Below are 130,071 nucleotides of genomic sequence, written 5' to 3' on the forward strand. Positions count from 1 at the left end.
CTCCGGCCTGTGTCCCTGTTAGGAGAGGAGGTCACAGACGCGCACGGAGGGACGGCCATGTGGGGACACGGCGAGAAGATGACCACCTACAAGCTCAGGAGGAGCCAGCTCTGCTAACACCTGGCCTCCGGGATAGGAGACGAGCAATTTCCATTGTTTCAGCCACCTGCCACTTTGCTGTGGCGGCCCCTGCAAATCCATGCGTTGCCGCTGGAAAAGGTAACCTATCCGGTGTGCCTCCCTCAGAGTCCCGGGCTGGCAGGTGTTCGGAGCGCTTAACCCCACCGGAAGCTTGGGCTGCACACGACCCCGCCTGGAGTAAGCGGCATCGAAACTAGACCCGGGAATTGCCCCGGGAACGTGGAGGTAGAGCAGGGCGGGCTCCAGGCAGCAGGTGGAGGTCAGGGAGGGGTGAGGTGGTCGGGGCTGACCGCTGAGGTCTCGTGAGCCAGGTCGCCCCGGGTGTGGAACCTGAGCTTGGGGTGGGGTGAAGAAATGGAGATCCCACAAGGCAGAGATTAGAGGTTTTAGGAGGCTCGGTGGAGGACAGCCTCGGGGTATGGAGGGGATGGGGAGGGTACAGGGGGCTGGTGTGGGGTGCCGTGTCAAATCACCACAAATCACTTCCCTATGGAAAGTGCCTTGACCCCAGCAGTGCTCCTGAGCAGACAGCAGCTGACCCAAGCATGCAGGGGACAACCCCAAGGCTGGCTGGGGGCACAGAAAGGGGGCAGGGTGGGCCGGGATCTCCAGGGCTCCGTGGTTGAGAATCTCGGCCCCCATCACAATGGGCTGAGATTCCGGGGGCGACGTGAACTGCTTGCGGCTCTGTTGAACAGGCCCAGGACAGGGAGGGCGGGAGTTGCACGGGGGCCTGGAGGACCCTGACGGCCACCATGAAGGCATGCAGTGAGGCAGATGTGGAGGGGCAGATCCAGGAGCTGAAGACAATCACTCGGCTCCAGGGTGAGCCCTCCGTCCCCCCCTCCCTCACCCCCCCGCCCCCCACTGGACCAGCTTGCCTGGCCCCATGCAGGGCCCAGGGGCTTTCAGATCTAACACAGGGCCAGTCCAGGGCAAACAAGGGCTAGAGGCCACCCCCCCACCCCCCAACGGACCTGAGAGGAGGGATCAAAAGGGTCTGCCATGCAGGGGGCTTCACGGAGATTTGTGAGCACAGTGAGCCCCAAAGCCAGAGGGGACATTCTCTGGCCATTGGGTCTGGAAGGGAATCACAGGACGCGCCCACCTCTGGCTGCCACCTCACGTCCCCCACTGCGCAGCACAGCCATCACTAAGAGCCATCCAGATAAGCACTGCTGGGCAGTGAAGCCTGTGGCCCTCGAGTGGGGGCAGGAAGGAGCATCTCCGTGCCCACCCCTCCCCCCACCAGAGCAATGCCGGGCACTGCAGATCCAGGCCGTAAAGGAGAAGACGGTCAAGAACAGAGCCACGCTGGCTCTCCTGCACAGCACCATCCGCCGTGGGGCCCAGGACTGGGCTTTGGCCAAGAAGGTGAGCAGCCCTGCTCCCCCTCCCTGCTGACCACGGGCTGGGGGTGGGCACATGCTGAAACAGGCCCACACACAAGGGGACAACGAGGACCTCCCCCTTTTCCCACTCTTACCTCTCAGGAGCCAGGGGGCATCTTGGGGAGGGGCTCCCCAGGACCTGTCACTCCAGCAAGCCGGATGGGCAGGTTCCCCACCGCCCACCCCAGATGGCAGGGTGGGCCTGATGGGGAGCTTCTCCTGGGCTCCCCCTACAGCAGGGGCCCCTCTGGCTCTCTGGCCATGTAGGGGAGACCTGGGTCCTCTTCTCCTGACTCCCATCACCTCTGAGCTGGGATAGCCTGGATGGGCCCTCGCTGCTGGGCTAGCACAGGCTAGAGAGGCCCGGGGAGAATGCCTGGAGGGAGGGACTGGTGGCTGGGGGTACACAGGGAGACCGGGGTCCCAGCTCAGCCACCACCGCTCTGCAGTATGACCAGCAGACCATCTCCAAGGCCTGCGGGAAGGACACGTCCATGAGGTTGGCGCACTGCCGCTGCTCCATGGAGGTGAGGTGGCAGGAGGGATCCCTCGGCCTCGCCCGGCCAGCGGACCGCCCCCCCCCACCCCCACACCGACCACCACCACTAAACCACGTTGCGGAGCCGGTGGCGGGCAGAGCGAGTTCCCAATCCCAGGGGTCCCGCCCCGCCAGCCCCGCCGTGCGCGGTCCCCGCGGCCCCTTGCGCACCCACGCGCGGACCGTGCCCTCCCCGACCCAGGTGGCGCGGGAGAAGCTGCGAAAGTACGTCTTCGACCGCGTGAACGTGCACAACGTGCTGATCCACCTGGTGCGACGGCGGGAGCAGAAGCTGGAGAGCATGAAGCTGGAGCTGGCTAGTTTGCGGAGGCAGCCCGACAACACCAAGGAGGAGCAGCGCCTGCGGCAGGTGGCGGGCGGGGCGGGGCCTCCGGGGGAGGGGCGAAGCTCCTCCGGGAGGCGGGGCCCCGGGAGAGAAGGATGGGACGCCGTCGGGCGGCGGGGCTAGGAGAAAGCCACACCGGCCAACCCTCCCTGGAAGAAAGCGCAGCCTCCCCCGGTCGGCCTCCAGGTGGGCATCCACGCGGTCTGTCCCAAAGCACTGCGTGCCCTCGGGCGACCCCCAGGTCATCCGCCAGCTGGAGAACAACATTGAAAAGACCGTGATCAAGATCACCGCAAGCCAGAACATCTACCTGCTGTACGTGGACCTGCTGGATTATCTGAAGAAAGTGAGCCCCCTCACCCCACACCTCAGCCCAGGGAAGTCATCTGGCGCGGAGGGCGGGAGTCTCAGGCCCCAGCCTGCACCGCAGGGCTAGGATCTCAGTGGGGACCTCAGCCTCCGGGGCAGGGCCACCCCTGCCACCACCACCCCCCTCCCGTGGGGAGGGGGCTGCAACTCTCCTCCAGGCCGGTTTGCCTCTGGGACAGAGCCCTGCTTTAGGCCCCAGCTGAGGAGGGACACCCTGCACCTGTAGGTGGAAAACATTCCATCAAGAACGTGTAATTTGCTGTTTCAAAAAGGCATATTATGGGACACATCAGAATTGTTTGGGTTTTCTTGCACATACTTGATGGTTCGGTTTTTATCTTGCCCCATCCTTTATCGTTGCCTGGCCTCCGAGGGCAAAAGATGGGCCCTGAGCCTTCAGAAAGTCCCTCATCCCAGAGGGACTTCATAGACGGCAGGCCAGTAACCTGGAGCTTGCTGCCCAGCTCTTTTAAGCCAGCCGCCCTGCCCCCAGCAGAGGAGGCCTGGAGGGGCCACAAGTCCCACCCGGAGGGAAGGCCTCTTCATGGGGAGGAAGAGGACCAGAAGATGGGAGGACTGGACGGTGGGGGCCCTGGTGCCGAGAGGAGGAGGGGCACAGGGAGAATGAGGAAGTTGTCCACATTCCCTCACCCCAAGGCTGGGGCAGGGGGAGTCCTGGAGGGCAGCGCAGCGAGCCAGGTGACAGGTGGAGATGTGGTGGGATGGGCAGACACCGCACTCTTCCTGGCTGGGGTCGCAGCCCCCCAGGCTCTGCCCAAGCTGCACAGGCAGGTGTCACGGTCCTCCTGCCTGTCCCTCTTGCCTCAGCCCCCTGTTCCTAGACTCAGCCGAGGCCCTGCACACCTCGCCTTCCTGGGCCCACCACCCCACTCCGGCTGTTACCTGGGGTCCAGACCTCCTTCACGTGACCAATTATGTCCCCCGGGGGGTATGTTCTTTTCAGAACATACGCAGTTTTTAAAAATAACTCCTGGGGTCATCTGTATTTTTTTTAAAAACTAGGGAAATTCTACATTATGTAGTTATTAACAACAAATGACTAAGGGTCAAGATACATTAGATATTGGGGCGCCTGGGTGGCTCAGTCGGTTGAGCGTCCGACTTCAGCTCAGGTCATGATCTCACAGCGCATGAGTTTGAGCCCCGCGTCAGGCTCTGTGCTGACAGCTCGGAGCCTGGATCCTGGAGCCTGCTTCAGATTCTGTGCCTCCCTCTCTCTCTGCCCCAACCCACTCACATTCTGTCTCCATCAAAAATAAATAAACATTAAAAAAAATTTTTTTAAAGATATATTAGATGTATATGAGCCTGGCTCTGAGCTTAATACTTCATTACATATAGATTCTGACAGCAGCCTTGTGAAAGAACCAATTATCAATAGGTGGGCACACTCAGAAGTTAAGTGGCTTTCCCAAGTCCCCCTAGCCCGCTGGTCAGGGCAGCCTTGGCCTTGAGTCCTAGTCTCTGACCCCATGTCCGTGTTTCGAGCCCCTCTGCTATGCTTCAGACAGCAGCCACTCCCCAGCCGCAGGCTCCCCCGGGGTGGGGCACAGTTACCGCTCACCCGGTGCGACACCCCCATCACAGCCTCCTTGGAAGTATGTCTGAGTGTCCTGGGCAGTGGGAAGGCCCACCAGGGAAATGCCGTCTGCCCTCCTGAAACGGTGCTTTCCCTGCTCTGTGCCTGGTGGGGGCTGGGGCCCCAGGCCGGACCCTCCAGGGTGCTCAGGGCCCACACTGTCTGGGGTAAGGAGTGAGGGGCAGCATCTGCTTGGCCTGGAGCCCCGGGGCCATCAGTTTCTGTGCCCACCTGCTCCCGCCCCTTTCGATGCAGGAGCTGGCCAGCTACCCCACAGGGCTGGACAAGCTGCAGAATCTCGTGAGTGACTACTGCTCAGAACTGTCAGACATGACCGTCATGTCCCAGGATGCCATGATGATTACAGACGAGGTCAAGGTAAGCTCAAGTCCCAGCCTGGGGATCCCGCAGGGCCCTGTCTCTGACCCGTCTGGCCCAGGGTCTGCAGGGACACTCACAGCCCGTGCTGCCCACAATCACTGGAGGGACCCAGCAGCCACCTCACTGGCCTGCTCTGCTCACACACTAGGCCCCTGGACAGAAAGAGTCGCCCCTGGGCATGGAAGCCAAGAGGTAGACACAGGAGGGAGAGAGTTAGCCCGGTGCAGACAGAGGCCATCCATTCACCAGGTCTGCACCAAGGCCTCCTCAAAGCCCTTGTAAGTCAGGCGTGCATCCTCCTCCTGATGGGGGCAGTGTAAGGAACCATCCGGCGGTCCATGAAGAAATGTCACACGACCACTGGGCCATGCTGCAGAGACGAGTGGGTGACGTGGGGCCACTGTGGGGCCCTTAGCTGCTAAGGGAGGCAGTGCTCAAGTAGGGCTCTGCATATAACCGAGCGGTCCCCACCCTAGAGGACGAAGGACAACCAAGGTCCTGGGGCATAACGGGGCCAAAGGAGGCACGGCTGGCTGGAACGGAGCAGGTGCAGAGGAAGGGAGCCTTTGAACCAGTGGAGGCAATGGGGCGGGGGCGGGGGGGGGGGTTAGGTGCTGGCCCCCCACCCAACCTGGAGCTCTGGGAGGAGAAATTTGCGTTTCAAAAATGGCCATGCTCTGGCTGCAGAGACTAAGGGTGAGCGGAGTCCGGATCCTGGTTGTATGGAACAGAGCAGCGGTAGAGCTGGGTGCCTGGTCATCACTGGGGCCCCAGAGCCTCTAAAGGTCACCTGATGAAGTGTGGGGCCAAGTCAGATGTGGACGGGGGTGGGGAGGGCAGCGTGCAGGACGCAAGGGCAGGTGTGGAGGGATGACAGATTGAGCCGCCAAAGCAGGACACTCGGGAAGAGACGGGGCCTGGGGGAAGATGTTGACTTCCTTTTTAGACTGGGGCCTCACTCCGGTGAGTTGTCAGTGGAGCCGGCCGAGGCAGCGGGGGGCCCAGGCTACAGAGAGAAACGGGGTCCCTGAGCCGAGGCTGCAGTTGCAGAAGGCAGCACCCCCAGGGGCCAGGTGGGAGAGGCGTCCAGAGAGGAGAACGGAGGGCCGGAAGGACTACAAAAGCCGCAGGCCTGGGCACGTTAGAACGAAGGGGACAGCCGAGAGCTTCCGACACTAGTCCCAAACCTAGAAGATCGGGACTGAAACCGCCGGCCGGCCGGACTTAGCACCACGGAAGCCGTGGTGAGACGTACCCCTGCCCCACCGCCTGCGTCCCCAGATGAACATGAGGCAAGCGGAGGCGACTTTCATCGAGGAACGCAGGGCCCGGGAGAACCGGCTCAACCAGCAGAAGAAGCTGATCGACAAGATCCACACGAAGGAGACCAACGAGAAGTTCCGCAGGGTGAGTCCCTGCAGGACCCTGGGACCCCACGGCAGCGGGAGGCCCCGCCCCCGCAGACGACGTCGCTCATCCCCTCCTCCCCCTCCTCCCAGGGCCGGCGGGACTTGGACTTCCCCTCCAGTCTCGTGGGTGCAGAAACCGTGAAAGGTAACCTGAAAGGTAACCGCTCAGCTCTCTGCCCGCCCCCAGCCAGGGTCCCAAAAGGCCGGCAGGGACTCAGGTCTCTGCGAGGGCTGCCGGGGCGAGGGAGACAGACGGGCCCCTGCCTGTCCCCACTAACCTGCAGAGGCCGAGTGCCAGCAGCCACAGCGCACTCTGCAAGGCACTGCTCCCAACCTTGGGCTTGCCGCTGAGTGTGCTCGAGCCCCCAGTTTTCTCAGCTGTAAAATGCACTTAACGGTGCGGTCCCCTGGCTTCCCAAGGCTCGACCACCCGGTGATTCCTCAGAAGGGTTGTGTCAAGCCCCCCCACCCGGTCCCTGTGCTGCCTCTGAGAAGTGCCAGGAGGCACCCATGCCAGGCACCCGCTGGATGGAGCTGCCCTGGGGCATCCTGAAGGGCCCGCTGAGGGGGCGGGGGGGAGCAGGGCAAAATGCAGGGAACTCCGGCAGCCACCTGCTCGGCTGGGCATGCAAGGAGATGTCTGATGGCCTCGGGCAAAGCTCCCTCCTGCATGCTGGCCACCCTTCCCCTCTGCTCCGCCCAGTGAGGAAAAGAGAGACCTCCCAGGCTGATATCCAATACCAGACGGACGTGACTGCTTTGGTGGAGAAAGTGAAGATGGCTGTACAATGCTCCCACCTCTGGGTACTGCCCCCTGGCACTCCCGGGGAGTGAGTGGAGGGCAGGGGCCCCCGCCCCAGCCCAAAGCCTGCCGCGGGTACCTCTCGAATGAATGTGGGCACAGAGCTGTGGCTGCACGGCTGAGAGCGGAGAGCACGCCGGGAAACGGTTGGCACAGCCGAGCCTCACTCCAAGGGCCACACAGGGCCCGCTGGGACTGGAGGGAGGATCCAAATGCCGAGACCTTCCCCTACAACCCTGTCCCTTCCTGAACTGCCGGGACCACAGTGAGAGGCTGACACTGCCCGGCCCTTCCGTTTAATCCGATCTGGCTTTATCAGTAGTAAGCTTAGCTCCCATCCACGGCCCTGACTTTGGACGAGTGGCTCAGAGCCCCCGGCAGTCTCTCAGGGGTGATCTCCTTGCCTCTGCCTTGGGGCCTCTGCCCTCTCTGCTCGTGCTGTGAGCGACACGCGGGGCCTCACATAAAGCGCTTCACCCAGTGCCCGGCCGCGGTCAGCATCGTTCCTGACCGCTGGGGGGGGGGACCCCGGAAGAAACCAGTTCTGGGGGTGCCCATGCCTGCCTGGCCCACACCCGCTTCTCTCCCCACGGGCCCGGCCAGGACATCGCCGGCCGCTTCCTGGCTCAGAGGAACACGGAAAAGAACCTCGGGCTGCAGGTGGAGGGCTGCGAGCGGCGGCGGGTGCAGCTGGAGGTCCTGATGAAGCAGCTGGAAGCAGAGGAGACCGCGCTCAGGTTCCGCCAGACGCCCAGCTCCGCCAGGTACCCCAGGAGGCCCCGCCTTCCCCCGGGGCCACCCGGTGGGGCCCCCGTGGACAGCCCGTGTGGGCGGGGCCCGGCTCAGAGCCCGGTGTGTCGGCTGCCAACGGGCCTGTGGGTAGCCTGGCAGGTGGGCCGCGGAGGCCCAGCCGGGCGATGCCACGTGCCCACAGCTGAGCTCTTGAGCGCCCGAGTTTAGCACGACACCCGGCGCAGGTCTGTGGCCGCCTGCCCTCGACTCTGTGCCACCTCCCTCCCCACCGTCCTCGACAGCTTTAAGTCTGTCGAGAAGAAAATGAAAGACATGCTGAGAGAGGAGGAAGAAAGGCTCCAGCTGGCCTACTCCGACATGACCAAGAGCCAGAAGCTGCTGCTGACCATCCAGATGGGCATCGACAACCTCTACGCCCGGCTGATCGGCATTGCGCTGCCCACGGCCCAGGTACCAGCCGCAGTGGGGCGGAGCCGTCTGCCCGGAGGGTCCCCGGGAGAAGCCAGGGTAGAGATGAGACCCTTCTCCGGGCCTACAGAAAGAAGTGCTCTCCAACACCCTCGACGTGTCCGGCAAGCTGGCATACTGTGAGGGAAAGCTCCTGTACCTGGCCGACAGACTGCAGGCGCTGTCCAGGACCGAGGAGGTAGCCCGAGGCTGGGGGTGCCTATTCGTCCCATGTATCCTTGGAGCTGACAGCGCCCTGTGCCCTGCAGGTCAACGCAAAGGTGAGGGATACCCTGGAGTCCTCAACTCTGAAGGAGAAGCAGAACCAGAGGATCAGCTTTGAAGACCTGGAGGACGATGTGATAGGTACAGGCTCGGGGCTGGGGGCCAGGCCGCCCGGCATTGGGGAGGGGGCGTGTGGCAGATGGTTCTTTCTGGCCAGGACAGCCTAGAGGCACGGGGGGGAGGGGGGGGGGGCTACGAGGACGGACAGGTGCGTCTCTTGTACCCATGGGATTTTAATTCACGGAAGGGGCTTAGTGAGGACATGGAGAGGCTGACGCTGTCAAAAGGAGAATTTACTAACTTTCCTGACACATGGGAGCATCACTGCCCGCGAGGCTGCGGAGAGGAGCAGGGGGAAGGCCGAGGCCAGAGCCTTTATGGGGGTTTCTGTGGGAAAGGCAGGGGAGGGCAGCTTCGGGTGGGCTTTTGGAATAATTCCAGTGGGCTTGCCGTGTAGGGGCCGTCCCCAGTTGTCTGGTGCCTGGGCCTGGGTTGATTCAGGCGGATTATTGACCTGGTGTGAGAGTGTGACATAGAAAGGGGGCCGGGGGGGGTGTGGGCTCTGGATCGCTCGGTTTGCAGGAGAGACGCTCCCAGCGGGCGAGGCTTCTGCTGTCTCTGAGGATTGGCTAGCCCTGCGAGGGGACAGCCTCTCCCCGGGTCTGTAAGACCCCACATGCCAGGGCATCAGGAAGATAGAAAATAAAAAATTGCTAATAGCTGGCCGGGTGATGGTGCAGGCCAACAAAGCCCGCACTGTAAGCGAGTTGGCTGGAGCAGAGGGGCTGCAGAGTGCAGCTGCCCTCCTCCTGGACCTCCCTTCTAGAAACCTTCCAGTTCGCAGACGTGGACCACAGCTACGTCCCCTCGCGGGCCGAGATCAAGAGGCAGGCCCGGTGGCTGATCGAGGGGAGGCTCAAGGTGGCCAAGAAAAAGAAGAAGTAACCCGGAGGAGGAGCCCCTGCCCTGCCCCGCAGCCCCCGCCCCCCAGCCGGCGCTTTGTTACACAAATAAACATTTTTCCAGGACTGCCAGGGGGACCGCGGGAGAGGAGTCGCGGAAATGAACCCTGCGGGGACGCAGACGTGGGGGGATCACGTTGGGGAGTCTGCGGAAACGTGTGGTGCTGGGTGAGGGGCCAGGGTTAGGGGGTGAACGGCGGTGGGGGGGAGGGGTCCGGCGAGGAAGCGGACAGGTGTCAAGCGCCTTCTGCGAGCCCGGGGACCGCCCCGAAGGCCGGCCGGCCGGCTGGCTGACGTGGCTCCGCGCGCACCTCCGGCCCACTGCCCCGCGCATGCGCACACCCCCAGGCCGCCGCACAACCGGGGCACTGGCGGCGCCCCTCAGAGGCGCGCCCGGCCAAGTCCGCTTCCGCTCGCGTTCCGCCGCGCATGCGCGCACCCTCTTGGCCCTCGCGGCGCCCCGTAGCCGCGCGCCCAGCCGAGCCGACGCCAAGATGGCGGTTCTGACAGACGGAGGGCGGCCGCGCCGGGGGTCCCCGGGGCTGGAGCGGAACCGCCGCGGCTGAGCCCCCGAGCTGCCCTCGAAGCAGGCGCCTGGCCGCCGGGACCCGGGACATGGTGCGATCCGCGCCGGGTCGCCGTCGTCGCCGCCGCCGCTGAGCTCGCGGGCCGCGCCGGGCTCGGACGTGGGAGCGGGAAGATGTTTTCCGCGCTCAAGAAGCTGGTGGGGTCGGAGCAGGCTCCCGGCCGCGACAAGAATATCCCCGCCGGGCTGCAATCCATGAACCAGGCGCTGCAGAGGCGCTTCGCCAAAGGGGTGCAGTACAACAGTGAGTGCAGGCCGGGCGCGCTGGGTTCCTGCCAGGGGACGTGGAAAGGGGGGTCCGAGGGCACGCGTGGAGGAGGGCGCTGTCCCGCAGGGTCCGCAGGCCCGGGCTTTGGCGACTGGGACTTGGCAGAGACCAGGGCCCTGTCGCGCCCCCAGGGCCTGGCGGTCTGCGGGGAGATGTGGCAAATCCTGTTCCTCCGTGTGAGATGTGCTGAGCCCTTACCTGTGGCAGGTACCCTAGGGGTGTTCACTTGGGCTCGGGAGGTGATGTCGGGAGGTGATGCCAGGCTGGAGACGAGGTCCTGGAGGACCCAAGGGGCCGGCGTGGGGGCGCCTGGGCCCGTGGCGTTCCCCTCTGACCGGTGGGTCATTCCCGAGGAATACGGGCACGTTAAGAAATCTGTGCGTTTCGTTTGCACGGTAAAATTCGTCCAGGCGGTTCCCGGTGCGTTCTGCGGTGCCCTGATTGGCCCGGATAACCTCGTCCAAGAGTGATTCTTATATAACGTGGGGAGAGCTCTGTGGTCTGTGACGCTTGAAGGGGTGATGGGCTCCCCGTCAGTGAACCACGTGACAACCTGCCCAGGGGCGGTGAGATCCAGCTGGATGTGGTGGTTTGAGCTTTGGGATTTTTCTTTGTAGACTTCGCATTCAGTTTGAAGAGAATATCATCTACGCCACGCGTTCCTGCCCCCCTCTTCTTTTTTTTTTTAAGAAGCATTTGTAAGGGATATATTTGGAAAAAGCTCCAGAAGGCACAGAGACTCTTATTGTAGGAGACTTCTCTTCCCCCGAGGGAAGGAGGAGTTATTTTCAGACGCCCTCAGAGCCCAGGACGTTTCCAGTCCTGTCATAAATTATGTAAAATGTATAGCTCCTGAGGCTGATGGTCCTCTTGGCCTCTTTTAAGGTTTTCCATCTGGCTGGCCTTTTCCTAGCATTACTTAAAGGACTTTTATGTTCTCTGGTTTTAAATTGTTTTCCTTTCAAGTATTTGCATATATTGCTACAAGATTTTGGGTTCCTCCCTACCCCTGCCCCCTTTGCCACTTTAAGGGGAACTTTCTGGTCCCTATGATGACATATTGAGGTGGTAACGTGCAATATTAAACTAATTAGAAAGACCTTTGTGCAGGTTTAATTTCTTTACATTTATTTATTTTTGAGAGACGGTGCATGAGTGGGGGAGGGGCAGAGAGAGCGAGGGAGACCCAGAATCTGAAACAGGCTCCAGGCTCCGAGCTGTCAGCACAGAGCCCGACGCGGGACTCGAACCTGTGAACCACGGGATCATGACCTGAGCCAAAGTAGGATGCTTCACCAACTGAGCCAACCAGGGCCCCTAAAGACCTCTGTGCAGGTTTTAAAGAGAGGTATTTTAGATGTAGGTGTATTCAACTCTCAATTTTGTATGTGTTTGTCACATTCAGAGAAGAGAATGGTAAGTCGAGTTACTCATTTGTGCAAAGCTTTAGAATTTCCATTTGGCTCCCTTATTTACTTTTATCGCTTAGAGTATTATTTTAAGCTTAATTCTAGTTGTGTGGAAATCAGAGCTGGAAACTGTAAACTTTTCACCTTCTGAGAAGCACTCCCTGACGGGCACATCCCCTGGCGAGGGTGGTTAGGAAAAAGGGGGAGGTGCCATAGAGTTGTTCCAGAGAGGTGAACCCAGCCTCGGGTGGTTGGGGGACAGGCTGTGACTCCCTACAACTGCAGCAAAGGTGGAGAGATGGAGAGAAATCTCATTTAGAGGGAGATTGGCCCAGTAGGTGAACAGTGTGCAACGTGGAAACTTTGATTTCCTTCATTTATTTTCCAAAATACCTTATTAGGGGAAACCAGCCAGCAATCTGATGACTATAGGTTCAAGATATTTACACGCAAGGGCTGATGGTTCCCAAGTGTATCTGTTGCCTCTTACAGAACCTTGTCTCCTAGGGCAAAGTTTTCTTTTAAATTGCTGTGATAATAGAAATGATTCATGTCATATATGCAAGAGCCCCAGCACACACATCAAACTTAGAATCAAACCTGAATGAGACGTTGGACCATAATTGTAGTTTGAAAGTTAATTGCGTTCAAAGTGGAAGAAAGGATGTTACCTGACTTGGTCTATCCTTTCTACTCTGGACACGATTTACTGGCCGCGTTTAGTGAAGAAGCTTGAACTGGGGCACCTTCCCAGGTCAGGAAACGCCAGTCGTAATGGAACTTGTCAGGACTGCACTCCTCACAAAGACAGCGTCCGGACACTGGGACAGCCAGAGTCCTGGCCAGTTGGATCTCAGTGCTAGAATGTAGAAATGGACTTAAACACTTTCTCACTGAAAAACCTTCTGAAAGGCTGATTTCAGGGTGAGAGCTTTTCCAGGGTAAGAAGGAAACGGCTTTAAAATCATATCAAGACTGTATGAACAGACAAGTCATGTTTGAAAAAGAACCAAAAAGAACAGCTAGGAATGAGAAACACGGCCGTTAAAAGCGAGAAGCCAGCAGTCAGGTGAATCAGCGTAATAACCACACTGAGGAGAGAATTCACGCCTGGAAGAGAGTTGTGTGGCCCAGGAATGGAGCACACATGGGGTACGAGTTTCACACAAGATTAGCAAGAACGGGGAAGAAGCAATATTTGAGGGAACGAAGACAGGGTTTTCCAGAATCCATGAAGTACGTGAAACTCCCAAGAAGTCCCGGTCCAGGGTTTTAAAAACATCCTGCGAGCATTTCAACATCGAAGTCCAGGAAGCAGCCAGAGCCCAGCCCGCCTTCAGAGGAGCAGCCCACACGCCACCGAGGCAGCAGTCCCGTTTGCGGCCTGAGGGAGGTCCTCACCCGAGGAAGCAGTTACTCGCGAGTGTGTGTGCTTCAGCTCGTTTGCAGTCTGAGCTGGACCGTTTGCTGTGCACAGGCGCCCGCTGAAATAATACCAAGGGTGTGCGCCGGGCCGATGGAAACGGCGCTCGGGACACAGGGGTGGGGTTCAGAAGGCTAAGGTGAGCGCCGAGACCGGTGAATATGTGGGGCGAGATCCAAGCCAAGTGCTGGTCGTGGCCATCACCGCGATGGTGACTAACATGGTCCAGGTGGAAGGAGGGACTGAACCCCTGGAGGGCCTCATGGAGCCCCGGGACGGAGCCGATCCGAGTTAAAGCATTGGAAAGGCCTTGCGCTGTTTACAAGGAAGATAAAGAGATTAATTAACTTGAGATGTATCACAGCAAATGTGAATGAATGTTAAAAATTTAAGTTACTGGGCGGGAGCGCCTGGATGGCTCAGTCCGTTGAGCGTTCCACTCTTGATTTCGGCTCAGATCGCGATCCCAGGGTTGTGGGATCAAGCTCCGTGTCAGGCTCCGCACTGGGCATGGGGCCTGCTGAAGATTCTCTCTCCCTCTGCCCCTCTCCCCGGTGCTTGCTCGCTCGCTCTCCCTGTCTCTCGATGAACGAATGAGTGAATAAAAATAAATTTAAAACAATACAATTCAGTGATCATGAACACCCCCACGTACTTGTGGTCACTGACTTAGGAATACAGTTTGAAAATTTAGGAAAAAAACAAAGAATAAGCCCCAAGAAAGGAGAAGGAAGGAAATGACCAAGAAAAAAGCAAAAACCAGTGACTCTTTTTTAAAAGAATCAATTGAAATGTTCACCAGAATGTAACATGGTGTGTGTCTGGTAAAGCAGATTCTGGAGAGATTGATAAAGAAAAAAGACAAATGTCACGAGTGATCAAGAGTACGCAACTATAACTGCAAGGTTTTAAAATACAAAATGTTCTGAATAATTTTGCGCCAGTAGAACGAAAAACTTAGAGTGGGCAGTGTCCTAGAGAATGGCCCCTAAAGCCGAGCCTGAGAAATACAAAATCTGACATCAGAGAGCCGAGCATCACACTGATGGAGAAGACACAGAGAGCAGGGGCACTCGGCCTGCTTCCTGCACTTGGTAAATCCTGCTGCCAAGACAGAGGAGGACAGTACCAAAAGGGCAACCGTCCGGTCCTGTCCATGAGCACAGAGGGAATAACCCAGTGAGAAGCCAGGAAATCGGATCTAGAAAGTCATCAAAATATTCATAACAAACCATTGTATCGAGACCAAGTAGGACTGCCCAGGAGTGCACAGATTAATAGAAAAGATACATTCCACGCTTTACCAGCGGGTTAAAGGAGAAAAAGCATCATAATCTCAGTAGGTGCAAGAAGATCTGATAAAATTCAACGCTCATTCGTGATTTACAGAAAATAAAAAGAGAAAACCCACTTTTTTTAAAGATTTTTATTTTTTAGTAATCTCTACACCAACATAGGACTCGACCCCACAACCCCAAGATCAAGAGTCACATGCTCCACCATCTGAGCCAGCTGGGTCCCCTGAGAAAACCCACTTGCTAAGAAGCAAACTAGGAACAGAAGGAGCTTCTTTTACCTGTTCAAGAGTATTTACCAAAACCTGCGTCCGTATGTACTAATGAGACATAGGAAGCGTTTCTTTTCAAATCAGGACCAAGGCAAGGACTCCCCTCTTTCACTGAGCTTTCCACTAGGATATAGAATTCCACCCAGCACAAGAAAAAATACAAGTGTGGAGCAGGGGCAGATACGTGCCCTTCTAAAGGGAAAAAATTAACATAAAAATAATGAATTTTCCCAGGGTGCCTGGATGGCTCAGTCAATTAAGCGTTGACTCTTGATCTCAGCTCGGGTCTTGATCTCGGGGTCATGAGTTCAAGCCCCACGTTCGGCTCTGCGCTGGGCATGGAGCCTACTTTAAAAAGGTGTGTGTGTGTGTGTGTGTGTGTGTGTGTGTGTGTGTGTGTGTAGTCTCCCTTTGTTGGGACACTGTTATGTGTAGGAAATGGACTTCTCATGCCTTCTTTACCACAGCGCCCAACCTCTGTTTCTGGCAGCGTGATAAAGTTAGTAAGCTGAACAGCCCTTCCCTTAAAAAACTTAAAAAAAAAATTTTTTTTTAATGTTTATTTTTGAAGGAGAGAGACAGAGTGTGAGTGGGGGAGGGGCAGAGAGACAGGGAGACACAGAACCCGAAGCAGGCCCCAGGCTCTGAGCCGTCAGCACCGAGCCCGATGTGGGGCTCGAACCCACGAATGCGAGATCATGACCTGAGCTGAAATCGGACACTCAACCGACTGAGCCACCCAGGCTCCCCAAAAAGCATTTTAAAAGTTTGAATAAAACATTTAGGGAAACGTCGACGCATCACTCAGTTCTGAACTCGGATAAAGGTTGTGCAGCTGTCTAGTGCACGTTTCTTAAAAGCAAAGGGGGTGATGTTGGGAGGGAGGCCGGCTCTGAAGCTGCCTTCTCCCTGAGGCACCTGCCTGACCCTGGCTGGGTGCTGGTCCCCGTGGGGCAGGAGGGAAAACCCTGAACCCATTCTAGAAGGGGCCTCTCCCAGGAGAGCCCCGCCCAAAGCCGGGTCTGTGCAAGCCCAGGGGGTGACCTCCAGGAGGGTTTGCGTCTGAATCATCCGTGTGGTCCCAAAGTCTGAAATGGAGGATTCACTTAAGGCCTTCCCAGGTTGTTAGCGTTCCGAACGACGGGCAGAAATATCACAGGTGCCTTCCGACGGCGGCTCCAGCCCAGACCCGGGAGAGGCTCCGGGGATAAAGTTCCAAGAAACCGGAGCTGCTGGTGGGAGATCAGGAAGCCGGCAGACACAGCAGCGGGAGCAGGGCAGGCTGACGGCAGGCCCTGGCGGCCTCAGGGGATCCGGTCGTGCACGTCAGCAGCACCGTAACAGCTCTGAGCGGTGAGGTCGCGACGCGGAGCGCGGGAGCGTTCTGTGGTGCATACAGCGTCGGGTCCCCTGCACGCCTGAAACTAACGACGTGTGGTGTGCCGACTGCCCCTCAGTGACGAAGTCAGTACGTAGAGAGTGTTTGAAGAAGTGGAAGAGGTTTCGGGAAGTAAGCGGGAATCCGAAGAGCATAGAAAAAGGCCAAGTAGGTTTGGAAAGGAGCCTGCCCGGGGAAGCTGAGACCAGGGAAAGCGCCACCACGAAGTGAGAGTCTGACGCCATCAAAAGCAACATCTGGAGAGCGAAGGACAGCCAGCTCCTGGCCCGCCGCGGGGACGCGCTGGGGGCTCCGCATCCGTGCTCCCGCCCTCGGGGTGAGCTGCGCATGGTCTCTGTCCACCCACCCTCACCGAACGCGTGTCTCGTGTGGGTCCTTAACGTGGGGGGTGCTCTCCTAAAGCGACACGCTTCCTGCAGGGTGTTCAGGCTCGTGACAGGGACCCAGGGCATCCCCAGGGCTGCGCTGACAGCACAGACACGTCCTGGTGGCTCTCCCCGGTTCTGCCGGGTGTTTGGCTTCTGGCTGGAATCGCGTCTAGACTGCCCGCGGCCTTGAGGGCAGTGGCTTGTTGTGTCCCATCTGGTGATGGGATAAAGTGGGAGCAAGAGGAACGCCCCTGATCTGACTGGAGGTGCTTCAAGTTGAAAACAACTACCACGTCCTGATGGCAGAAGCTGGGGGGGGGGGGGGGGGAGTTGATGTCCTGATGGCGGAAGCTGGGGAGGGTGGGGGGGGGAGTCGATGTCCTGATGGTGGAAGCTGGGGGGGGTGGGGGGGAGTTGATGTCCTTATGGCAGAAGCTGGGGAGGGTGGCGGGGGGGGGGTGGGGGGGAGTTGATGTCCTGATGGCAGAAGCTGGGGAGGGTGGCGGGGGGGGTGGGGGGGGAGTTGATGTCCTGATGGCGGAAGCTGGGGAGGGTGGCGGGGGGGGGTGGGGGGGGAGTTGATGTCCTGATGGCAGAAGCTGGGGAGGATGGTGGGGGGGGTTGGGGGGGGTTGATGTCCTGATGGCGGAAGCTGGGGAGGGTGGCGGGCGGGGGGTGGGGGGGAGTTGATGTCCTGATGGCGGAAGCTGGGGAGGGTGGAGGGGGGTGGGGGGGAGCTGACGTGGTGACCACGCTTCGCGGGATGAGTAACGAGTGTCCGAGAACAGGGCGCCTTGGAGCAGGACGGGTTGCAGGAGAAAAAAGCCGGGCGGCAGCTGTGGGGCCAGGCCAGGGCTCTGGACAAGCCCCTGCTGGCCTCACCCAGCCCCAGGCTGTGAAGCACCATCCGCCGTCCACACTGCTGCGCCGGGCACCTGCGCGGGGCCCAGGAGCATCGCGGGGTCCCGGTGCGGGCTGCCCATCTCATCCACGGCTGCCCCGCCTGCCCCTCGTGTCCCCGCACTCGCTGCCTGTGGGCTCGCTCACTGCCGCGTGCGCACACCTGGCAACCGGGCCATCACGTAAATCCGTGTTGGACCGGTACGGCACGGAACACGGGCTTGCTGCCGTAACCCCACGTGTGCGGCCTGGAAAGTGCTGGCGCTCTACAAAATTGTGTGCTAAAAATACCAGGGCTGTGAGAAAGTGGGTTAAGAGCAAACTACCAAAATCTAGGGAGCCTCCTGAGAACATCAGCTGCCGCCCGACCCCTCCGGCAGCCTGACCCTGACCCTGACCCTGTGAGTCAGGGGTCCCCAGGACATCTGGCTCTAGGCGAGACCGCTCTCCGGCAGGTGTGAAGTCCGAGCCCGGTTTGACTCCATCAGCACGGTGGGGGGGGAATGTTTCGGGGTCGTGGACAGGGAGGGAGAGCAGAAGAGCCGGGCTGCCGGGACACGGACGGTGTGGTCTCGTCCACGGGCCGAGCAGGGGCCCGACCCCTTGCGGGTGGTCTCCCAGCCAGGCCGCTCCCCGGCACTGGGCTCCTCCCTGCTCGCCAGCCACGCGGGCCACGCTCTGTGTGGAAGGAACATGGGTGGCACGTGGGCTCCTGTCGGTGAAGTTAAAGTCTGCCGTTGGTTTGATTTGTTTACCCGATCTGTCCTTCCCCCCCCCCCCCCCCCCCAGTGAAGATTGTGATCCGAGGAGACAGGAACACGGGCAAGACCGCGCTGTGGCACCGGCTGCAGGGCAAGCAGTTCGTGGAGGAGTACATCCCCACGCAGGAGATCCGGGTCACCAGCATCCACTGGAACTACAAAAGTGAGGGCAGGCTGGGGGCAGGGGGCGGGTCGAGGGTCCGCCCTCCCGAGTTGGGGGCCAGGTACCGCACCCTTTGTGCGGTCGGGGCTTCTGTTGAGGCTCCCTAGGCCTCGGTCCCTCGGAGACGCCTCCCCGGCTGTGGTGTCCTCACAGAAACCCCGGAGACCTTGAACGCAGAGGGCCGCAATGGGGGCACCCGTTAAAGCCGTGCTTGGGTTGTCCCGAAATCCCCTCCCGCGGGAAGCTGCTCCAGAGACAGAGACGAGGCAGTGGTGGGGGCGCCTCGTGGGGGGCTGTGCCAAGACCCACTCGGTTCTGAGACCCTAGAGGCCACCAGAGGGCTCCAGTTCCGGGTTTACCACATGTGACGCATCAGGGAGTGCCGGGGGGCGGGGGGGCTGCTCCCGTTACAGCCGGCACTGCGCCCACATACGCTCCACCAGCAGGAAGGACCCCTCTGTCCCTTTGAGCCCCGCCCCTTCACCTTTGCAAGGTCGAGGTCACGCGACAGACAGAGCACGGGGCACCTCGAGGCCCCTGGTCGCAGCTGAGCTGCAGGCGCTGTTGCCCCCGGGACAGTACGGCGGCCCCGTGGGCGGCAGGGCAGTGGCTTTGCGGGTTCAGAAATCATGAAACCAGAGTCCTTTGAACCATTTTAAACATCCGTTTTTGTTGGAAAAAAAAATGTAGTTGTCAACACACGGGGTCTTTGTGGAAGTTCCCGCTTCCCGCCACGTCCCAGGACGGCTGCGTGGATCGGCGCCACCCCAGTCATCAGCTGGGGCTGGCGGGGCCTGAGGGCAGCCACCCACGGCACCCCTTCCCAGCAGGGGTGAAGCTGGCCGTGCCCCTCAGCCTGGGGCAGGTGTGTGGCAATTCCCCACCTCCCCCTTTTCCCCTCGGAACCCGGGGTGGAGCGGCGAGCCACCGTCCTGCGCTTGGGCCCTGGGCCCGGACTGGCCGTTCGCGGGGTCGGCCCCCCGGGTCCCCCGCACCCCTCCCAGGTCGAGCACCGCCAAGGAGGGTCTGAGGGTCTCTTCCCTGTGAGGAAAAGGCAGAGCACAGAAAGGCCAGTAGTTCTGAGCAAGCCTGGCAGAGGTGTCCCGACGACCTGCACGAGGGCCCCTCTCCCCTCAGGGGCCTGTCCTGGACCAGCTCCACCCACGGGTTGGGTGGAAACTTGATGCCGGGGGGCCAGCTAGAGTGGGCCCACGTCCCGGGGAGTGAAGTTGAGGCCGGTTGCTGGGTGAGAGTCGGGCCTGAGCACCATCGGGCCCACCGAGGCCTGACCCAGCACCCAGAGCCTGCTCCCCAGGTGCACCTGCAAAGAGCACCTGGCCATGTGGACCCGGGCCAGGGACAAGCCCGCCCCAGGGACACCCGCCGGAAATGGCTGGCATGTCAGCTGAAGACAGGCCAGGATTGCTCACTGCGCCTTGAGCAGGAGCCTGAAGGAGCGATGAGTCTCCCTGCCGTCCGGGGAGGGGCCGCGGCTCCTACAGAGGCCGTGGGGGGTGGGGCGGGGAGGCTGTCCTTGGAGAAGGTGCTGAGGGAGGAGCGCAGTGTCTCCTGGCGGGGGACCCACCCTTGAAGAGTGGGAACAAACCCGGACACCTGGGCAGCCCCTAAAAGCCCCTCTGCCCAGAAGGTCGACGGTCATGTCGGGCACTAATCTTTGTATCCCCCCGTCGTAGCCACTGACGACATCGTGAAAGTTGAGGTCTGGGACGTAGTTGACAAAGGTAAGTCCCGTCTCTTTATTACAAGTACATTTTCCTGATGCTTCGTCCGTTCTGCGGGGCAGATGTCCCCCCTCCCCCACGCTCACGCTTTGGGCGTGTCCTTGTGTGAGTCACGGGAACCTCTGGGTTCTCCGCAGCCGCAGGGCGGACACAGGAGTGTGTGACCAGAAGGTCTGCCCCCAGGAACAGCCAGGGGCTGTAGGAGGTCTGGGCTCGTGCTGCTCCCCTGAGTTTCTGCATCTGAGGCCGCTCCCTCCTGCATCCAGGGTGGTGGGGCGGACGCACAGCAGTGACCTGTAGGGACCTTGGCCTCTGCTGCTTAAATGCGCATTTCACGCACTGGGACAGAGCACGTGGCCGTGGGGCAGATGCGGACCGGCAGCGGGTGGGCCCCAAAGCCAGATGCCCGCACGAGGCTGTTCCAGAAGCCCTTCCTGCAGTGCCCCTCATGTAGTGCCCTGGGCCCGGAGCTGAGGACCAGCTCCTGGGCTTCTGAAGCTGCCACCCTCTAGGGGCGTGCGCCCACGTGACTGCTGCCCCATGGTCGCTGACGGCGGTGGTGTCTCTGTGCTCTCACAGGGAAGTGCTCCAGCTGTCAGGACCGCACCCCAGTGCGCCTGGTGAGGGGGGCGGGCATGCTCCCCCTTCGGAGCCCTCTCCTTCCCTCCTCTGTGTTTCTGGGCAAGAGCCCCTATTCCTCCCTGGTGCCGGTGCCCCGTGTGTGCCCTGTGCTCCCGAGCACGGTGTCACCCCTGGCCTGGGAGGCTTGCCGTAGCCACAGGTGTCCTCAGCGAGAAAGAACAGTCTGTCTTCTGTGAGCTCTGGGTTCTGGTGCCGAAAGTGCACACCCCTGTCCCCTCACCATCGTCTTCGGGTTTAGGTGGGTGTAGGTTCCCAGGCCCGACCCGGCTGCTGTAGGACAGCCTGAGGGTGAGCGGGAGCTCCAGGCAGGCCAGGAGGCTTAAGCCGCGGGGCCCCTGGTGAGTGCTCAGCATCCCTGCAGCTCCGTGTCGCCTGGTCCCCTCCACCACCCCAGCCCGTTGCTGGTGGGACAGGGTGTGAGCATGCACAGCAGCAGAGGGCATCGGGTTTGAGAGCCTGGTGGGAAGTGCAGAGTGGCAGGGAGGCGAGGCCCGGCGAGTCTTGGAGCGCCCCGAGAAGGGAGGGCACCTGGGAGCAGCCTTGCACCCCAGGGCAGCGGAAGCTCACCGAGAGTGTCGGTGGTGCTGGGATGCGGCCCTGTGGCCCGGGAGCGGCCACCAGGAGGGCGCACTGTGGCCAGCTGCCGTCAGACAGGGACCGCCCGCTGCGCCCCATGGGCCCCAGAGGCGGTCAGAGGGTCAAAAAGAAGCTGTGGGGACAGGCAGCAGCTGGTGTGAACGCGCCCAGTCTAGAACGGTGATGGTGTGGAACTCTTTATTCCTCAGGACCCGCTGGAGTTGGCTTTAGCTCCTTGGGGCCGCTCGGGGCCGGGCCCGGCTCGGCCGGCACCAGCACCAGCTCAGGGAGCCTCTCTGGCCTCCAGTGCTGCACCTCGCAGGCTGGGCCGTGCCAGCCTGCGCCGGCCGGCAGCGCCCTTTCAGGGCTGGGACCTCTGTCGATCCGGGAAGGAAGTGCCCGAGTTCGAACCAGAGCCCGGGTGGGGGCTTTAGGGCGATCTTGCTGAGCGGCCCCGAGCCCTGCCGGATGTCCCTCCAGTCTAGGCCAAGTTCTTGGAGCCCCTCAGGGCCTCTCCTGGTGGGGTCGGCGGCTACAGCTGCCAGGAAGGTCTCGGTAGGGTGGCGGCCGCTTCCTGGCGCTGGTGGGTTTGCTCCAGTGCCCGCTGCGGGGGCGTGGCTCCCCGGGCCTCCTCCTCAGTGGAGTACGGCGCCTGCTGGAGGTGGGGGCCGGGCACAGGGTGGGATGTGGGGAGCCGCATCCCTCCCCGGAGCCACAGTTCCCTCTGTGACTTGTCTGTCTTCCGACCAGGGAAGTGCAGGCGGCGAGGTGACGGCCTGAAGGTGGAGAACGACCCCCAGGAGGTGGGTAGGCCGTGTCCGGCCACGGGGCCCACCGCTCAGATGGGGGTTGGGACCCTCCCCGGGACTCCAGTGGCACCAGTCGGCCCCACTCCTCGTGCGAGCCTGCGCCGCCCACGGCTGTATTTGGGGATGGCTGGGCCTGCCTAAGCTGCTGGCCTGCAGGGAGTTTGAGCTGAGGGCTGTCGAGGTGCACTGGTCAAACCGTGTGGCCCCGCGCGCACGTGGGCACGAGTGTGGCTTTGAATGGGCTCTCGCTGTGGCCACCACTCTTGACACAAAGAAGTCGGGCAAACCGGCACCCCTTCCCTTCGAGGGAGGCCTTCACGTTGTTCCCAAGGGCCCTGCTCTCTGTGTCCTCCTGCCCGTAGATGGTCTCACGATTGGCAGGCAGCCTCCTTGATCCCCTCTAGGGCAGGAGGGGTAAGTGACCACCTGGTCCAGGTCCGTCTGGCCCTTTGTGTGACACTTTGCCCCTGGCCCCAGCACCGCAGCCTGTGTGCGTGCAGCCCGCGGCCCTGTCTGTGTGCTCTGGAAGGTTCTTTGCAAGGTCTTCCTCGGTTCTGGAATGTACACCTTGCAACGGGGCGCCGGCTGCTCCAGCCCGCTCGTCCCTCTGTGTGGCGTGAAGTCTGTGAGGCCTGCGGGTGGGCTGCTGTTGGCCGGTGGAGAAGGCCCCGATCAGAGACAGAGCTGATGTGGCCCCGGAGCCTGGACTGTTCACTACTAGACCTTTTGACGCAAAGTTTTCGGACCCCCGCCCTGGATCATCTCGTCTACGTGGTTTTTTTTCCCAAAACGAAAACAGCTGTTGTCTTTTCAGATTGTGAAAGTCCTGTTCAGCCATTTCCAGGAGGAGACCGGGTTCTCGCCCCCGGGACTCTGCCCGGAGCACCCTCTCTTAGGCCCAGTTCTCTCCTGTCCCTAGGCGGAGTCCGAGATGGCCCTGGACGCCGAGTTCCTGGACGTGTACAAGAACTGTAACGGGGTGGTCATGATGTTCGACATCACCAAGCAGTGGTAAGGGGGCACTGGCCGGCAGCGGCCGTCGAGGCTCCTAGGGCCTCGCCACCCGGAGGGCTCCCCCTGCGGCCCAGTGGGCGGTGGTTACGCCGGCATCGCGGCTGGTGCCAGACCACGGGAGCCTGTCCGTGGTCGTCGTGGGCTCCAGCAGTTCAGCCGCCGGGAAGCGGAGGCCCAGCCGTCTCTGGACGTCTCTGTGTGGCGGGCGGGCCGGGTGGGGGTCACGGCCCCGGGGGAGGCGCCCCTCCCACAGCCCACGGCCTTCCCTGAAAGTACCACGCGACGTCTGGCGGGATCGAGCGACCGCTTGTTTGGGGCTCCCCGAGGACACGCCCCACATCCTTTGATCACGAGGGGGCGCGTAGCTAGGATCCCAGCGAAAGGCTACAGAGCAGGCTGCGGGGAGGAGCGTGGGAGCGGGCCACACGGGCGACACGAGCGGACTCCCCGGTCCCGCCTCTGCATCAGCCCAAGGTGGGGGCTGGCGAAAATGGCCTGTGGGGTCTAGCTCCGCCTTGAGATTCTCATCACCGCATACGTAATCCCGCCACGAGAGGCTGGCACGGGCGTCACTTGGCACCGGCCAGGTTTTCCTCAGGGCGCTGCACACACAGATTCCGTCTTCGGGACACAGGCTCTTATACACGCATCCGCAGACGCTGCGTTTATCTGAGGGCACGTTCGCGCACGGTCGGAGGCGCCGGCCTTGCGCAGGTCAAGCTTTCACTCTCGGGAACCCGGAGGGTTCAGGCCCAAGGGATCTGATGGGGCCTCCCGTCAGCCCTCCGGCCTGCGGGGATGCGGTCCCTCCCGCCGGGGACCCATCACTAGCACGTGCATGGGAGGCCCCTGGGTGGCAGCGGGCGCACCTCGGAAGCGTGCAGAGCAGGGCGGTGGCCCCCACGGACAGACGTGCCTGTGCGAGAGGCGGCCACCCTGCTCTCCCGGGGTCGGCGCCAGGGAAGGCCGGCGTGTCTCCCGAATGAGCCGCAGTGGTCCCTGCTGCCAAGGCACCTAGAGATGGTTTCCCCGCCTAGAATCTGCCAGGGCGCAGCTCTGGGTAGGCCCTCGGCATCCCCGAAGCTCCCCGCGGCCTTTGCCCAAGGCCAGGAAGGACCACTGGCAGGAGCAGGGAAGGGGGGGGGTTGCTGCGTGTGAGGGGCAGCAGGAGCCCGCCCGCGGGCCTGGGGCAGGGACGGCAGGGGCAGGTCAGCCCGGACGGGAGCAGCCGCGGCACCCTGCTGGTGGTGCCACTCCGTCTGGAGCCTTCCCACGGCCAACGAGAATGGCTCCTCTGAGCCCTCGTGGGGCGGCGGCGTTTTCGGTGGACCGCGTGGGCCGGAGCCAGGCCCGCGTCGCTGGGCCCCGTGGCCTCGGACAGAATGCCGGAGACGGGCCCCAGGGCGGGAGGCGGATGCCCTTGGTCCTTTGATGACGGTTTCAGTTACTGCGCCTCCCGGGAAAATGAAGTCCGGTCTGTCAGCACGGGCGTGCGTGTCCACATCGTGCCCGGTGGCGGTCTCTGGGTCGGGACGTGCTTCGCACCACGTGTTGGCCCCACGGGGCAGCCGTGCCCCACAGGGGGTGCAGAGACACCTCGCCAGAGGGACTCCCAGGAAAGGAGGTCGAGAGAGGCGGGAACCAGCGGGACCGAGGGCTCGGCCCTCCCGGCTCCGTGCACTCCGGGCGAAGTGGCGGGTGGTCGTGTCACAGCTGACCCCGAGGACGTCTCTCCTCACCTGTACCCCCTCAGGACCTTCAACTACATTCTCCGGGAGCTTCCCAAGGTGCCGGCCCACGTGCCGGTGTGCGTGCTGGGGAACTACCGCGACATGGGCGAGCACCGAGTCGTCCTGCCCGACGACGTGCGTGACTTCATCGACAACCTGGACAGGTGGGTGGGTGGCCGGGAGACCTGGCACCTGGGACGCCCTCCTGCCCTCCCTCCTGCTCCTCGGACTCGAGGCCCAGCCGCGTCCCAAGGGGCTCAGACTCCTCCCCCCTGCTCCAGCAGGGGCCCTGCTGCGGGCAGCGAGGGTCAGAGAGTGACTGGCAGGGGGTCTGCCGAGGGCAGAGTGGCTTCCTGGCACCAGGCAGGCCGGGTCGGGGCTGGGTGTCGGGGTGATGCGGTGAGGCCCCCCTCGGGGGCGTGGAGGGCTGGCCGGCCCGGGTGTGGTCCGCGTTCCAGAGGGGCTGAACCACCCCCCCCACCAAGCTTCTAGAACCTTCTGTTCCTCCTGCACACAGGCCCCCCGGGCTCCTCCTACTTCCGCTACGCCGAGTCCTCCATGAAAAACAGCTTTGGCCTGAAATACCTTCACAAATTCTTCAACATCCCGTTCCTGCAGCTCCAGGTGAGTCCATCCCCCGGGGGTGGAGCGGCAGCGCTCCGCCCGCAGGTGCCGTCCCAGTGCAGGGCAGGGCCGCCCTCCCGAGCAGAGCCACAGCCCGAGCAGAGCCACAGCCGTCTGCCTGGAATGCGGCCGCCGTGAGGGCTCGCCGTGCCGGTGCCGGCGGCCCCGTGGCGCCCGCTCCGTCCCCCTCCGTCCCCCTCCCTCCCCCTCCCTCCCCCTCCGTCCCCCTCCCTGCCCCTCCGTCCCCCTCCCTCCCCCTCCCTCCCCCTCCGTCCCCCTCCCTCCCCCTCCGTCCCCCTCCGTCCCCCTCTGTCCCCCTCCGTCCCCTTCCTCTGCTCTGCTGCTAGCCCGAGACCCAGGCCTTTCTAGAATTTTCACAGATGCGGCTGCAGGAGAATGCAGGGATCCTTAAGATGTGTCAGGCCGTCTCTGACCAACAAGCCAGGAACTAGACATGCGGGCCGGCGGGTGCCCCAGCCCCTCTCCCCCTAGACCCACCCTGACCCCTGCCATGGGCTTCACCAGGCCTGCTCGGGTCCCTCTGCCCCGTGTGGGCACGGCCTGCCCCCGAAGGCCCACAGGAGGGCTCTGCTCCACCCCCCCCCGGCTCCTCTGACCCCGCCGCGTGGCAGCAGTGGCCCCCCGCTGGTGCGTAGCTGCGGGGAGAGCCCCGCCACGTCTCACCCCCACACACACCGCGAGCACAGTGCCTGGTATGCAGCCTGCTGAGTCCAGGAAGCACGCCTGCCCTGTCTCGTTTCCTTCCTCCCTTCCTCCTTCCTTCCTCTCCTCCCTCCCTTCCTCCTTCCTTCCTTCCTCTCCTCCCTCCCTTCCTTCCCTCCCTCCCTTCCTTCCCTCCCTCCCTCCCTCCCTTCCTCCTTCCTTCCTCCTTCCTTTCCTTCCTCCCTCCCTTCCTCCTCCCTCCCTTCCTCCTTCCTTTCCTTCCTTCCTCCCTCCCTTCCTCCTTCCTTCCTTCCTTCCTCCCTCCCTTCCTCCTTCCTTCCTTCCTTCCTCCCTCCCTTCCTCCTTCCTTCCTTCCTCCCTCCCTCCTTCCTTCCTTCCTTCCTTCCTTCCTTCCTTCCTTCCTCTCCCCCCTCCCTTCTTCCTTCCTTCCTTCCTTCCTTCCTTCCTTCCTTCCTTCCTTCCTCTCCCCCCTCCCTTCCTTCCTCTCCCTTTCTCCCTTCCTTTCTTCTTCCTTCCTTCCTCCTTCCTTTCCTTCCTTCCTTCCTCCCTTCCTCCTTCCTTCCTCCTTCCTTTCTTTCCTTCCTTCCTTCCTTCCTTCCTCTCCTCCCTCCCTTCCTCTCCTCCCTCCCTTCCTCCTTCCTTCCTTCCTCCTTCCTTCCTCTCCTCCCTCCCTCCCTTCCTCCCTCCCTTCCTCCTTCCTTCCCCCCCTCCCTTCCTTCCTCTCCCTTTCTCCCTTCCTTCCTCCTTCCTTCCTTCCTCCTTCCTTTCCTTCCTTTCTTCCTTCCTCCTTCCTTTCTTTCCTTCCTTCCTTCCTTCCTCCCTTCCTCTCCTCCCTCCCTTCCTCTCCTCCTTCCCTTCCTCCTTCCTTCCTTCCTTCCTCCCTCCCTTCCTCCTTCCTTTCCTTCCTTCCTTCCTCCCTCCCTTCCTCCTTCCTTTCCTTCCTTCCTCCCTCCCTTCCTCCTTCCTTTCCTTCCTTCCTTCCTCCCTCCCTTCCTCCTTCCTCCTTCCTTCCTTCCTTCCTTCCTTCCTTCCTTCCTCCCCTCCCTTCCTTCCTCTCCCTTTCTCCCTTCCTTCCTCCTTCCTTCCTTCCTCCTTCCTTTCCTTCCTTTCTTCCTTCCTCCTTCCTTTCTTTCCTTCCTTCCTTCCTTCCTCCCTTCCTCTCCTCCCTCCCTTCCTCTCCTCCTTCCCTTCCTCCTTCCTTCCTTCCTTCCTCCCTCCCTTCCTCCTTCCTTTCCTTCCTTCCTCCCTCCCTTCCTCCTTCCTTCCTTCCTTCCTTCCTTCCTTCCTTCCTTCCTTCCTTCCTCTCTCTCCCCCCTCCCGTCCTTCCTCTCCCTTTCTCCCTTCCTTCCTCCTTCCTTCCTTCCTCCTTCCTTTCTTTCCTTCCTTCCTTCCTTCCTCTCCTCCCTCCCTTCCTCTCCTCCCTCCCTTCCTCTCCTCCCTCCCTTCCTCTCCTTTCTCCCTTCCTCTCCTCCCTCCCTTCCTCCTTCCTTCCTCCCTCCCTTCCTCCTTCCTTTCCTTCCTTCCTCCCTCCCTTCCTCCTTCCTTCCTTCCTTCCTTCCTTCCTTCCTTCCTTCCTTCCTTCCTCTCCTCCCTCCCGTCCTTCCTCTCCCTTTCTCCCTTCCTTCCTCCTTCCTTCCTTCCTTTCTTTCTTTCCTTCCTTCCTTCCTTCCTTCCTTCCTTCCTTCCTTCCTTCCTCTCCTCCCTCCCTTCCTCTCCTCCCTCCCTTCCTCTCCTCCCTCCCTTCCTCTCCTCCCTCCCTTCCTCTCCTCCCTCCCTTCCTCCTTCCTTCCTTCCTCCTTCCTTCCTCTCCTCCCTCCCTTCCTCCTTCCTTCCTTCCTCCTTCCTTCCTCTCCTCCCTCCCTTCCTTCCTTCCTTCCTCCCTCCCTTCCTTCCTTCCTTCCTTTCCTTCCCCCCTCCCTCCCTTCCTCTCCTCCCTCCCTCCCTTCCTCCCTCCCTCTCCTCCCTCCCTCCCTTCCTCCCTTCCTCCCTTCCTTCCTTTCTTCCTTCCTTCCCAGACTGAGAGCAAGTGGGGGAGAGGGAGAGAGAATCCCAAGCAGGCTCCACACTGAGCACAGAGCCTGACATGGAGCTCGATCTACGACCCTGGGATCATCACCTGAGCTGAAATCAAGAGTCAGACCCTTGGGGCCCCTGGGGGGGCTCAGTCAGTTAGGTGTCCAACTTCAGCTCAGGTCATGATCTCGCAGTTCGTGAGTTCAAGCCCCGCGTCGGACTCTGTGTGGACAGTTGAGAGCCTGGGGCCTGCTTCTGGTTATCTCTCTGTCTCTCTTTCAAAAGTAAAACAACATTTTTTAAAAATTAAAAATAAGTAAATAAAAGAGAGGGACACTCAACCAACTGAGGCACCCAGGTGTCCCTCTGTTTTCTTAATAAACATTTTACTCCAGAGCAATGTTAGGTTTACACAGAAGGGACAGGGACGGTGCAGAGGGCTCTCACACCGCCCGCTCAGCTTCTTCGGTACCTCCCTCCAAACCACAAGCAGCGAGGGTCCGCCGACTGCCACACGCTGCCCCCTGGGGTGTCCCGCTCAGGCCCGGCCCCACCTCCCACGTAGTCCTGAGCCTGCTCTGGGCTGTGCGATCGCCATGAGCCCCGTTCAGGGTCGAGGCTCTGGGCTTTCAGGGAGAAGCCCGCAGAGGCAACTGCCCTTCCGGGCACGTCGCGGCAGGACTCGTGACATCTTGTCCCTGGGATGCTGGCCCGCGGCCCCTCTGCAGCCACAGTGGTTTCCATTCTTCGTCCAGAAAGGCGTGGGCCTGCCCGGGGAGGTGGTGGTCTTTCCTCTCCTGTCCTTCTGTCTTTGGAAGGAAACCAGGGCCCTGCAGACAGGGTGGTTGCCATTTGCGGCTGAGGGAAGGCTGGCGTGGGCCCATTTCAAGGCAGTGGCCGCGGTCACTGCACCCTGCTCTTCCTCCGGGGAACCCGCGTCGTTGTCATAGATCCCTGTAGCTACGACCCGCACACCGATGCGGAGGGGTCTCCTGTACCTGGCGGGCCACACCGCGTGTCGTGTCGCTGGAGCAAGCGGCAGAAGGTTGTGCGGCGGAGGCGCTGAGGCGCTGAGCTCCGGCCCCACAGCCGCATTCACTCGTCGGAGCTGCCTGGACCTCTGGGGCCGCGTGTGGGCGGGGGTGCTAACATCAACGGGGCCCGGGGGGGGGTGCTAACATCAACGGGGCCCGGGGGGGGGGTGCTAACATCAACGGGGCCCGGGGGGGGGTGCTAACATCAACGGGGCCCGGGGGGGGGGGTGCTAACATCAACGGGGCCCCGGGGGGGGGTGCTAACATCAACGGGGCCCGGGGGGGGGGGGTGCTAACATCAACGGGGCCCGGGGGGGGGTGCTAACATCAACGGGGCCCGGGGGGGGGGTGCTAACATCAACGGGGCCCGGGGGGGGGGTTGCTAACATCAACGGGGCCCGGGGGGGGGAGGTGCTAACATCAACGGGGCCCGGGGGGGGGGGGTGCTAACATCAACGGGGCCCGGGGGGGGGGGGGTGGTAACATCAACGGGGCCGGGGGGGGGGGTGGTAACATCAACGGGGCCCGGGGGGGGGGGTGCTAACATCAACGGGGCCCGGGGGGGGGGGGTGCTAACATCAACGACCTCGTCCTCGGAGCCACGGCGAACCGCCTGGGTGCCGGACGAGGCCTTGGGCGCCATGCCCCGTGCTCAGCTGCGGCTTAATCCCTCGAGGGCTGGCCGAGCAGGGACACGAGGCTGAAGGGGTCTGCTTCCCCCGCAGAGAGAGACGCTGCTCCGGCAGCTGGAGACGAACCAGCTGGACGTGGACGCCACGCTGGAGGAGCTGTCGGTGCAGCAGGAGACAGAGGACCAGAACTACGACATGTACGTCGGCCCGGGGCCGCCTCGGGTCAGACCTGCAGGCAGGCTCTGCGGGAGCACCGAGGGCGGGCTCGCCACGCTCGCCTCTGAGCGGGGGCGTGCCTAGGAGACGGCAGCCAGGAGAGCCCCCACCCGGGTAGACCCGGCAGCTTGGGCCGGTCGTGTTGCTCAAAAAACCCGAGTCGCTTCCTCCTCGGGCGTGGCCGTGCACGGACTGGAGCGCGGGGCAGGGGGAGTCCAGGCCCCCGAGGGGAGGGAGAGGAGGGTGGCCCTCGCGGTGAGATCAGCCCCGCGGCCCTCCCCGTTCCCTGTATCGGGGTTCTTCATCATTTAACGCACAGCAGCAGCCTTGCTTTCTAGAACAGGCAGCTTACGTGTCAGGTGGAGCCCACCTCACCTCAGAAGCAGAGGCTCCCTGGGGACGGACACCCTGAGGCCCTGCCCCCTCCCCGTGCCCACCCGGCAGATCGGGGCCAGGCCTTAATTGACCTGACGGGCCCCCGGGGGGCCCCCAAGCCGACAGGGGTAACCGGGGTACAGCTGACCGTCCGTTTGCCAGACACGGTTGCCGTTCTGGGCCACGGTTCCCGCCACCCCGGGCCGAGTGTCCACCCGAGCCCCTGGCGAGACTGGCCGTCCCCGATGTCTTCCGCTGGGGCTGCCGTGGGTTTGAGTTCGGTTTCCCAGACCGATGGCCATGTAGGGTCGGGCTCTCGGAGGCCTGACTTTGGGGAGGCTTGTGGGGCAGGAGTGGGAGCTCGGTCCTCGGCAGTGGAGGGAGAGCGGTCCAGGGCAGAGCGTGTGCCCTGCCGGCAGCGCGGCTGAGTGGTGCTGAGCGCCCCTGTCCGCTGCGTGCTCGGGGTCCCGTCCGCCCTCCACAGTTCCCCGGGGAGGCACGCGCTCTCTCGGGCAGGTGTGACCTGAGCTGCCCCCGAAAAAAACAGATGCTCGCGTTTTGTTTGGTGCGCAGAGATGGCACGTAAACGTCGGAGCTGAGGCGGGGCACGCTGCTTCCCGGCCTGGGCTCCTGTCCTGGGAGTACCGGCACCCCAGTAGGTGTCTGTCCCCCCCCCCCCCCGGGAACTCCGAAGGGCCTTAGGGTCTCCCTGGAGCCAGATCCGTTCGCTGGTTCTGGAACCGGCTCCAGCGGTTCTGGGGGAGTGAGTTTTCACACACTTGGGCTGCTTGGCCGGTCCGGGTGGGAGCCCCACCCCGGCAAGCAACTGCCCTCGCCGTGGAGCCCGTCCCGGGGTTGACCCGCTTCCGTCAGCTCCTCTGGCCGAGAGCGCGGGCACCCGGCACCACCCGGCCCCCTGCCCCCTGCCCCCTGGGGTGATGGCAGCCGGAGAGTCCCCTGCGCTCACCCCACAGCCAGCCCCGGCATCAGGCAGCACTGCCAGGGGCCTGGCGGAGACGTCTCCGCGACGCTTCCTGGAACATGGGGGATAGGCCGCCGCAGACGTGGGCGGGCAGTCGGGTTCCGCCCTCGCCCTGCCCTTCTTTCTCACCTGCCCCGGAAATCCTAAGTCGGAGGTGCCGGTGCCCAGGGAGCTCAGCCAGCAAACGGGCCAGCTCTTCACTGCAGACCTCCTGTGGGGAAGCCTCCACGGGGAAGGCGTTGCCACGGGCTGGTGGCACTCCCCACGGCGGCCCACGAGCGGCAGGGCTCGTCACTGACCTCCAGTGGGACTTGGAGCCCCTGGTCTTGACTGCTCCCTGTCTCGGGGGTCGGGGGCCTCCCCACCGCAGGTCCTGTGTCGTGGGTGGAGAGCTCAGGGCGTGAGCCAGGGGGCTGCCACACCTGCCTATCAGCACCCACCGGCACCTTCCCTGTGGTGCTCTGCTTGAGGCCTGGGGGGCAGGAGGGCTGATAAGCCCGAGGGTGAGGACTCTGCTGTCACCCGCAGCTCAGAGGAAGAGCCCCAGGGGAAGGCAGGTTGCTCACTGCCTGCCCTGTGTCCCCCCAGCTTCCTCGAGATGATGGAGGCACGCAGCCGTGGCCACGCGTCCCCACTGGCCGCCAACGGGCAGAGCCCGTCCTCAGGCTCCCAGTCTCCGGTGGTGCCCCCGAGCACCGTGTCCACGGGCAGCTCCAGCCCCAGCACGCCCCAGCCGGCCCCACAGCTGCCCCTCCAACCCCCCTCGGCCTGCCCCTGCCCCCCAGCCCCTGCAGAGGCCCCACCGCCTCCCGCAGCCCCCGCCCCGCGGCGCAGCATCATCTCGAGGCTGTTCGGGACGTCGCCAGCCGCCGAGGCGGCCCCTTCATCCCCAGGTAAGCCCCGGGAGCAGCTCTTTGGGGTGGGCGTGACGGGCGACGCGGCGGGGCGCCCGGCCTCCCTGGCCCCATGAGCTTGGAGACCGGGAGGGGGTCCCCGTCCTTCCTCCCGGCCAGGCAGCCCCATGGCCGGTCACCTACATACAGCCTGGGACAGGCCCGGCGGGGGCAGGCGTTGGACAAGCGGGAACCGGCCTGTGCTGTCCACAGAGCCAGCCCCGGCCTCAGAGGCCCCGGCAAAAGTCCAGAACGTGGAGGATTTTGTTCCCGAAGATGGCCTTGACCGCAGCTTCCTGGATGACACGGCCCCCCGGAAGGAGGAGAAGAAAGTCGAAGCCAAGGTCTCACAGGACAGTGACAGGTGAGAGCAGGGGCCGGGCAGGTCGGGGCCCTCAGCCTCCCCTCTGCCTTCCACATCCCTGGGTGAGCAAAGAGGACAGGCCTCACCGGTCCGGCAGGACCTCGAGGGAAGGGCTCAGGGAAGCTTCCACGCTCCAGGAGGAAGCCCGCTCAGACCAGCCATCGGGCTGCTGACTGGGGGCTGGACCTGGGGCTCGTCCCCCTGCCACAGGGAGGGAGCAGGGGCAGCGAGGCTGGCCCGTAACACAGGTGGCCCGAGCCGGCATATCTGTGGTGCCCCGTGACCTGCCTGTCCACACGTTCTTGGGCTGCTGCCATTTGAGAGCACTGGCGGAGGGGCAGCCTGTGAGGGCTCCCCGGGAGGTTGGGCCCGGCAGGGGGAGAGAGAGAGAGAGCGGTTCGGGCCTGGCCGCCCCACCCCTGCCGCTCACCCTTGTCACGGGTCCCGGGCCTGTCCTGCGCGGGCTCCCCCGCGCCACACCGACCCCAGGTCAGACCCGCCGGTCCCTCCGGGAGCGAGAGTAACAGAACGGAGCCGGCAGCCGAGCCCCTCCACACCCACACCCTTCACACTGCACGTAAACGGAGCAGCCCCCCCCCCCCCCCACGGCTTCCCGGTGTGTGGCGGTATCCCTGCCCCTCCCCCGGGCCCCCACCTCGCGCCCCCCGTTCCGCCAGCTCGTGCCACTTTCCTGCCACACCGGTGGGTCCCCTCCGTGGCCCGCGTCCTCACGCAAGTGCCGAGCGCCAGCGGTAGAGTGGCTCCCGGCCCGGCGCCCACACCCGGCAGAGAGGACATCCAGAGGTGTCCGGGGGGCGCAGGGTGGGAAGCCGGACTCTCCGTACCCGCTTGTGTCGTCTGACCGCCCTGCCCCTCCTTTGCAGCGATGGGGAGGCCCCGGGGGGGAACCCACTGGTGGCAGGCTTCCAGGATGACGTGGGCCTTGAAGACAGGCCGCCCGCGGGCCCTGTCCCCAGGAGAGACACCACTGCCAGCGAGGAGGAAGCAGCGGGGATGGCGGGGCACACCAAGGCCACTGCCGCGACCCCCCAAAAGTGCGCCGAGCCAGAGACCAAACGGTACGTGGAGGGGATGCGCCCTGGGGTGGGGGCGGCCGAGAGCCCCCTGACCTCGTCCTTGTCCCGAAGGCCATCCACACAGGCCTCGAGGCCACCTAGGGCCGTGGAGTCCCGCCGGCCAGGTGTCCGCAAGTCCCACCGCCAGGACCCCTCAGGAGGCCGCGAGGAGAAGAGGGGTGAGCAGGTGGCATCATCATCGTCATCAAGTGACCCCGAGGGGCCCATCGCCGCTCAGATGCTGTCCTTCGTCATGGACGACCCTGACTTCGAGAGCGACTCAGACACTCAGCGGAAAGCGGTGAGGAGGGGACGGTCTCGGTGGGAATGGCAGGATGGAGCAGAGAGGGCCAGGCGACGACATCCTGGGTTGGGAGCCCCAGACCAGCATGTGACCCCAGGGCGGGGTGCTGGGGCCCAATCCCAGGACAGCAACCACAGAAAGGCTGCGGTGTCCCGGCTGCCACACCCGGGCCCCGCTGGCCACCCCAAGTCCAGGCTGGGCGTGGGGGCCCCCGAGGTGGCTGTCACCTGCCCGAGAAGCGCAGGAGCCATCCCGCAAGGGCCACGTGACAGGTGGCCACCCAACCTGCCCCCCACTCCAGGAGGAGTTCCCGGTGCGAGAGGACCTCTCTGACGACACGGACGAGGACGCCCGCCCTGCCCAGCCGCCCCCGCCCCCCAAGCCCCCCGTGTCCTCCTTCAGACTGAAGAATGACTCGGACCTCTTTGGGCTGGGACTGGAGGAGACGGGCCACAAGGAGATCAGTGACGAAGGTAGTTGAGGGGCTGGGGGTCCCACCGCCACCTGCCGAGTGCTTGCCCAGGAGGTACCTGGCGGCCAGGAGAGTTGGCCTGCTGCGTAAACCCCTGGAGCACCCATGGCTCCCTGTGACCCTGGGCCCCGATCTGCAGTGTCACCTGGGACACGTCCCAGAAGTTCCTTGTCCCCCAAAGCGGAGGAGTGGGGGTTGTGGTGGGTCGGCCCCACGGCGAGAGAGCACCCCGGCCGCCCCCATAGCCTGGTAGTACCCCTGTGTGCTCTCCAGCCGGTGCGGCCCAGCCCGGGGGGGGGGGGGTGCACTGGGGAGGCTGCGGGGCCCACGCGGTGTCTCCTCTGTGCAGAGAAGGAGGGCAAGCCTCCCTCCAAGGAGAAGAAGAAGAAAAAGAAGAAAAGCAAAGAGGTAGGAGCCCTGCCTCCCACCTCCGGGCACCCACTGGGCAGTGTGGGGTCCCGGCGTCCACACGGCCTGAGCCACCCCCCTTCCCAGGAGGAAGAAAAGGCCGCGAGGAAGAAAAGCAAGCAGAAGAAGAGCAGGGACAAGGAGGAGGGCAGGCAGGAGCGGCGGCGGCGGCCCAGGGGCACCACCGAGAGGACCGCAGCCGACGAGCTGGAAGCCTTCCTGGGGGGTGCGGCGCCGAGCGGCCACCTCCGCGGGGGCGGGGACTACGAGGAGCTCTAGGCCTGGCTCCGCCGACGGCGGCCCGGCGCGGGGATGGCCGCGGGCCTGCTCCACACTCGCTGGGGAGGCTGGGCCCGCCCTGCACCGAGCCGGCCAGCGGGCAGCGGGCAGCGGGCAGCGGGCCGGGCCGTGCGGGGAGCCGGCCCCCAGCGCTTCTCAGGGATGGGACTGAGGCCGAGGAGGCCGCAAGGCTGTTTACAGGGCGGGGCGCGTCCTCGTCACCGGCCGGCTCCTGCTTGCCCCCGGCCCGCCGCGCTCGCTCTCCTGGGCCCCCCACGCGCGGGCGGGCTCCGCTTCCTGCCCCTTTCGGCATGGGGGGCAGACGCCAGGCGGCACTGGCGCCTTTTCCCGGGCCCAGGGTCCAGCTTTGCACCTGCGCTCGGGCTCGCTGCCGGCCAGGCCGGGAGGTCGTCAGACACTGTTTCTCTCGTTTTCCTCCACCACTCCACTCTGACCATAAAGCTCTCCTGTTTTACTGCGTCTGTGTGTGCTTCTCCCTGTGAGCCGCCCCGCCTGTCCCGGGTGGCCCTGGGTTGGTGGGCAGGTCCTAAGTTCCCTGCCCTTCTCCCGGAGAGGCAGCTGCCCCCCCCCCCGCCCCCAACCCATCGGAGGCCTTCTGGCACCACGTGGCCCAGGGAGCTGACCTGCAGGAGACTTCCCGGCAGGCCCGGCCCCACGTGTGCCCCGTCTTGTGCAGGCTGGCCAATGCAGCCATTGTCCTTCACGCCGGTCCCAGCCCCCCCGGGCCAGGGCTGGGCGGCTGCACCCAGGAACACCCGAGGGCCTCTGGCCTGCCGAGGGCAAGCGTGCATCTGCTCTGCCGGCCTCTGGAAGGCGCTGTCCTGTCCCAGCCACCGTTCTGCCTCTAGCCCTGCTGCTCCCTGCATACCCCGGCCCCTCTAGCTGCCAGCAGCGCCCACCCCCCACCCCACGGTTGCCAAGAGAACCAGGCACACAGAGGGAGGCGGGGGTGGTAGCCAGGCCATCCCCCTGTCGGTCTGGAAAGCCTCCCTACCCCAGTTCCTGTGCCTAGACTAGTCGGTTTCTCACCCTGGAGGCTGCAGGCAGGGGCTGGGGACCAGACACCAAGCTGACGTGGTAAGGACTTCCTTCAGCCCACAGCCTGCAAGATCTCCTGTCCTCGTGGAGCCCAGTAAATGTGCGGATCAGGCTGACACGAAATGAACTTGCCCAGGGCCCTGGATCTAATGGACCTACGCGGGGCAGGTCTTGGCCTTTGGAGCCAAGGGCATCCATGACTCAACCCTCCGCAGTTAGACGGTTCCCCAGCTCAGCATCTGGTTTGGGAGGGGCTGGTGGGACTGGAGAATGGAGATCACCACGTGGTTTGTAAGTGGCCCACGTGCAAACCTGCCCAGGGCAGTGACAGTCCTCCACGCACCTCGACTCTGATCCCAGGGAGCCTAGGAGCGTGCCCTTGCCCTGTAGAGCCCCGGCAGCCTGGGGACAGGAGGGCTGCAGGCCCCGCTCAGCCGTGCCCATCTGGCCCCAGGAACCTTCAGAGCTTGGCACCTCCGGCCTGGCAGAGCAGAGCAGGGCCCAGCGGGGCTGGGAGCAGCCCATCTGCTCCTGCGAGGCCTCAGCGGAGGTGTGAATTCCGGAGCTTGGGGCTCCTCCAGGGTCCTGCTCCGAGGCCACCGCCAAGCCACCAGGTGCCCCCGGGGTGGGGGCTGGCGGGACCGGCAGGCTGCTCCCTGCGTGTGGGTACCCCGGTTGGAGCCCAGGCCCGCACCCTGAGAACGAGGGAGCGCTTTTCAGCTGGCGCTCGGCACAGCCCGACCAACTGCCAGCAGGCCGCACGGGTCCCAGGCCCACCGCACGGCCCCTTTAAATGCGGCCCCGCCGGCCGCCGCCAGGGGCAGCACTGAGCAGCCGGCGGCCTCCGCGCCGCTGCCTGGAAGCTTCTGCCGGTGCCGGGGACGCCGCGGAGCGGAGAAGGCGGAGCGGGCGCAGGCCTGCGCAGCCCACCGGGCGCGCGCGGCGGGGAAGCAGCGCCCAGGTAAGGGATCGGGGGCCGCTGCCCCGCGGGCCCTGTCATGGGGGGGGGGGGGCACCCGCAAGGATGGGGTCCTACTTCAGAGCTACACCGGCGGGTCCTCACTCCGGGCGCTCGGGGCGGGGGGCAGGGCTGGGCCGCGGGGAGACCCGCGGGAGGGGCGCGTTAGGCCTGGGGCCCCTGCAAGGACCGACCGCCCCCGTGCCCACGGGGAGGGATGTCACCCAGCCCAGCTCCATCCTTACCGCCGCAGAGGCGAAGCGGAGCTGTCACCTCCCTGGGGCGGAGCTTCATGCCCTGTCATCGGACCCCCAATTCCAGCCCGGCTTTGAGCTTAAGATGGAAGGGAGTGGGAAGGGGACAGTCCTATGAGCAGGGACAGAATTGGGGTGGGTGCAAGGCTGCGATGGGACGGGCCGCTGGGACTTCATGGCCCTGACCCAGAAGGGCAGCCCTGCCGGCAGAAAGCCCCTGGCACACCTGGGACACAGGGTCGGCCTGACCAGAGACCCTGGCAGGTGAGGCCCCCCCCCGCCCCCCGCCCCCCGCCCCGGGCTTCCCCCAGCTCGGCCAGGAGCACGCTTCCCCAGCCCGTGTGAGGTGGGGGCCCTGTCAGCACCGTCTGAGACCGTACACAACCTGTCCAGGCCCCGGGTACCACAGAGGGGCCGGTGGCCCGAGTCTCAGCATGAGCCCAGTGCAGAGGGGTGGACCCCCGCCCAGCCCCCATTGCGGGGGCAGCAGAACCTCAGGTTGCCATGGAGCCTTCCTGAGCTGCTGTGGAGAGGGCTCTCTCCTGAGGAGAAGCAGTGAAGGGGGGGGGCTTTACCGGCCCACCACCCTGCCTCCCCTGCTTGCGGCCTCCTGGCCCCATGCTGCTCTGGGGAAGAGGGGCGGCCCTGAGCCGGTGGCTCCCGCCCCCACATGGTCCTGCGGCCGGCACCGGTTTCTGAGCTGCAGGGCACAGGCCGCAAAGCTGGGGTGGCTGCTCCCCGGGCCTTGTCACGACGGCCCCAACAAGCTTAATGGGTTCCAACCACCCTAAGACACCAGGGATCAAAAGAGGTTTCTGCAAGGGAAAGGGGGCTTTAGGGCCAAGGGATGTTCTTTGTGGCGTGTGCTGGCCTGGGCCACACAGAAGGGCGAGGGTGGGGCAGGCCAGTCCGTCAGCCTAGGGGCGGTGCCTGGACCTGATGGGGCCATCTCCATGTCTGCTGGGGCCTCAGGACCGGGGCTTGGTTCCGGGGACTGTTCCCAGGGCAGCCACCACTGCCGTACTGGGGGAGGGTCTCCATGTCCCACCCGGTCAGCAGGTGGCCAGGGAGACTCAGCAACTTTGTCACGGTCCAGGGACTCCCCCTCAGACCACACCATCAGAGGGCTTGCCCTGCACTGGGCGTGAGGACGGGGCTTAAGTCACCCATGAGTGTTGTGAGGCAAACACCCATAAAGAAATTTGTAAATAAGGTTTCGAAGGAGCCTACCGTCATCCCAGCTGGGAACACACCCCCGTTCTTCCTGCCCCAGGACACGGCTTCTACCCAAACCTGCCGATGGTAGTGGGGGGAGGGGGAGGCCCCCCGGGGGCACGGGCCTGGCAGCCGGAGCTCGGGAACCACAGCGACGGCCATTGCCTTTCTGCCTGATTGGCTACATCCCAGCAGAAAGTGGCCCAGAAAGGGTGGCCCGGGGCAGGGGACAGACCCTGAGTAGCTGGACGGCTGGGTTCCTCCCGCAGGTGCTTCTGACGCCGGCATGGAGCAAGTGCCTGGGGCCTCGGCCACCGCGGGCAGCCAGGACTGCTCCGCCCACTGGGTCCCAGGTAAGTCAGGCCAGCGTAGGGGTGTAGCCAGCTCTGGGCTGCAGAGGGGTCACCCTGACCCGCATCTCCCACCAGGGCAAAAGCCCGGAAAGGCAGAGTGAGCTGCGACCGCCAGCCTGGGGACCTCTTTTAAAATGACCCGCACGGACCCGCCGGACCTGTTGGTGTCGACCGTGTACCAGGACATCAAGGTGGCGGCCCCCGGGCCCGCGTCGCGGCGCCCGCCATGTGAGCGCCCCGTGCCCCCGCCAGCTGCGCCCGCGCCTTTCAACAAGCGCCACTGTCGCAGCTTCGACTTCCTGGAGGCGCTGGACGGGGAGGCCATGGAGGCCCGACCCGAGCCGCCGCCCCCGGAGCCGGCCGCGCCGCGCGCCCGGCCCCGCGATGGCGAGCCCCGGCGCCGCGCCCGCTCCAAGAGCGCGCCCCGCGCGACCCCGGGCCTGGCGCCCGCGCCCGCCTCGCCGCCGGTGCTGCCGCGCCGAGGCCGGGAGGCCCAACGGACAGCGCGGGGCGAGGCATCGCCGCATCGGGAGCCCGCGTACCCGGCGCTGCGCGCGCTCGCCAATGAATTGCACCCCATCAAGCTGCAGCCGCAGCGGGGCGGCCCCGGCCGCATCGCGCCCCTCTGCGCCGCCACGGGCCGCTGCGCGCCCCCCGAGCCGCCCGCCGGGCCTGCACCCCACGTCCGCTGCCGCCTGGACATCAAGCCGGACGACGCGGTGCTGCAACACACCGCCCGGGGCTCGCGGTCCTGCGGGCCCGCGGAGACCATGCCCTGGGCACGCCCTGCCCCGCAGCTCCACGGCCTCACGGTGCCCGGACCTCGCCACGTGGCGCTGTCGCGCACCCCCACCCCCAGTGACACGTACTGCGCGGATCCGCGAGCGCTGTACTGCGACGGTCCCCTGCCTGGGCCCCGGGACTATACGGAGCGCCGAAGTCTGCCCTTCACCACGCCGCCGGGTCCCACCCAATTCTTCTACACCGAGGAGCCCGAGGGCCACGCTGGTGGCTTTACGGCCAGCCCTGGGCTGCCCTTCGACGGCTACTATGCCAGGCCCTTCCCGTCGGAGGAGCCCCCTGTGCCCAGCCCAAGGCGCAGCGGCGGCGGCGGCTACTACGCAGGTGAAGTGCGCACCTTCCCGGTCCAGGAGCCGCCCTCCCGTTCCTACTATGGGGAGGCCGCTCGAGCCTACGGCCCGCCCTACGGCCCGCCCTGTGGCCCCCGCTATGTTCCCGAGGAGCCGCCGCGGGCCCACCCCGCTCTCCGCCCCTTTTACACAGAGGACTTCGGGCGGTACCGCGATCGCGACGTTCTAGCTCGGACTTACCCACACCCACGAGGCAGCCCCGCCTGGGGTGACTGGGGCCTGCGGCCTTACCGCACCCTGCAGGTGGTGCCTCCCCCGGACCCTGGCCCATTGCTCGCCTCTTGGCACGGCGGCACCGGCACCAGCCCGCCCCGGTTGGTCACTGACAGCCGCCACTACTCGCGCTCCTGGGACAACATCCTGGCGCCGGGGCCGCGCCGGGAGGACCCCCTGGGCCGCGGCCGCAGCTACGAAAACCTGCTGGGGCGAGAGGCGCGGGAGCCGCGAGGCGCATCCCCCGAAGGCCGGCGCCCGCCCGTCGTCGTGAACCTCTCCACCTCGCCCAGACGCTATGCGGCGCTGTCTCTGTCCGAGACGTCGCTGTCGGAGAAGGGCCGCGTGGGCGAGGGCCCGGGCCGCAACTGGTATGTCACGCCTGAGATCACCATCACCGACAACGACCTGCGAGCCGGGGAGCGACCGCCAGCCAGGGCCTGGGAGCTGCCGGGAGGGCGACCCCGGCCGTCTCCGCCCGCCGCCCCAGATGGGCCCACTGGTGGCCGCCAGCGCAGCCTCGAGCAACTGGACGAGCTCATCACCGACCTGGTCATCGACTCTCGGCCCCCCGCGGGCCAAGCCCCGGAGCCCGCGGCCGATGGACTGGGCCGCCAGCTGCGCCGCCTGCTGGACTCCAGGCCCGCGGGCTCCGGGGCACCCGCGCTGGCGCCGCGCTCGCCACCCGCGTCCGCCGGCAGCGCCGAGGAGCCGGCCGGCCAGGGGCAGGCTGCCGACGCGTCCCCGGAGCCCAGCGCCGACGAGGACGACCTGATGACGTGCTCCAACGCACGCTGCCGGCGCACCGAGACCATGTTCAACGCCTGCCTCTACTTCAAGTCCTGCCACAGCTGCTACACCTACTACTGCTCGCGCCTGTGTCGCCGCGAAGACTGGGACGCGCACAAGGCACGCTGCGTGTACGGCCGCGTGGGCAGCGTGTGCCGCCACGTGCTGCAGTTCTGCCGCGACAGCGGCCCCGTTCACCGCGCCTTCTCGCGCATCGCGCGTGTCGGCTTCTTGTCGCGCGGTCGCGGCGTGCTCTTCCTGGGCTTCCCGAGCCCTGGCTCTGCAGACAACTTCCTGCGCTTCGGCCTCGAGGGGCTGCTGCTGTCGCCCACCTACCTGTCGCTGCGCGAGCTGGCCACGCACGCGGCGCCCCTGGGCAGCTATGCGCGCGAGCTGGCCGCCGCCGGGCGCCTCTACGAGCCGGCCGAGTGCTTCTTGCTCAGTGTGTCGGTGGCCGTGGGCCCCGGCGCCACGCCCCCCGGCACCTCCGCCCGGCCCGCCCCCGCACCGCGCAGCCCTGGGCCCACGGTGCGTAAGTTCGCCAAGGTGGCGTTGGCGGCCGGCAGCCCGGCTCGACCGCCCCCGGCTCGAGGTCGCGAGGCCGACATGGAGACGCTGATCCTGACTCCGCCGCCAGGCACCGCAGGCCTGGACCAAGAAGGCGAGGCAGGCCGGCGCGCGCGCGAGGTGGCCTTCATCCACATCCAGCGCGAGCTGCGGCTGCGCGGCGTCTTCCTGCGCCACGAGTTCCCGCGCGTCTACGAACAGCTCTGCGAGTTCGTCGAGGCCAACCGGCGCTTCACGCCCACCACCATCTACCCCACGGACCGGCGCACCGGCCGCCCCTTCATGTGCATGATCATGGCTGCCTCCGAGCCGCGCGCACTCGACTGGGTGGCCAGCGCCAACCTGCTGGACGACATCATGTGAGCGGTGGGGTCACCCCCGGCCTCCGCCCAGCCCGCTCAAACCCCGCCCAGTCCACATTGGGCCCACCCCCGGGCTCCACCCAGCCCGCTCAGGCCCCGCCCAGTCCACGTTGGGTCCACCTCCGGGCTCCGCCCAGCCCGCTCAGGCCCCGCCCAGTCCACATTGGGCCCACCCCCGGCTCCACCCAGCCCGCTCAGGCCCCGCCCAGTCCACATTGGGCCCACACACCCCCTCCGGGCTCCGCCCAGTCCACACTGGGCCCACCCCTGGGCTCCGCCCAGCCCATTCCACATTGGGGCCTCCCCGGGCTCCGCCCAGTACGCCTAGGGCCCACCCCCGAGCTCTGCTCCGCCTACTCAGACACCGACCAGTCCACCCAAGGCCCACCCGGAGCCCCACACAGCCCTCTCTGGGCCTGCGCAGTCCACCTAGGGCCCACTCCCAAGCTTTGCCTGCCCACCCAGACCCCGCGCAGCCCACCGGGAGCCCAGCCCAATCCCTCAGGCCAGGCCGTGCTCCTCTCGTCTTTCTTCTGTTTGCCACAAGCTCTGCCCAGGTCCCGCCCCATTGAGTTCGCCACAGGCCCCGCCTTTCATTCCCCCTCCTCCGGCTCCCAGCTCCCAGCCAGCCCTGGGGCCTCCCCGGAGGTCGGTCCTCAGCCGCTTGGTGCTCCCCGCTGGGAGGCGGGGTGGGCCTGAGGACCGCCCGACCCTGCCTTCACGCGGAGGGGTCACTACCGCAGACCCCACCGCGAAGATCCGGTCAGTCCATTTCCTGACGTCCGCAAAGCCTCCCTGCAACCTCCCCAACCCTGGTTCTCCCTGATCCAGGAGCCCCGGTTGCCCAAAGCCTCGTCCCGTCGCTTCAACGGTCCCCCCACCCGCCTTCTGTGGTTTAGGGTGCATCCTGCTCAGAGGCCTTTCCTCTCTGGCGGACACCCTGATTAGTCCCAGAGTGTTCGTGTCCCGAGATGACAAGGCTGGAGGGGGCCCCAGCAAGATAAGAGCACGGCTGGACCCTGAGCCCGCACACTGGCGACGGAGTCCACACATTGGCGACGCTACCCGCCCTCCGGTCCTCTCACCTCCAGCCGCCCTAACATGGGTCCTACAGGAGGGTTTGGAACAAGCAGCAGTGGAGGGGGATAGTCGGAGGTCTTCAACCAAGGCACAACACACCCAGACAGAGAGAGGGGCCTGGGCGGGGTGGGCGGGAGGATGTGGGTGGGGGCGCTGGCAGGATCCGGCCCAGAGCTGAGAGGTGAGGAGTCCTGGCTGTGTGTGAGTCGGCTGCCGGCCCACACGGACAGGAGGCCCCTAGGTGGGTGCCAGAACAGAGAGGGGGTGAAACCGGCAGCGCAGGCCCTAACCTCACAGGGAGGAGGGAAGCAAATGCAGAGGGCGGATGAACAGGAGGAACCACACATGCCCAGAAGGGGCTCGTACCCACTAACGTAGGGAGGACAAAAAGATTGGACTGCGGGGAAAGGGTGTCGGAGTGAGCCAGTTGATCAGGGCAGGGGACGACTGGAGGTGTGGGGGCTTGACTACACGAACATCCCGCGTGTGCTCGCTCTGGCCTTGCCCTGTGCTGAGGCCTAGAGACCCGAGGCAGGGGACTGGGCTCTGTTCCCGGGAGCGCACACTCATTGGCCCACAGCCCTGGCTCCATAAGGACAAAGTGAGAGGGGACCAGGCCGGCCTGGCAAGCTCCTCCTGGGGCTCCCAGCACTCCCTAACGGGGCCAGGAGAGGACATCGATTGAATTGTGAACGTCCCCCACACCTCTGTTCCCGGCTCTCCTTCCGTGCCATGCACCCTAGCCCATCCCACAACGTCTGCGCGCCAACCTTGGCCTATCAGCCTAGCGCGTTTGCATCGGCCACGCGCCCCGCTTGCCCTACCCGCCTTCGTGGCCTCCCAAGTCCAGCCGCCATGCCCCCTGCCCTAGGGCCTCAGCTTTCAGCCCCACGCCCGAGGGCCGGCTGGCCAGGAATGATCCTGGCTGGACTGGGATTATTTCCAGGGGGCGAATGCTTTCAAACCAAGTAAAACAACTCGAATGTAGCCATTGCTTCCTCCTCGATGGCGGGGCGGGGGCGGTCCGTGGGTGGGACTGGTGGGACTGGGAGAAAGGCCCTTGACCACGCTGAGCTGGGCAGGCGCGGGAGGGAAGGGAAGAGGGCCTTGAGGCCTTGGGACGCCTTGGGACGCCTTGAGAGGGAGGGGGAGGCCTTGGGACGCGGTGGGGGACAGGGAGGGAGGCCTTGGGACGAGGTGAGAGGAGGGAGAGGGAGGCCCTGGGACGTGGTGGGGGACAGGGAGGGAGGCCTTGGGACGCCTTGGGAGGGAGGGGGAGGCCTCGGGACGCGGTGGGGGACAGGGAGGGAGGCCTTGGAACGCGCGTTGGGAAGGCGGACGGGGAGGTCTTGGGACGCGGTGGGGGAGGGGTCGGGACGGGCGCTTGTCGCTTGGGCCTCATGCGCCGCCCAGCCCCTCTAAAGGAGCCTGCCACCGTTCCCGCTACCCACTCCGCCTCCCAGTCCCCACTAAAAAAGAACTGTTAAGTTAGCTTGATTTAATCACCACCCACTCCCGGGTCCCTGTTCCCCTTTAAGCGGGACCGGCGTGGCCTCGGAGTGGCAAGGAGCTAGGTTGCCATTGGCCAGTCTGTGTTGCGGGTCGGCGACACGATTGGCTGAAGCTCCGGGCCCGGGCAGCAAGGCCCCGCGGGATTGGGTCCGGGCTCCCAGGGCCCGCCTCCCGCACGGTCTACTCGACCCAGGGTCGCTGCGGGAAGGGCCGCGGGCTGCCGGGGCGGGCGGGCTGTGGGAAACATGGCGGCGGCGGACCTCGCCCAGATAGCCGATGTGGACATCGATCCCGACGGCGTCTTCAAGTACGTGCTAATCCGAGTTCACGCGGCGCCGCCCTCCGAGGCCCCGGCCGGGAAGAGCAAGGAGATCGTGCGGGGCTATAAGTGGGCCGAGTACCACGGTGAGGGCGGGGCCGGCCGGCGTTTTCGGGGCGGGGCTGAGGGCGTCTGGGGGCGGGGCTGAGGGCCCTGGGCGGGGAATGAGGCGGCGTCGAGAGAGGCGGTCCTGTACCCGGTCTGAGGGCAAGGGTCCTGGAGGGCGAGGGGCCGCCAAGGCGCGACCCGTGTCTCCTAGTCCCAGGACTCCTGCCCGGGTGCACGCCTTCCTCCTTTCATGGCGTCCCAGCCTGGAGGGGCCCCTCTCCTGGGGAAGGAGCTGCCCAGAGCCGGAGCTCCAGATCCCCCGGGCCTCCGGGGGCCGTGGCACGTGCTGAGCCGCCTTCCCTGTCCCAGCCGACATCTATGACAAGGTATCGGGCGAGATGCAGAAGAAGGGCTATAGCTGTGAGTGCCTGGGAGGCGGGCGCATCTCCCACCAGAGCCAGGACAAGAAGATCCACGTGTATGGCTACTCCATGGTGAGCCCCCGGCCCGCGGAGGGGGGCGGGGGGAGGGACCAGCTCTCACAAGCCCTCACTGCCCTGCGCTGAGGACACCTGCGGCACTGGGGGTTCTCTGGCTGTCTGGGCCGCAGACCCCTCCCGCCAGTGGCTTCCCCATCTCCCACGAGTAGTGGGAGGGAGGCCACTGCCTGCCCCTCAGCCACAGTGGGCCGCGTCCCGTTCCTCCACGAGTCCCGTCACCAGGCCACGGTGGAGACCCAGGGGCATTCACACAGCCTCTCTCGGCACCTAGGATAGGCTGCGCCCTGGGCTGGAGGGCCCACGCGCAAGGACTGCTCACCTTGGCGGCCAGCTTACCCTGCCTGGGCGGTCAGGGAGGGCGGGCCCCCTCCATAGCCGCCTCCCGGGTGCTGCTGCCGATGGACGCCCAGAGCCAGGACGGGGCTGTGAGCGTCGGCCTCTGTCTTCAGGGTTACGGTCGTGCCCAGCACTCAGTCTCCACTGAGAAGATCAAAGCCGTGTACCCGGACTACGAGGTCACCTGGGCCGACGACGGTTACTGAGGCCTGCCCGAGCGGCCCACTATACCCCCTGGCGCTATGCACCCCGGGCCAGGCCTTGGAGACCAACAGCAGCCGGGCCCGAGCGCCCAGGTTTACCTCACCTGCAGGAATTAAAAACGTTATCACCCCTGCTCTTCCTCAGATGTGTGTGTGTCTTGATCTCTCTGCTTCCCGGTCACCCCTGGGGACCCCTGGCCGGAGGGTGTGGGTGACAGAGAGCTGGAGGCGGCCCTGGTAGCCGCAGGGCCCCTACTGGCTGTCCCTCACCTGGCTCCACATCTGGGGGCCCCGGGGGGGGGGGTGGCGTGCACACTCAGCCCTTTGTGCTCTGATAAGGGGGCCCCTGGGCTGCTGCCCCCATTTATGGCCTGATTGCTCCTCTCCACCCCTCCTGTGTCCAAGGACATCTGGGAGGAAACTCTTTGATGAGCCCTTGCGCAAGGAGTTAGCACCAGTCCCCCAGGGCCAGCTGACATCAGTGTCCCCTCGTGATCTGCTGTTTGAAGTCACATGAAGTTTCCCAGACCCCTCGTAAGACTGGGTCCCATGGCACCCGCCCTGCAGCCACAGGCTCTGAGGGTTCAGGCTTGGAGCCGGGAGCCCCCCTGCAGGACCCCCTCCTCTCCTCCCAGTGCAGGGCTGAGGGGGGACGAGCTGCGGCAAGTGGATGTGTGGATGAGGGGACAGCCGAGCACAGCTGTCCCTGTGGCTCCCCGTGAACACGGGTGCCATCTTGGGGCAGGCCTTCCGTGAGCTCACGGTGGCCTCTCCAGGCTGTTGTGACCATATCTTAGTGATGAGGAGACAGGATCTGGTAAGACCGAGGTCACGTGGTGGTAAATGCCCTGTGCCCGGCAGCACCCAGCCACGCTAATCAGAACGGTTGTTGATGAATAAATGATCGTCCCTTACAAAGGAATGAGCAAACAGGCAGCCACAGACTGTGGTGGGGAAGGACGAAGTCCCTGGTCACTTGGGGCAGGGAGGCACGGAATGTGGGGCTGGGGGCACAGGTGGGGGGTGCATGCTGGGCTCCTGCCCCAGCTCTGGGAGACAAAGCCCGAGTGGGTGCTTTCTCTGGTGGGGCCTCCGCCAGGCAGGGCTGGGACGGTGGGCCTGATGACTGAAGCCTGACCTTTGGTCAGAAGTATCCGGGCGGGTGGGAGCCTACCTGGGCCAGGGGCCCCTCTCCTGGACGCTTTTACAGTCGGACGTTCGTCCTCATCAACACAGGGCGGGGTCTGCTGACGGGCAGCGGGTACAGAAGGGGCCAGGTCCCCCCTCCAAGCAGAGCAGACTCAGCCTGCGGGGCCACAGGCAGATAACCGGGCGAAATCCCCGTGAGGCCGCCTGGAGTGCGCTGTCCCTCAGCCTCACTCCCCCGGCCCAACCATGCGTCTGCCCCACCACCTCCTGCTGGTCCTGCTCCTGGGTGAGTGTCAGGTCTCCTCCCCAGGAGAGGGGCAAGGCCCTGGGTGGCCTTCGGGGGGTGCCCAGGACAAGCCTTTGGGGGCCTGGGGGTTGCCCCATCGGGGAAGGGGCACGAATTCTGCTTTACCTGGCCCCAGTGTCCACCCGGGTCCCAGGGCGAGAGGGCCCTGGAAGGAGCCTGAGGGGGCCGGGGGCATTTCCTTGTTGGGTTCCTGCTCCCTTCCTCGGGGGGCGTCCCATGTCGGGGACCGTTGGTCCCATGCTCACAACCCCCCCCCCCCATCCTGACGTGCAGCCCGCCTCTCCTGGGCCAGATGTGTCCTGCCTGGCCCTGACCAGGACCCCCCAGCTGGCAGGACCCAGCCCCCTCCCTCCCTGACCTCTTGGCCTAGGCCTCAGAGCAGGTGAACAGTATCCTGGGCCGCCTGGGATTGGGGGGGGTCACCCCGCCCCAGGCCACCCGCCTGTCTCTCTCCTAGCAGCAGGGCCCCCAGGCCGGGCCTGGGTCCCCAAGGACTGCAGGGCCCCCAGCGAGGCCGCATGCAATTTCGTGTGTGACTGCCCAGACTGCTCCGACGAGGCCCAGTGCGGTGAGCTGGGGCCCGGTGGGGCGGGCAGGGGGCGGGCAGGCCAGCCCTCTGCAGACAGCCCTGAGCCCCCCACTTTCCAGGTTACCACGGGGTCTCGCCCGCCCCGGGCGCCCCCTTCGCCTGTGACTTCGAGCGAGACTCCTGCGGCTGGCAGGACATCAGCACCTCAGGCTACAGGTGGCTGCGAGACCGGGCAGGAGCCACACTGGAGCCTCTGGGGCCGCGCTCAGACCACACTCTCGGCACAGACCTCGGTGAGGCCCTGGCGGGCGTCCGTGATGCCCCCTCCCCCCTTCACTTCCAGCCCCATTTCCTGACCTCTCTGCCGGCCAGGCTGGTACACGGCTGTTGGCACGCACCGCGGGAAAGAGGCGTCCACGGCAGCCCTGCGCTCCCCTGTCCTGCACGACGCCGCCCCCACCTGTGAGCTGAGGCTCTGGCACCACACGGCCACTGGAGGTGGGTGCCCAGAACTCCTCCACCAGGGTGGGGCACCCCGAGGGGAGGGACTGGGAAAGGACGGAGGGCCGCTGCAGAGACCGGGAAGGTACCTCAAGGGAGGGACAAGGGTCCTAGGGCAGGGCACAGCCAGCAGGCTGCGGGAAGCAGCGGGGCCCAAGCCGCCCCAGGACCCCCCGCCCCCCACTTACAGATGTGGCTGAGCTGCGGCTAGAGCTGACCCACAGGGCCGAGACGCTGACCCTGTGGCAGAGCTCTGGGCCCTGGGGCCCAGGCTGGCAGGAGCTGGTGGTGGCCACTGGCCGCATCCGGGGCGACTTCTGGGTGAGCTGGGGGTGGTCTGGATGTGGAGGGAGCAGGGAGGGTCTGAGCCCTGACTTAAGTCCTGAGAACCCCACTCTTTTCAGGTGACCTTCTCTGCCACCCGAAATGCCACCCACAGGGGCACCGTGGCCTTGGACGACGTGGTCTTCCGGGGCTGTGGGCTGCCCAGTAAGGCCCCCGTGCCGCGGACCCACACCTGGGGGGCAGTGGGTTAGCAGGACCCAGATGGCCTTGAGCCTCTCCCCCAGCTGCCCCGGCCCCCGGGGTCTTGGGGTCACGGTGACGGGCTGCCCCTCCCCCATGTCAGCCCCCCAGGCACGCTGCCCCCTGGGGTACCACCACTGTGGGAACATGGCCTGCGTGGAGCCCCACCAGCTGTGCGACGGAGAGGACAACTGTGGGGACGGCTCAGATGAGGACACGCCCACCTGCCGTGAGCTGGAGGGGCTGCTGGGGGTCACCAGGGAGCATGCTGGAGCGGGACAGGCGGGGTACGGGCCCTGCCGGCAGCCTGACCCTGCTTCCCCCACAGGCCGCCACGCGGCCACCGACTTCGAGACGGGCCTGGGCCCGTGGAACCACTCGGAGGGCTGGGCCCGGAACCACAGTGCCGGCCCCAGGCCGCCAGCCTGGCCGCGCCGGGACCACAGCCGCAATAGCGCGCAGGGTGAGGCCCACGGGGGACCGCCGGGGAGCACCCACCGGGGCCCCGCCCGGCCACCCCGGCCCACGTCTGGTGTCTCCCCAGGCTCCTTCCTGGTCTCCGTGGCCGAGCCCAGCGCCCCCGCTGTCCTCTCCAGCCCCGAGTTCCAAGCCTCAGGCCCCCACCACTGCTCGGTGAGGTGGGTGGGGGACACGGGGCCGCCCGACCTGGCTGCCCAGGCCCGGGGGTCTCCCTGACCTTCCTTGGCTTCTTCTCAGCTTATCTTCTACCACTACCTGCACGGGTCTGAGGGTGGCTGCCTCCAGCTGTTCCTGCAGATTCAGAGCCCAGGCTCCCCTCAGGGCCCCGTCCTGCTGCGCAGGCGCCACGGAGAGCTGGGGGCCGCCTGGGTCCGAGACCGGGTCGACATCCAGAGCGACCACCCCTTCCGGGTGAGGCCCGAGACGGCGGCGGCCAGGGGTGGGCGAGCGGGAGGTCCCAGAGGGCCCCCCGCCCCCGGAAAGCTGGGCAGGGGAGATCAGGGCCCCCCCCCCCCCCAGGCTGTGTCAGCAGGAAGCTCTGGGAGCAGGCCCAGGGAAGGAGGGGTCGCTTTCAAGGCCTGCGTGGGGGTGGTGACAGGGGAGGGTATCCGGTGACACGAGGCGAGGCCAGGCAGGGGGAGGGCTGGCGGAGCCGACCTGGGGATGACAGAAGGATGTGGGGCGGGGGGGGGGGGGCGGGGGGGCACACCCTGAGTCCCCTGTGCCCTCAGATTCTGCTCACTGGGCACACAGGCCCAGGCGGTGTCGTGAGTTTGGATGACCTCATCCTGTCGGACCACTGCCAGCCAGTCCCAGGTGGGCCCGCTGAGCCCCTCCCTCTCCAGGAGAAGCACAACCCACCCCCCTGACCCCTGTTCTGTCCCCACAGAGGTGTCTGGATCACCTCCTGGGCTCTGGGCCGCAGCCCCCTGGCGCCAGCCGTCCAGCCTGCGGCCCCGGGACTTCTGCGAGCCAGGACATCTTTCCTGCGGGGACCGGTGCGTCCCCCCAGAGCAGCTCTGTGACTTCCAGCAACAGTGCGAGGGGGGCGAAGATGAGCAGGACTGTGGTGAGGGGCGGCCGGAGCTGGCGGGAGGCGGGGGGGGGGGCCCTCTCTTCCTCCAGACCCTCCCCGACCCTCCCTGCTACTGCCGTTCCAGGCACCACGGACTTTGAGCCCCTCACAGCGGGGGGCTGGGAGGATGCCAGCGTGGGGCGACTGCAGTGGGGGCGTCTCCTGGCCCAGGAGAGCCGGGGACCTGGCGCAGGCGCCCGCAGGACCGCTGCTGGTGAGGCCCAAGTCCCCCCATCTGCGAACTGCACCCCCAGAGGGGACCTTGCTGTGCCTCCTCTCACCAGGGAGTGTGCCTGCCTGGGGCAGCGGGGTGAGGGGGGCGGGGGGGGCCCTGGCAGGAATTGGCTCTGAGAGGCCTTGCTTTTCCTCAGGGCACTTCCTGTCCCTGCAGAGGGCCTGGGGACAGCTGGCGGCAGAGGCCCGGGTCCTCACACCTCCCCTGGGTCCCTCGGGCCCCCGCTGTGAGCTCCACATGGCTTACTATTTCCAGAGTAACCCCCAAGGTACCCACCCCCCCCCACCCCACCCCTGCTGTCCCTCTGGCCCACCCCGCCCCGAGACACCCTGCGGGAGGGTGGGGGAGGAGGGCTGGGCAGACCCACAGTGACCCCCTCGGCCAGGCTTCCTGGCCCTGGTCGTGGTGGAGGACAGCAACCGTGAGCTGGTGTGGCAGGCCCCGGGCAGCAGCCAGGGCTGGAGGATGGACAGAGTCCTTCTTGGGGCACGCCGCCGGCCTTTCCGCGTAAGGAGGGCAGCCTGGGGGTGGGGTGGGGTGCGTCACAGAGCCAGCGCTGACTCGACAGCCCCTTCCCTTGTGCTCCTCACGAAGCTGGAGTTTGTCGGCCTGGTGGACTTGGACGGCCCTGGCCAGCAGGGCGCTGGAGTGGACGATGTGACCTTGAAGGACTGCAGCCCCGTGACAGCCACTGAGAAGGACTCAGGTCCTTCTGCCCGCTCCCAGCCCCTACCCAGGGGCCTCTCCCCGCCGCCCCCCGTCACCACCTCGAGGGACCCTGGGAGCCCCCACCCCAGAGAGCAATTCGCACACTCTCTAGGGACACAGGGCGGGTGTGGGGGTGCTCGGGGCGTGCTGACCCCACCGCGGCCCCGCCCTCAGAGGTCTCCTGTAACTTCGAGCGGGACACGTGCGGCTGGTACACCGGCCACCTCACAGATGCCCACTGGCGCCGGATCCAGAGCCACGGCCCCGGGTACGACCACACCACAGGCCGAGGTAGGGCAGGGGCACCCAAGCCCGGGGGGCGGCTCTCGGTCTGGGCCAAGCCCCTCCTGGTACCCGGGGTCTCTGCAGCTCAGCCCGGTGTCCCTGCCGCAGGCTACTTCTTGCTTCTGGACCCCACGGACCCCCCAGCCCGGGGCCCTGGTGCCCACCTGCTCACCCAGCCCCAGGTACCCACAGCTCCTCAGGAGTGCCTCTCCTTCTGGTATCACCTCCACGGGCCCCAGATCGGTGAGCGACCCTGGTGCCGGGCAGGGCCTCCTGGGTCCGGGGCCCTGCAGGGGCGGAAGCCGTCAAGAATCGGGCTCTGGTCCCCTCCTACCCCCACCCCCCTGTCTAGGGACACTGCGCTTGGTGCTGAGGCGGGAAGGAGAGGCAGACACGCTCCTGTGGTCACGGACCGGCACCCATGGCAACCACTGGCACGAGGCCTGGGCCACCCTCCACCACCAGCCGGGCTCTGGCACCAAGTACCAAGTGAGGCCCCGCGCCAGGGCGGTGGGGGACAGGGCCAGCCCACAGCCACTCACCCCCTCTGCCCCCAGCTGCTGTTCGAGGGCTCCCGGGACGGCTACCACGGCACGATGGGCCTGGACGACGTGGCCCTGCGACCCGGGCCCTGCTGGGCCCCCAGGCGGTGCTCCTTTGAGGACTCAGCCTGTGGCTTCTCCAGCGGGGGCCAAGGCCTCTGGACGCGCCAGCCCAATGCCACGGGCCACGCCGCCTGGGGCCCCCGCGCTGACCACACCACGGGGACGGCTCAAGGTTCGCATCGGGGGTGACGGAGGGGTGGGCAGAGGGGGCCATGTGGGGGCTGACGCTGGCGCCTCCCAGGGCACTACATGGTGGTGGACACGAGCCCCCGGGCCCTGCCCCCCGGCCACGTGGCCTCCCTGACTTCAGAGGAGCACCAGCCTCTGGCCCGGCCTGCCTGCCTGACCTTCTGGTACCACCTGAGCCTCAGAAACCCAGGTGAGGGGTCTGCAGCCCGGGGCCCCCGAGCGGCCGTCACCCCCCCCCCCCCCCTGCTGCTGCTGACCTGGGCTGGTCACTCGGCATGGCAGGCGCCCTGCAGGTCCACGTGGGGGAGGCCGAGAGGCAGCAGGTGCTCAGCATCAGTGCCCACGGAGGGTCCGCCTGGCGCCTGGGGAGTGTGGACGTGCAGGCCGAGAGGGCCTGGAGGGTGAGTGCCGGGGGCAGGCGACCTTTCGCTTCCGGGGCCCGCCCGGACCACGCACGAGGCTGCCCTGCCCTGTCCCTGCCCAGGTGGTGTTCGAGGCGGTAGCCGCCGGCGTGGAGCACTCCTATATCGCGCTGGACGACCTGCTCCTCCAGGACGGGCCCTGCCCTCGGCCAGGTGGGAGCCCCGCGGCCGGGCCCCGGGCCCCCTTGTGACCGATCCGCGGCTGGTACCAGCTCCAGTGCGGACCGGCAGATGCCTGGCCTGGCCCCCTGGCCCCCTGGCCCCAGCAGGACAGAGAGGGGAGGCAGCAGCGCTCACTGGCCGGGCTCCCCGGGGGCGTGGGGGCACCCCTGCTCACTGCCCAGGTCTCCCGCAGCTTCCTGTGACTTTGAGGCTGGCCTGTGTGGCTGGAGTCATCTGGCCTGGCCTGGCCTGGGAGGGTACAGCTGGGACTGGAGCAGTGGGGCCGCACCTTCCCGCTACCCCCAGCCCCTGGTGGATCACACTCTGGGCACAGAGACAGGTGCGTCCGAGGTGGGCAAGGGGCCCCGGGGCCACACACACACACCCCGGGGGGGCACGCACCCCACCCCGCCCCAGGCCAACCGGCCCAGCCCGTGGGGGCTCCCATCAGAATCAAGGGCCACGGCCAGTTAGCCAGGCACCCTGTCCCTCTCACCTCCAGGACACTTCGTGCTCTTCGAAACCCACATGCTGGGCCCGGGGGGCCAGGCAGCCTGGCTGCACAGCCAGCCTCTGCCCGCCACCGAGGCCTCCTGCCTCCGCTTCTGGTACCACATGGGCTTCCCGGAGCACTTCTGTGAGTGGGGCCGGGCCAGTAGCGATGGGTGCTGGAAGCAGCGAGGGCGGATGGGGGCAGCCCTGGCCCACCGGGCTGGGGACCTGAGCCGCCCCGGCCCCCTTCTTGCAGACAAGGGCCAGCTGCGGGTGCTCCTGAACAGCGCCCGGGGCCAGCTGGCCGTGTGGAGCATGGGCGGGCGCCTGCGGCACCAGTGGCTGCTGGGCCAGGTGGAGGTGGCCAGCGCAGAGGAGTTCCAGGTGAGGCCGGGCCGCCCGGAGCCTGGCGGTTGCGGAGGCCCCAGGCCCCGCCCTCCTCCTCCAGCCCGCGCAGCCAGCCCCCTCTCCCTCTGGTCAGATCGTGTTTGAAGCCACTCTAAGCGGCCAGCCAGCCGTGGGGCCCATCGCCCTGGACGACGTCGAGTATCTGGACGGACGGCACTGCCAGCTGCCTGCACCCGGCCGGGGTAAGCGCTGCCCAGGTCAGCCAGCCCCGCCCCGGATCCGGGACTCCGTCAGGCTTGGCAGCCTGTGGCTTGCACGGCTGCCCAAGGAGCCAGGAGAGCCACCGAGGCGGGACCTGCCCCGCCCCTCCCCCTGCCCACTGTCCCCTCCCTTTCTGGGCCGGGCCACCCCTGCCCTTGGTCCCTCAGGAGCCGAGTCGGCTCTCAGCCGGCCTCTGCACTCCACGCCCTCACTCCCAGACCCTGGAGGAGGTGCCCGGCGGGCCGGCGGCCGTGGCCAGCCTGCCCGTGGAGCCCACGCGGCCCGCTGTCTCTTTGTGATGGAGGGGCGGCTCTAGCTTGAGGCTGTGACCCCCGCCAGGTCTGGAGCCTCGTGCTGGCACGACCTGCCAGGGTTTCAAGGATGGGCCGTCCCAAGCGCCACCTCAGGGGACAGGGCCGACAGGCAGGGCTTGAGTCCTCGGGCTCACACGGCCCTCGGACCACAGGGGACACGGTAGTGGCCACATCGGTGCCAGCCGCGGTCGGCGGTGCCCTCGTCGTCCTTGTCCTCCTCGTCCTGCTAGGACTGGCGGGACGACGCTGGCTGCAGAAGGGGGGCTGCCCGTCGCAGGGCGAGACAGCGGCTGTGGCCCCCGGCTTTGACAACATCGTCTTCAATGCGGTAGGAGCCCCTGGGTAGGGACAGGTGGGCAGGGCTGACTGGGGAGAAGCCCCCTGGTCCGCTCTCCCTGGCCAGGGCCGTCCACACGCGCAGCGGCCACCCAGCAGTCAGAGGCCCCTCTCCTTCCTCCTAGGACGGTGTCACCCTGCCGGCCTCGCTCACCGACAGCCAGTAGATGACGCAGAGAAGACTCTGGCTCCTCACAAGACGGTCGCCCCCCACCCCCTTCCCCCAATCCCTGGCAGCCAGAGCCCAAGGAACAACCCCTGCCCCTCCCCCAGGACGCACCGAGCCCCCACATGGTCACCCAGCACCGAGACTGCCACCCACGTGCCTGGGTACGGTCCTCACCCCAACAATAAACGCCCTGGCCCCCGAGGGCAGCCCCCACTTATTGGCTGAGGTCTGTGCACCCTGCTCTGTCAGCGGGAAGGTGGGCTCTTGGGGATCCCCAGAACTGACCCAACCTGCCTGAAAGGATGTGCTTGGGGGCACCTCCCACAGGTCTCAGTGACTCAGCTGACAGGTAACAGGCAGGCCACACGGGACGGGGCCGAGGGCTAGAGGCACCAGCGGCAGATACAGCGGGACCCTGAGGAGCCCCTGCCCCTGGCCGGGCAGGCACCCCAGCACCCAGGCTATCCAGCCCAGCCTGTGGGAATCTGACCCAGGCCCTGCCCAGCCCCTGCCTCGCTGGGTGATTCTTTTTTTTTTTTTTTTTTTTTAATGTTTATTTACTTTTGAGAGAGAGAGAGAGACAGAACACAAGTGGGAGAGGAGCAGAGAGAGAGGGAGACACAGAATCCGAAGCAGGCTCCAGGCTCTGAGCTGTCAGCCCAGAGCCCAACGTGGGGCTCGAACCCACGAACCGTGAGATCATGACCTGAGCCGAAGTTGGACGCTTAACCGACTGAGCCACCCAGGTGCCCCTCGCTGGGTGATTCTAATTCAGGACAGGGAGAAACCCCGGACACGGACTGACTAGCAAACGCTGAAGCAGCTGTCAGGGACATAAAGCTGGTCTGGTGAGGAAACGCCCTGCTTTGTCCGTGATTCCACATAAAGGTCCCACGTCCACTGTCCCATGGTAAAGGGTCCGTGCCGTAAGTGTCCCCGAGCTCACCATCCCGTGGGCAAATCCAGTGGTCCCCGGAATGATGTGTCTCAGAGGTCACTCGGTGCCCTGGGGATGCTGCTGAGGTCACTGGAAGGCAAACCCAAGGCTCCCACCCTCCTGACCTCACGGGGTCCAAGGATGAAGGCAACCCCCCTCTCTCGGAGGTGTCAAGGCCCCTGGTGTGCCTGCATTCCCTCCTTGCCTAGTAAAACGGAGCCGAATCTTCCTAACCCAGGGAGGGTCCCCGGCTCTGCTCTCCCACAAGGGAAATTTTTTTTAAAAATCACTTATTCATTAAGTAAGCTCCAACCAAACCCAACGTGGGGCCTGAACCCACGACCCCTGAGACCAAGAGCCTCACGCTCTGGGGCACCTGGGTGGCTCAGTCGGTTAAGCATCCAACTCTTGGTTTCTGCTCGGGTCACGATCTGCCATGGCCTCATGAGTTCAAGCTCTGGGTCGGGCTCTGTGCTGACAGCGTGGAGCCTCCTTGGGATCCTCCCTTCCCCCTTCATTCTCTCTCAAAATTAATAAATAAACTTTAAAAAAAAATCACACGCTCCACCGACCGAGCCAGCCAGGCACCCCCACAGGAAGTTTTGACACGGCCTGGGCCTGGAAGGTCCCACTGGGCACGGCCATCCCAGGGAAGGGGAGACAGCCACACCTGCACAGCCAAGTGCCCCCTCCTGCCTGGGGTGAGACCACGTTGCCGTCCAGCCCACTGGAGACTCCACGCCAGGGGAGGGCACGGGTCCGGGATCAAGGGGCTGACTGAAGCCTGTGGCCTGTCCCAGCAGATGGTGACGAGGAAGCGGCACCACAGAGGGGGACCTTCAGGGTCCCTCAAGTACTCCCCAGGGCATGTCAGGAGAACCCTTTCTTCCCTACATCGTGGGCCAGAGAGAGACACACGCGGGGACCCGGCAGATCAGACCGGACACCAGCAGGAAGGGCAACACGTTTATTAGCTTCTCTAAAAGCCGACTGGAGAAGACATCTTCTCTTCTGGGTCAGGCCACCCCACCCCACAGCCCCGCCAGCGTGAGGTGGTCCCGCTCAGAGCTCCCCGGGGAGCCGCCCCAAGGCTGGGCAGACACCAGGGATGGGAAGGAAAAAAAATCAGGAGAAGCAATACTTTGCAAGGTTTTGTTTGACAGCAGGGTAGAGGGGGTTCCCGGGCAGGGCTGACGCCCCGCGTTCCGCTCGGCCACGTGAAGAGACCACGCTGGCACCGGTGGTCAAGGGGAACCAGCCAGGCGAGATCAGCCGGAACGCACTGATTTCGAGGCTTTGTGTTCATTTCGCCCTGGGCCCCTTCTCAATCGGCTTCCCGATATCCTTCCCCCGGAGCTTCAGGCCTGAAAGAGCCATTGGCCCGCTCACCGCCACGGCGCCCCGTCTGGGACCCAAGAGGCGGGGCGGCGCCACAGCGTCCCCACCCATCCGCCCTGACACGGCAGCATTGCCCGCACGACCTTCTCCATGGGAAGGAGGGAAGGAGGGAAGGAGGGAAGGAGGGAAGGAGGCGGGAGAGAGCAGGGAGGCGGAGGATCACCAGCAGTCCTGGCTGGGCTTAGCCCCCCACGTGCACCTGCCAGCCCCCCAGCGGACAGGGCCGACGCCCCTCCCAGAACCAGAACTGGGACTCCAGCGCTCTGGGAGCTCCCCGTGCTGGGGGCCATGCTGACACCAGAGAGGAAGTCAATGCCCATGGCGGCAGGGGAGGGGGGGACACAAGTGCCTGAACAGGAGGGCCACTGGGCCCTCTGTCCACAGGCCCAGAGGGCGCTGGCCAGCAGCAGAGGGAGGGGTAGACAGGACGTGAAAGGTGAAAGCAGGGGAGGGCGCCCAAGACGGTGCCCTCATGAGCTTCTTAGGGGTCCGGAGAATTCCACGGCCTCAGGGGCCATCCTGTGCTCAGCACCTGCTGAGGGCACCCGGTCAGAGGGCAGCAGCGGAGACCCAATGAGGGACCTGAAGACACTCACCGATAGCTCTCTCGATCTTGCCCAGAACCTGGTTATTAGGAATGGCCCGTCCGCTTTCATAGTCCGCGATGACCTGTGGCTTTTCGTTGATTTTCTAAAGAAACGTATCACACGCACAGCGGTTCGGTAAGAAGAGGCCACGAAGCCAGCACACAGCCAAGGGAGTCGCCACAAGCACCACCTTCCAGGCAGCACGCGGCCGAGGGCCTTGCTGAGCAGCTGGGGCTACACGCGCTGGAAGCCACCTCATGCTGGAAAGGAACTTACGTCCGCCCTGACCCGGCTTCCAGAGAGAATCCCAGGGCCAAGGGCAAACAAGGCCTTGAGTCCCGGCCCCCTCCCCCCACCCCCTCCCCCCCGCCAAGCCTGGGAGGACGACCCTGCCGCGCTCACCGTGGCCAAGTCCTTCTGAGTCAGCCCCTTGCTCTGCCGGCCTTGCTGGATCACCTTGCCCACCTCCAGGGTCACCCGGTCGTGGTGCAGCTCCTCAGTCTCCCGGTCCAGCTTGGCCGTGTTCTTGGTGATCGAATGCTGTTTGTTCTGGCCGGCGGCCCCTGGACCAGCACGCGACAAAAACAGAGGACAGGGTTTGCGACAAACCCAAAATAAAGCCGTTTCAAGACGGGAACCAGGCATGACAAGCGACCTGTGCCAGGGAGACACGGGAAGCCAGGTATCCCAACACGGGGAAGCCACAGGCACAAGAGCATGGGGTCCAGAATTCGGTCCCCACTACAGGAAGTGAGCACAGCTGCTCAGCTCAGACCCCAGGCGTCCCCCAGCCCCGCAGCGGCCCCAGCTGCCAGCAGCCGCCCCGACACCCCTGGGGGCAGCACAGGCGAGGCGGGCGCCTGTCACAGAGGTGCCCCGACAGCGCACCCTCGTTTTGTGAGGAAGCACAAGTACTCACACTTCTTGGAAGTCTCCACATCTTCTCCCCGTCTCTGAGCTGCTAGGATAGCCTAGAACGTTCACAAAAGGGTTCTGGTCAAAATCGGCCTTGGCAGGGTCTGGCAAACACCAGCTGAGGCCTCTGTTAGCCGGACAGCACGCGTGCCCACGGCAGGCGCCTCTGGAGCCCGGGGAAGCCCGGCTCGGAGCTCCCGGCCCCAGGCACTGCTGCCTCCCTCTGCTCTCAGGCACGAGGTACCCCCGCGCCCGCCACCCCCACCCCTCGCTTCCTCACTGCGGACGAGCACAGGCTGACGGGTTCCTCTGAGAAATCCGTGCTCACGGCGGACCTACTCCTCCACTAGGCTCTCCTGCAAAACCAGGAAGGAAGGTCAAGCGCTGGCCGGGTGCAACCTTCCTCCGTGGACCTGACTCCTGAGAGGAGAGCCCAGCCCCCAGACATCACCAACGAGAGCAATACCCTTCTGTCTACGTTTGCCACAAGTTAACGCAACGGATTTCTTGACAATTCTGATGCTTCGGAGAAGTGACCGGGGCCCTTCTGAGTGTGATACGTTCAGAGATGCTGTCTAGACATGTTCGGGTGATCCTAGCTTATGGCTATGAAATTTCCTCTGGGAAAAAAAAAAAAAGGAATAGCGAATTTGGTTTTGACCATGCAAATGATAAGGTCGGGGCAGGTCAGCGACTGCCAGGTGCTAGGGCTGCACCCAGTCCCGGCCCAGACCGGGCCCCAGGGCGCAGGCCCCAGGCCCGGCAGAGGTGGTCACTGAAGCTCACAGGTGAATTCCGCATAGATTAGCCACGCTAGAGACCTGTTACCAAGTACCTCCCAGGGCGTGTCATCTACACTTGAAAGACCCAGAAGCACTGGGTCTCTAGGCCACCTCAGCCCAGTCACAGGGACCCCCGATGGCCTGAAACGCGCCTCCGCGATGCTCCACAGGCAGCGTCAGGCTGCCCAGGCATCTGCGGGAGAGACCCTGGGGGCGTCCGTACCGCCTCCGCCCCCTATCTGCACCGCGGTCCCCAATCCCCGCCCCCAGGTCCACCTCTTCGACCTCACCTGGTCCCCCATCCCCCCCATCCCGGCTGTCAGAGGCCGCAAGTCCACCCTGTCCCTGTCCCTATTTACAGCCTCGCCCCCGGACCTGTGTCCCTGGCTCCAAAGACTGCTGGGCCCTTCCGCACCCACCCCAGCGCAGCCGGTCCACGCCCCCACCATCTCCCTCACCCCTCCGTCCTCCCACCACGCCGACCTGTCGTCCCATACCCTGCGGCCGGGCCCTGGCCCTTGCCCGCACCCCGCCTCTGTCGTAACTGTCCGAGCCCGGCCATTTTCCTCACGCCGGTCTCCCGTCTCCTAGCCCCGGCGCCATCCCCTCACGCAGGCCCCTTGCTGATCCGCCGCCCTCCTGGCCCACCCAGCCCCGGTCCCCACCCTGCCCCTAGTCCCCGTCCCCACCGGGTCCCCCATCCCCGGGCTCCCCGCCCCGCGGCCGCCCCGCCCGCGCGGCCGCCCCTGAGTCCCGAGGCCCACACGGCGCCGCACCTGCTTGGACTTGGCCTGGGCGGCCGTGGGGCCCTTCTTGCGCAGCACCGTCACCGTGTCCCAGTCGCTCTCGGCCATGGCGGGCAGGCAGGTCCGGCGGTCCGTCCGGCGGCTCCGCGGCAGCTGCTCGAGACCCGGCGACGCGACGTCCCCTCGTCGCTCGGCCGCTTCCGGCGCCCGCCGCCGGCCCGCCCCCGCCTCCCCATTGGCCGGCGGCTCGGGGGGCGGGCACTTCCCTCTTCTCAAGGCCAATCCGCGCCCGGCTCGTCCGAGGGATCGGCGGGCGGCGCGCGACGTGGAGAGGGAGGCGTCGGGGCCGTGCGCGGCCCGGGCGCGGAGGGTGCTCTGACGGCGCCCTGGGCTAGGCCCGGGGACGCTGGCGGCAGGGCGAGGGGACGCGCGGTGGGGACAGCGGATCCCCGCTGGGGGGAAAGTGGGGAGGGGCGACTCGGGGAGGAGAGGGGGCACCGGTGTGCGGGGGAGACCAGGGCCCCTAGGAGGCGGAGGGGTGCGGTGGGGCGATGCGCAGGAAGAGCAGAGGTGCGGTGGGGGCGAGGGCGCCAACAGGAGGGATGGCGTGAGTGGGGAGGGTGCCGGGGCGCGCCGAGAGGACAGGACCGCGGAGCCCCGACCCCAGTGGGGGACTGGCGGCCCCGCAGGCGCTCGGTGGGCCCACACCTAGCTCTCGGGTCCACCTTTGGGCACGGGGAGGGACCACCCCCTTCCCGGTCACGTGCGCGGTGGGGATGCGGAAAACTGGATGCCAAGGGACACGTTGCCTCCTCAGCTTTTCTGTATTTGAGCTCAGTTTCTGTTTCGTGCTTTTTATTTCGTCACCCTGCACGCAGTTTGAAGTTCAGTTTCCCTGGAGTTGCGGTCACGTGTTGCAAAGATGTTGGGGACGAGGGTGCATCCGGGTTTGGTGGGGCCTAAAGCATATGCAATTTGGGGTGGGTCTCTCCTTAAAAAAAAAAAAAGTTAAATGATAAAAATAAGCTTAGTTACAAAAGTTAATATTCTTGTATAACGTGTATATTTTGTATAATGTTAAAAATGGATGCTTTGGGGCGCCTGGGTGGCTCAGTCGGTTAAGCGTCCGACTTCGGCTCAGGTCACGATCTCATGGTCTGTGAGTTCGAGCCCCGCGTCGGGCTCTGGGCTGATGGCCCGGAGCCTGCTTCCGATTCTGTGTCTCCCTCTCTCTCTGCTCCTCCCCCGTTCATGCTCTGTCTCTCTCTGTCTCAAAAATAAATAAACGTTAAAAAAAAAAATTTTTTTTTAAATGGATGCTTTATTTTACAGTAATTACTAGCTTACAGATAACTTACATAATGAGAAGTCAGTACGTTTTCAAAAGCCGACAAACTCCTCAAGCATCACAAAGTTTGGAAAAATAACATTTGTACGAAGTATCAAATGCATCTCTTTACTGCTTTTGCTTACATTTTTGGCTGTATTCTCTTGGCCACCTCATGACTTTGCAGAATGGTTTTATGAAAACAGCAGAAAGACTCCTCAGACATTTCCCTAGGCCGTTTGACAGAATTTGTATCTCATCTTTGGTATTGACATTGGTTTGGGTAACACTTGGGGCTTTGCATAGATGCGCTCACCCTTGGTGGCATTGCTATGGCTCCCTGCTCCACAGACGGGAATTCTGACCCATGCAGTCCCCGTCTAAAAGAAAAAAGATACACAGTACATAAAATTGTGTATACTGTGTTACGGAATACATTTATCGGAGAGGATAAACGTTTCGGGTGTGCGCCCCGGCACCTTCCCCGCTCACGCCCTTTATCCAGATGTTGGGGAGAACCAAGTCCTCCGCTCCCAATTTGCAGACTCACTTCTGGTTCAGAGCACAAATCTTGTTTTCTTCCTCACTTCCCCGTGCCTAGACTGTGGGGGTGGGCAATTCGCAGCCATAGAAGACGTGCCCACCCAGGGAAGGCAGGCAAAACAACATCATAAAAATCTCCCAGAAACCCCAACTAAACGCATGCCAACTTGAGATCGCCATAGTGGGGTCCCAAAAATGCCGTGGTCTCCCCAGCGGGCCCCGGAAAGAGTGTGGTGAAGGAACAGCCTACCTGGAAAGAGGCAGCGGCCTTAACCGATCGTTAACATGAGGTCCGTGGATCTCGCCAACATTTGACCACGTGAACCCACTACAGGGCCCTCGAGAGTCGTGGCTGGGATCCCGGCAAGAGAAGTCGCATCAGCCCCGCGGCGTTGCAACTGCCCTGGGTGGCTCAGGCCCAGAGAACGGCTATCCAGACCTAGACGTCCTCTGTCCGCGCGGGCATCTGCCGGTATCCGCACAGCCCCATCTAGCCTTTGGTCAGGAGTCCAGGCCCGAAGCCACAAAGACTTCCGGTGCCCCTGTCCTTGTGGCGTGCTCTCCTACAAGGACACGGGTGGTGCAGGCGTCTGTGCCTCCTCCCACTCACTGGCGCACATCCGCTCCTGGCTCTGGGTGCTTCCAGTTGACTCAGGGTCCAGGGAAGGGTAGCCTTGGGGACGGAGCTGGAGCGGGTGTCACACAGCCAGCTTTGGGAGGCCTGGTAAGCAGTGCGGAGCTTTCCGGCGGCGTCCTGCCAGTCGTGTTGGCGAATCGTCTGCCTGCAGTGTTGAAGGTAAGCTGTCTATCAGCGTCAGCCCTTTATCCTCAGACAGAGAGGAGAGAAAAAATTATAAAGCCTTCTGGAAAACAAAAGCCCCAGCTGTTTCTATATTTCTAAGATAAAGATCGATTTAAATATTGTATTCCCAGTAAAAGATTAGCGTTAAACCCTATCAACTGAAAACTCTCTAGTAAAATCTAGTAAACGCGAGAGTCTTCGTGAACGAGGGATTATTCACAATGACAATAGACGGACTTTAAGGTGTTCCCGTGATTCCGCCTCCCGGTAGACCAGCCTTTGTGTGATTCGCCACTCTAATTTTTTTTTTTTATTGTGGTAAAGTACCCTTAACACAAAATTACCGCCTTCGCTATTTTTAAGCATACCGTCCGCTAGTATTAAATACATTTGTAATGCCATGACACCATCACAAGCATGCATCCTCATAACTTCATTTTGTAGAATTGAAACCGTGTCCCCCTTAAACGCTGACTTCCCATTCCGCATGCCCCCCCTTGGCATGCCCCCCCCATTCCACTTTCTACGATTTCACCTCCTCTAGGGACATCATATGAGTGGAATCCTGCAATATTTGTCCTTCTGTGACTGGCTCTCAGCAGTGTCCTCAAGGCTCACTCATCGCACAGCGTGTGTCCGAAGTTCCTTCCTTTTTAAGGTTGAATGCTATGCTGTCGTGTGCCGGTACCAAAATTGGCCATTCAGCCAGCCAGCCAGCCACCTGCGGACATGGGTTGCTTCCGCCATTGGCCGTTATGAACGACATCATGGGTAATCCTGCTGTGAACACAGACGTACACGTAGCTTTCTGTCACCCTGCTTTCAATCCTTTAGACATAAGGAAGTGGAATTGTTGGGTCGTATGGTATTTCTGTCTTCGAGTCCCACCGTGTTCGGACTTCCCTTGCTTCCAAATGAGAAGTCAGCGGTGGGTGCCGTCGTTGGTAACATCGTCCTCCGCAAGTCATGTGACATGGTCTCCACTTTCAAGATTTTTCTCTTGATTTTTGGATTTTCCTTTCAAGTGCCCAGGTACACATTTGGTTTTTTATTTGGGGGAGAGACAAGAGTGTGCACGCGCAAGGCAGTCGGGGAGGGGCAGAGAGAGAGGAGGGAGACAGGATCCCAAGCAGGCTCTGCGCTGACAGCTTCAAGCTTGACACGGGGCTCGAACTTGTGAACCGAGAGATCATGACCTGAGCCAAAGTCGGAGGCCTAGCCGGCTGAGCCCCCCAGGCACCTCACTTTTGTTTCTATTTATCCTACTCGGGTTTCCTGAGCTTCTTGGATACATACGTTAATGTTGTTCATCACATTGGGATGATTTGGGGGCACCTGGGTGGCTCAGTCGGTTAAGTGGCCGACTTCGGCTCAGGTCATGATCTCGCGGTTTGTGAGTTCGAGCCCCACGTCGGGCTCTGTGCTGACGGCTCGGAGCCTGGAGCCTGCTTCGGCTTCTGTGTCTCCTCCTCTCTCTACCCGTCTCCTGCTCACGTTCTGTGTCTCTCTCAGTAGTAAATAAACGTTTAAAAAATTAAAAAAAATAATAAAAGTTACTGGTTATATCCTTTGTCAGCATTTCGGTGAATATTGTTAATAGCAGATCCCTATAATACACTATGATTGTATTTCCTTTCCCATATAACTTTTTCCTATATTGATGGTTGTTTCTAATTTTCTGGTCAGTCATATGTTTTGTTTTGTTTTGTTTTGTTTTGTTTTGTGTTTTTCTTCTCTTTGTGTCCCCCCTTCCTGTCTGTGAGAGCTGTCATCTCTCAAGGGGGCCCACCCGTCCGGTGACTGGTCATCTTTGTGCTTCCCAGGCCTCGTCCTCTGCCGCCCACTCCCCCCAGCCCACTGCGGGACCCAGATCAGCCCGGACCTGCCCTTCGGAGCTTCCCTGAGCCCGGCTCTCTGAGGAGCTTTCCTCTCCTGGAGCCGCTGCTGGCCTCTTCCTGGCCAGGTGTCGGTGGCTTCCTGACCTTGGTGGACACGCTCCAGTAGCTTCCAGACCAAGAGTACGTGGGAGGCACATGTTTTGAGACACAGCACGTTTGAAAGTGTCTTCATTACATGAATTATAGATTGGAATGTGTTTTGTCTTGGATTTCAAAAGCGTGTTCCCTTGTCTTCTAGTGTCCACCTTTCTGTTGAGATGTCCCATGCTTTCCCGGCTGTCAGTCGTTTCTGAATGACCTGCTTTGTGTGGGTGCATCCTCTCTCGCTCTCGCTCTCACTCTCTGAAAGTTTGCAGAATCTTTTATCCTCCCTCCTTTTCCTGCAGTTTCATGATGTGGCTTTCTTTTTTTTCCCATTTTTTTCAATGTTTATTTTTGAGACACACACACACACACACACACACACACACAGAGCACAAGCAGGGAAGAGGTAGAGAGAGAGGGAGACACAGAATCCGAAGCAGGCTCCAGGCTCTGAGTTGTCAGCGCAGAGCCCGACACGGGGCTTGAACTCAGAAATCACAAGATCATGACCTGAGCGGAAGTCGGAGGCTTAACCGACTGAGCCCCCCGGGTGCCCTCTTGTGCTATTTCTTTCATAACTTCTTCCTCTCGATTGTCTGTTTCCACTCTCTGAAACCACTGTTACTAAGATGTTAGAGTCTGGCATTAAGAGTCTAGTGCTCGGGGCGCCTGGGGGGCTCAGTCGGTTAAGCGTCTGACTCGGGCTCAGGTCACGATCTCACGGTTCACGGCTTGGAGCCCCGCATCGGGCCCCGTGCTGACAGCTCAGAGCCCGGACCCTGCTTCAGATTCTGTGTCTGCCCCTCCTGCCCTCACTCTCTGTCTCACTCTGTCTCTCAAAACTAAATCCATGTTAAAAAACATTTAAATTCCCTTCCTTTCTGTTCTGCTTTTGGGAGAGTTTCGAATTTTATGATTGTTCTGCAGACATTTTTCTCTAACCCGATGGCACACCTTGCATTCCTAAGTGCTCCCTGTTATGTTCCGTGTGCCCCGGTGGGGCCCCCCTGTCTCACAGGGCTTTCGCTCTTCTCCTGTGCGGGTGCCGATTTCAGCTCTGTTCACGTTTTCCTGCCGCACCCGCAGCGCCCCTGCGTTTGGTGTCTGTGTCTCACTCGAGTGTGCGACAACCCTCAGCCGTCTGTCACACTGCAGAGGAGCAGCTGGGGGCCTTGTGGCGTGCCGGGGTCTTCCAGGGTGGGCTCTCGTTCAGGGTGATCGGGCTGGGATGCAGCGCTTTCTTCCGAGGGTCCCAAAGAGCAGTATCTCGCTGACCCACTGGCTCCCGCTTAGCCTTACTGCCAGCTTCCAGGGAGCCCGGCGGCCCCGAGGCCGGAGAACCGCCCGCTGCCCGCCAGTGAGGAGGGGCAAGTCACCCGGATGTGCCGGCCGGGGAGGAGATCGGGGGTGCAGCTGTCCTTGCACGGATTTCCGGCCAGTCCTGCGGCGTGCGGCCCCTGCAGCGCAGGCCTGCCTCCGCTGACACCACCTCGTCCTGCGGCCCAAAGGCTAGATCGTAACGACACTAGCTAAAAGTTCTGCTGCGTGCTACCAATTCCGGATAACGTCAGTGATAAAATACCGCTCAAGATACCTCTTGACTTAAGCCCAAGTGGGCAGACTTCGCATCAGCACACTGATGGAGACCTATCTTTGGACACGCGCTGCATGCGTGCACACCAGCTACAACTTTGTTTCTAGCGGGAGCTCCTAAAGCTTGGGTGCACCGTGTTGCCAGCCCCGATGGGATTGTGTTGTCGTGCGTTTAAACAGAAAACCAGACCACATCGGTGCAGCCACTAACGCGCTTGAGTTATTTGAGTCCTGTCATTTCGGACGGCCACTTGGGGTTTTCATTTGAATTCACAGTTTTTCAGCAGCAGAGATGTCCGAAAGCCACTAGGATTGCTTGTGGTCGAGTCACAATTTCCAGAAGGCGGCGTAAAGTGGGATTCTTATGACTCTTTGCCAAATGTATCCTGTTTCAAGTTCCCCCTAATCTGTGGCTTCGAGCGAAAGAAAATTACCCAAATTAAGGTTAGTAAAAAGTTGGACCAACTGTGCGCAAAAATAGACAAATACGGCTGGGCTGTCTCTTGAACGTGAGAAGAAAAAGCAGATCAGCCGTGACAAGTTTATCATCAAATTTGCAGATATTGAGGCGGAAAAACGGACTGGATTATAACATCAGTCACTGCAGCAAAAAACTTGTACGTTGGTGTAAGTATTCCCTTGCTCATGAAAAAACACAACAATGTAAAGAAACTTCTAATCCATCATTTTTTCCTTGTTTGTATTTTATAATGTTTATTTATTTGTGAGACAGAGCGTGAGTGGGGGAGGGGCAAAGAGCGAGGGAGACGCAGAATCCAAAGCAGGCTCCAGGCTCTGAGCTGTCAGCACAGAGCCCGACGGAGGACGAACCATGAGATCATGACCTGAGCCAAAGTCGGACGCTTAGCCGACTGAGCCACCCGGGCTCCCCTATCCTTGTTCGTATTTTCTGTCGAACGTACTTCCCTTTCTTACCAGCATGATTGTTTACGTGAGGTTCGGCCAAGGAACATTTGTACTGCTTGCCATCACTGAATATTCTTCGGTTCTGTGCAGGAGGGAGATTAAAAAGGATCCAACCAGTGTCCGGTTCGCCAGCAGGCCGGGAGGACCGGAAAGGCCCGTGTGCAGGAGGACAAGGCAGGGAGGTCACCCTGTGAGGGAGCATGGGCACCGGGGAGCGACTCCCTTCAGCCCCGGTCAGCGTCAGAGGGTAGGACCACCTAGACCAAGCGGGGACAGGGCATCGGCAGATGGTCACGGGGAGAGAGAGATGCCAGCTGGCTGGAGAGGGTGGGGGCTGACAGGTGTGGCCTGGGGTCTGGGGAAGCAAGGAAGGACGGTGGACAGGTGGGAGGACCAGGGTTGGAGGTCCCATTTGGGCTGAAGAATGTTGGGGTTCAGGGTTACAGCTGACCAGGGGAAGCCCCACTGCAGAGGGCAGCAGCGGTGGGCCCAGGAGAGCCCGCTGTGGCGGGGTGGAGAGACCCTGGGAGGGCCACTTGGAGCCTCCCAGAGACGGGGCTGCGGACCTTGGCCGGGTGATCAACTTGGTGGGTGCGAGTGTGAGCAAAGCCACCTCACGGTCTTCACGTTTGAAATGAGGCAATCAGAGCAAGGTTCCTGGAGAGAGCAGGTGCTCGCGGCGCCCTCAGGGCCCGGGCTGCAGTTCTGGCTGGGCCCGGCAGAGGGCGGCTGCGGACCTGCCGCTGTGCCCGTTGGGGAGGGGCGAGGTGGGCCAGGAGGAGGGCGGTGGCATCAGGCTCCAAAGACGGCCCTGGGGACCCGAACTCTGCCCAGCCATTAGTTACCGGATCGTGCCTTCATCTATCCAACAAAAACGAGCCAGGAACTGAGCCCCGAATGTGGCCAAAGGGACCACTGCCAAACAGGGACCCATATCTGGGGAAGAGACATACGACCTGATTTGAGTTACATGGGATGTGGGGAGGAGGATCCCTCTTAACTCAAGGCCACCAGGAGAGAGACTCCTCTATCTGGAGACCTTCTAAGGCCTGCAGAGGGCTCAGGGGGTTGCCAAGTGCCTGGGAGAGGAAGGGAGCTGGTCCCGGTAAGGGCCTGGCTGGTGCAAATGCCCTGGGGCTAGACCTGCCCAGTGAGCAGAGGCTAGAGATGCCCCGGGCAGCCTGGGCTGTTTTTTGTTTTTTGTTTTAAGGTAATCTCTATGCTCAAACTCACAACCCTGAGACCAAGAGTCGCATGCTCTCCTGGATGAACCAGCCAGGTGCGCCCAGGCTGGGCATTTTAAATTCTGCCCGTGAGGTTGTGGCCTGGGCCTTTGGCTCTGGGGTATGGTGTGGCATTTCTGTTCTGAGGTTGGCTGGAGGGAGGTGGGTGCTAAACGGAGTAGGGAACCCCTGCGGAGTGCGCTTCCGGGTGGGAGAATCGGGGGTGATCTTTGTTTTCTCCGTGGTACTTTCCTGTGTTTTCCAGAGCTTCTGAAGTGACCTTCTGTTGCTTAAAACACACACGGTTTTCAACTGGTAATATCATCGGGTGGGTTTTAAAACGTGGGGTGGTGTAGAGTGAACGTGTCCCCTCCTCTTCCCCCCTCACCACTCTTATGACTTTCTGCGTCTCTTTCCAAGTCTACAGGGAATTGAGGTGGGCGTGGAAGCTGTCGCCCGCCTCTGCTCCCAGAGGACGCTGTGTTCTGCACACGTGGGTCACCACGAGCGACTTCGGCACGGGGTCACTGCTGGGGGCCAGCCCTGGGCTGACCCTTCAGGATGCCGGCTTCTCCTCCTCCTCTCTGCAGCTCTGGGACGCCCCCGCCCTGCTGCTGTTAAGTTAGCACGAGCCTCACCACCCATGCGTTTCTCCTTTCTGAGGGGGTTGCCCTGGGAGAGGGACTGTGGCAGGTGTGCACTTTGTTGGGGGGGGGCGGGGGGCGCCCCTCCCGACCGGCCTTTCTAGAAAGGTTCTGTCAGATGACGGTACAGTGAGAGCAAAACCGACGTCTTTCGGAAGCTGCTGCCCAGGGGGAGCCTTCTCATGTCTCAGAAACGAGACAGGACAGAAACTGGGTTGTGTTTGGTAAGGGAGCCCGTCCTTAGTGGGGGGCCTTCCCTCTGGGGACAGTGCTGGGCACAGGAGGGACCTCCCGTGTCCGGATCCCGAGCGGGGGCCTGGGTCAGCCCTCCTGCCTCAGGCTCCACGCGCACAAGCCCGAGTAAAGGACATGAGGCCTCTGAGAGGAGCAGCCTGTTGGGAGAGGAGGTGCCGCATTCAGAGGTGTCCCTGGGCACAGATGACCCCGTGGGAAAGGAGAACAGAGGGGCTGCCTGCCCTCTGGAGCTCGGGCCATCGAGTGGAGGGAGTGCAGGAGTCCAGAGACTCACTGGCAGCCGATGGACCCTCCTGCCCCGGAGCAGCCAGTGTTCACCGCAGCACGAACCCCAATCTGCAGCCGGCCCATGCCTCTCTCTGGGGGGCGCCGAGGCCCATGACGGTGGCCTTCTGCGGCCTCCCAGACCCCAGCCTTCAGGGAGCAGGGCGAGCACGGTGCGGGCCTTCCTGGGGCTGCTTGGGGCTGTCCCGGGCCCTCCCTGGGCCCTCCCACTGTGGCTGCCTCGGGTGGAGTTTTGCTTTCTTTTTGGCAGGAAGGAACCTGAGTGGGAATCCCCTGAGCCGCCCGACGACCAAAGTGACTCACCCCTTTCCAGCAAGCCGGGACTGAGGTGTCCCCAGACCGAGCAGGCCGGTGGGGGTGGGTCGGCCACTTCCCAGTCGGGGCTGGGCCAGGGCTTCCTCCCCCTGTTCTTAGCGCTGCAAGCCCCAAAGGCCTGCTTTCATCAGAATCCAATGTTTTAAAAACGTGCGTGTGAAAATCCTTGGGAACAGCAAAGTCTAAAAGCACCTTCAGGCTAAGACCACTGGCAGGTACTTTAAGATTGCTCAGCGCTTTGGGCACCAAGGTCTGCAGGGGGTTGCCTGCCCAGGAGGCAAGAGCTTGTCCGGGGAAGTCTCTCCTGGACTCTGGGGCCTCTCTCAGGCTTCTGCGCTGTCCCCGATCCTGGAAGAGTGAGGTCTGACAGTCTCCGGAACCTGCTGCAGAAGGTAGCCAATTAGGACAGCTTCCTGATCTTACCCTTAAGGAAGGGGGTGGGGGTATACCGCTGCAGGTGAACCTCCTCTTTACAACAAGAGCCATTTTCTGCCGGGCAGCTGGTGGGTACACAGCTCGGCCTTGGCCTCCCAGACGCCAGGAGGAGCTCACTAGGTGACGGTGATGGGACTTGAATGAAACCTCCACTGAACCTGTAGTTTGGACGGGGAGTTGCCTGTGGCAAACTCAGCCTGGAGGTTCACGGAACCTGGCCGCTATCCGAGCTCTATCAGAGGCAAGACAGCCTTGCTGCCGTATCCGAGGATGTGGCATTTTAGAAAGGGGACTCCAGACCGCACAGAGCGTAGAGCACTTAAATCGAGTAACTTCAAAGCCAGCCTGTTTTTCGGTTTGGACTGTTCCCATTGCTCAGATGACCCGCTCAGAGTGGGGGGTGCTGAATGTGCTGTGTGACTTGGGGGAAGGAATCTCACCTCCCTGAGTCTCTATTTCTTTTTCTGCAAAATGGAGTGAGCAGTTGCCACCTCTGAACACTGGCATGAGACAAAACGAGATGTTTGTCACATATTTGGCAAAAGCTGTGTTTAGTGAGAGATAATCCGTTTTATCCCAACTGTCCTTTGGCACATCAAGAAACAGACTGGCCTCAGGTCACACACGTGGAGGAAGTGATGGGGTCAACATTCGTATCCCCCCTCCCCCCGGCGCTGCCCCCCTTTTCTGCTAAGGCCACCGCCTTGTTTCTAGATGCTGCGTGTTCCACATTTCCATGTGTCAGGAGGCCCTCCGTTTTTGGCTTTGTTTGCTGGTGAAATTCACACAACATAAAATTCACCATTGAAATCATTTTAAAGGGTACGATTCAGTGGCATTTGTACATTCATAGTGTTGGGCAACCATCGCCGCTATGTGGTTGTAGAACATTTCACAACCCCGACAGCCGACCTTATGTCCTTCATACTCTTTAAGTGAGCAGGGTGTTTTTTTTATTTTTTATTTTTTTCAGAGTTGTGACCCAAACCGGGGCCCAGCTGTGAGCAGGACTCCGGGGAGAGGGGAGGTGCCGCCGCCGTGCCCGCGGCCCGGGCTGACCCTTCGCGGGCATCGGCCAGGCTCTCAGGAGGTTAAAAGCACGGAAGATCTTCTCGCAGGCCGGCCCCGCACCGCACAAGGAGGTCACGACGCCCGGCACCCACCTGCTCTGCTCGGAGAGAGCCTGGGCTGGGCTCAACTTAAGTACCCACGCAGCGGCGGCTCTGACCAATCGGCGCCCGCTGCGGCTCCGGCGCGCTCCTGGTTGGGTCCCGTGTCAGTCTGTCAGGGGGGCGGGCCAACGCGGAGGGCGGGGGGAGATAACTGGCCAATCGGAGCCAGCTGCGGCTGGCTGAGCGCTCCTGGTAGGGCCCCGCGTCAGTCAGTCAGGCGGGCTCGGGGGCGGGTCCGCGGCGGCGGCGGTGGCGGCGGCGGCGGCGGCGGCGGCGGCGGCTGGGCGGGCGTGCAGTTCCGGGCGCGCGGCGACCGTTGGTGAGTCCAGCTGGTGGGGTCGGGGTCGGGGTCGCGGTGGGGGTCGCGGTGGGGGTTGGGGCCGGGGGGCGGCGGCGGTGGCCAGGGCGGCGGCGGGCTGCTCCGGGGAGTCAGGGCCCCGGCGGCAGGGTCGCCGCCCCGCGGGCCTGAGGGGATTTTTCGGAGCCGGGCAGCCGGAAACTGAAAGTCGGAGCGGGGCCGGCGCAGGAAAGTTCGCGAACGCCCGCGGGCGTCCACGGCGGCTCCGGCCGGGGGCCGTGGCGCGGGGTCCCCACGCGGTGACATGCCGTCCGCAACGCCCCGGCCCGCTGTGCGAGGTCACGGCCGGGGGGCCACGACCCGGGGTCACAGCGTTCCACCCTCCAGCTGCCTTGAACTTTGGTTGCTGGCCTGTGCGCCGCGTACCCCTTGCCTTGACCCCAGCTGTGGGCTCCCCTGCCTACCTGGTGCTCCCTTCTTCCTCCGAGGGGCGAGTTCTCACCTGTTTCAGATCTGGACGAGCTCCCTGAACTTCAGGGTGGTGGGTGGACCTCTGGGGTCACCTTTTCTCACCCTGTTGCGCCCTCGCCCCTGCGACTTATCCTGGAGGTATCAGTGTCTCCTGCCGCCTGTCTTCGTCACCGGCTCTCTGGGTTCCCTGCCCTCAGCCCCCCCCCCCCCCCCCCACCTCCTGTGGCTCCGGAGCCTTCACACTTGACCCTTGAACATACAAGGGGGTGGGGGCGCCAACCCCCTCCCTGCGCAGTTGAAAATCTGCGTGTAACGTTTTTTTCTTCCCTTCTTTTTTTTGAAATGGGAACGCTTCCCAAATTTTCGGGTCATCGTGCAGAGGCCACACTAAATGCTGTCTCGTTCCAGTTTTCGGACGTGTGCTGCGGAGTGAGCACGCCTGCGACTCCCGCCTTCGCTTAGCTAGCAGCCTGCGGTTGGGCAGAAGCCCTGGCGATCGTGTGAAGAGCCGGCTGCCCCAGACCCCCTTGTGTGTGGGGTGCCGGATTCTGACCGTGCGTGCGTGAGAGGAAAATGGTAAACTCGTAGGGAGGAGAAAGCACGTTTACTGTAACGGGCTGTCAACAGTCTGTGCAGAAGCGGATCCAGGCAGTTCAGACCCGCGTTCAAAGATCAGCTGTCACATTAGGGTGCCAGTCACAGCACTGTCGCGTCCTGCAGCCTGTGAGTAGAGGTGGGGTGTCCCGTGTGTGGGCAGGAGCCCGGTGAGCGTCCCCGTGATGAAGGTGAGGCCCAGATCCTGGAGTGGGGCCGCTCGGAACTGTCTGTAGAGGAGCCCGGGACAGAGAGAGTGTGTGTGTGCGCGCGTGTGTGTGTGTGCGCGTGAGGGAGAGACAGTGCACGCCAGCGAGCGAGCAAGCCAGCGAGTGTGGGGCAGAGCACAGGGCGGGCGTGCTGGGCCAGCGCAGCCGCTCTCAGCAGAGGGGGCATCTGGAGGGCAGTGCCGTCTGTCGACTCGGTTGCTGGTTTTAGGTGCAGGTCTCAGTCACCCCGAAATTGTTGCTCGAGTTTTATTTTTCTTGAACAGCTTAACTGCAGTATGATTTACGCACCACGGTATTCGCGAATGCTTGAATCAAGAAACAAGGGGCGGCTGGGTGGCTCAGTCGGTTGAGCGTCCGACTTCGGTCCAGGTCACGATCTCGCGGTCCGTGGGCTCGAGCCCCGCGTCGGGCTCTGTGCGGACAGCTCAGAGCCTGGAGCCTGCTTCGGATTCTGTGTCTCCTCTCTCTCTGTCTCTCCCCTGCTCACACACTGTCTCTCTCTCCCAAAAATCTTAGAAAAACAAAAATGCTAAGAGTTGATTTGTTTAAAGCCTTTGGAAGCCACAGAGCCCCTCGGTGCTTCTAGAAGAGGCGTCTCCACGCATCTGAGCAGACGCAGATCCCTCCCCTCTCCCCGGACACCTGGTTCTCAGAATAGAGCCCAATCCCCGTGGCCGCAGTCCCCAAACGCATGCACTGTGACCTCGGGCCTCTGTGCTGGTCCTGTGCCTCCGGTGTCCTGCTGTGTTGTGTCACAGATCTCTGCATCCTGTGGTCCTGTCCTGTTACCTGCCTCAGTGTCCTGGGAGGGGGGAGGGCAGGCTGTAAACACCCGTGCCGTGTGATGGAGAGAGCCTTGCTGGCTCCCTCGGAGGGGGCTCCAAGGAGAGGGGGCTTTCAGCGAGGGGTTCTCTCTCTCGAGCGGTTTCTAAACTTCCCAGGGAAATAAATGCGAATGTCACTCGGGGACCAGGTTCGTCCTGCAGTATTGGTTATGCTCTGGGTACTAGAGCACAGCATGTACCGTACTCGCTGGTCGCTGGAGAACGCATTTTCTCCGGGAGGATAAAGGCCTTTTCACTTTGTGTTTTGAGGGCCACATCTGGGTCCCTGTTTGGCGGTGGGCAGTTGCCGGGTGGGTTTCCACGGCGGGACATCACGAACATGCCCAGAGGCCAGGGCGGGAAGGTCCAGAGAAGAAAACCCGGAAGAAATTACCCACACACCCCGCAGATGATGCCCAGGATGGGGAGCACATCTTCGTCGTGTTCTGGAGTCCAGGCCTGTGGGCGGTGTGCCATTCTCCTTGCACTGGGCCCGCTCCTTCATGGGGTGCGTGAGGACCACTCTCAAGGCCTGGTTCTTGTGTCCACAGGGAGGACATGTCCCTGTCCCACCACAGGGCCTCACCCCTGCACAGAGGGTGCTGAGCCTGTGAGGAGGGTGCAAGAGGCAGACTCAGCGGAAGCCGTCCGGGGTCTGAGCTGAGATGTGCGAGCTCTGAGTGGGAGCAGCATCGAGGCCGCGTCCCCTGCAGGGCCCAGTGGGCAGTGGAGCAGGTGACCTGGTTGTGGTTTAGGGAGGCGAGGACTCAGCGGGTGGGGGGTAGGAGGAGAATAGGGGCATGACTCTGAAGGGACACTTCATCCCGGTTCCGGGATCGGCGTGCCCCACTTTGGAATGGTGTGGAGGAAGGGCTGGCCTCACGGGTACCGGAGTCCGTGGATGAGCGGAAGCCTGGAAAGCCCGGAGGGCGCTCCTGCACCCCGTGCCCAGGCCTGGGTCCCTCCTCCTGCCCTCCCAGTCCCTGCCTCCTGGCGCTTAGCTTTCATTCCAGAGGGACAGGCCCACACAAGGAGGCCAGCACAGTGCAGTGTCGGTGACAGGTGACAGGGAAGGCCTTGCTGAGAAAGAGATGCCTGGACGGGCAGGGTGGAGGAAGGGTGGAGGCTCAGGACACAGTGGATGGTGGCCAAGGCCTGACTGCAGCAATGTGGTCAGATTCCAGGGGTCTGTGGAAGGTAGAGCCAATGGATCTACTGATGCATTGGAGACGGTGGATGAGAGAGAGAGAGAGAGAGAGAGAGAGAGAGAGAGGTCTCTGAGGATTCCACTGGAGCGACCGAAGGGGGGCCCAGCTCTCCAGGGGGCTGGGGATGTGCAGGCACTCACACTCAGAGGTCAGGGAGAGGGGAGGCGAGCGGGGTGGTCAGCTGGGTCGGGTGGAACGAAGGGACAGTCGCTGCATCATGACTGATCATCTTGTCCCTGCTGAGAGCCCTGGTTTTTAATCAGACAGACTCAAGATCGACATTTAGGTGGTACGAAGGCACGCGCGCCAGCACCTAGGACTAGAAACACCTAGGAGCGCCTGGGTGGCTCAGGTCACAAACTCACTGTTCATGAGCTCGAGCCCCGCGTCGGGCTCTGTCCTGACACCCGGGAGCCCGGAGCCTGCTTCGGATTCTGTGTCTCCCTCCCCCTCTGCCCCTCCCCTGCTCGCACTCTGTCTCTCTCTCTCTCTCAAAAGTAAGTATCAAACACACACTCACCCACCTGCAGTGTCTGCTCATAATGCCTTAGTTTAGAGCGTCGGCGCATGTGAAGGTGTCCCCGTGCTCTGCACCCAGGCCGGGCCCCGGGCTTGTGAAGGGGCTGCCGCCAGCTCCACCTGCAGCAGAGGAAACGGCAGGGCAGCACACGGTGCCAGATGCACCGCTCTTTCGGGGCTTCTTCCCGTCAGAACCTGACTTTCGGGTTCTCTGCGATTAAAAACTATTTTTTTACTATTTATTTATTTTTGTAATGGCGTGCGAGTGCGCGCGAGCCCGGGAGGGGCAGAGAGGGGCCAGAGGGTCCGAAGCGGGATCCACGCTGACGACGTAGAGCCCGGTGTGGGGCTCGAACTCACGGACCGTGAGATCACGAGCCGAGCCAAAGTCGGGTGCTTCGCGGACTGAGCCACCCAGGCGCCCTGCTTTACCATTTTTAGTATCATGAGACAGAGTTATTTTGGATAAACGTGTATGGGTGTACCGTAATTAGAGATTTACATCTTTTTCTTAATCTTTAGAATTTATTTAAGTAGTCTCTACACCCGGTGTGGGGCTCGAACTCACAACCTCGAGATTGAGTTGCACCTCCTCGACTGAGCCAGCCAGGCTTCCCGAAACTCCGTCTTTTCCTTTGGAAGTTGAGGTGCACGTACAGCAAAATACACAGATCCTGAGGGTACAGCTCGGTGCGCGGTCGTCTGCGTACCCGGGCCTCTCCGGCACACCTGCGTTTCTGTACTCAGCGCTTCCGACGCCAAACGTGGCATTCCTGTGACCTCTCCTTGGGTTCACTGAGTCCAGAGTGGCTCACAGAACTCAGGGAGACACTGATTCCGTGCAGAGCCAGGTGGGAAGATGCACAGGGCAGGTGTGGGGCAGGGCTGCCAGGCCCCCACGCCCTCCGGCGCGCCAGCCTCTCGGCACGGTGACGGGTCACCAGTCCGGGAGCGCTCTGAACCTCCCTGGTCCGGGTGTTACGGGGGCTCCTTCACGAAAGTACTATCGATTGGGTGGTTAGGTCAGTCTCCGGCCCCTCTCCTCCCTCACAGGGGGCGGCGTGAAAGGGGCTTATGAGTCACAGAAGGTACTCCCTTGGCCCCGTTGCTCTGGAAATCCCAGGGGTTTTAGGAGCTCTGTGCCAGGAACCGGGAAGGAGAGCAGACGTCTCGTGTGCCACAGGCTCGTGCAGCCAGACGTCATCACTTCCCAGCTTGTGTTGTCGTGGGCTGGTTTGCCTGTTCTCAAACGTCACGTAACTGGAACTATTCTGTAAATACTGTCTCGTCTCTGATAGAGATGCCCTTCTAACAAAATGTGAATCTGTTGTACGGAAGTTAACTGGAGCTTGTTTTTGGGGAATCAGTTGATGTGAGATCCGGGGCAGACTGCATGGGAGTCCTCGTTCACACATTCATTGCCAGTGGAGTTGCTCTGGTTATGAGCAACTTACCCGAGAGAGTCAGTATTTGGGAAATAGGCGGGAAGCTTGAAAGGGCCAGCAGGATGTTGAGGTTCTGGGTTGGGGTGCCCACGAGCCCCGAGTCCTGTTCTCCGGTGGCCGCCCCGCCCACCGTCCTTGGTGCCTGTGTCGGGGCTGCTGACTGCGCCGGTCATCTGGGGAGGCCCAGATGGGTGGACATGTGCAGGCCACCAGGGAGTCAAGTCCAGGCGCGGGGATGGGGAAGTTTTCTTCTGTGGTCGGGGCAGGCAGCCCGCCACTGCGGCGGGACTTGATGTATTGGTGGCCTTCAAAGCGTTACATTTTGGGGCAGTGCTTTTGAGTCTCTGTGATGTCTTTCGTTATGGTTTGTAAAAGTTAAAATGCGTTATAAACGAGATTTGAACACAACGTTTAAGGTCGTGAGCACCGAGAACTCCCCAGGCGTGGCATGGGCCGCGGCGGGACCCGGGGGCTGGTGCCGTGGCGCTGGGTGGAATCCGTGGGTCCTCCAGGGCCTGTCTCCACGTTTAGGACAGAAATACCGATCCCCGCCGTCCAGCTGTGTCGGGTAGTAGTGACCGCTGACTAAGCTGTGTTCGCGAGGTCATCGAGGTCTGGCCAGAGCTGACAGAGGTCAAGGCCAGAAAGAGACCACCCGTGTGGGGCTTGTACGTCTAATGGGAGCATATGCTGATGGGCTAGGGCAGTGGGACCAGCCGAAGAAGGTGTGATCAGTCGGCCAAGAAGCCGAGTCTGGTTTCGAGAAGACAGAATGTCGGTGCCAGAATAAAGCTTTGTCTCGCAGACTGTAGGGGAGGCTGCTCGGTGAGGCTTTCAAAAGAAAGCATCACCGTAATCCTCGTACTGTCACGGGGCTGTTGGTTTCTTACTTTAGTCTCCTCTGCCCCCGTGTAACACGGTCGTGTGCTTACACTCCTTTACTTTTGATGTTGGATTTCATTTAAGGTAATAAATACAGAGTAGAGATCTAAAGTGTGGCTTTTTTTTTTTACCAATGATTTTTAAAATTTTTTTTAGTGTTTATTTTTGAGAGAGAAAGAGTGTGTGTGTGTGTGTGTGTGTGTGCGCGCGCGTGCACGAGTGGGGGAGGGGCAGAGAGCGAGGGAGACACAGAATCCGAAGCAGGCTCCAGGCTCCAAGCTGTCGGCACAGAGCCCGACGCGGGGCTCGAACGCGCAAACCACGAGATCATGACCTGAGCTGAAGTCAGACACTCAACCGACTGAGTCACCCAGGCGTGCCCCCGCTAACGTAGTTTAGAGCATTGATTTGTACGTCGTTGATGGCTCGTGAAATCACCTCGTGAGAGTAAGTGGACTTTCACGAGCCCTTCGCTCTTGGTAGTGCTTCTGTGTAGCACATCCGGACGTGGCCTTGAGAGGCGTGGGCTGAGGGGTCCTCCCTCCTCGGCTGCCCTGGCCTGCACTGTCGGCGTCTACCGAAAGGCTTTAGTGAGTGGCGCCTCGTAGCGCTTCTGTGTGCCGTCGGGCTTGAGAGAGTGAATTCCCCCGCTCGTCAGAGGGACAGATGGATGGGGCAGGGGCCCAGACACGCCCACACGTGCTGAGAGTGTGTGGACCAGTGAGAGGGCGCCGTGGCCTCCTGCCAAGTGGCCTCGGGCACGACACCTCATATGTCCTGTGGTTGGAGGAGCAAATGCCTGTGTGCTCTGGCACGCGGCCCAAGCGAGGCCTCGCCGACTACGAGTCCAGAAGCCTTGGTTGAAAGTGGCTGTGCCCGGCAGATGGGAGACAGGGGCACACCGTCTGTTGCTGCTTCCTGTGGTGTCACACCAGCTTAGGCCAGGGAAGACAGCCCCACGAACGTTGGAAAGAGGTGTCATTTCAGAACATCCTGGTTCGAAAGTTGGCGTGTTCCCCACGCACATCCGTGAGAAGACACGGGGCTGTGTTTTCAGGGGCATTTGGGGAAGAAAGCTCTTTGGAGCGATTGCAAATGGGCCAGGGTGGCTCTGAGGTCAACGTGCTGCGTGTTCAGGTGGCACCTGGGTACTTGTCCAGCTTGGAGGGTTAGCAGGTACGGTTCCTTCTGGCTTTTTGAGATGCTGGTTGTTGATCTGTGCGTCCCACGCAAGGGGTCAGAACACTGTGGGAGCCTCTCCCCTGTCCAGCTCGTGTGTCCTGGGGGCCTTGCCAAGGCCTGGTGCACAGCAGCGGGCAGCTCTCTAGAGGGGGCACCCTGGTGATGGTGGCCAGGGAGCAGAGCGGTGGTGCCCGGCAGGCTGCGTGCCTGCTGTCAGGGGTGACGTTGGAGAGGCCGACGCGTGGGGTGGCCGCGTCCTGGGGGCTGCCTAGGGCCCGAGCACAGGCAGGTCAGAATTTCCTGCACGCCAGGCTGATCTGTAGGAAGTCTGGGGGAGACAGGAAGGCACGAGGATAAGGGCTGCCGATGGCTGTGTAGCCAGAAGGTGGCCTCCCGGATCCCGGCACTCGCTCTGTCCGTGGGTCAGCGAGCCGGGCCAGGTGACCTTGAGGACGGCCTGTTGGCCTGGGGGCTTTGGAGTGGGCGCGCCGGCGCAGCTGTGCGGCGTGGGCAGAGCGCCACCCTGGCCGAGCCTCGATTTCCGTGTTTGTGGTGGGAGATGGGACTAGATTGTCTGCAGGGCTCCCCGCGGTGCTGAAATCCTGGTTCTCCGATTCTAGACCACTGTTCGGCTTGGCGACCCCGACCCCTCACCGCCGGGCGAGGGCCATTTTCCGCGGGGGGTTATTCTGCAGTCGAGTCGGCTCTTAGGCCCCTGCGTGACCCTCTCCTGCTCTGTGCTCTTCCTTAGGACGTGGCGGTTCGCGGCTCCCATGGCTGCGGCCAGCGTGACCCCTCCCGGCTCCCTAGACGTGTTGCAGCCCGGCTTCTCAAAGACCCTGCTGGGGACCAAGCCAGAGGACAAGTACCTGTGCTCGGCCTGCAGGAACGTCCTGCGCAGGCCCTTCCAGGCACAGTGCGGCCACCGCTACTGCTCCTACTGCCTGACCAGCATCCTGAGGTACTGGGGGCCGGTGGCGGGTGGCGGGTTCGGCCTCGGGTCGGGCCGTGCTCCCGGCGACACCCCCCGAAGGCAGAGGCGCACTGCAGATAGGAAAGTGAAGTTAGCGACCGAAGAGGAGGGGTCGCGGGTTGCCGGGGCAGCGTGGACACAGGGAGTGAAACGAACACCACGAGAGCCCGTCTGCTGCCACTGCTCCGTGGGTGTCCGTGCGTGTCATGTGGGCACAAGACAGCTGAAAATCACACTTGGGGTTCATGTTGCGTGTGCCTTGGAGGCACATGTCCCCAGGAGCTTGTGAAGTCTGGTCTGAGGGCCACTGGCACGTCGAGGGCCGGTGGGTGGGCCCAGGGAGCCAGCACCTCACGCCTGGGCGCCCAGCTGAGCCACCAGAGAGCACCTTTGTTCACAGCGGGAGGGTCACCGTTAGAGGATTGGAATCCTCTCCCCTGTTTTAAGTATTTTGTTTTTATTTACTTGTTTCCTTCTTAAGGTTTGTTTTTGAGAGACAGCATGAGCAGGGGAGGGGCAGAGAGAGAGAGTGAGATCCAGAATCCGAAGCGGGCTCTAGGCTCCGAGCTGTCAGCACAGAGCCCGATGCGGGGCTTGAACCCACAAACTGTGAGATCGTGACCTGAGCCAAAGTCGGACACTTAACCCACTGAGCCACCCAGGCGCCCCTAAATGTCTTAAACGTTGGACGTCGATGCGTGCTCCTCCCTGATTCCATCTCAGTCTAGAAAGTGCAGAATGGGGCGAGGAGTGGCGCTGGGCGGGCGGCCTAGTGCTCTCTGCTCTTTGCAGCGGGTTTGATGGCCGGCCCCTCCCTTCTCCCCCCAGCTCCGGGCCTCAGAACTGTGCCGCCTGTGTTCACGAAGGCATATACGAAGAGGGCATTTCTATTTTGGAAAGCGGTTCGGTAAGTGAAAGTCTTTAAGCAAAAAACGTCAAAACGCAGAAAACGTTTTGATGTTTCTTTTAGTGACACCAATGGCCTCATGGCGTTCTGGCAGCTAGGACCCACCTTCGCTGCCCCGGTGGCCGCTAGAGCTTGGAGCTGCTGCGTCTGCCGCCGGGCCTCGTTCTGGAAGGCTGGCGGCGGGGCAGGCAGGGGGCAGCGGGTGGAGGCCTAACCTAGGAATGCTCTCCTCAGGCGTTCCCGGACAACGCTGCGCGCAGGGAGGTGGAGAGCCTGCCGGCCGTGTGTCCCAGCGACGGCTGCACCTGGAAGGGGACCCTTAAAGAGTATGAGGTAGGGGCCCCCGCACCGGCTCGGCCTCGAGCCTGGACCCCGTCCCCAAAGCAGCCCGCGGAGCCCTCGTGAGCCTGCCGGCTGCGAGCCTGGCTGACGTCTGCAGAGGAGGCGGCGGCTGCTGACGACCCGCGTGTGGACCCAGGGGCCTGGGGATTGTGGCCTCGCGTGGGGCTTGCACCTGGCCGGGCCCGGTGTCATCTGTGGAGGGTTGTGGCGGGTGGCGGCGAGGGGGCCGGGTGCGCTAGGACCTTGTGCTGGCTCTGCGGGGCTGAACGTGCAGGAAAGTAGCTTTCTTGCTCGGTGGGATTTTTCCGTGAGTCTTCAGACTAGGGCTTTCTTTTCTCAAACTGTCTAGACGTTGGGCATTGCAGGAGTAGCCACGTTCGATCTGCGGTCACAGAAAGGCATCTGGCCAGTGACAGGGCGGTGGCTGCTGTTCCCATCCTGCCGTGGCCTGTCCCAGCCAGGCAAGGCTAGCGTGCGTCCCTGCGTTGGTACAGCGGGGCCTCTGTGTGACCGGACCTGCCCGCCCTCGCGCAGCGTCCACAGCTCGCTCGCTCGCTCGGCCGTCCTCTTAACTGGCACAGCCCACTTACTCGTGCACAAATGTCATGGCAGCCGAGCATCCGCCAGCTGACGGTGGGACAGAGAAGACATGGTCAGTCCACACCACAGAATAGGATTCAGCTGTAAGAGGGAGGGAACAAAATGGTGACACGTATGAACAGACCTTAAGGGTACTCCGTTCAGTGAGAGGAGCCCGACTTAGGGGACCGGTCCTGTGGCCATCCTCTCCCGTGACAGCCCTGAAACAGCGAAACCCAGAGAGGCAAGAAGCAGCCAGGCCGCCGCCAGGACAAGAGGTTGGGACTGGCGTGGAGCGGCAGGTGGGGCTCTCAGATGGGCAGCCCCGTAGGCGAGGCCGGAGAGGCTGTGGGTACGGAAGCCTGGCTCTCCTAGGCTCAGGCTCAGGAGCTAGGCCTGCCTCGGGCCCTAGGACAGCCCCGTCGTGGGGTGGGCCCTGGGCACTGAGTCGTGACGGTGAGGGAGGGCCCATTGGGTCTGAAACTGGGACCCGGGCTCCCGGCCTGTGTGCCGTCCTTCCCTCGTTCTGTTGACCCACTAGCCTTTTTGGTCTTCGGGCTCTCAGCCGCGTGTTTCCAGGGGAGCGGCTTGGCCGTACCCAGGGAGGAGCCTCTGGTGGGGAAGGTGAGACGTGCTGTCCATCCAGCAGGCGCCTGGGGCCTCGAGTGGAGCAGCTCTCGGCTCCCTGCACCCTCACTGCTGCCTTCCTGGGAGTGAGACCCGGAGGCTCCCGGCCATACCCGCACAGCGGGGCGGCCCTGCTCAGCAGCACGGGCCTGCAGCCGTTACTGCCCGGGGCTGTCCCGACGGCAGGCCTTGGGGTTTGGGGTCTCTCCCGGGAGGGTGGGAAGCCCGAGCAGGCTCTGGGGGCTGGTGGGCCCAGGAAGTAGGCACAGTGGGCTGTGCTGCCTTCTGTAGGGACCCAGAGACCCCCTGGGGACAGGTGGAATACCACCCCCCCCCCCACCACCTCCCGGTCTGGAAGGCCGGTTTCTGCTGCCTCCAGGCCCGAGGTGTGGGTGGGCGGTGGCTTCGTGGGCCTCCGGCTGAGGGCCAGGGACCGCAGCCAGCCTGTGGGCTCGGCCACGGCCCTGCAGGCATGCAGGCTGGAAAGTCCCTGGCTGGCCCGGAGAGCCCCGGAAAGTCCCTGAGAGGGTGGGTTTGGTCACGTGGGAGGGCGGGCGCTGCTCTGGGACACTGGGCCTGGCCTTTGGCAAACCCTGTCCCTGGCCGTGAACGTCACCGGCCTGGGTGAGATCAAGGCCTCTGTGCACACCGCCCTCCTCTCTGAGCCGGCTCGCTGCCCTTTGCGGGGCCGGGAGCAGTAGTGTTGTGAAACGCCTGAGCCGTGGCTGAGCTGTTCGGAGAGTCCCGGTTAGCCTCTGAATAGGTTTTTCCTTTGCAACTATGCCTGGTATTTTCTGAGAACCCAATAATTTAAAACTCCAGTTCAAAGATGTTAGTGGGGCGCCTGCCAGGTGCCAGAGGTGCCCGTGTGCACAGCCCCAGGGCCGTTTCTCTGGGGGCGGGTGCAGGAGCCTGCGGCTGGAGGCAGAGGAGGGGCCGGCTGGCAGGGGGGAAGCTCTCCGCTGAAGGTGGGATGGGGGACGGGTGACCAGTGGTCACAGTTGAAAGGGGAGACCGAGTCAAGCCTGCTTGATGTCCCGCACGTCCCTGTGAATTCAGAGTCAGCACAGCTCTTTTCACCGAGACACTTAGTTTGAATTCTGGTTGAATAAAGGCTGATTTCTCCAAGGCGTGTGCTTCTCCCTGAGTGGACGTGAAGGTGGTCCCTCTGATCCCTCGAGGGTGGTGGTGCTGAGTGCCTGCTCCAGAGAGGCCCTGGGATGATGAACTCAGGCCTCCACCGTCAGCCGGGCCCAGGGGCGGCCGTCAGCAGGGGGCCGCATGCCCTCAGCCCTCCCGGGGGTGCCTGCTTGCTCTGTGCTTCCCTTGGGGACTCCCACGTTATGTGTTAACACGCCTTCAATGAAATCCAAGCACCTCAGCTGTAGCCGCTGTATCTTTTCCACTCTGAGCCATGATCATTTCTGAGACTTGTCCTTGGTTCGTTTCGAGTGTTTATGGTGTACCTGGTGTGGCCCGGGCGCTGCCTGTTGTTGGATCGTGGTGGGGTATGTGACATCCACCTGCCAGAGCCCCAGGGACCCTGCGGCAAGTGCAGGTGGATGGTGGGGGACCGGGCCGCGTGCCCAGCCGGGAGCCTTCGAGCAGCTGTGGGCAGGGAGCGGAGGAGCCCCGGGGCTGTGGGGGCGCTTCAGGGAGGCCGGGCGCAGGCTGTGAGGACCCGGGCTTTGTGCAGCCAGGCAGTCCACGGCGTGTTCTTTGGACAGGCTGGGACCTCACCTGGCAGCATATGGGGTGCTCTGTCGGGCTGCCGTGGGGTCACTAGGGCGGCTGGCCGGGAATGTAGCATCTGGTCTGTATGTGTCCCCGTGGGAAGTCAGAGGGCAGGGGTGCCTGCCCCGGGAGACTGGTGACGTGGGGTCCGTGAGGAGGCGCGGGCGCCACCGGACGTGACATCCAGAGTTTCCACACCGTGCGGGAAGGACACCCCACGCGTTCCGCATCCCTGGGGCTCACCCGTGGCCTCTGCCCTGTACATGCTGGGCTTTGGCGCCAACAGCCAGGCCCCTGGCGCGGGACGGAGACACGACCACCCTGTTCCCCACTCGGGAAGAGCAGGTCGGAGGCTCCCCTGGTCCCCTCAGGTACCCCACAACCGGGATTCTGCAGGGAAACCCCAAAGACCACGCCCCTCGGGCATCGCAGCCCAGAGCTGCCCAGCCTGAACCTCGCTGGAGTGGCTGAGCCTGCTTCTGCTCTGGCCGGTCTAGAACTTTCCTCTCGCAGCCACCTCTGCCTCCTTGCCCAGCAGGCCCCACGTCGTCCCTGATGTGGCCTCGTGTGTCCTACCTAAAACTTAGCACCGTGCTGAGAGTAGCCCGTCGCAGGGGACACGTTCTGTAGGAGTGGACGCTTACCGGAGGCCCTGGAGGCGTCGGATCCCGGGGGAGGGGAGGGGCCGTGTGTCACAGGACAGAGTCCAGTCTGGGAAGATGAATACGTTCTGGGGACCGATGCACAACAACATGAATGTGCTCGATGCCCTTAAAAGCGGTTAAGATGGTAAATTTGTGTCGCGCGTGTTTTGACACAATAAAAGGGACGGCAGACAAACCTAGAGGTCTCTCCACCCGGCACCCCTCTGCTGTTCCCCTTGCTGGGAACTTCGCGCCACGCCCGCAGGGAGTGCCGGGCTGGGGTCGGGACCGGCGCCCTGGGGGCACTCCTGCCTCTCCCACCTTCCCGCCACCCACCCACCCACCGGCTTCTCTGCCCCAAGCCCCTCCCACAGCGTCGTCCTCCAGCTGAGGTTCAGCCGGGTTCCAACCGGTTTCGACTCTCCCCGCTCGCGGCTCGTGGCTCCAGCCGGGAGACAGCACATCCCGCCCTCCTCACTGCACCTCCCTCCTACTGGGGGACCCCGGGCCGGGCCCACTGCCTGTGGGCTGTCAGCACGGGCGTGGGATGAGCGGGTGGGCTCCTCGTCCTCCTCTGCTCGGTCTGGCCGCTGTGGTCCGTCCTCCCAGCACATCGGCCCTCAGCGCTCCTGTGCCTCCTGTCCACCGAGAGCCTGCCCCACTCCGGCCCTGGCCGCCCTGCACCCAGCAAGCCGGCTTCGTCCCTCCGCCCGCCCGGCCCTCCGCCTCGGCCTGGGCTCCGTGGCCCTTCTCACTCTCTGGCCAGTGATCCTGTTGTCCCGGAGTGTCAGTCTGGAGCTTCAACGGGGCGGGATATCCCTGGGGTGTCACGTGGGTGGGGTGCAGCCAGCTAGCGTGGAGTCGTTCCCCACCCCCGCCCCGGTCTCACCTGGAGCACGGGCGTCGGAGCGGATGAGTGCCCGGTGCTTGTGGCTTCGGGACGGGGCCCGGCGCCTGGCGTCGGAGCCTGAGCGGAGCCGCAGCCGGGACGGCCAGCTGTGTGCGCACCGTGTCCGCCGCGTGCCCTGTTGACGCCGTGCTCCCTTTGTTGCCAGAGCTGCCACGAAGGACACTGCCCGTTCATGCTGACCGAGTGCCCGGCGTGCAGAGGCCTGGTTCGCCTCGGAGAGAAGGAGCGGCACTCGGAACAGGAGTGCCCGGAGAGGAGCCTCAGCTGCAGGCACTGCCGGGCGCCCTGCTGCTGGGCCGACCTGAAGGTGAGGGCGTCCGGCAGGGCTCCCCTAGCTCCTCGAGCCCCAACGCTGAGCCTGCCGTCCCGCCGTCGCGGCCGCCGTGGCGTCTTCGCCGCGTCCCACCAGTCCGCCGCTCGCAGCCAGCGGGGTGGAAGGTTCCTGGTAGGAATTCGGGCGGATCTGAAGGCAGAGCCGAGTGGTTTTAAAAACCTGTTTTATTTTAGAAAAACTCACACGGAGGGAGCCGCAGCGCCAGGCCTGGGCCACCCTCCCTGGAGCGTGTCCGTGTCCCCACGCGCCTGGCGCCACGTGGCTCCCCCTGCTTGCTAGGGGGTCCCGGGCTTTGTGTCGTGTCTCCTGGAAACTTTGAGAATGTGTTTCTGAGCACGTTTGCTCTTAGACCGCTGCACATGCCACTGTCCCTTCCGGGTCTCAGCGGCGACTCCCCGCCATCCCCGGCTCACTTGGTGCCCGTGTCTCCCGACATCTGATTTGTCGGGATCGGGGTCCACACGGTCCCCACGCTGCATCTTGATGGTGTGTCCGCAAGGTCTCTTTAATTGTGCTCTGCGGGGCTGCTTGTTTTTTGTTTGTTTGTTTTTGCCGCTGTTCCTTGAAGAAGCTGGGCTGCACGTCTGTCCTTGCTGTGCCCCTCAGACCCCCATTCTGTAGACCATTCGGTCCAGAGGCCCGAGCGCGTCCACTCACGGGGCATCTGGCCGCTCACAGGGCCAGGGTCTCAACGTCCCACGGCCTTGCTCCTCAGTGGCCTGGTTTCAGTTCGGGTGACCAGCAGCGGTGCTCTGCCCTGGTCGCCGTGGACGGCTTGTCCTCACGTGGCCCCGAGCTGCCAGATGGAGAAGAGGGGGTTCTGCTCTGACCCTCCCAAGTGACACTTGCGAGTGCCTGTGGGAGCTGCCCCGTCAGGGGTCTCGGGAGCCGCGACCCCGGAACGAGGCCACGAGGCGGCAAGGGTGACCTCACGCACGCCCCGGCTCCTGACCGCTGTCTTTCAGGCGCACCACGAAGTCTGCCCCAAGTTCCCCCTGACCTGTGACGGCTGTGGCAAGAAGAAGATCTCCCGCGAGAAAGTAAGTGGTTTCCTGGCGCCTGTGACGACGGGGCGGGGGCGTGCGCGTTGTGCCCCGTGCTCAGTGGTGGCCCGTGGGCCGCTGTTCTGTTACGCTTCCCACGGTGGAAGTGACCCGGCCCGGGAGAAGTCGCACACGCCTGAGATGCTGGCCGCCGCTCAGTCTCACCCCTGCGCGCACGCTCACCTGCATCCAGAACCCCGCAGGGCTGGGGGCAGGCTCCGAGCTCCCGGTAAAGAGAGAACGTACTGCGGCTTCATACTGACGCTTCTGGCTCGGATTTTTGCCTGATTCCATGCGTTCTCAGCCCTCTTGCCGCGGAGCATCTCGGTGCCGGATCCCCTCGGCCTGGTGGCTTACGTGTGCCGCCCCGGCCTACGGCTGCTTTCACAGTGTCAGTCGTGGACCACGCTGGCGGCCTCGTTTCTGGGACTCACGCGCACGCCTCTGGTCTGGCGGCCCCGGGAGGCCGTCTCGGTGCTGAGCTGCCATCCGCCTCGGCTTTCTAGTCTGAGATCGCCCTTTACGGACGGAGTGGGCTTCGAGTTTTGGAAACCGGGGAAAGTGTGCTGACTGGCCGAGCCCAGGCCCCGCCCACAGGCACCATGACAGACCCCCGAGGTGGGGGCAGATAGGGGCTCTCGGGACTCCCAGTTCCCCTCTGTCCCGGCGTGAGCCAGGCTGGGAGCTGTTCGCTCCGGGCTGGCCCGCATCCCTGACCGGGAACATCGGGACTCCCGCCCGCCTCTTGCAACGGGGGGAGACTCCGTGCTCCTTTTCTCTGTGTTTGACGCCCTAAGTGTCAGCGGTGGTTTGGGCCACGGTCCCCTGTCCTTTTACTTAGTTTAACGTTTCATTTATTTTTGTCTGGCATTCGTAGCTCTGACGGTCTCTCTCTTCCACGGCCCTGGCAGATGGAGGCAGAGGGACCGCTCGCCCTTGCCCACTTACGAGTGCCCCCCTCCGCCCTGGTCTTTGCTGGCGGAACGTGCCGCCCGTGTCAGTGCCCGGCGTGTGCACGGGCGGGCTCTCTGGGTTCCGCGCCTGTCGGCATCGGCGTTGTCGTGTGCCAGCACCCTGCTGGTCCGTCGTGGGCATCTGACCCCCGGTCAGGCCGGCTCCTCCTCGCTCCCAAGGGCCCGGGGGCCCTCGACACAATGTGTCCTACGAGCTGTGGTGGAGAGACGGGGGTGCAGAGGCCCAAGCACGGAGCTGGGCGTCTGCGCGTGTTCTGAAGCCCTTGGCCTGCACCCACCTCCCTTCATTGACACGCACAGGCCACGTGGCCACGTGTGCGTGCGTGTGTACGTGCACACCTGTGGTGGGTTGTGGGCCGTGTTCAGCCTGAGACCGCAGGGGCCAGGCCGGTGGGGGTGGGGTCCGGGGAGGGGACGGTGGCAGGGAGGAGAGAGTAAGGGCACCGACGGCGTCCGTCCTTCCAGTTCCAGGACCACGTCCGGGCATGTGGCAGATGCCGAGTCCCGTGCAGGTTCCGTGCTGTCGGCTGCCCCGAGATGGTGAGTCCCGTGGGCCCTGGGTCCGTCCGCTGGGGGCTGGGCGGGTGCCCGTCGATCCTGGTGAGTGGGCGGAGCCTGCAGAAGCGTGCCGCGTGCCCTCTCCCCGAATGCCGGATCTGCCGAGCCTTCAGACTGGCCTCCTGGTTTCCCTCCCGTTTCTGCTGCCTTGTCCACCTGCTCGGCCGTCAGGTGTCCCAGTCTCAGTCAGGGCTCGCGTCCCTCTGCTGAAAATGCCCAGGGCCTTGTACCTCCCTGGTGTCTGGTGGGCGTTTCTGGCCTCGGCCGCACACTGTGACACGTGCCCACTCCCCACCCCCCTACCCCCCTGCCCCCCTGCCCTGTTTCTGTACCTTCCCAAAAAGAGCACCTCGTGTCACCGGCCTCACATCCAGGGCAGCCAGAGACCCATGCTGCCTGCACACAGGTCCTGGACCCACCTGCCTCCCCTACTTCCGTGGCCTGTGTGGCCCTGGCTGCCTCTGACGTCGTCTCTGCACCAGTCACTGGCTTGTCCGTCCTTGGGCACACTGACCCGTTCCCACCTCAGGACCTTGACCTGTCAGCTTCCATTCAGCTCCCTCAGGGCTGGGCGGTTCTCCGTCCGCTTGGCCTCTACCGTTTTCCCTGACCGTCTGTCCCCCAAGGGGCTCTCTGAGGGCCTGGGGAACGGCCGGTGCTCTGCTCCTCAGAAACTTCCAAGGGTGGTAGCCCCGGCTGTGCTGTCACCTGGTGCCTTGACACCCGCTCTCTGGTGTCACCTCCCACCGTTGCTCATTGTTTGGTGACGTGGTGGCGGTCCGTTCCCATGCAGGCCCTGGGCCCCCCCCGCCCTGGGCGCCGCCCGAGGCCAGGCCTGGCCCCGGGTGCCGCAGCCACCGCCCTTCCAGCGGCCAGAGTCCACCGTGGCCTGAGTGCGATTGCCACTGAGGACGCGTGTCGTCTTGAGCCTGTTGACCTCATCCTGACCTGAGGCCTCACACACGCCCCTCCGGATTGGCAGGGGCGTCCCGTCAGAGCCCCGCTGGGGAGCTGCGCCCTGGGCGCTGTGCCTCACGGGGCCTCTGTTCTTTCCTTCGTTTGGTGTTTTGGGAGCGTTTAACTTTTTTAAGTTTGTCGTGAAGTCTCAGGAGAAATTGGCTGCCGGGTCAGAACCGTACGATAAAGAGGATTTGAAGAAGCTTAGCTTTACTGGTCCCCCCCACCCTCCACCCCGGGCAGTTTTAAACCGTGTCTTCTTTCCTGTTACTTCACATGAAAGCAGACGAGTCACCAGGAAGGTTTGGATTTTGGAAAGACAGTGACACCAGCGACAGGTGACGTGCCGGCAAGCGAATGATGCGGAGGCGTCGCCGCACCTTGCGGCACGTCCGTGGGGCTCTGGCGCCGAGCCGAGTGCGGGTGTGGCGCCGTGAGCCTCCCCGTCTTCCCTCTGCAGGTGGAGAGTGAGAAGCAGCAGCAGCACGAGGCCCAGTGGCTCCGGGAGCACCTGGCCATGCTGCTGGGCGGCCTCCTGGAGGCCAGGCACCCGTCGGGGGCCGATGGCCGCTTCCTGGGCCAAGGCGAGGTCGGGGGCTGGGAAGCCGGCACGCTGCACCCCGAGGCCGAGCTCCCCAAGGCCGCGGAGCTCCGGCAGCGGTGTGAGGCCCTGGAGAGGAAGACGGCCACCTTCGAGAACATCGTCTGCGTCCTGAACCGGGAGGTGGAGAGGGTGGCCATGACCGCCGAGGCCTGTGGCCGGCAGCACCGACTGGACCAGGACAGGATCGAGGCCCTGAGTAACAAGGTCTGGGCCCGGGGCCCCCAGGGCTAGTCTGGGCGGGCCCCAGGGCACCACGGGGCCTCGGGGCTGGGATTTCAGGGATGGCACCTTGAGTTCCGGCGTGACGCTCCTCCTGCTTCTCCGCTTCTGTGTCTGAGCCGGAGTCCCTCTCGGAGCCGTGTGCACCGATGGGCCTGACGTGGGGGCGCTGGAGGCCTCTGGGAGGTGGCCCCTCCTCTCGGGCCTGTGGGTTCCACAAGTGCGTTTCCTGACACTGAGCTCTCGAGTCTCGGGCGCGGGTGGGGTCCGGGGTGTTGTGGGGACGGAGCTCCCCTACGAGCTGAGCCCGGTCAAGCCCCGGGCAGTGGGAGAAGCCGTCCTGCTCGAAGTCGGTGGAAGGGTGGGCGTGGGGGCGCTTCCCTAAGCGCCGTCCTGCGAAATGCAAGGTGGCCCCTGAGGCCCGCAGCCCCTCCCGCCGGCACCCTCACGGGGCCCCCTGCGCCCCCAGGTGCAGCAGCTGGAGAGGAGCATCGGCCTGAAGGACCTGGCCATGGCCGAGCTGGAGCAGAAGGTCCACGAGATGGAGGCGTCCACCTTCGACGGCGTGTTTCTCTGGAAGATCTCGGATTTCGCCAGGAAGCGCCAGGAAGCTGTGGCTGGCCGCACGCCCGCCATCTTCTCTCCAGGTGCCGTTCTGGAACTTGTCCTCGGAGCTGCTGGTGTCCGAGCTACTCACGCACCCTCGGGCTGGAGGCCCCTGCTGTGCCGGCAGCGCCTCCGCGGGAGGACGCGGGCTGGGCGGGTGGCCGCCTGGGCCGGGACTCCCCTCACGCACGGAACTTCGGGCGGGTACTCGCAGGGGTGTTCCCTGGAAGGCACCGCGGGGGAGAGGGCGGCGCTCGTCCACGCGGCGGGCTCCCTTGCTCTGCCAGGGCCACGCGCGGCCCACGGCCCTTCCTGCCGAGCCCGGCCCCCCACCCCGCACCGAGGAGCCTGCCACCCCACGGGCGCCCTTTACCGTTTACTTCGGTGAAGTTGCTGCCGTGGTTGTGTGTTCGGAGCCCGGGCGAGCGGGGGGCAGGGGCGGGGCGCCTCTCCTGCTGGCGGGTACAGGGACGCAGGCAGGCCCGCCCGCGACCGCGCCGTCCCCTGGAACCGGATGCTCACGCTCTGTCTTCCTGGCTGGGACAGGCGACTGCCACGTGGGGAGCGGCATGTTCGGGAGGCCGGCCCCTCTGCACTGGATGCGAGCAGGCAGCTCCTTTTGCTAGCGCGTTTCCTCGGGAGTGGGAGCGTGCCTGCCGATCAGCTTTCCTCCGGGTCCAGCTCTGGCGGAACCTGATAGAGAACTGAGCGTGAGCTCCAGCTGGGGTGGCCCCGTGACGCGCCCCCGGGAGACGCTCGTCTGTGCTCAGGCAGAGCTGCGCAGCCGGAGCGGGCTGGTGTCCGGGGAGCCGAGGGAGGGTGGTTTCCGGGGCCACGGGCAGGAAGACCGTGAGGGCCGCTCCCGGGGGTGCCCGGCCTCGTGCCGTGTCTGGGCTCCTGCGTGTCTCTGGGCGCCATGCTGGATATTGGGAATGTCGCCTCTGGCTTGTCCCAGGGTCTCCCCCACTGTGCCCTTTCCAGGCCCCGGCTCAGGTCTGACCACGGCCTTTTGACTAGAGCCAAGCCCCCCCCGCCCCGAACTTCACGGCTGGTTCTGTTTTGGGGTTACATTTAGGGTTTTCAGAAATGCTGTTTTTTAATGTTTACTCTTGAGAGCAGGTGTGAGTGGGGGAGAGACAGAGTCGGGAGGGCGGACAGAGGCTCTGAAGCGGGCGCTGTGCTGAGAGCAGCGAGTGTGACGCGGGGCTCAGATCTGTGCACGAACTGTGAGATCATGACCTGAGCTGAAATTAAGACTTGGACGCTCAACCAGCTGAGCCACCCAGGCGCCCCTAAAAACGTTTCTTCTAATTACCTATTTTTCTTTTGGGCGTTTGTTCTCGCTAGGAACTAACTGCGTCCTTAGAGGAGAAGTACGTGCCCCCAACCTGGGTGTTGTCCCTGCGTTTCTGTTCCTTGCGGGGAGCACGAGCCCTCGGCCTGGCTTCACTGACGCTCCCTCCCGTCCCCCCTGCAGCCTTCTACACGAGCAGGTACGGCTACAAGATGTGTCTGCGCATCTACCTGAATGGAGATGGCACCGGGCGCGGGACGCACCTGTCTCTCTTCTTTGTGGTGATGAAGGGCCCCAACGACGCCCTCCTGCGGTGGCCCTTCAACCAAAAGGTACGCGAGGCTGTCCCAGCGGCCGCTCTGGGGGACCCCGGTGGGCGGCAGGCTGTCAGGATGGGCCCTCAGGCTCCTGGGCCCAGGGCCTCACGTGGCTCTGTCGCTGCAGTGGAGCCCGGGGCGCCACCCGCTCGGCCCCGGGGCTTCCGGCCACTTAGGGCCAGCGGTTCCAGATGCGGCCTCGGGGCTGGTTTCAGAGGAAGGGCCACGGCTGGAGACCGTACCTGAGGCTCTCGTGTCACAGTTGGGCGAGGGATCGGAGGTGCCGGTGCCGTCGTCCTTCCCCTTCGCCGTGCCGGGCCAGCCCCGTGGTCTTCCTGGTGGAGGCAGCGCATCTGAAAAGTGCTGTTCCTTGGGGAGGGCGGCAGGTATTCTGTGAGCCCTCTGGCGAGGAAACGTGTGCCACGTGAACATAAGAAAAGGCACCAACGATGCAGCTCCACGTAGCCCTGACTGTAGCCTGGGATCCCAGGGGTTGGTCACAGAAGGTGCCGGAGCGCAGATCACCCAGACGGGGTTGACACCCGGTAGCCGTGGAGCGGGGGGGCCGTGACTCAGCGTTGTCCCTCCGCGGGGCGCTCTCCCCCAGGTGACCTTAATGCTGCTTGACCAGAACAACCGGGAGCACGTGATCGACGCCTTTAGACCCGACGTGACCTCGTCCTCCTTCCAGAGGCCAGTCAGCGACATGAACATCGCGAGCGGCTGCCCCCTCTTCTGCCCCGTTTCCAAGATGGAGGCCAAGAATTCCTACGTGCGCGATGACGCCATCTTCATCAAGGCCATTGTGGACCTGACGGGGCTCTAGCCGCCTCCCACCAGGGTCAGGGGTCAGGAGCAGCCGGGCCCGGCGGCTCGGTGAGGAGCCACCACGCTGGGCCTGAGCCTCGCTGCGGGTGGGCGCCTGCCGCCTTCGTGGCCCACCGGGACGGGGCCGCCTCCTGGGAGAGGCCGCTCAGCCCGGGCTGCGTGGGGTGGGCTGCAGGCCCGTCGGTCCCTCCGAGGGCCGTCCGTGTAGGTGCTCGGGGCGGAGTGAGCGGAGGGGGCAAGGTGGGCCGGCACCTTGTCCTGCCCTTTGGCCCCCGGAGAGAAGGGACGCGCTCAGGCCCGGCCGCTGCTCTGAGGAGAGGTCCTGCTGTGCAGGCCAGCGGGCAGGGAGGGCGCTCTGTGTCCTCAGGGCCTCCCGTCAGCCGCCCCCGGGGCAAGCGTGGGGTGCACGTTGGGCCCTGCCGTGAGACGTGGTGCGGTAGCTGCCCCGTCGGGCTGTGGAGGAGTCGTTATTAAACTGTTAAATCTCTGTGGTGAGTGGTATCCGTTTGCCTCTGGCCTCGGTGGCATTGACCCTCACAGGGGCCTCCTGGCTCTCTGCCGTCCCTCGGTCCCTTCCCTACAAGTGCCCTGTCCCTTCCTGCGTCACCAAGTCCCTGAGCAGTTACGTGGGTTCCCTGACACTCCATGCTTGTTCCTGCAGGCCTTGCGGAAGCCAGCCGTTCTTTCTGGAATCTTCTTTGTTGGCCAGCTCCTCCTCCCTCAGGCCTCCCCGGGGGCTGCCTTGAGAGCAGGTCCACATGTGGCCCCACCCCTCCCCTCCCCTCCCCGCAGGGACCTCTGGCCGTGGAAGAACGGCCAGTAGCTTTTGCATTTGGGGATCCGGCAAGCCGTGTTGCCTCCCCGGAACCGGGTCTCCTCCAGAACCAGGTGTTTCGTCCAGTCGGCAGCCAGTGGTGCCAGCCCCCAACCGCAGACCCGAATCTCAGTTCGAGCGGGGGCCTCGGCCCCACGGGGTGCAGCGCTGGGGCAGACTCGGGGTCCTGGCCGCCGGCTGTGTGCACCCGGGTGGTTCCAGAGGGCCGGGCTGGGGCTGCCCCGGGGGCCTCTGTAGAGAACACGTGACGTGTCGGACTCCCCCTGACGTCCCTGAGAAGGGACGAGACGCGAGCGCCAAGAGGAGAGAAACCGGCCCCTGCGGCCACGTCCGAGGACACAGAAGCGCACACGTCCCGCGTCGAGCGCGGTGGTGTCGAAACGTGGCGGGGAAGCTGACGTCCTCCGAGGCCCTTCCCGCCGAGCTCTCCGGAGCGGCGTCCTCACGAGTCGCGTCTTTTGTTTTCTCACAACCGAGACCTCAGCGCCGTCTTCGCCATGTGAGCCCCCCGCGCAGAGCCGACTGCCCCGCTTGCCCCCGCCGCCCGCATCCATGGCCCGACCCCCCCCCCCCGCCGCCCGGTGCCGGGCTCCCTGAGGTGCGCAGGCTGTCGTGGGCGAGAGGCCTGTGGGCCGCGGGCCGCGCCTACTCTGCTCCTGCAGAATGCAGAGCATCGCCTGCCCTTGTCCACTTGTCCGCTGGGCTGTCGGTCTCGTTTTCCTGCCGGTTGCGAGAGTGCCCGATGCTCCTGGAGGCCGGTCGTTAACCGTGTCAGGAGCGTGTTCGAGACGGGAACCTAAGGTGTAGAATTTCCTTGGTGAACCATGCTTCTGACCAGCTTATTCAAGAAGTCCTAAGTCTTTCTGAGGAAACGTTCGAGTATTTTTTCTGATGGTTTTTAAAGCTTCGTCTTCAACACGTTGGGCTTTACTCGGGAATTTGTTTATGGGGTGTGTACATACGTTTCATTTTCTGTTAGGCCGGCTGGGTTCGATCAAGTGCATTAGTGAGCTTCCTTTTCCTCAAACCAGAACTGTAAGGCGAGAGGATTGGAAAGGTTTTTGCCCACAGGGACAGGGTGAGGGAGAAGTGAACGGCAGAAGGAAGGTGTGACCTCGTTTTGGAAGGGGGAGGGCGGGTTGGGGGGTGGCCAGCGAGTAGACGAGGGCCCTGCCAGGGTGCCGGCCCGCAGCCGCCTGCTGGTCCTCCCTTCCCTCCAGGGCAGCTCGGTCCCTGCGACCTCGCCCAGACCTCACCCACCTACCGGGGGCCCCGGGCTGTGGGTCTGGAGAGCTTGATGGACGAGCTCCGGACCAGGAGCGGGGCGCAGGGTGGGGCTCCGGGAGGAGCGGGTACAAGTCTTTGCCGGACCGAGGACGGCATCCCGTCTCCCTTGCAGGGTGCTGCTGCTGTGGGGACGTGCTCCTGCGGGGAGACCAGGGTCCCCCGGAGACAGCACGTGCTCTAGAGAGACACCGTGAGAGGCCTGGCCCCACCCCTTGTCCCGCAGCAGCCTTCCACGCCTGCTGTTGGGGCAGCCCCCTCCCCTGCCCTGCCGCTGGCAGGCGGGCGGTTTTCTGTCTCTGCGGACCGCCCGTTCTGGACGCGCACCCGCTCGCGGCTGTGCACACGGCCTTCGGCCCTCGCGTCGGGCTTGCTTGCGTGTGAAGTTGGCCAGGTTCTGCGGCAGGCATTGGGACTTCTTTTTTCTGAGGCCGAAAGAGACCCCACGTACGGACAGACCACGTTTCATTGACGTGTCCGTTGATGGACCTCAGGCTGTCCCCACGTCGGCCGTCTTGAGCCACGCTGCCGTGGGCGTCGTGTGCGGTTTGCGTGTGGACGCGGCCCGCCGGCGGAAATGGAGGGCTGCGTGTTGAACCGCCCGGTGGCCCGACATTCCTCGTGGCATGCTTTCCACGTAACGCCTTCGTTTCACCTCCTGCCCCTCCCACGGTCTCTAGAATCTCGAACCCTTATTAGTTTTTAATACAAAAAGTATTTATTTAAAAACAGAAGCGGCCACTGTGCCGCATGTGTGGTTTTGGCTCACCGGTGCCTTGTGTCCGCCCGTGTCCCGTCCTGAGGGCCTGTGGCTTCCCGTGTCCGGGTGTATTTTGATGCTGACCGTCTGGGTTTAGCATTGGGTTGACGGTTCTTGTTCCCGTCACCTGGAAGCCAGCCCCGCGCGCGGCCCGGGCCTGCACAGGTGAAGTCTGCTGCGGGTCGGTTCAGGTAAAGCGCACTCTCTCTCTCGTGGCTTTTTCCACCTGTCACGTAAGGTTGATTTACCGTGTGTTTTGGGTGCAGTTCCGTCCGTCTTGCCACATGTACGGATTGATGGTCAGAATACGGGATAGCGCCGTCGTCCCTGTAGACGCCGCTGCGCTGCGGGTCCCGCGCCTGTGACTCCCCAGCCAGTGCCCTGCTCTCGTCACTGTGGCTTGTCCGAGGGTGCCGTCAGTGCGGCCCGACGGTGTAGAACCTTCTGAGGCTGGTGCCGCTCGGCAGGATGAATGCCTCGGAGGTTCAGATGTCGTGTGGATCAGAGATTTGTCTTGTCTGTTTGCTGAGGAGCGTTCCAGTGCTCAGACGACCCGTCTGTCTGAGCATACACGTGTTGAGGGGAGTGCGAGTGGTTTCCAGATCTCTGTGGTCCTGCGTAGAGCTGCGCACGTTCGCACACAGGCTGCCGGGGAGCCCGCTTCCGTTTTCCCAGAGGGCCGGCCTGACTGTTCGTAAAAGATACTTTGGAAGTTCCCGATCGAATGTCCCCAGTGTTTAGACACGGTTGATTTTTGGGTGTTGTCTTTATGTCCCGTAAGCTCGATAAACGCACTTACTGGTCCGGGAGGTTGTTAAAGTGTGTGTTTTTGTAGCTTTGGGGGGATTTTTCACGTAAACAGTCGTGGCATCTGTGAACAAGGACAGTTGTGCTGTCCTCCAGTCGGTATGTCCTTCACGTCTCTTGCCCACCGTGGCCCACCTGCAGAGTCCCCCGCTGGGAGACGGAGCCTGGGTACAAGAAGGGGCTGCCTGGGCCTCGTTCCCGCTCTCGGGAAGGTTCCCTCTTTCACCACCGGGTACGATGGGACCTGCAGCCTGGAGCGATGCCTCCGTCAGGCTGCCGCAGCTCCCGTCCGCTGCTCCTGCTTCGCAGAGAACTTCGTCATGACTTGGGTGCTTTGTGAAATGCTCTCTCCATGGCAGGTGTTCTGTCCAAGCGTCTTCCTCTGTTTTGCTGCTCTAGGCGCCGACGTTGACTGGCCTCTGAGTGTGGAAGCAGCCTTGCGTTTCTGGAGTAAATCCCACTTGGTTGTGGCGTGCTCTTCATTTTGTGTTTCTGGATTTGGTTTCATAATCTCTTGATTTTGCAAGTCCACTCGCCAAGGATGTCGAGCTATAATTGTCTTGCTTGTAGTCTGTGGTTTCCATGTCGGGGTGACGGTGGTCTTAGGGAGAAGGCGTCTGGAAGCATTGACGTTGAGGTTTGTTTCGTGGCTCGGGCTGTGGTCTGTCTTGGTGGGTCGTCCGTGTCCACCGAGAATGTGTGTCCTGCTCTTGGTGAGTGGAAGGTTCTCCGCAGCTTAGGTAAATCGAGTTAGTTGGTGGTTCTTACAGGCCCACTTCTGTCTGCCCCAAAAAGACACGTTGAATCCCCAGTAACTCAGAACGTGATCTTAATTGGAAACAGGGTCTTTATAGCGATAAACAGCTTCAAAGGAGGCATAGGGTGGGCCCAGTGCAGTGTGATTGGGTAGCCGTATAAAAAGGGGAGGCCCAGGGGCACCTGGGTGGCTCAGTCAGGCAGGCGCCCAGCTTCGGCTCAGATCGTGATCTCACGGTCTGTGCGTCCCGGCCCCACGTTGGGCTGTCTGCTGTCAGCGCGGAACCTGCTTGGGATTCTCTCTCCCCCTCTCTGCCCTCCCCCACTCTCTCTCTGTCTCTCACACGTTAAAAAAAAGTTCTTTAATAAAAAAAGGGGTGGGGAGATTTGGACACAGACACACACAGAGGGACGGTGGTGGGAAGGGACCCAGGGGGAGGCCAAGTGAGGACAGAAGGTCGGACCGCAGAGTCAACAGACGAGGACACCGAGGACGGCCGGCTCCCCGGCAGCTGGAAGAGGTGAGGAGGGTCTCCCCGCAGCGAGCACGCGGACTCGTGGCCTCCAGAACCGACAGGCTGCCCCCCCGCCCCGGCGCGGGGTTCCCGGTCACAGCAGCCCCGCAGGTGCATACGGCGGCCGTTCGGTTCAGTCCCAAGGCAGGACGCCGGCTCCTGCTGCCGGCGGCCTCTGCTCTCTGTCCCGCCGCGTCGCTCCGGCTGTGCTGAGGCTCTTTTGCGAGCCACGCACACGTTGGGGAATGTCTGTCATCCGTGGGCGGCGGCCGGCTTCCCCGCGGAGGCTCCCTCTCCGTGGAGGCCAGTGCAGCCGGTCGGGTTTCCTTCGCGGAGGGTTTTTATGGCTTGCCTCCCCCGTCCTCTTGCGTCCCGCCCCCTGACAGCGTGTTTGACGTGCTTGGTGAGCGGCGGGTGGGGCCGGGGGCTCGTGTGTGTGGGTTTCCCCGGTGCCGAGTGAGGTGGGGGGGTCCTTTACGTCGGTCCTCCGTCTGTCCCTCCGTTTCCTCTCTCCTGCCTGGAAGGACAGGATTTGAACATTTTTTAGTGCTGTTTTAGTGGTGGTTCTAAGGAGCACACCACTTTTTTTTTTCCATGTTTATTTTTGAGAGAGGGAGCGAGCGAGCCCAGGGGAGGAGCAGAGAGAATCCCAAGCAGGCTCCGTGCCGTGCTGTCGGCGCACGGCCCGACGTGGGGCTCCGTCCCACAAACCGTGAGACCGTGACCTGAGCCGAAACCCAAGAGTCAGACGTTCGACCAGCTGAGCCCCCCAGGCGCCCCGCAACACGCTCAACTCCTAACGGTTTACTCACGGACTCGATAGTTTGCACTGTGACTGGGGTGTAGGCACCTTACCCCCAGAGGTCCTTTATAATCCCCCACGGGGCACCTGTCTAGACTGAAAACCCCCATCAGGCAACACTACCGCCTTCCTTTCAGCTGTCAGACGTGTCTTGAAGAACCCAGGAGGACAGGGGTCGGTCTGTGTCTGTGCCGTCATTGCTGGCGGCCCAGCCTCGTTCCGATGGCACTTACTCTTGTCGGAGAAGCTTCCGTCGCTGGCTGTGGAGTCTCTCCATCTTCTTTCATTTGAGAACTTATCTCGCCTGTATTCGTGAAGGATGTTTCACTGGACACGGCACTCTGGGCTGCCAGCCTTTCCGCCTTTAACTGTGTCGCTGCTCCTCGAGGCCTCCGGGGCTGCCGGTGAGGGGCCTGTAGGGCAAGCACAGTCCTTCCCCACCGGTCAGGGTTAGTCTGTCCTCGGGTTTCAGAAGCTCGGTGAGATGTGCCTGGGCGGGGACGTCTTTGGCTTTACCCTGTTTTGGGCTCACTCAGCTTCTCAGACCTGTGGGTGTGTGCCTTCCGCCACGTGGGACGAGTTTGCAGCCCTTGCTTCTTCGGACCCCCGTGCTCTTTTCCTTTTGGGCCCCCCCGCGGTACGAATGCAAGACCTTTAGTTCTGTCCCCCAGGTCCCTGGGGCTGAATTTCCTCCTGATGGATTTCCTTTCTTTGTTCAGGTTGCCTAACTTCTGTTGACCTGTCGTCGGTCAAGTTCTCAGACTCTTCTGTCCGTCTCCATTCTGCTAGTCTGTCTAGTGAGTTTTAACGGTTTGGTGATTTTGACTTCCAGGCCTAACATTTCCAGACGACTCCTCTTTGCTGAGACCGTTAATATCTTTACATTTATTGCAGAATGTCTGTGATGGCTTCTTCGAGTGTTTTTCTGACCTTTACTTTAGAGTCTCAGAGAATTTCAACACCTGTGTTTTTTCACCCTTGGCATCCGCTGAAGGTCTTTTCCTCTGAGTTGGCATCTCGATGGCTCCTTGCAGACCAAGTAATTGTGGGTTACATCATGGGCATTTCGAACGTCACTTGAGCGGGTCTGGGTGTCGTCTGGATCCTGGGCGGCTGGGGTGTCTGCTCCACGGGCGTTATAGCTCTCGTCGGGTTTGGGCCCTCAGCCGCAGCGGTCTGTGGCCCGGCCGGTGTCGGCCCAGCTTCCGGGCCCCGGCTCTCTGGACCTGCCCTTCGGCCGGGATCGGGCGGGCCCGCGAGCTCTTGTGTCTGGGTGTGCGGCTGGGTGGTCAGCCTTAGCGGTCACGACCACCTCCGCCTCCACTTAGCGGCCATAACCTCCCACCGCCCGCTGCTCCAGCCAGAGACTCGGGGCTCTTGCTACCCCCCTCTGTCGTGCCCCTCCTGGGCCAGCCCACGTCGGGGTCCTCCCAGCGGCAGCCGGAAAGGGCACGGCAACGGGGGCTCTCTCAGAGCCACGGCTGTGCTCCGCGCTCAACGCTGGGGGCTCCCGTAGCTGCCACGCCTGGTGCCACCGGCGGTCACCCGGGGCATGAAGAGAAGAGAAGAGACCCGGGCATTTCCACTCCGTGAGCACCAGGGTCTGAGGCCACTAGGAGTCCGGGCCGGCACGGACACTGCGTGCGTGTTCTGCTCTCGCCGCTGCTGTCGCCGTGCCACAGGAGGGCCGGGGGACCTCCCCCACAGAGCCGTAGGGTCTCAGGATCCTCGCCGGCCCGCATCCCGTGTGTCCGCTGCTGCCTCCGGCCAGACTTCGGCACGCGTGTCCCGAGGACGTGCGCAAGGACGCGCTCAGGCCATCTTCTCTCTTCCTGCGCGCCCGCCCCACGACCCTGCTGCCTGCCCAGCCTTCTGCACCCGCCCGCGGACTGAGCCTCATTTCAAGCTCACGCCCACTTTTCTCCGTCCGGCTCCTTTACAGTCCGTGTGCTTTTCTTACGCCTGTGTTTTTGTTCTGCAGATTTTACTGTTTCCGTGAGGAGTTTAACTTCGATGTATTTTAAGTCCTCTTCAGAAAACCGCCCACGTTTATGGCTTCTCGGGAGCACCCGTGCACTTGTGGGGCTCACTGGCGACTTTTCGTGGCAGAAGCCTCGTGGCTCTGGCTGCTCGGTCTCGGGCATGCACGCGTGGGCAGTTCCGGGTTCTGTTCTTCTGCCCTTGCCTCCGGGTCTCCCTCCCTGTACTGTGTCCGGTGGTTCTGAGATGGGTCCCTGTTGTTACCACGGGCTGGGGCGCCCACTTTGGCTGTGCGGCCCGCGCCGGCGGACGCTGGGCCCTCCGCCTCCCTAGCCGAGCCCCTCACAGGCGCCGCCCGGCTCTCTCCCTGTGGCCGGTGTGGCTCCAGCCCCGGCAGCCTCTGGCCGGCACCACCTCTGGCCTGGAGGGACATCAGCTCCCAAGGGCCTGTCCCCATCTGCCGGCTTTGTCTTCTCAACGGTGGCGGAGGTGGCCGTGCACCGAGCGGCCGACAGCTCAACACGAGCTCCAGGTGCAGCCAGGCACAGAAATCGGGCCCCTGCCGCATCGGCGCCCCCACCCGTCTGCCACCCGTCACCCAGGACATCCGCTGGTGAACCCCCAGGTCGGGCCAGCTCTGCCCCATGTCCCCATCCCGCGTGCCGTGCCCGCAGAACTCGCCCCCATCCCTGCCCTGCCTGGGCTTCCCCAGCGCTTCCCCAGCGTACAGGTCGGGCGCCCCCTGTACGTCTCCCTGCGGGGGCACGCACACGTGGTGGGCGCGCTCTGGCGTTTTCTGCACGCCGGTGACCTCGTCTGCTCAGAGGTTGTGGGGCACGGCCGCCGAGGAGGCAGCCTTGAGCCACACTGCCTCCACCAAAGCCTCGAGTGTCCTGCTACCCGTCAGGCAGGCACGAGAGTCACGTAGACACCACCGGGCCCCTCCCTGCACACAGAGATCGGACGGCGGTGTGCTGTTGCCAGCTGTTTATTTGGGCCCCAAACGGGTGACCGGTGACATGCAGTTTGCCTGGGCCCACGGCAGACTGACCCGTGCCGTCGGCCCCGCTGCCGCACAGACCGATTCCCTGAGGAAACACCGCTCGGGGCGCACGGGGCCAGCCACGGGTCACGTGTGGTGCTGACGCCCCAGGACCCAGGCCCTGGGGAAAAAGAGTGGGTGAAGGGTGGGGCCCCCAGCGTCCGGTGCATCCCACGCCAGCCAGGAGGCTGCCCCGGTGCTGGACGTCATGGCCGTGGGAGGTGGCGTGGGGCGGGAGCGTGGCGGGCGGGGGTCAGGCTGCCCCGTCTGCAGCCCCGCTGAACCCCCTCCCTGAGGCAGTTCTGTTCCCGGCTTCTCTGCCCACCACACGGTCTGGGCAGCGGCCGGACCCTTGGGAAGGGGCTGTGGGCCTCTGGCGTCTTCGGCGGGTCCCGGCGGCCCAAGGGCACCCGGGACGCTCCCCGGTCGGCCAGCGCCCCCCTCAGCGCCTCTGGCTGGCAAACCAGGAGAAAAACGGGTGGGGACGAGGACGCGGGGCCTGGTGGATGCGCACGGTGCGCGGCGAACGCCAGGCTTTGATGGTGGCGTCGTCGCTGGCCGTCAGCAGCAGCTCCTGCTCCTGGGGGCTGAAGACCACAGAGTTGACCACGTCCTGGTGCCGCAGCTTCGCCAGGCAGATGTTGTAGTGCCGGTCCCAGATGTAGCCGTGCCGGTCTTCGGCCCCGCTGCGGGAGAGCCTGGCGTGAGCCCCCCACCCGCCACACCCGGCCCCGGCCCGCCCCGGCCCCGCCCCTCCCCGCTACCTGGCCACGAAGTCCCTGCTGACATCCAGGAAGATGAAGAAGCACTGGTCGTTGGGTGTGTAGGCGCGGTGGGCCCGCAGAGCCCGCTTCACCTCCCGCATGGTCTTGAGGTCAAACACCAGCAGGTCGATCTCCTCTGCGATGGGCGGTGGCTGCATGGGGTCGGCCACCACAGAACCGCTCGGCCAGGCTCGGCTGTTCACGTACAGATACCTGGGCAAGGGGCACCCTGCTTGGTACCGGCGGCCTGCAGAGCCCTCCCCCCCCCCCCCCCCCCCCCCCCCGCCAGGACACTCTCGGGGGCCCACCTGTTGTCCGGGGACAAGCCCATGCCGATGATGTGTCCGTGCACGTCGATGACGTGGTCCAGGGCGTCAAAGAAGGCATCTGAGCCCCGCCCCTCACCCAGCACAGGCCCGGCTGTGGTCATCTGGTGTGGCAGGATCTGCTTAATGCCTGCGGGGGCGCCGGGTGAGGGGAGCAGCGTCACCTCGGCACCGGGAGCACATCTGAATCAGAGGCCCCCACGGAACACACCGTCCTGGAGGCTGGAGCGCGGCTGGGCCCCCCAGTCTCGCTCCCTGCGAGGCCACGGGACCCTGGCCTCCCCCCCCCCCCCCCCCCCCCCCCCAGTCTGCAGGGAAGCCTCGCCGTCCCTCCCCCCGCCCCGGCTCCAGCGACTGGGGAGGGCCTGCCCCCACTACCGATCTGGTGCGGCGAGTAGGTGAGGCAGCCCGTGGTGAAGACGAGGAGCTTGCGGGCAGCGTCTGTGCTGTGCTCGGGGGGCTTGGTGCGGCCCTGGGCCAGCAGCTCGGCCACCTGCGTCTCCAGCGCGTGCTCTGACAGCTGGGGCTGCGCCTGCCCGTCCAGGAGCCCGTCCAGGAAGCGCCGCAAGCCCTCCTTGGTGCGGGCCGGAGCCGGCCCCGGGCCCACCGCCTCGTCCTCACTGTCGCCGCCCAGGTCGAAGACGCGGCCGGGGGTGGCACCGTCATCCAGCAGGAGGTCCGGGCTGTCGAAGCGGCTGCAGTCGGCCACCATCACCGTGCGGATGGTGCTGGCGTTAAGGTTCTGGATCTTGAAGAGCCGCTTTACCACGTTGACGTTCTCGGACTCCACGTCCTGGGGGTGGGAGACAGCAGGTGGGCAGCAGGCCGAGGAGGCGACAGCCGCAGGGGGCACACGCGCCCGCACCTGGAAGGCGTTGTTGAGCCAGAGCACTGAGCAGGAGGTAATGTCTCCGATGCGGTGCAGGTTCCCCGAGATCAGGCTGGTCTCCGTGAGCCAGCAGCCAAACACGTCGTACGGCTTGTTGCGCACGCGGGACAGCAGGGCGAAGTTGTCTGGGAGGGGCGGAAGCGGGGACAGGGCTGTGAGGCGCGGGGCCTCGTGGGGGGCGGGGCCTCGTGGGGGCGGGGCGGGGTCGGCCGAGACAGCCCGCCCGCCCCAGGCCGGCTCTCACCTAGGCTGATGACTGCGATCTCACCAGACGAGGAGTTGTGGGGCCCCAGGAACACCCCGGACGCCAGCAGCAGCGAGTCGTCCTGGTTGAACTGGGAGAACTGGGTGTAGCTCCAGTTATAGGGCCGCATGTCCGCGCTGTGCAGCAGCGAGACGGTCAGGTCGTTGTTCCAGATCTGCGTGGGGGCTCAGTCATCCAGGGGCCTCTTGTGCCCACCCTGCACGTGACACGGGGGCCCATGCTGCAGGCCCCTCTCCCAGCTGAGCTCCTGCCCAGAAACCACCACTGGGATGTTGCTCCTTGCCCCAGGCTGCCAGCAGACCCGAGGTGTGTGGGTCCACAGGGTCGGGCTCCTCACTCTCCAGTAGCAGTGAGGGCCCCCCACCCGGCCTCCGTCCTATGAGCCCCAGGTCCTAGCGGAGATGCTGCTCCCTGGCGGGCTGGGCTCACCTTCACCGTGCAGTCCTTGGAGCAGGAAGCAAACTGGTAGCCCGAGTGCGAGAAGCTGAGGTGCAGGACCTGGTCCGTGTGCTCCTTGAGCGTCTGCACTTCCACGCAGGGCACCGTGTCGTAGAGCCGCCGAAACTCTTCATACCAGGATGTGGCCGCTGGGGGCGGGGGGGGGGGGGGCAGTCACTGCTGGGGCCCTGAGCCTCCTTTCCCACAGAGGCCAGCCACCCAGACAGCTCCTGGAGGACGCTAGTCACCTCAGCGGCAGGGCTGTCCCCCCACCACCACCGCCCCCCACCAGGCCCTGTGCTCAGGCATGGACTGGCTGTCCCCCATCAGTGTGCGGGCCACACGGTGCCTTGGTGACCGCTGTGCAGATCTGGGCGGTGGGGGGGCCAGCGTGGTGGCTTCAGATGGTCCACATGGCAGCATGTGGTCCAGATGGGAGCATGTGAATGGCCCTGTCTCCCGCCCAGCCAGCCTGGTGGACCGTGGGGCCACGTGCAGGCCCTGACCTGGGTGCCGGGGCACGTCGCGGGCCACCTGGTAGTAGCGGTAGAACTGCTCCCTCCACAGGAACTCATCCCGGGACACGGCATGCCACTGGCGGCACACCAGCCCAGCAGCAAGCACGTCGGCCGGGCCCAAGCTCAGGAAGATCTGGTAGACGAGGCTGTCAGGGAGCAGGGGCGCACCCCCCTCGTCCATTGTGACATTCTGCCCGGGCAGCCCTGAAACCCACACGCGGTCCCCTTAGTTGCCAGTCGCACTGTGGGAAGGGACCCGGGCTGGGGCGACTGCCCTGCTGGGAATCCCACTGCACTGACAGCGTGCAGGGGGGGCCAGCTGACACTGCCCACCTGGCTAAGGATCCGACAGCTTCCCCAAGCCCCCTGACCCCACACTCGTGACGGGCCCCCCGCAAGTCCTAGTGATCCTCTGGAACAGGCAGCTTCTGGGAGGGCAGCAGACCCCTCCCAGCACCTCCTGGCCTGGTCGAGCCTGAAGTGGGAGTATGGGGCGGCCCCTCTGGGCCCCAGATCTGATCTCAACCCCAGAAGGGTCCTGGTCTGGGGCGCTGGCCTTCTGGGTGGGGCCCTCTGACGACCTCCCACTCATGGGCCCAGAGAGACATGTGGACGCCTAGGCCGGTGACTGTTCAGAGGCCAAGAAACGAAGAACCGGTGACCCGCACGCACTCCAGTCACTCTGACCTTGTAGACCCAAGGCTTCAGAGCTGTCAGCCTGGGACAGAGATCCTTCCGAGAAGAAGCTGGGGCCGGTGGGACGAGGACCAGACAGCCCGCCCCGGACGCCGCCAGGGGCACCAGCCGGCCCTTGGCCTGTGCCTTGTGGTCTAAGGGAGCCCTGCCAGGCGGTCAGCGGGCCAGCGCGGCCACTGCCCGGCGAGCTGTGGGCGGGGCGGGGGCTGCCAACGTCCCCTCCCACCCTCCTTCCGAGGGGCTGCCGGGGGCGGGGCCTCGGCTCGGCCCCCGGTCCCGGCGCGGCAGCTTCTGCGACACATTCATCGGCAGAGGGCGCGGCCGAGGCCGAGGGGCCGGAGACTGGGGGGTGGGGGGGGGGGGCGGGGGAGGGCAAGGAGCCGGAGACCGGACGCGGCCGGTTTGCGACGCTCCCCGGGGCCGGGGAGACGGGGTTCGGGGGCCGGGGCCGGATGACGACGCTCCCCGGGGCCGGGCGCACTCACCGCGGCCGCCTCTGCCCGGCTGTGCAGCCCCCGGCCCGGCGCCCGGCCTCGGCCGGCGGACCCGCTTCCGCCCCGCCGCTCCTGCCGCCGCGTCTCTATGATGGAGCCCGCCAGGCTGACGCCTCGAGCCCTGAGGCATCGATAGCCACGGAACGCCGAGCACCCGGCAGCCTGCATCGGCAGTTGCCGCGCCTGCGCGCACCGAGCTCGCTCGAAACAGCGCCCCAGGCGGCCGGGAGGGGCGGCGGCCTTGCACGGCAGCTAGTGGGCGGGGCCGAGACCTATGCTCGCCGTAGAACGCGGGTTCGAGACCCGGCGCTGCCGCTGGCAGCGGCTGGGTTAGGGGGTCATGGACAAAGAACCAGAGGTCGACTAGGACTCTGTAAGCAGGATATGGAGCCAGGGCCCTCCCAGGAAGTGCAGAGTCGAGGAGGCTAGGGGTGGACTCTTGCTGGGGGCGAGAGGGAGGGCAGGGTGCTTGGTAAGGCTGGAGGTGGGCCGACGCGGACTTCCTGTGCCAGGCTTCCGGGCGACACTGGTCAGTGGACTCTGACCCGGGGCCTGGCCGTCCTGCCCTGGGCCTCCCCCACTCTGGTCACTGCCACTGCCATGCTGACCCCCAGGACTGCTCTCCTCTTGACTCTGCTCCTGGCTGGGGGCTCCCTGAGCAGGAGGGCTCGGAGACCCCCTCGACCCGCGTCTCCCATCAGCACTATCCAGCCCGAGGCCAACTTTGATGTTCAGCAGGTAGAGGGACAGGTGGGTGGGCAGGAACTCATCTCGCTTTTCAGGGGTCATCCCCTTGTGTTCTCACGTGACTTGCCCCTAGTTTGCAGGGACGTGGCTCCTTGTGGCGGTGGCCTCCTCGTGCCGCTTCCTGCAGGAGCAGGGCCACCGGGCTGAGGCCACCGCACTGCATGTGGCTCCCCAGGGTGCAGCCATGGCTGTCAGCACCTTCCGGAAGCTGTGAGTCCCCGGGACAGACCCCTGACCCTGATCCCAGCTTTTCTCTGGCCTGGACCAGAGTCCTGTGAGACGCTGCCCGGGTTGGGGTCCTTAATCCTGCCCTGCTCACTGCCCCCCTCCCCCCCCCAGGGATGGGATCTGCTGGCAGGTACGGCAGCTCTACAGAGACACAGGAGCCGCGGGGCATTTCCTGCTCCAAGGTGAGGGGAGGGCGTGGGAGGGGGTGCAGGGCTGGGGGTCAGAAACCGCCTCAGCTGACTCAGCATTGCCCAGCCCGAGGTGCCCGTGGGCCGGTAGATGTGGTCGTCGGGGAGACAGACTACCGAGGCTTCGCCATCCTGTACCTGGAGCGGGCGCGGCAGCTGTCGGTGAAGCTGTACGGTGCGTCCACGCGGGAGCCCGAGCTTTGCGCACGCTCGGGGCCATCCGTGTGGAGCGGCCCAGATGGACACACAGACCCTCCCTGCCTCCCTGTATTCTGATTCTCTCCAGCTGAGCAGGGGTCGAGGGAGGAGCCCCCGCACATAGGCCCGCGTGTGGGGACAGAGGGGACGGGGAGGAGGGGTGGGTGGGTGGGTGGGTGCGTCCCAAGCACACAGACCCTAGGCCCAGCGTGCCCTGCCCGCTCCCTCACCACGTGCCCAGGAGCCCCGTGTGCCCCACAGCCCGCTCACTCCCCCCGAGTGACGCGGCCCTGAGTGCATTCGAGCAGCGGATCCAGAGGGTCAACCTGACCGAGGACCAGATCTTGTTCTTCCCCAAGTATGGTAAGCCTCCCTCGAAGCCCCCAGTGGCCTGCCTCGCCCTCCCGCCTTGTGCCCTGCCCCAGCCCCTCCTGACCCCTGCCTGGGCCCTCAGGTTTCTGCGAGGCCGCAGACCAGTTCCACGTCCTGGATGGTGAGTGGGCAGTGCTGGTGGGTGGTGAGGGGAGGGCACCCACCCCTCCCTCTCTGGCTGAGTCTCGTCTCTGTGCCCCAGAAGTGAGGAGGTGAGTCCAGGGGGCAGCCCTGAACTCAGAAGGAGTGAAGACCCTGAAGGTGATGGCCCCCGCTGCCCCGTTCACTGAGCCCCGGCACCCCGCCGGGCAGGGCCACCCAGGGGGGACTGGAGCTGCGCACCGCCCACGGGAGCGCAGGGGCGCTGCTTTCATTAAACGCTGTCTGTCCTGGCCCCTGATTCCTTCCTTTCCTTCCTTTCCATGTCGGACCTGGACCCGGGGCCTCCCTCTGCCCATCATCTCGTGGGCAAGTGGCACTGCTCCCGGGGTGGGCTGGAGAGGAGAGCGCCGTGCCCTGCTGTCCCTGTGCCTTGGTCTCCTCTGCTTCGTTGGGCCCCCTGCGTCGCCGTCCCAGCTCCCCTTCCCTGGTCCCTGTGTCTAAGCGCTCGTGCCCTGCTGGTCTTACTGGGCTGCCCTGGGTGGGCCCAGGTCCCGAGCCTGCCCCCTGCTCAGATGTTGGGGAGCCTTTTCTAGAGGGCTGAGGAGCTCTGTCCACAGGTTCTCCTACTCGTGCTGACCCGGAGCTCCCTCCTGGGACAGGACAGCCGCCGCAGAGGCGCAGGCAGACCCCCTCCGGGTTCCTGGATGTGGTGCCTGGGTCTGGGATGAGCTGGTATCCGTCTTAGTCGGGAGGCGGGGCTGTCCTCCTGGCTGCCCCCTGAGGGCTGGCAAGCGCAGATGGGGCACAGCACGGACCACCTGGGGCCGAGTCCTGGCATCGGGCAGCTAGGCCCCCGGGGTCGGGTGGGGGGAGATCACGAGGGTGGCCGGGCAGGGAGAATAAGGAGTGGGAAATGGAGAAAGCAGGCCAGCCTGATTCGTGTGCTAGGATTGGGGTGAGCCCGGGAGCTTGGTGTACAAGGGAGGGAGCCCACACCCAGGGTCTGAGCACGGTCACCAGGAACCAGGAGGATGGGTGTGCTTTGCTCTGTAGGGAAGATCTTTCCGGAATGTGGGAACTCCAAGGCCAGTGGGAGATTTAGGCAGGGGGAGGGAGGGGCTGAAAATGGGGTAATGATGTGTCCCCCACACAATGGCGGCCTGCAGGGGCCCTTCCGAGCGATGCCAGACTGTCGGGGGGGACGTCGAGCCCGGAGGAGGGTCTGCCTCCTCACTGCCCCCCAGGGTAGACTGCACATCCTTTCCACACACCGGGGCGTCTCTCACTGCGGGTTCTCAGAAGTGAGGACATCTTTGAAAGAGAAGAATCGGGACTGGGAAAACTGACCCTAGAGGTCAGTTCGGGAAGCCACAGGGCACTCGGAAGAAAACGGAGTGTTGAGTCACCCATATGCAGCTCTCCCCCCAGGCCAGGACCCCGGGGGTGGGGGCGTAGGTCCCATGGGGCTGGGGGACAGGTGCCCTGCGGCTAAGGGAGGGAGCTGTGGATACCACCCGGGGCCAGGGGCCTAGCGGGCTGGGCCTAGACTCTGCCCTGCCCCTGCTGGTGAGAACACTCTCCGGATTATTACAGCCGCATTCGGCACCCCCCTCCCCCCGTGTTGCTAAACCGTCTTCTCCTTTTGCCGGAGGACATTGGCCAATTTCGGCAGCTCAAATGACTTGGGCTCCGGGGCTGTGGCCTCACACATGCCTACCCTGTGCCTGAGGGGTCTGTGGGCGTCCTGCTCCGGGATGGTGTATCTGGGCTCTGAGGACACCTCCTCCGTGGAGGCCGGCTTTCTCCTTCTACTCCCCTCGGTGGGCGGCCTCCCTAAGCTTCACTGGGCGAGATCCAGGCTCCGTGGCTGTGAGTCAGCACCCTGGGGTGCTTCCGGCTGAACGTTTCCCATCCTGGAGAAACGTGCACCCCTCACCCCCTGCCCCCCACAGTCCCCTGGGAACAAGGACATTGTGGTGGGGGGCACCCCTCCAGTACTTGGGGGGGGGGGTCTGAGGGCAAATGGCAGCCCCAGGTTGGAGCCAGGCTGGGGCTGGAAAGTCAGGAAAACGGGCATTCACTTGGCCAAAGCTGGGCCTGGAACCAGTGCCAAGCCCCCTGTCTTGGGACCCTCGAGGCGTCCACCTGATGAGTGCTTCTGAAGTACCCGCCCGGCCTGGGGCACAGAGGCAGGGCGGCGCCCTGTCTAGAGCTTGCCACTGACTGACGGTGAGGCTGAGGGGGCACCTGGGAGCTGGGGCCCCCACCCTAGCCCCCCTTTCCTCCCTTCGCCCCCAGTGGCCTCCTTCCCCGGGCTGCCGGGAACTGGGGCCGGGGGCCAGGCCATCCCAGGTGAGCTGTAGGCCACAGAGCAGGAGGACCACTGTCTGGTCCCATCTCTACATGCCCACTCGGCCCACTGGCCCCGTCCAGACCGGGAGGGTGGGCAGTTACTGGGAGGAGCCAGCCGCAGCCCTCTGGGGGCTCCATGTCTGCAGTGGGCGGGGACCATGCCCGACTCCGCAGACTGGGGGTTGCCCACCCAACGTGTCTTGATGCCAGACTCCCAGGAAGACAGACAGACAGGGCCGGGAGAAGAGGGGGAAGCGGGGAGCCCTGGCCCCCAGGATTTTGAGGGAGAAGGGCAAAGGAAACTGTAGCCTCCCCACATGCCCCACATCCCAGAGACCCACAGCAAAGAGCTGGACACAGTGCACCCGCATCACATGGGCCACAGCTCGGAGCTGGCGTCACCCCAGAGAGTACCCTGCATGCCTCACCCCGCGCCCCCCGGACAGAAAATGAGGGGTCTGCTCTGGGGTGTGGGAGGGTTCAAACAGATCTCCCTCCAGGGTTTCTGGGAGGGCTGCACGTCCAGAGGGCGGCGCCAGAGACCCTCCCGAGTGACCCCAGGGCTGAGGTCCCACAGAGCCCGGGCTGTCCCTCAGGGTCTCCGACAGCAGGTCTGCGGGGGCGGGAGCGGGGGTTTGGGGAGTGGTGATTTCAGTTGTCATGAATTTTATTTCCAAAAAAAAAAAAAAAAAGTTTAATGCACCCTAATTGTCACAAAGTACGGGAAATAATTGTAGTTCTGAGTGAATTGTTTTTATGTAAAATAATGTTAATTATAATTTGTATTTTGCCTTTTGATTCTAAAAGGATTTTTAATAACTTAGAAGAAAAAAAATACCTTTAAAAGACGTATACAAACTAAATTGGCAGCCGCGGTTGGGGGCCTCGAGGAGGAGCACTGTCCTTGGAGCCCACCGGCCTTGCCGGGACTGGGGCGTGCTGTGTCCCAGGCCCCCAGCGCCCGCGGTCCCACAGGCAGGTACACCGTTGGCCCTGTGGGGGGGACTGTTGACGCTCTGTGCTTGGCTCCGCTCGCCGGGCCTCACAAGGCAGCTCCGGGGGGCGGGGGCGTGCAGATGGGCCAGGCCCCTGCCTGTGGGGACACGGCTGGACATGGCTCGCTGCGGAGGGGACCGTCCACCTCCCTCCAGCTCACGGCAGGGGCGTCACACGGGGTCGTTCCGCGCGTCCTGCTCCTGCCCAGCACTGCTCCCACCCCCGCCCGCGGCCGGGGTGAGGACCTCGGGGATCCCCGGACTCCAGCATCCCCCCTCCGGTGTCCCTGTCGCCCGGGACCGCGTCCTCGGGAAGAGCGAGCCCAGAGCACCACGTCCGAGTTTTCGGGGAGAGAGGAAAGAAGCGGGGAGCAGCTGGGGGCGCTCCTGCTGTGGAAGAGAGGACGGGACGGGGACGGGGGCGGCAGGAGGGCTCCTGGGGGGGCCGGCGGGGAGGGGGGGCTGCCGCGAGGGGGACCCGCGGACCCTGCCGCCTCTCGGGGCCGGCTGCGGGGACGGCGGTCGGTTCCCCGGCCCTCGGGTCACAAGCGGAGGCGAGCAGCCACTCCCAGCCCCCCAAACGGTGGGCGGGCGGCGTCACGTGCGCACCCTCGACCAATCGCATTGGGGGGCGGGAGGAGCCTCTCCGGGGCGGCTCCCGGCGTCCTCCGCGCAGCCTGGGACGCGCCGCACGGGTGGCGGGGGTGCCGCGTGGGTCCCTAGGCCGGGAGGAGCGGGCGGGGTCCGGGAGAGCCGGCCCGAGGGGCCCGCCCGGCCTCCGCTGCGGCCGGCACGTCGTGGCCAGAGAAGGCCGGGCTGGGGTCCCCGTTGGGACCGCCGCCGCCCCGCCCCCGGGCTCCCCGGAGCGCGGGCGCCAAGGGGGCTGCTTTCGGGTGTTGGGCGGGCTGAGACTCGGGTCGGGATCCCCAGGGCAAGGTCGGCGCCTGCAAGGAGGGAGGCGTTCAGGGAGTCAGGCGTAGGAGTCAGGCGTACGCCAGCTTCTGTGGGACGGTGATCGCTTTGGGAAGTTCCGGGCAAAAACGGGTCACTTGCACCTTGTCTCCTTGTGGGCCCTCTCCCCAAGTAGTAGAGCCACACCGAGCAGCGGGCAGAGCGAGCCCAAGGAATGCGGTGCTGCCCTGCAGGCTCGGTTCTCGAGGAGATGCTGGTGGCCGCAGCCCTCCCGACCCCTGACCCTCCCCCTGTCCTGGGGCCTGCAGCTGGCCCAGAGAGGTCTTGACCTCCACCTGGCAATGGGACTCGCTCCTGGAGGAGGAAGGACCAGGCGGTCCATGCCCTTCCATGCAGAGTGAGGGCCAGGACAGAGCAGAGCCATGAGGCTCCTCGCCTCGGGGGACGGGTGCTTTCCAAGTGTCCTGGCTGGGGCCCTCCTCCTCAGGACAGGCTGCTGGAGGCCCTGGGTGGGGGGGGGGGGGGGGGGGGGGAGGAGGTGGCCCAAGACAGGGGACGCACTTGACTGCCTATGTGGGAATGTCTGTTTGCTTCCCAGGCCCTTGCTCCAGGGATAGCCAGGTGGGCTACATGCCCAGAGCCTGGGCCCTCTTGCACCCAGGCCCAGTGTGCGAGGGCTTCCTGCCCCCTGCCCTCCCTCTGGCAGAGGGGCCCCTGTGATCCGCCCCTCAGTCACCTCTATCTGGGTATTCTGGCTGCCTGCCCCGCCACCCCACCACCTCTGGCCTCACTCTGACCCGCCGCTACCCCTGCCCCCCGTGACTGTAGGGCCACTTGGCCCTGTTCTTGCCCCACACTGTGATTTCAGGGACTGTGGAGCGGTGTGGGGGCGGCAGACCGGACTCTACACTGTGTTCCTGCAGCAGAACACTGTGCCCCTGACCTTTGGGACTAAAAAGGTCAAGCTCCCTGTGTGGGATGGAACATTCTGCCCTCCACCTGGTAGCAGGAATGCCGCTAGGGTAGGGCTAGGCTAGGGAGGCGCCTCAGGCCTCTGACCCCCTCACTGGCATGGGACACTGGGAAGGGGTCCCAAGGAGGTGTGGAGCTGGGGTCTCAGGAATCAGAAAGCAAGGCCCAGAGACATCCCTGGGAGCTCGTGGGCCCAGCAAGCACCCCCAGCACCTCCATTTTCTGCCCACCTCCCTTCCTGGGCTGGGACCCAGATGCCCTCCGTCTTTGGTGGGCGGGATCTGAAGAGGGCCCGCCCCTTCCCAGCCCACCCCCAAGCCCTCTGCACCCACCTCTTCTGCCAGTCCTGAGCAGGAAGGTGCGGGGAGCACACCCCTGGGGAGGGGGACCTGCCAGGTGGGCCCATAAAGAGGTGAGTATCTGAGACCACAGCGACAATGAGCACTTACTTCTCCGTCCCCGCTGACATGGGGCCTTGGTCTGCCCTGTGGGTGATGCTCATCCTGCTTAAAGGCCAGACCTCAAACACCCAGCCAGGCATGATCTCCGTCTTACAGAGTTTCCGGGAAGACCAGGTCTGGGGGCCGGGTTGGAGGGGGAGAAAGCCAGGGTCCAAGTGCAGGGAGAAAGGAGGGCCATGGTGGCCGGGGAAGGCACCACCCGGGGAACCCAGCGTGGCCAGCCTGGTCTCAGTGTCCTCCCCAGAGATTCCTGACATCCAGCAGAAAAGGGCCCCGAACAGACCTTCTGGGCAGCCGCTCCCTCCTGTAGCCCCTGCCAGTCCCCGTGAGGTGGGGACGTCTCAGTCCCTCCGCACAGATGGGGAAACAGTCTGGACAAGACCAGCCACCGGGCCAGGTCACTCTGTCCCTGCCAGACCCAGGGCAGCCCCCGGCTTGGCGCAGGCACAGGCTGCCTGGCGAGGGTGTCAGGGCTGCCCTGGGCTCTGCCGACTCCGGGTCCCCACAGTTCCAGGGGGAATGGTTTGTTGTCGGCCTGGCGGGCAGCACCCACAGGAAGACAGACAGTTCCTTGCTGAGCCCGTTCACTGCGACATTCGAGAAGAATAAAAACGGCAGCCTTAAAGTGTCATATGCCATGACTCGGTGAGTGAGGATCCCTGACCTGTACCTCCAGAAGCCATGGCTTCATGACTCAGGTCCAGCATGGCCCCCCGTGCCATGTTCTTCCAAGACCCTCTTCCAAAAGTTCAGCATAGGCTGCTAGTGGCCTAAGCCAGTTCTGGGGACACACACAAGAGAGGGGGGCATTCACCGGATCACAGACTCTGAAGGGCCTTGGGCACTGATGGATTTCAGGTACAGCTGGATCCAGGAGCTCAAACAGTGTGATCAGTCCCCATCACCTCCTCCCTCTCTCTCTCTCTCAGCTCTGCTTGCCCTGGACTTCTGTTGTTCAGGGAAGTTCTCACCTCACAGGGATAAAACATCAGCCTAGGCCGATGTGCTTTTCAGGGTCTCAATTCCAGAAAAGAGATCATCCTGGTCGGCCTGGCCACGGCCTCTGACTGGTTCTCCTGGATCAGTTGCTGCATCCAGGGTGACAGGTGGTCCGGTCGGTGTGCCTGAGTAAAGTGCCTGCTCCCCGGCTGGGAAGTCTTCATGGAAGCGGGGTGTCTTCATAGACAGCTGCCTGAAATGAGGTGGAGGGGGGCGCAGCCCGCCCTTCGGGGGACACCGATGCCACGAGGGCTTCCTTCCCCTCCCCAGATCTCCTGCAGTCCTGCCCCTGCCCCCTCCTTGCCCACCTGCCTGGCTATGGGGGAGCAGAGGGCCCGGAAACCTCTCTGGCTAGGGCTCTTTGGCTCCACGTTAGATAAACGAGGAGCCCGAAACGAGGGGGGTTTGTCACGTAGACCAGGGTTAACGCTAGAAGCCGAGAGCCTCTGAGGGGCTCCACTCGGCCCCTGCCCTCGCCTGCCGGCGACCGTCGTTGAAGCCACCTGCACCACCAGCCACCCCAGAATCCCCCACCGGAGCGGCTCAGACTCTCGGGGCCATCTGACTGGCCTGGTTCCTGCCAGAGGTTGATCACTGGGGGGACCGTGGGGGACAGAGAGCCCAGTGCAGATGCAGCCTCTCCCCGGCCTGCAGGCCAGGCTGCACCTGGTTGCTGCTTAAACAAGCACAGGCATCTGGAGAGGACCCCGCACTGCTGGCCGTTTCCCCGAGGACTGAGCCCGGGCGGGGGCAGGGAACCAGGCCCCGCACGGCAACAGCCGCCCGCAGCCCCCGCCCCTCCCCGCCCCGCCCGGCTCCGCGAAGTCCACGGCTGAGGCCGGGGGCGCCGGGCAGTGCCCACTGGGCCCACTCCGTATTCCCAGAGGGGCCACCGTGGCCTAGAAAAGCCCTCACGATGGCACACGCGTGCACGTTTCAGGTCCTGTTCCAGGCTGAGGAGGAGCTGTCCGCGGGTGGGCTGGGCAGAGGCTTCAAGGTCACCGGCCCACACCTGGCTGCTCCTCCAGGAGGGACACAGGGCAGCCCCGGGGCCCACGGAGTGGACACAGGCCTCCCTGGGGACAGCAGTGGGCTGGGCCGTGCCCGTGGCTTCAGACAGAAGTCTCCTCCAGACAGACAGCTGTATTCTCTCAGGGGCCCACTTCGGGGCCCGCCCCTGAGAAAGGCAGAAGGAAACCAGCGGTCCGGCCAGCTTCTGGAACCTTCCTCCTCTGTCCATCCCTGCTCTCACAGGGGCCACCGCTGTATCACCTGGTCTTATGTGCTGATCGCAGCGGCCCAGCCTGGGGGCTTCTCAGTGGACAACACAGCGGGTGAGGGGGCGACAGGGGAGAGGCGGGGAGGCGCTGGTGGGCGTGCCCCTGACGCTGCGCCGTCACCCCTCAGCGCCCGGGAAAGGCCCCGAGGAGGTCCAGGTGCACGACACTGACTACAGCGTGTTCGCTCTGATGCTGTCCAGGAGACGGTCGGGCGGTCAGAGCGTCCTCACGGTCAGCCTGCTGTGTGAGTGCCTGGCCGGCGGCCGCAGTAGAGCCCGAGGGACGGGGCGGGGTGGGGGGGGAGGGGCAGGGCGCCCCCACTCGCTCCGGTCGCTGAGGGCCGTGCTGCGCTCATCGGGCCCCAGGCAGGACGTGGGTGATACGGACCCGGGTGCTGGAGAAGTTCGTCCACCTGGTCAGAGCTCAGGGCCTCTCGGATAACAACGTCGTCTTCCCGGACTTGGCCGGTCCCGGGCTCTCAGGCTGGGGCGGGAGCCCGGACCCAGCGTAGGTAGCTGCCCATGGGCCTCAAAAGCCCTGTGGGAGCCCGGCGGGTGAGTGTGGACGGTGTTCAGGGTCGGCCTGTGGGGCCCTGGCGGCCCCAGAGGGTTCAGCCTGAGCCCAGAGTGGGGCGGGGGGGGGGGGGGGGTCCATATTTGATCCCTGTCCCACCCCCGCCCCTCCCACCTCTGGCCCTTTACAGGTGTAGGGCTACGTGAACACGCTGGCAGACGTGTGCATGAAACACGCGCAGACCTCCACACACACGTGCACGTGTAACCACGTAGACACCCACGCACGCACACGTGTGCACAGAGGTGCACGCACACTGGACACCGTGCTCACAAGCACCAGCGCTTGAGCGCTCCCTTCGTGTCTTCGGGGAGTCTGGGGGCCCGGGTGGGGGCAGGGTGGCGCCCTGGAGGGCACGTCCCTCGGTCCCTGGCCGGCCTCCCCCCCCAGCCCGTTTCTCCCTCGGCCCCAATTCCTCTCCCCTCCCGGAAGCTGCCAGCTCTCTCTTGTGCGTCTTGCTCCTCCCCAGCTCTGCCCCCAGTCTCTCCCCCATCCTCCATCCGAGGCTCTGTCTCCCCCATCAGACTGGTCCCCCCATCCGAGCAGAGCAGCCGTTGAAGGTGGACGCAGCTCCTCCCCGGCCAAGGCCTGTGTCACTGCCCCGCACTGCCCTCTTCTGCTCTCGGCATGAAATAAACGCTCCGTGTTGGGATCCAGGCGTGCGACCCACTGTGACCTCGGGTGGGTAGGGGGAGCCCGAAGTAGGGGCCTCTGAGCACACTCACCCACCCCAGCCCACCAGGCCTGTCCTTGCCCTCCAGGCTTCCTGGGGTGTGTGTGTGTGTGCCCGCGCATGTGGCTTTGCAGGCCCTCGTGGATTGCACAAGTTGGTCCCGGGACGAGGCCCCTACATGCTCCCCACACAGACCCCCACCTCCACCCCCACACCCCCTCCGAGCCCTGCAGCTGCCATGAGGGGTGCAGCTGGGGCCCCAGAACACGAGCAGGCCTCGTATCCTCGTATCTGGATACAGAGGCCCCGGCCTTGGGGGCGGGGGGACGCAGACGGGATTGGCTTCCTGCCGGTGGGCACGCGGGGACGACTTCCCTAGGCCTGACCGCCACTGGGTGTACGGACCCTTCGGGTACGGAGAGCCACAGCCCGGGACTCCGGCACGCTTGTGCACACTCGAGGGCAGCTCACAGCTGCCCGACCCCAGACAGGACCAGCCCTCCCGAGTCTCCCCCCATCTTGGCCCCCACGGCGCTGCGAGCAGGGGGGCAGCGGGCCAAGCCCAGGGCCCAAAGTGGAGCTGGCCCCACCACAGATGAAACAACATCTAGAGAGGTCTCTTGCTCTGTGTCAGCTGGAGTTTCTTTGGCCCGAGTGGATGCCCCCAATCCGGGCCTGCTCCTCCCCCAATCCAGGGTCAGCAGAAGGAAATAAACGCAGGTGGACCGTGCATGGCCCTGGGCCAGCCTTCGTGCCTTGGCCCTGCAGCATTGTTGGGACGGGGACGTTACTTCCTCCTGGCCTTGCCGGCCGAGGTCCCACAAAGCCCTGCAGCGGTTGCAATGATATCGATGGGCCGCCTGGGGCTTCCCCCGGTCCTGCCAACATGAGGCTGTGTCTCGGGTGAGCCTTCCAGGCCACAAATGGTGGCGACCTGTCGTGCACGAACCCAGGGCAGAGGCCAAGGTAGCCACACACGTGAAAGCCAGGGAGGTCCCCCAGGGATCTGGGGTCTGGCCCCTGGTTGAGAGGCCCCGTGGCCCTTCTCCAGCCACACCCCTCCCAGCGGTGTCCCTCCTCCCAGGCAGGCGCCCCACCCACCCTCACCCGTTGGCAGGAGCCCAAGCTGGGTGGGCAGGCCGGGCAGACCAGTCCTGGAGAGGGGGGAGAGGGAGGAGAGGAAGAGGTGGGGCGCAGCCAGGGACGGAGACCCCTGCACGTGACCCTAGTCTCCACCTCCAGGAAAGGACGGACGTGCCTTGTTTCCTAGTCTGAAGTGCAGTTTACGACTTTGAGCTACACAGGAGACCCCTGTGCACGACTTCTCTGGGTCTTCTGACGTGGTGTCCCTATCAAGGGCAGAGGGAGGAGGGTCCCCATTCCTCAGTGCCAGGCAGGACTCACTCAGAGCCCTGGAGGATGTCCCCGACTCCCCCCGGCCCTCCTCCCAGCCCTGTCATCTGAGGACAGGGGTCCCTGCCGCTTCTAGTGAGGGGTGCGGTGTGGGTCCCAGCAGGCCCAGGTGGCTTGACGTAGCTCCTCGGAGTCAGTACCGCTGCCTGCCGGCCTGAGTGTTGTGACAGCTGTCCCCTGGCTGGCTGCCCAGGACGCCCCCCGCAGCTTCTCTCTGAGCCTGGTGAGAGCAGGTGCACTCTCCGGCCGGACGTCCCTCCCCATGTTCTGGAAGGCACAGCGCCCGGCCTGTCCCTGGGACCGCTCAGTGTTGCATGAACCTCTGACAAGCAGAAACCCTATAAAGTGAAGGGCTCAGACCCTGGGGCCAAGGACACAGGTGGGTCCCGCCGAGCCCTGAACACAGACTCCAGCTGCACCGGGTCCCCAGGCTCCTCGGACCCCTGGGGCAGGTGCTACACGTTGTTGTCGCTGGCACCTGAGACTTTTGAGGCCGGAAGGGGTTGGAAGGCCGCCTCCAAGACCCTGTCCCTGCTTGGGTCCCAACCCTCCGAAAGCCTCGGTTGGCCATTTCTCTCCACCAAGCCCCCTCCTGCAGGTCAGGAGTCTAGCGGCCGTGTGACAGGCAGGGCAGACATGGGCGAGGGCCATGCATTGTGTTCCCCCCCTCAAGGTGGGCGTCTGGGCTGGGGTGGACACCCTTGAGCCCAGCCTGAGCTATGGCTGTGATGTTTGAGGGGACACTGTGTCCAGGAACTGATGGGCCAGCATCGCTCTGTTTGCGTCCCAGCGGCCGGGGTCTCTGAGGGCAGTAAGATGGACGGGAGGACAGGACTGTTGTCTGGGTGGCCAGAGAAACTGGCCTGTTGCAGGGGAGCCCTCCCGGCTCTGGGGGGACCATTCCAGGGACAGCAGCTCCCCGGGAGGGATGGCCAGCGAAGCCAAGGGACCCTTTGGGGCCCCGGTTCCGCATCTGAGCCTGCTGGGGGCTTCAGCACGCGTGGTGGGGACGAGCCAGGGCAGCAGGGGCAGGACGGATGGGCGCAGAGTTCTGGGAGGGAGCGGACGTGGCTCAGGTCCCCCGTGGGACCGGCCCGGGGGTGGGAGCGGCCAGGGCACCTGCAGGACCACAGGAGTGTGTGCTGGGCCCCCTCATCTGAGGTCAGGCGCTCTTGCCCCACCTGTTGGACTAAATAATTTCTTTATTACATCATCTTCTCTCTTTATTAGCTTGTAATATTACTTTGTCGTGGTTGTTTTTTTCATGTTTTATTTTTTTTTCTTTTGAGACAGAGACCGAGTGGAGGAGGGGCAGAGAGAGGGGGAGACACAGAATCGGAAGTGGGCTCCAGGCTCCGAGCCGTCAGCACAGAGCCCAACGCGGGGCTCGAACCCACGAACCGTGAGATCGTGACCCGAGCCGAAGTCGGACGCTCAACCGACCGAGCCCCCCAGGCGCCCTTTTGTTGTTGAAACCCTCTTTGAGTACTCACTCCTGGGGCATCAGGCACATTCTCACGGTTGTGTGGCCTTCACCACCCGTGTCCAGGACTATCTTCCCAGACTGGACTCTGTCCCGTTACACGTGGACCCTCCCCTCCCCCAGCCCCACCCTCCCGCTCTCGGCGTCCGTGGCTCCGACTCCTCCAGGGCCTCCGGCGAGCGTCCACTCCTACAGGACGTGTCCCCCGTGACGGGCTGACGTCACTCAGCACGGTGCCCTCCAGGTTCGCCCGGTTGTAGCAGGTGTCGGGATTTGGCTCCTTTTTAAGGCTAATATTCCGTGGTCGGCTGGACCCTGTTTTGTTTATCTTTTCACCTGTCAGCGGACCCGTGGGCTGCTTCCACACCGTGGCTGTTGTGAACGACACTGCCGGGATCATGAGCGCTCAGATCTCTCTTGGAGACCCTGCTTTCTCAAACTTTTGACTCTTCTTTTCGAGTTAGCCTGGGGGTTATGAGCTCATCCTTGAGTTGCTCGTGTTGAATATAAATTAACACGTTCACCATCTTCTGGGCAGTGGAATTATTTACAACACTTTAGTTCCACTCATACCCTCTGAGATTTTGTTCTATTTTTGCCATGTGTTTTAATTCTCAACATATTTCATTCCCCACAAGACGTATTGAGGGTGACCAAGATGGCGGTCCCCAGGGCTGCCCACGCCCAGCCTTTTCTCTGCTCTTCAACCCTCCTAGACCACGATGCTTCCACAGGAGCACTTTCCTTCCGGCTGAAGGGCATCCCTTAGAATTTCCTCATTGCAGATCTGTTAGCGATGAATTCCCCGGGGTTCCATTTGTCTGAAAAAGTCCTGACTTAGTCTTCATTTCTAAAATATGAACTTCTATTTGACATACACTAAAATAGACGTGACTCCATTGTACGCTTTGATGCCCTGTGTCAACACAACCCAAATCAAGATGCGGAACATTCCATCATCCCGGGAAGTTCCTTGGTGCCCATTTGCGACCGGTCCTCGGCAACCTCAGCCCAGGCAACCGCAGATCCAGTCCCGCCTCTGTGGAGGAGGCCGGATTGATTTGGAATCGCTCAGTGTGTCGCCTCTTGTGTCTCTGCAGGCCGAGGGCCGCCCCGCCCCAAGTCACTGTGAGGTCAAGGGACAGCTGTGTTTACTTCTTGACCCCCACTGTCCCACTGCCGGTAAGGCCTCCAGCCTGGAATTGCTCTGATGGGACAGAGAGTATGTCACCAAAAGGTGACATAGAGAAAACCCTGAAGGAAGTGATTCAGGGAGAAAAAAGTGACCCCAGACACGAGGCCTGAGCTCCAGTGGGAACAAAGAACAGAGAAAGCAGTAAGCAGGTGGAGAATTCGAAAATCAATCTTGGCCACGTAAAACAACAGCAATAATGTTTTGGAGATTAAGTGTATGAATTCCAAAACATGACGAAAATGGCATTGTTTGGAAGGAGGGAGAGGTGACTTTGTCAAGGTAAAGCTGGACGCTATAATGTTGGCCATAACCACGAAGAAAATACACATGTGCTTACACACACACACACACACACACTACCCTACGTTGATAGAAACGAAATGATGAATGGATGAAAAATAATCCACAATGTCAAGGAGGCGACAGCAGGTGGGAAAAATAAAAAGCACAAAATAAGATGGTGCATTGAAACCCCAATATATTGTTACATTAAGTAAAGTTAACTGAATACACTTAAAAGAAAGAGCTGATGGAAGGATTTTTAAAAGCACCTATCATATGTTGTTTTAGAAGAGAAACATTTAAGACACGAGGGTACAGAAATGCTAGGTTATTTCATAACGATGGTAGAATCAATCCATGAAGAACCGTTAAGAAGTTTAAATTTGTATGCGACTAATAACATGGCCTCAGAATAGCCAAAGCAAAAAACAGGACCGCAAGGAGAGAGACATATCTGCCGTTGCTGAGGGAGACCTTCATATGCCTCCCTCAGGAAACAACCTTACACGCTGGGGACGTGGGAGTGGAGCGGGGCCGGGAGCAGAGACCCAGCTGCAGGGCGAGACCCAGCTGGGCATGCCCCCAGCTGGAGGGGCATCACTGAGGAGAGGACCTGGGAGCCGGGTAACAGGGACAGGACATCCTCAGATGCCTCAGGGATGGGGGCCACGTGGAGGGAAGACCAGGCGGGGCTCGTCCCGGAGTACCGGCCCAGGCCGGGGTGGCTGTGGGACCTGCTAGGGTTGCTGGCCCCATCGTGCGGCTGACCCCCACTCCGGACCCTGTGATGGCCGGGACAGGTATCTTTATCCTGCCCGGGAGCCCTGTCACCGTGTGGGCCTGCTGGGACCGGGAGCAGCCCCTGGGGGCTTCCAGAGCTGACCCCGCCTGCTTCCTGGAGGGGGAAGGGAGGGGAGCAGGTTGGCTGGGGTAGTTCGTGCACAGGGCAGGGGTCTGAGCGGGCAGCCTGGGGCATTGGGCCTGTGGGTGCAGAACTTACTGGAGCCCATCCCACCCCAGCCCTGCCCTGTACCCGTGTGTCTAAGCCCCGAGGCCCATGCCCACTCTGGGCCCTGGAGAAGCATCTTTTCCCAGCCACCCCCAGATGGTGGGTAACTTGGGCCTGGTGGCCAATTTCCCGAGTCACCTCATGCCTCCCCACTCCCATGCACACTCACACACGCGTGCACATGCACACACACACACACACGACACAGGGACCCTATGGAAGATGATGCCCCAGACTGAGGACCATGCATGTGGCCAGGGGCCACCCACTCCACACGTGGCAGGAGGACGGTGGGGAAGGGGTCTTGGGGAGGAGTCCCTTTGGTCATCCTGGGGTGTGGGGAGGACTGAGAGAGCTGCCCGGGGTGTCCTGAGACCCCTCTGCTGGGTAGAGAGAGGGGGTGAGGCTTGTGTGGGGGGTGCTCGGGAAGGGGCAAGTTCCCAGGAACGGGGGCTGGGCGAGGCCTCCAGCGCTGAGCTGCGCCCCCCCCCCACCAAGGCCCTGATCGGGGCCAGACAGAGGGGCCGAAGGGGTCAGGCCCCGGCATGGAGGGGTAACTCCATGCAGGCAGGCCAGGCTCCCCGGTCCACCTGCATGTGAGCTGACTGGTCCTTGGGAGCTGGGGGAAGGCACAGACCCTGGGGGTGTGAAGAGCCTCACCAGGGATCTTGCAGGCTGGGCCTCCCCCGCCCCAACTCCCCAGAGTGACCTCACCCCTTCCTGCTTCGCTGCGGGGCTCACAGGAGGCTTTCAGAGCCAGGGTGCCCGTGGCTAAAGCTCCGTTTGCCCTGCCCCAGGGCCAGACGTCAGCATGTCCGGAGTCACCCGCTACCCGTGGTCTACCGGGAGACGAGGGGTTCACCCAGGGGCTCCTCCCTGTGTGGCCGTCGGGAGACCACCTCTGATGTCCTCCTGGCAGACTGGAAACAGGGGTGGGCTCGAGAGGTGGGGCTTGGGGAGGGAGGGCGTTGGTTTCGGTGGCGGTGCAACCAGCCTGGGGACGGACGGGCCTGGGCACCGTGACCCGAGGACCCTAAGGGGGTCTGACTGTCCACCTCCCTATTCTGGTGAGGAGCTTAAGGTTCCTAGGTTGTGGGGGGGGGGACACAGAAACACGACCTCTGCTGTATGCATGCACACACTCGGACGGGGTGCACACATAGGCACACACACACGCAGGTGTAGGCTCGATCACGCCTGTTCTGAAACACACCGTCTCTTTTGTGTTTCTTCTGAAAGCTCTCTCCACGGGATGCGCGGCCTGCATCAGGCAGGAATGCTCTGGCAGAAAGCTATTTTGTTTTGAAGGAAGTTATTTTATTTCTCGGGCTTGTGCGGATTAACTGGAGGTTGGGTTTTTTCCACGCTGTCAGTGGCTGGCACTCCGGGACCCTGGACAGCAGATGTCCCAGGAGCATCCGTGCACTTCGGCGGGGTCCCCTGGCTCCATCCCAACCGGAGAGGGCCCCGGGTGAGGGGCACAGGCTGCTCCTGTGACTGGTGGCCCAGGAAGCTGGCGGGAGGCCCGGGGCTGTCCCTGGAAGCAGACTCCGCTCTTGGGGCAGGGGCGGGGGCGGATCAGGCACAGCCGGCCTTGTCTCTCGTCTCCTCCATGCACACCCCTTCCCCTGCATCTCTGGGGCCTGCTTTAGGCCTCGCTTCCCAAGAGGCTCCCCGGGTCCACAGCACCTGGTGAATGGCATCCATGTCTCCCTGGGCCCCGCTGTCCTGGCCTCGCCCCCCCAGGCTGAGCAAGGGGGGGGGGCTGCTCCAAGTGCAGGGAGCTTCCCCACCCCAGAACCACCTGCAGATGGCCAAGTTCACGCCCACTCAGGGCTGTGGCTGAGCTGGAGGGAGGGGTGGAGAGGGGCCGGGACAGGGCGTGGGCAGCGTGGGCACAGGAATGGGTAGGGGGGGACGCGGCCTTTTCCCCTGCCCTCGGGCGCTGGTTTTGCAGATGCTCAGAGGCCTGACCCCTGGCACACCTGTTTATGTCCGGGGACGGGGAGGGGCACAGTGAGGCAGGGACATACTACCCCCCACCTCGGTAGAGGATGGAGACCGGCCCAGGTTCTGAGCCTGGGAGAAGGGAAGGAAGGACAGCCCCCCACAGCCCTGCAGCCCTGTCTTGGCAGAGATGAGGCTCTCCTCCACCGAGGCTCAGAGAGACACCAGCCCCCAACAGTGCTGCCGCGGCCCCCACAGGAGGCCACGACCCCGAAGCCACATTCTGCATTTAGCTCGTAAGTGCTAGAAGGATGTCATGGCTTCCCGCTTGCCTTCCCATGGGTGCCGCCCACCAGGCCTAAAGCACAGGGGGCTGGGAATGGGCAGAGGCCCCCTCCCACCCTGCCCTGGGGAGCCCGTGCCCAGGAGCCCCCTCCCCAGCAGCATTGACGATGCCAGGGAGAGTCAGAGGCTGGGGGTGGGGGGGCTGCCTGGGTGAGGGGCCGTGGCTGGCCCCCGTCAGAGTGCCCACCCCTCAGCTGCAGAAACACTGCCGTCCACCCACCTCAGCCCCGGGGGCCTTCTGGGAGTCTGGGGCAGACCCTCCCCGGGGCCCCGCCTACCCGGTCCTTTCCCAAGTCTGGCTGCGGTTCAAGGGCTTTGCACAGGCCGGACTCTGGGTGTTCAGAGCGAGGGCAGCCCCCCACAGGGCACCCGTGCCCTGGCCTGTGGGGGCCCATGAGGCTGCCACCTTGCAGACCCTGCTGACGAGCCAGCATGGGGCGATTCATCCTGTGCCCAGTCAAGGGAGAAACCCGTGGCCCACCTGCTCACCGGCTGGCAAACTCCCCTGGGTCTGACCGGGCCGGGGCAGGATGGCTGCCGCCCACACTCGGGGCGCCCACCCTGCCTCCTCCCGAATCCTCCCGGCCAGAAGCCCCACCAGTCAGTGGCCCCGCCAAACACGTCCCTGCCTGATGCCCAGGGGCATCCTCGTCGGGGCCGAGGAGCCAGCTGTGGCCGAACCGGACAAAGGCCCCGGCCCCAACGTCAGCCACGCAAGCCCACGCGGGCGTGAGGTCCCGGGGCGAGCCTGGGCAGTGTGGCCTCTAGTCCTGCTCCCCTCCCCACCCATCCCGACCCCTCTTCTGGGGCTGAGAGCCCCTCCCCCACGGCTGAGCAAAGTCCCAGACACAACTGTCCCGACGGCTCTGGGACAGCTGGGCTCTGTGACCAGCGTTCGGACACAGGAGAGGACGCGCCTCTGTCCGGGAGTGGGCACAGCCTGTATCCTTCCAGTCCGGAAGCCCCATTCCAGGCCGTGGCTTCCGTGACCTCCCTTGACCTCTGACCCTGTGGCCCTGTGACCCCGGCTCTTCTGGGGTTACCCTGCAGCTCCCGTCTCTGCAGCCCCAGAAGACTCTGGTTCTTCTAGATGCGGCTCCGTGACCCCCAGCCCACACCTCCAGAGCCGCCGACTGTCCCTCTCTAACCCTGGGAGGCCCCCCAGTGTCCCGTCTCTTTACTACGGAGCGGGCCCTACCCGGGTCTCCTGGACCCACCGCCATCTCTTCCAGGATGCCCTCCGTGACTGCTGCTCACAGTCCTACGCCCACCTCAGCCCCGTGTGGGAGCCCAGCCGGCCCCCAGACAGGGCAGGGGTCTGCAGGGCCCAGACCTCCAGCGGGGACTAGCCAGAGGCCGGGGCGCACACTCGGAGGGGGAGGTGCGCGGGAGGTCGGGGAGGGTCATCCCCTAGGGAGGGCGGCCGCGGAAGGCAGTGGACAGAGGGTGACTTCCAGGCTCCAGGACCAGTGGCTGCCAGACTGGATGGTCCCTTTCCCTCCAGAGAGACTGTTCCCAGTGCCCATCAAGGCCTTGTTGTGCTCCGTCCCCTGAGGCCACATCTGTCCCCATACTCCTCCCCCATCGGAAATAAACACTTGGTGCCAGGAGGAGCCGGCATGACCGCCAGATGACCCGTGGGGTGGGTGAGGGCTGCAGGCCAGGCTGTGGGTGGCTCCCAGAGCACCCAGGTTCTAGACCCAGGCCGCAGTGAGATGTCCTCTCCCACCCCGTCCTCACTTAACCCTCGGGTGCCTTCGCCCTGAGGACCGGGCACCGTCCTGGGCTCTCAGGACCCGCAGAGCCGCCCTTATGCACGGGCCATCTCTGATGGCATGTATCGGAGGCCAGCCGAGGGCCTGGGGAGCAAGGACCCCAGAGGGCTTCCTGGGGTGCCAGGACGTGCCCAGGCCCACAGGGCCCAGAGCGCCCTTCTCGCAGCCCTGCTAGGTGCCCACCCTGGGGCTGGCCCTGCTCAGAGCTGTGGTCCCATCCCCTTGAAGTCACCCCGAGTCCCCAGGGAAAGGCAGGAGAGCCCACGTCGGGGGCACGGTCAGGCCCACGACCAAGGACCAGGGGCCTGGGCCACAGCGGGAGACTTGCTTTCCTCTGCTGGGGCCAGGAGGTCCTGGAGATGCCTGGGCCAGCCTGATGTGGCCAGGCCATAGAGGCAAGGAAACTTCCAGAATCGGGAGACTCCACGGGAGCCCTGGATGAGCCAGCCTCCGCACAAAACTGTCCTCTGGCTTTGGGGTCTTCGAGGAGAGGGATACCTGGGCTAGCTGGTGGTGACCCGGGAGGGCCCATCTGCCGATGCCCCCAGGGTGCATGGGGCACAGGAGCCCGAAGACCTCTCACCCAGCCCTCAAACAAGTGAGGGGGTATGCTTTGACCCCCCCACCCCCACTGCGTGGTTGGACTCTGGAGGCCATCTGTCCGGGTCACCCTGACGCTGACTGTCACAGTTATGGAAGGCCGTGGGCTTACAGGAGCACTGAAGGGGGCAGGCTTCTCTCCCTCTGCCAGCCCTGGGTTCCTGCTGGCCCGAAGTGGCCTCAGGTTACCAGGAGGGGTCAGCCTCACCCAGGTTCCCCCACTGGAGAGCCGCTCTTGGATCTAAGGAGGCCCCTGGACTCAGGGTGTTCCCGCACAAGGCCTTCTCTGCATTTCTGCCCAGACCGGGCAAGACACACCCCACTGGTCCCCCTGCGCCCATCCTGACTCTGTCCTCTCTACTTCGGCTTTGCCTCTGTTGACACCTGGCCCCCTGGCGGCCTTCTTTCCCGGGACCTTGAAGGCTGGGCCGGTCTAGGAGCTGGGGCGGGGGAGGGGTATAGAACGTTCCTTGTACTTGGAGGTCTGAGCTGGCTGCCCCCGTGGCACCTGCCCTCATGCCATGCTGCAGACCCAGCACCCCACTCCCTCTGTGGGTCCCAGTGCCCCACCAGGTGCATAACCTTGCCCCCCCCCCCACTCTCTGCTCCAGGTCTGGCTGGTGCTGGCACCTGGCAATGGCCATCTTTCCCAATATGGCCCTGGAGATGGGGCTGATCCAAGATCCTGGGGAGGGGGCGGAGAAAGGGAGAAGGCCTTTGGGGATTTTCCAGAATATTCTGTCTAGCAGCTTCTTGTGACTCAGGGCGTCTTCCCTATTTAAGATCCTTGGGGATCCACCAGCCAGTCTCCTCAACACCTTCCATGCGAGGAGAATCTTGGGGTGGGGTAAGCCCCCACCCCCCAGGTTGGGAGGCACCTCCAGAGGGCAAGGGGCAGGGCCTGAGGGGGTAGGGTGGGGTCTAGAGGGGCTGCCTCTGCCCATCCACTCAGGGTTCCTTCAAGGCCCCTTCCCACAAGCTGGGGTCGGTGGGGGTGGGGGGGCGGCTGATTGCCAAGTAGAAGGTGGGAGCGTCCACAAGGTCCCTATCGGAGGCCAGAGGACACTGTCAGCTGCAGGTCAGTGAGAAGCCACCAGCGCTGGGACAGACTCGGCCCTGGAGAGCCAACCATCTGTGGGGGACACTGCCCGCCCCCCCCGGAGGATGAGCTCAAGGCTGGGCCTAGGCCCCGGGTTTGTGTCTGACCTGGCGGGCCAGAGGCAGGGGAGTGGCTTGGATGACCTCTCAAGGATGAGGCCCACTCCTGGCATCCCTGCCTTCCAGAGCGGCTCCACAGGCAGATGGCCGTCCTCCGCCTCCGCCTGGGCCCCAGGTCTCTGCTGGGCAGCTCAGCAGCGCCCGGCTGGGTCTCTGGCCACGGGGCCCCAGAAGTCCCTGCGTCCAGAGCTGTCTGTGTGCTGCCGAGGGCCTGACCTGAGGTCCGGGGCGGGGGGGGGGGGGGGGTGGTGCTCCTAGGTCAGCCTCCGGGCATCTCTCCCCCGCCAGGTCCTGGCGTGGGGCTCCGGAGACACCTCCGTCTGTCCCGCAGGCTCAGAGCGGGACCCTGCCCTGGCGGGTCAGGAACATGCACCGTCAGCCACCCCGCCCGGCCCTCTGCGAGCCACAAAGCGACGCCTGGTTTGCCAGGCCGGGCGTGCCTGCTTTCAGTGGGTGCCAGGA

At 63.8% G+C, this 130,071-nt stretch overlaps 11 protein-coding genes and 1 long non-coding RNA gene across 32 annotated transcripts; 8 read left to right on the forward strand and 4 right to left on the reverse strand.

Annotated features, from left to right (window-relative positions):
- Positions 1-733: 733 nt before the first annotated feature.
- On the forward strand, positions 734-9,460 carry CCDC183 (coiled-coil domain containing 183). 2 transcript variants are annotated; one of them, XM_042963527.1, is made up of 14 exons: positions 734-966; positions 1,394-1,515; positions 1,982-2,059; positions 2,273-2,440; positions 2,658-2,762; positions 4,641-4,763; positions 6,048-6,173; positions 6,266-6,320; positions 6,879-6,979; positions 7,581-7,741; positions 8,012-8,180; positions 8,269-8,376; positions 8,447-8,543; positions 9,289-9,460. In XM_042963527.1, the coding sequence occupies exons 1-14, from the start codon at positions 897-899 to the stop codon at positions 9,405-9,407; spliced, it is 1,602 nt and encodes a 533-aa protein (XP_042819461.1). In that variant the 5' UTR covers positions 734-896; the 3' UTR covers positions 9,408-9,460. The 2 variants fall into 2 exon arrangements, with proteins under 2 accessions (XP_042819461.1, XP_042819460.1); XM_042963526.1 differs by having other exon boundaries at positions 741-966; positions 6,266-6,332.
- A 421-nt stretch (positions 9,461-9,881) lies between these two features.
- Positions 9,882-35,617, forward strand: RABL6 (RAB, member RAS oncogene family like 6). 2 transcript variants are annotated; one of them, XM_042963525.1, is made up of 15 exons: positions 9,885-10,254; positions 18,134-18,268; positions 19,963-20,010; positions 21,979-22,031; positions 22,957-23,048; positions 24,805-24,946; positions 25,301-25,405; positions 29,862-29,965; positions 31,930-32,234; positions 32,448-32,598; positions 33,483-33,677; positions 33,747-33,975; positions 34,280-34,451; positions 34,800-34,858; positions 34,946-35,617. In XM_042963525.1, the coding sequence occupies exons 1-15, from the start codon at positions 10,125-10,127 to the stop codon at positions 35,135-35,137; spliced, it is 2,112 nt and encodes a 703-aa protein (XP_042819459.1). In that variant the 5' UTR covers positions 9,885-10,124; the 3' UTR covers positions 35,138-35,617. The 2 variants fall into 2 exon arrangements, with proteins under 2 accessions (XP_042819458.1, XP_042819459.1); XM_042963524.1 differs by having other exon boundaries at positions 9,882-10,254; positions 33,483-33,975.
- Positions 35,618-37,087: 1,470 nt separating this feature from the next.
- Positions 37,088-43,271, forward strand: AJM1 (apical junction component 1 homolog). The gene is made up of 2 exons (XM_042964975.1): positions 37,088-37,157; positions 38,893-43,271. The coding sequence occupies exon 2, from the start codon at positions 39,111-39,113 to the stop codon at positions 42,057-42,059; it is 2,949 nt and encodes a 982-aa protein (XP_042820909.1). The 5' UTR covers positions 37,088-37,157; positions 38,893-39,110; the 3' UTR covers positions 42,060-43,271.
- A 1,568-nt stretch (positions 43,272-44,839) lies between these two features.
- On the forward strand, positions 44,840-46,200 carry PHPT1 (phosphohistidine phosphatase 1). The gene is made up of 3 exons (XM_042964145.1): positions 44,840-45,055; positions 45,387-45,511; positions 45,967-46,200. The coding sequence occupies exons 1-3, from the start codon at positions 44,896-44,898 to the stop codon at positions 46,057-46,059; spliced, it is 378 nt and encodes a 125-aa protein (XP_042820079.1). The 5' UTR covers positions 44,840-44,895; the 3' UTR covers positions 46,060-46,200.
- Positions 46,201-47,279: 1,079 nt separating this feature from the next.
- Positions 47,280-55,529, forward strand: MAMDC4 (MAM domain containing 4). 11 transcript variants are annotated; one of them, XM_042964934.1, is made up of 29 exons: positions 47,280-47,491; positions 47,973-48,080; positions 48,161-48,334; positions 48,414-48,539; positions 48,733-48,863; positions 48,947-49,031; positions 49,171-49,296; positions 49,396-49,530; positions 49,612-49,700; positions 49,785-49,958; positions 50,279-50,363; positions 50,437-50,616; positions 50,708-50,836; positions 50,994-51,125; positions 51,243-51,364; positions 51,452-51,563; positions 51,740-51,856; positions 51,959-52,093; positions 52,203-52,339; positions 52,408-52,627; positions 52,697-52,834; positions 52,927-53,045; positions 53,129-53,219; positions 53,422-53,568; positions 53,731-53,865; positions 53,977-54,104; positions 54,202-54,310; positions 54,796-54,971; positions 55,105-55,529. In XM_042964934.1, exons 1-29 carry the CDS (start codon positions 47,452-47,454, stop codon positions 55,144-55,146), a joined length of 3,642 nt encoding a protein of 1,213 aa, XP_042820868.1. In that variant the 5' UTR covers positions 47,280-47,451; the 3' UTR covers positions 55,147-55,529. The 11 variants fall into 11 exon arrangements, with proteins under 11 accessions (XP_042820868.1, XP_042820863.1, XP_042820866.1 ...); XM_042964929.1 differs by having other exon boundaries at positions 49,171-49,700; XM_042964932.1 differs by having other exon boundaries at positions 49,171-49,700; positions 54,874-54,971.
- Positions 55,530-57,037: 1,508 nt separating this feature from the next.
- EDF1 (endothelial differentiation related factor 1) lies at positions 57,038-60,731 on the reverse strand. The gene is made up of 5 exons (XM_042964963.1): positions 60,544-60,731; positions 58,990-59,041; positions 58,473-58,633; positions 58,080-58,173; positions 57,038-57,449 (listed from the first exon to the last, which is right to left on the reverse strand). Exons 1-5 carry the CDS (start codon positions 60,619-60,621, stop codon positions 57,388-57,390), a joined length of 447 nt encoding a protein of 148 aa, XP_042820897.1. The 5' UTR covers positions 60,622-60,731; the 3' UTR covers positions 57,038-57,387.
- Positions 60,732-61,351: 620 nt separating this feature from the next.
- LOC122233130 lies at positions 61,352-62,972 on the reverse strand. Its single transcript, XR_006210603.1, has 3 exons — positions 62,634-62,972; positions 62,157-62,220; positions 61,352-61,504 (listed from the first exon to the last, which is right to left on the reverse strand). It is a non-coding gene; the product is annotated as an uncharacterized LOC122233130 (long non-coding RNA).
- A 3,339-nt stretch (positions 62,973-66,311) lies between these two features.
- On the reverse strand, positions 66,312-72,620 carry LOC122232968 (formin-like protein 3). Its single transcript, XM_042963518.1, has 3 exons — positions 72,280-72,620; positions 72,052-72,125; positions 66,312-66,514 (listed from the first exon to the last, which is right to left on the reverse strand). The coding sequence occupies exons 1-3, from the start codon at positions 72,618-72,620 to the stop codon at positions 66,312-66,314; spliced, it is 618 nt and encodes a 205-aa protein (XP_042819452.1).
- Positions 72,295-94,606, forward strand: TRAF2 (TNF receptor associated factor 2). 6 transcript variants are annotated; one of them, XM_042964039.1, is made up of 11 exons: positions 72,295-72,335; positions 80,421-80,630; positions 81,471-81,549; positions 81,784-81,882; positions 86,531-86,692; positions 87,685-87,759; positions 89,202-89,276; positions 90,712-91,059; positions 91,544-91,721; positions 93,158-93,306; positions 93,899-94,606. In XM_042964039.1, the coding sequence occupies exons 2-11, from the start codon at positions 80,443-80,445 to the stop codon at positions 94,115-94,117; spliced, it is 1,572 nt and encodes a 523-aa protein (XP_042819973.1). In that variant the 5' UTR covers positions 72,295-72,335; positions 80,421-80,442; the 3' UTR covers positions 94,118-94,606. The 6 variants fall into 6 exon arrangements, with proteins under 6 accessions (XP_042819973.1, XP_042819972.1, XP_042819971.1 ...); XM_042964038.1 differs by lacking the exon at positions 72,295-72,335 and adding an exon at positions 72,435-72,923 and having other exon boundaries at positions 91,550-91,721; XM_042964037.1 differs by lacking the exon at positions 72,295-72,335 and adding an exon at positions 72,437-72,923.
- An 8,224-nt stretch (positions 94,607-102,830) lies between these two features.
- On the reverse strand, positions 102,831-107,353 carry FBXW5 (F-box and WD repeat domain containing 5). 4 transcript variants are annotated; one of them, XM_042964360.1, is made up of 9 exons: positions 107,282-107,352; positions 106,089-106,304; positions 105,574-105,731; positions 105,124-105,298; positions 104,856-105,004; positions 104,369-104,783; positions 103,973-104,120; positions 103,665-103,877; positions 102,831-103,586 (listed from the first exon to the last, which is right to left on the reverse strand). In XM_042964360.1, exons 2-9 carry the CDS (start codon positions 106,279-106,281, stop codon positions 103,343-103,345), a joined length of 1,695 nt encoding a protein of 564 aa, XP_042820294.1. In that variant the 5' UTR covers positions 106,282-106,304; positions 107,282-107,352; the 3' UTR covers positions 102,831-103,342. The 4 variants fall into 4 exon arrangements, with proteins under 4 accessions (XP_042820294.1, XP_042820293.1, XP_042820295.1 ...); XM_042964359.1 differs by having other exon boundaries at positions 104,369-105,004; positions 107,282-107,353; XM_042964361.1 differs by lacking the exon at positions 107,282-107,352 and adding an exon at positions 106,788-107,137 and having other exon boundaries at positions 104,369-105,004.
- A 60-nt stretch (positions 107,354-107,413) lies between these two features.
- Positions 107,414-109,416, forward strand: C8G (complement C8 gamma chain). Its single transcript, XM_042964363.1, has 8 exons — positions 107,414-107,663; positions 107,803-108,028; positions 108,111-108,247; positions 108,377-108,447; positions 108,521-108,628; positions 108,913-109,014; positions 109,106-109,144; positions 109,226-109,416. The coding sequence occupies exons 2-8, from the start codon at positions 107,891-107,893 to the stop codon at positions 109,237-109,239; spliced, it is 609 nt and encodes a 202-aa protein (XP_042820297.1). The 5' UTR covers positions 107,414-107,663; positions 107,803-107,890; the 3' UTR covers positions 109,240-109,416.
- A 5,759-nt stretch (positions 109,417-115,175) lies between these two features.
- LCN12 (lipocalin 12) lies at positions 115,176-121,077 on the forward strand. The gene is made up of 6 exons (XM_042963519.1): positions 115,176-115,462; positions 117,071-117,150; positions 117,224-117,340; positions 117,462-117,650; positions 118,194-118,350; positions 121,049-121,077. Exons 1-4 carry the CDS (start codon positions 115,176-115,178, stop codon positions 117,605-117,607), a joined length of 630 nt encoding a protein of 209 aa, XP_042819453.1. The 3' UTR covers positions 117,608-117,650; positions 118,194-118,350; positions 121,049-121,077.
- Positions 121,078-130,071: the final 8,994 nt, after the last annotated feature.

The sequence above is a fragment of the Panthera tigris genome, chromosome D4 (genome assembly GCF_018350195.1).
Source record: "Panthera tigris isolate Pti1 chromosome D4, P.tigris_Pti1_mat1.1, whole genome shotgun sequence".
Taxonomy (NCBI): Eukaryota; Metazoa; Chordata; class Mammalia; order Carnivora; family Felidae; genus Panthera; species Panthera tigris.

Excerpts from the sequence above, each read along its gene's own strand:
- FBXW5 (XM_042964359.1), bottom strand. The coding sequence starts at position 106,281 with ATGGACGAGGGGGGTGCGCCCCTGCTCCCTGACAGCCTCGTCTACCAG. Across the intron at positions 104,121-104,368 it reads CTACTCGCCGCACCAGATCG|GCATTAAGCAGATCCTGCCA; the intron begins GTAGTGGGGGCA and ends GCGCCCCCGCAG. Across the intron at positions 103,878-103,972 it reads GGCTTGTCCCCGGACAACAG|GTATCTGTACGTGAACAGCC; the intron begins GTGGGCCCCCGA and ends CCCCTTGCCCAG.
- RABL6 (XM_042963524.1), top strand. The coding sequence starts at position 10,125 with ATGTTTTCCGCGCTCAAGAAGCTGGTGGGGTCGGAGCAGGCTCCCGGC. Across the intron at positions 32,599-33,482 it reads GTCTCACAGGACAGTGACAG|CGATGGGGAGGCCCCGGGGG; the intron begins GTGAGAGCAGGG and ends CCTCCTTTGCAG. Across the intron at positions 33,976-34,279 it reads CAGACACTCAGCGGAAAGCG|GAGGAGTTCCCGGTGCGAGA; the intron begins GTGAGGAGGGGA and ends CCCCCACTCCAG.
- TRAF2 (XM_042964037.1), top strand. The coding sequence starts at position 72,619 with ATGCCGTCCGCAACGCCCCGGCCCGCTGTGCGAGGTCACGGCCGGGGG. Across the intron at positions 72,924-80,420 it reads CCCTGCGACTTATCCTGGAG|GACGTGGCGGTTCGCGGCTC; the intron begins GTATCAGTGTCT and ends GCTCTTCCTTAG. Across the intron at positions 91,060-91,543 it reads TCGAGGCCCTGAGTAACAAG|GTGCAGCAGCTGGAGAGGAG; the intron begins GTCTGGGCCCGG and ends CTGCGCCCCCAG.
- LOC122232968 (XM_042963518.1), bottom strand. The coding sequence starts at position 72,620 with ATGTCACCGCGTGGGGACCCCGCGCCACGGCCCCCGGCCGGAGCCGCC. Across the intron at positions 72,126-72,279 it reads CAGCCGCCGCCGCCGCCGCC|ACTGACACGGGACCCAACCA; the intron begins GCCGCCGCCGCC and ends CCCCCCTGACAG. Across the intron at positions 66,515-72,051 it reads TCAGAGCCGCCGCTGCGTGG|CGGGCGGTTCTCCGGCCTCG; the intron begins GTACTTAAGTTG and ends ACTGGCGGGCAG.
- PHPT1 (XM_042964145.1), top strand. The coding sequence starts at position 44,896 with ATGGCGGCGGCGGACCTCGCCCAGATAGCCGATGTGGACATCGATCCC. Across the intron at positions 45,056-45,386 it reads TAAGTGGGCCGAGTACCACG|CCGACATCTATGACAAGGTA; the intron begins GTGAGGGCGGGG and ends TCCCTGTCCCAG. Across the intron at positions 45,512-45,966 it reads ACGTGTATGGCTACTCCATG|GGTTACGGTCGTGCCCAGCA; the intron begins GTGAGCCCCCGG and ends CTCTGTCTTCAG.
- CCDC183 (XM_042963526.1), top strand. The coding sequence starts at position 897 with ATGAAGGCATGCAGTGAGGCAGATGTGGAGGGGCAGATCCAGGAGCTG. Across the intron at positions 1,516-1,981 it reads ACTGGGCTTTGGCCAAGAAG|TATGACCAGCAGACCATCTC; the intron begins GTGAGCAGCCCT and ends ACCGCTCTGCAG. Across the intron at positions 2,441-2,657 it reads AGGAGCAGCGCCTGCGGCAG|GTCATCCGCCAGCTGGAGAA; the intron begins GTGGCGGGCGGG and ends GGCGACCCCCAG.
- C8G (XM_042964363.1), top strand. The coding sequence starts at position 107,891 with ATGCTGACCCCCAGGACTGCTCTCCTCTTGACTCTGCTCCTGGCTGGG. Across the intron at positions 108,248-108,376 it reads GTCAGCACCTTCCGGAAGCT|GGATGGGATCTGCTGGCAGG; the intron begins GTGAGTCCCCGG and ends TCCCCCCCCCAG. Across the intron at positions 109,015-109,105 it reads CTTGTTCTTCCCCAAGTATG|GTTTCTGCGAGGCCGCAGAC; the intron begins GTAAGCCTCCCT and ends CTGGGCCCTCAG.
- LCN12 (XM_042963519.1), top strand. The coding sequence starts at position 115,176 with ATGGGGAAACAGTCTGGACAAGACCAGCCACCGGGCCAGGTCACTCTG. Across the intron at positions 117,151-117,223 it reads CTCAGTGGACAACACAGCGG|CGCCCGGGAAAGGCCCCGAG; the intron begins GTGAGGGGGCGA and ends GTCACCCCTCAG. Across the intron at positions 117,341-117,461 it reads CCTCACGGTCAGCCTGCTGT|GCAGGACGTGGGTGATACGG; the intron begins GTGAGTGCCTGG and ends ATCGGGCCCCAG.
- AJM1 (XM_042964975.1), top strand. The coding sequence starts at position 39,111 with ATGACCCGCACGGACCCGCCGGACCTGTTGGTGTCGACCGTGTACCAG.
- MAMDC4 (XM_042964926.1), top strand. The coding sequence starts at position 47,452 with ATGCGTCTGCCCCACCACCTCCTGCTGGTCCTGCTCCTGG. Across the intron at positions 50,837-50,993 it reads CGCCCGCAGGACCGCTGCTG|GGCACTTCCTGTCCCTGCAG; the intron begins GTGAGGCCCAAG and ends GCTTTTCCTCAG. Across the intron at positions 52,835-52,926 it reads CCTGAGCCTCAGAAACCCAG|GCGCCCTGCAGGTCCACGTG; the intron begins GTGAGGGGTCTG and ends TCGGCATGGCAG.
- EDF1 (XM_042964963.1), bottom strand. The coding sequence starts at position 60,621 with ATGGCCGAGAGCGACTGGGACACGGTGACGGTGCTGCGCAAGAAGGGC. Across the intron at positions 59,042-60,543 it reads CCCAGGCCAAGTCCAAGCAG|GCTATCCTAGCAGCTCAGAG; the intron begins GTGCGGCGCCGT and ends TGAACGTTCTAG. Across the intron at positions 58,634-58,989 it reads TGTGGAGACTTCCAAGAAGT|GGGCCGCCGGCCAGAACAAA; the intron begins GTGAGTACTTGT and ends GTGCTGGTCCAG.